General features: G+C 44.9%; 1 protein-coding gene across 2 annotated transcripts; it reads left to right on the forward strand.

Annotated features, from left to right (window-relative positions):
- The first annotated feature begins 53,233 nt into the window (after window positions 1–53,233).
- LOC142768688 (uncharacterized) lies at window positions 53,234–103,781 on the forward strand. 2 transcript variants are annotated; one of them, XM_075870700.1, is made up of 7 exons: window positions 53,234–53,923; window positions 57,943–58,046; window positions 60,706–60,870; window positions 65,269–65,475; window positions 86,925–87,132; window positions 99,009–99,156; window positions 103,217–103,781. In XM_075870700.1, the coding sequence occupies exons 1-7, from the start codon at window positions 53,805–53,807 to the stop codon at window positions 103,346–103,348; spliced, it is 1,083 nt and encodes a 360-aa protein (XP_075726815.1). In that variant the 5' UTR covers window positions 53,234–53,804; the 3' UTR covers window positions 103,349–103,781. The 2 variants fall into 2 exon arrangements, with proteins under 2 accessions (XP_075726815.1, XP_075726816.1); XM_075870701.1 differs by having other exon boundaries at window positions 65,272–65,475.
- The last annotated feature ends 40,398 nt before the right edge of the window (window positions 103,782–144,179 follow it).

The raw sequence follows: 144,179 nt of genomic DNA on the forward strand, positions 1-144,179 counted from the left end.
CCGCACTTACAAACTTCACTAATAGAAGCTCCACAACTGAAACTCTGCCACTAGAAACTCCGCAACTAGAAACTCCACAGCTAGAAAGTCCGCAACTAGAAACTCTGCAACTACAAACTCCGCAACTAGAAACTCCACAGCTAGAAACTCCACAACTACAGACTCCTCAACTACAAAACTCCGCAACTAGAAACTCCACAACTAGAAACTCCACAACTAGAAACTGTGCAACTAGAAACTCCGCAACTAGAAACTCCACAGCTAGAAACTCCACAACTATAAACTCCACAACAAGAAACTCCATAACTAGAGACTCCACAACTAGAGCCTGCACAACTAGAGACTCTGCAACTAGAAACTCCACAGCTAGAAACTCCACAACTAGAAACTCCACAACTAGAGACTCCGCAACTAAAAAACTCCACGACTAAAAACTTTACAACTAGAAACTCGAACACTAGAAACTCCATGACTTGAAACTCCGCATCTAGAGACCCGACAACTACGAACCCCACAACTACGAACCCCCCACCAGAAACTCCACAACTAGAAACTCCACAACATGAGACTTCGCACTAGAAACTCCATAACTAGACACTCAACAACTAGAGACTCCACAACTACAAACTCCACAACTTGAGACTTTGCAACTAGAAACTCGGCAACCAGAAACTCAACAACTAGAAACTCCACAACTAGAAACTCCACAACTTGAAACACCACGGCTAGATGCTCCACAACTAAAAAGTCCACAACTAGAAACTCCACATTTAGAAACACCGCAACTACAAACTCCGCAACTACAATCTCCACAACTGGAAAATCCATATCTATAAACTCCGCCACTTGAGACTCCACAGCTACAGACTCCGCAACTAGAATCTCGGCAACTAGAAACTCCGCAGCTAGAAACTCCGCAACTAGAAACTCCAACACTAGAGACTCCGCAACTAGAAACTCCAGAACTAGAGACTCCACAACTAGAGACTCCGCCACTAGAAACTCTACAACTTGAAACTCTGCAACTCTTAATTCTGCAACTAGAAAATCCACAACTATAATTTCACGTAGAAACTTCCCAACTAGAAACTACACAACTAGAAACTCCGCAACTCGAAAATCCACAACTAGAAACTTCACAACTAGAAACTCCACATCGAGAAACTCCACAACTAAAAACTGTCAACTAAAAACTCCACAACTAAAAACTCCACAACTAGAGACTGCACAACTAGAGACTTCGCATTTTGAAACTCCTCAGATAGAAACTACACAACTAGAAACTCCACGACTAGAGATTCTATAAGTAGAAACTCCACAGCTAGAATTTGAACAACTAGAAACCCGACAACTAGAAACTCCACAACTAGGAACCCTGCAACTAGAAAATCTACAACTAGAAACTCGGAAACTAAAAACTCCAACTAGAAACTCCACACCTTGAAACTCCACAACTAGAAACTCCTCAACGAGACCCTCCACAACTAGAAACTCCACAACTAGGAAGTCCACAACTAAAGACTCCACAACTAGAAACTCCACAGATAGAAACACCACAACCTGAGACTTCGCATTTAGAAACACGACAACTAAAAACTCTGCAACTAGAAACTCCGCAACCAGAAACTCCACAGCTAAAAACTCCACAACTATGAATTCCACAACTAGAAACTCCGGAACTACAGACTCGAAAACTAGAGCTTGCACAACTAGAAACTCCGCAACTAGAAAACTCCACAACTAAATACTCCACAACTAGAAACTCGAATACTAGAAACTCCACGACTATAAACTCCGCAACTAGAAACCCGAAAACTACAAACCCGACAACTACGAACCCCCAACTAGAAACTCCACAACTAGAAACTCCACAACTAGAAACTCCACAACTTCAAACACCACAACTAGATGCTCCACAACTACAAATTCCTCAACTAGAAACTCCATATTTAGAAACACCGCAACTACAATCTCCGCAACTAGAAACTCCACAACTAGAAACTCCAGAACTAGCGACTCCACAACTAGAGACTCCGCAACTGGAAACTCCACAACTTGAAACTGTGCAACTGGAAACTCTGCAACTAGAAAATCCACAACTATAAACTCAAGTAGAAACTTCCCAACTAGAAACTACACAACTAGAAACTCCGCAACTAGAAAATCCACAACTAGAAACTTCACAACTAGAAACTCCACAACAAGAAACTCCACAAATAAAAACTCCACAACTAAAAACTCCACAACTAGAAACTCCACAACTTGAGACTGCACAACTAGAGACTTCACATTTAGAAACTCCTCATATAGAAACAACACAACTAGAAACTCCTCGACTAGAGATTCTATAAGTAGAAACTCCACAGCTAGAAATTCAACAAATAGAAACACCACAACTTGAAACACCACAACTAGATACTCCACAACTACAAATTCCACAACTAGAGACTCCGCAAATAGAAACTCTGCCACTAGAAACTCCACAACATGAAACTCTGCAACTCTTAATTCTGCAACTAGAAAATCCACAACTATAAACTCACGTAGAAACTTCCCAACTAGAAACTACACAACTAGAAACTCCGCAACTAGAAAATACACAACTAGAAACTTCCCAACTAGAAACTCCACATCGAGAAACTCCGCAACTACAAATTCCACAACTAGAACCTGCGCAACTAGAAACTCCTCAACTAGAAACTCTGCAAATAGAAACTCCACAACTAGAGACTCCACAACTAGAGGCTCCACAACAAAAACTCTGCAACTAGAAACCCGACAACTAGAAACTCCACAACTCGAAACTCCACACCTATCAATTCCGCATCTTGAAACTCCACACCTAGACACTCCACAACTAGAAACTCCACAACTAGAAACTCCACAACTAGAAACTCCACGACTAGAAACTCCGCAAATAGAAACTCCGCATATAGAAACTCCACAGCTAGAAACTCCACAACTATAAACTCCACAACTAGAATTTTCAGAACTAGAGACTCTACAGCTAAAAAATCCTCAAATAGAAACTCCGCAACTAGAAACTCAGCAACTAGAAACTCCGCAACTAGAAAGTTTACAGCTTTAAACTCCAGAACTATAAACTCCACAACTAGAAACTTCAGAACTAGAGACTCCACAACTAGAAACTCCACAACTATAGACTCCGCAACTAGAAACTCCACAACTTGAATCTCTGCAACACGAAACTCTGCAACTAGAAAATCCACAACTATAAACTCAAGTAGAAACTTCCCAACTAGAAACTACACAACTAGAAGCTCAGCAACTAGAAACTCCGCAACTAGAAAATCCGCAAATAGAAACTTCACAACGAGAAACTCCACAACAGGAAACTCCACAACTAGAAACTCCGCAACTAGAAAATCCGCAAATAGAAACTTCACAACTAGAAACTCCACAACAGGAAACTCCACAACTAAAAACTCCACAACTAGAAACTCCACGACTAGAAACTCTGCAACTAGAAACTCTGCAACTAGAAAATCTACAACTACAAACTCGAAAATTCAAACTCCATCTAGAAACTTAACACCTTGAAACTCCAAAACCAGAAACTCCACAACTAGACACTCCACAACTAGGAACTCCACAACTAGGAACTCCACAACTAGAAACTCCATAACTAGAAACTCCACAACTTGAAACACCACAACTAGAAACTCCACAACTACAAATTCCACAAATAGAAACTCCACAACTAGAAACTCTACAACTAGAAACTCCGCAACTAGAAACTCCACAGCTCGAAACTCCACAACTTTAGACTTTGCAACTAGAAACTCGGCAACTAGAAACTTCGCAACTAGAAACTCCACAACGAGAGACTCCATAACTAAAAACTCCACAGCTAGAAACTCCACAACTGCAGACTCCACAACTACAGACTCCACAACTAGAAACTCCGCAACTAGAGACTCTGCAACTAGAAACTCCACAACTAGAGACTCCACAACCAGGGACTCCACATCAAAAACTCCTCAACTAGAAACTCCGCAACTAGAAGCTCCACAACTAGAAACTCCACAACTAGAAACTCCACAACTAGAAAGTCTGCAACTAGTAACTCCGCAACTAGAAACTCCACAACTAGAAACTTCAGAACTAGAGACTCCACAACTAGAAACTCCGCAACTATAGACTCCGCAACTAGAAACTCTACAACTTGAAACTCTGCAACACGAAACTCAGCAACTAGAAAATTCACAACTATAAACTCAAGTAGAAACTTCCCAACTAGAAAATACACAACTAGAAGCTCCGCAACTAGACACTCCGCAACTAGAAAATCCGCAAATAGAAACTTCACAACTAGAAACAGCACAACAGGAAACTCCACAACTAAAAACTCCACAACTAAAAACTCCACAACTAGAAACTCCATGACTAGAGATTCCATTAGTAGAAACTCCACAGCTAGAATTTCAACAACTAGAAACCCCACAACTAGAAAATCCACAACTAGAAACTCTGCAACTAGAAAATCTACAACTAGAAACTCGAAAACTAAAACTCCAAATAGAAACTCAACACCTTGAAACTCCAAAACCAGAAACTCCACAGCTAGACACTCCACAACTAGAAACTCCACAACTAGGAACTCCACAACTAGAGACTCCACAACTAAAAACTCCACAGATAGAAACACCACAACTTGAGACTTCGCATTTAGAAACACAGCAACTAGAAACTCACCAACTAGAAACTCCGCAACTAGAAACTCCATAACTAGAAACTCCACAACTTGAAACACCACAACAAGATACTCCACAACTACAAATTCCACAAATAGAAACTCCACAACTAGAAACTCTACAACTAGAAACTCCGCAACTAGAAACTCCACAGCTCGAAACTCCACAACTTTAGACTTTGCAACTAGAAACTCGGCAACTAGAAACTTCGCAACTAGAAACTCAACAACGAGAGACTTCATAACTAAAAACTCCACAGCTAGAAACTCCACAACTGCAGACTCCACAACTACAGACTCCACAACTAGAAACTCCGCAACTAGAGACTCTGCAACTAGAAACTCCACAACTAGACACTCCACAACCAGGGACTCCACATCAAAAACTCCTCAACTTGAAACCCGACAACTAGAAACTCCACAACTAGAAGATCCACACCTATGAATTCCGCATCTTGAAACTCCACAACTAGAAACTCCGCAACTAGAAGCTCCACAACTGGAAACTCCACAACTAGAAACTCCACAACTAGAAAGTCTGCAACTAGAAACTCCGCAACTAGAAACTCCACGGCTAAAAATTCCGCAACTAGAAACTCTGCAACTAGAAACTCCGCAACTAAAAACTCCACAGCTAGAAAATCCACAAATAGAAACTCCACAACTAGAAACTCCACAACTACAGACTCCGCAACTAGAAAACTCCGCAACTAGAAACTCTACAACTAGAAACTCCACAACTAGAAACTCTGCAACTAGAAACTCCGCAAATAAAAACTCCACAGCTAGAAACTCCACAACTATAATCTCCACAACTAGAAACTCCAGAACTAGAGACTCCACAACTAGAGCCTGCACAACTAGAGACTCTGCAACTAGAAACTCCACGACTAGAAACTCCGCAACTAGAAACCCGACAACTACGAACCCCACAACTACGAATTCCACACTAGAAACTCCACAACTATAAACTCCACAACTTGACACTTCGCAACTAGAAACTCCTTAACTAGAAACTCCACAACTAGAGACTCCACAACTACAAACTCCACAACTAGAAACTCCACAACTAGAAACACCACAACTGGAAACTCAACAGCTAGAAACTCCACAACTTGAGACTTTGCAACTAGAAACTCGGCAACCAGAAACTCCACAATTATAAACTCCACAACTAGAAACTCCACTGCTAGAAACTCCACAAATTGAGACTTTGCAACTAGAAACTCGGCAACCAGAAACTCAACAACTAGAAACTCCACAACTAGTAACTCCACAACTAGAAACACCGCAACTGGAAACTCCACAGCTAGAAACTCCACAACTTGAGACTTTGCAACTAGAAACTCGGCAACCAGACACTCCACAACTAGAAACTCCACAACTAGGAACTCCAACACAAAAGACTCCACAACTAAAGACTCCACAAGTAGAAACTCCACAGATAGAAACACCACAACTTTAAACACCACAACTAGATACTCCACAACTACAAATTCCACAACTAGAGACTCCACAACTAGAGACTCCGCCACTAGAAACACCACAACATGAAACTCTGCAACTCTTAATTCTGCAACTAAAAAATCCACAACTATAAACTCACGTAGAAACTTCCCACCTAGAAACTACACAAATAGAAACTCCGCAACTAGAAAATACACAACTAGAAACTTCCCAACTAGAAACACCACAACTTGAAACACCACAACTAGATACTCCACAACTACAAATTCCACAACTAGAGACTCCACAACTAGAGACTCCGCCACTAGAAACTCCACAACATGAAACTCTGCAACTCTTAATTCTGCAACTAAAAAATCCACAACTATAAACTCACGTAGAAACTTCCCACCTAGAAACTACACAACTAGAAACTCCGCCACTAGAAAATACACAACTAGAAACTTCCCTACTAGAAACTCCAGTGGAGTTTCTAGTTGGGAAGTTTCGTTAACAGAATTTTATTTTGCTCTATAATCTTTTCTCTTTTTTCTTTTCTCTTTTTGTTCTGTCATATGCTTCGATTGGTTGGTAGTTGAATGTCGCTGTTCTTTCGCTGTTGAGGTCTTGTATTTTGTTTATTCTATTTACCAGCCTTCCGAGAATTTGTGTATGTTCACAGATGTATCAGTTTAGACGTGTGCTGTAGACGCCGTGCGGCTGCTTAGGAACGAAGACATATTGTGCAGTCTTAAGGTGCTTCGCCTTTAATAATGCATTTTCACACATACATTTGCGTATATTGCATGTATTAAAGCGATGAAAGGGAGCTAGAATAAAACCGCACACGAGGTATTAACAAAGAAAAATATTCCTAAATAACAGCACTGCAAGTAGTTTTGTGGTACTACATTAAGGGCTTGAAAAGATATCTCAAATTTGCATTCATCAATTTTGCGCTGAAGCCCCACTCCTTAACGTTAATATGACTTCACGTACTTACGTGGCTTTCATTGCTATATTTCGTCTCAATGGCTCAAAATCCTACGCGAAGTAGCAATACAGAGCAAGGGACACTATCATAAATTGCGCAGTTCAATTACACCGACAGAGAACTGTGTAGGCCCTGTAAGACCTAAAGAAATATTGTTAAAGATAAATATATTTTAAGGTGGTGCCAACATCTCATCAGTGTGTCGTGTGGCCTCAAGACCAAGAGTTGTCGTAATTTAGGCAGAGGAGGGTAATAATTAAATTCAAGTCATCTTCCTTTTTATTGTCACAAAACTAAAACAGCCAAAATAAAAATATTTCGATTACGTGAGCAAGTGTGCTCTATTGGGTGGCACATCACGTGCAACGTCAGGCAAATTTTTTATTATGAGGGTTACCATTGTAGTTAAAATTTATGTTATTATTTACAATATACAACAGCCATTGTATTTTTTAAGTCGAAGAAAGAATGTCGATATGTGTATTCGCTGAGAAGCATGGCATATGTAACGATTTTGGTACCGTAGAGCGACAGCTGGTTGCATGAAGCCCGGTTCCATGAAAACAGCTTGCATGACAGCTGGTTGCACAGTTGGTTATTAAAAAATAGCGGTATATGAATTTCTTAACATTTTTAACGGTAATAGTTTGGTATCCATAGTACAGAAACCGATGCCCTGTCATCATGTCAAAACAGTATACAGTGAAAGAAATACTTCCAGGAGTACCGCGAGCTAGCATAATGGGGCCCCCATACTATAGTATGGGGGCCCCAATATGCTAGCTCAACATATACATAGAGTATGCTCAACATGCATATCTTTGATAAAACAAATGTTGATAACGACGCTAACTTTATAACTTTGGCAGCTGAAACTATCATTTCCTTGAGATAAAGCTATAAACACTCTCTCGGTCATCTCTAATACTGCACTGAAATGCCTGGGCGAACGGAGCTTTGTTAATTTTCGAAAACTGAACACGGCAAAAATAAGGTGGTTTTTTCTATTCAGCCGCAACGACATAGTTTTCAAAATTTCAGATTGAAGTTTGCATCTGACTGCATAGAACTTGCATCAAACGACACAACTTTAAGAGTTGTTTGTAACAATCTTCTTACTTGGAACGACCACCTCGATCGTGTTGGCACACGTTTAGCGAAAACGAGCGGGGTGTTATGTAAACTGCGCTACTCGCACTGCACACGAACTATAGGTGGCGCGCGTGGCGATTCAAGATGGAGAACCGAGAGATGATCAACTTGTTCCTCACTGCACGTAGCGTGTCGTAGCAGGCCGGCCTTTTGTAGCCTCTGTCAGAGTTGATTCTGAACGGCTGTAAAATGCCGCTGCCTTTTAGAAAGCAGCTATCACTAGCGAATAATATGGCACACGTTGAAGCTTCTGAAAAAAGGATTCGGTGTCCCATCGAGGGAGAAAAGGTTTTGAACGCCGGCCACCTTATTTGTTGTGGCGTCAAAGCATGAAACATTGACGCCGTTGCCATTCAAGGACTCTGCCTGCAAATGTCCTATGTTCGAGGGAAGCCTCATGAGCTGGAGCGTGTTTTAGACGTGGACAGTCGCGTCAAGGTACGTACTACCTGAACTTTATCTGGTCACAGTGGCTGCGCATATGTCTACACCGAACCGTCACATACCCTATGTAAATATCTATGACTAGAATGTTCAATAAGTAATGCGTACGTGCTCGACATCGTGCCGTCATGAACATTAACTGCATACGCGCTTATCTTAACGCACAGCATCTATAAAAACGACGATATGGCTATGTGAATTTTTGTAGTAGGCCAGAAAAAGTACGCTGTTCTTGTTTGCAAATTGTATTATGGTCGAAGGTAGTTAGTGCACAATATAAGATAAAGATTAGGTAGCTAGCGATGGCGCGGAGCTGCGGGCCCTGTTACGTTCGTATGCAATGAGCCTGCGAGGTGAAGGACGTGTGCTTCAGCGTGCCGCCCATGAAATTTGCTTATTCTGTTTCGCCTGCCTCAGCAACGACAACAAAGCAAGATGCTTGGGGTGCGGTTAAAAGCACTATCGTACGACCTACGTGGGTTAGAAAAAAAGCGCCGCGAATAGCCAAAATCCAAGCATTAATGGGTGTACGTCACGATGAAAACTTATTGTATTGCGCTCCTGGTATTCCGTTGAGAACGAAACAGGCTGTACCTTGCCATTTTTTCCTGCATTGCGAGCTGCACTTCTGTACTTCAAAATTTTATTGTATTTTTGCCAAACTATCAAACACTCAAAATCTATGCACAGCGGCGATAAAATGTGTGTGATGCAAGTGATCAAGCAGTGTTCCTAACTGAATTTTAGCCCACTATGATTATGGCGCTCTTAAAGAGTGAAACGTTACACAAAGCAACCAAATTTTTTATTGTAAACAAAACGGCAGTAGTAGGAATACCTAAATACAATTTGCAGATTTTATGCTTTTATAACTGACCCAATTAAAGCATTTTAGGTAAAATTTGGGTGGTTATGATGCCTGTGAGGATATCGTGGACCAAGTTTGACAGTTTCCATCCGCCATCTGGAAGCAGCTTTCCTTTCTGAGCCTAGGTGACTAACGCAGTAGTGCAATCTTTATTTGGAAGAAGTGTTACCATGTTCTCAAAGGTGGCTTATGTGCATAACCTACTTTCTTCTGCAGGGCCACTGCTCCTGCAAGGCGGGAAACTCTGAGCGTTGCGAACATATGATTGCAATGTTGCTACATCTGAACAGGCAAGGAGCAGTTTTCTCATTTTATTCAATATTATAAAACACCAGCCAAGCATGCAGATAGCAAAACAACGCGATCTAAACTTCCATCAATGTTTTCAACAGTGATGAAACTTGTAGCTGGCCGCTTTAGTTCACACTTGAAGGTAAAACTGGTATGTGCTTATAAACTCGGCAGGGACTTCGAAAGAATGAACACGAACAGGCGCCAACTTCAGCTTTTATTTATCATCACCCTACAATATATATTAATGATACAGACATTTGCAAGTGCACGTACTCACAAGGTCATAATCAAACAGGTTACAAAAAGGCATGCAAAAATTTGCACTCACTATCAAATGATGATACTGATCTGTCGCTATCACAAGTATTGCCTCTTACAGCAACTCGCCTTCTCACACTCTCAGGCATAGCATACACACTATTCGAATCCATGGTGTCCAAAACTCAGAAACAAACAAATATTAGAGGTGGTTCTAATTTTCCCTTCGACACTTTCGGCTTATGGCTTTTAATGCTGCAGCAGCCAGAATTCAAATGCACTGATGCTTCTGGTGCCTCTAGTATGAACCAATGGGGCTACTGTCTCAACAGAAATTGTTCGTAATCTCTGATGGTAGTACCACAAGCTGCACCACCAAAGATATTTGTGCGAAAACCTTTCGCAGCATTTTTCTTTCAATTTGCCTCTCAATCAAGTAGCTCAAAACTGACTGCACACAAATAATTTGTATTAGTAGCTAAAGTTACAAATAAGTGAAAAAGTAATTTCATGGTTCACTATGGTTTCTTTATGCTGTTTGGTTTATGCCAGATTTACTGCTAAAGACTCATTGATACAGAGCAAAATAAATTATCAAAACCGGGAACATCGACGTGCACAACAAAATGCTCAAGATATTTGTGTAAAAGGCATGTCTCAGAAAGTGAGCCAACATCAAAGGTTACTAACCAGTAAACCATTACGTGTGACTTTGCAAAATATGCTCGACATGTGCTTTCCAAGTAATCTATTTCGCAGCACTGCAATGTAGCAGAAGGTATCTTGAGTGTTGTTTGAGGTTCCTTTCATTTTATTAATAGGACTGGCATCCAGAACTTGGACCTGCTGACGTCTACTGAGGTTGCACACGCCTGGGGCAAGTTAAAGACAAATACACTATATGAGGCCTGTAAACTTAAAGAACTGTGCCACGTACAGTCCTTACCGCTGCCAATTCTGGGCACCGAACAACAAGAGGAAATACGTCAGCGACTGATTGCGACAGCACACGAGAGTGCATTGGCACTGCATCAGCTTGGCAGAGTGCACCATATTGAAAGCAATCAAGTCAAAATGATGCTAAAGATATGCACAAATGTTGTACGCACACACAGTCACATGTGTTTTATATAACGAGTTGTTAAGAGTTCCGTAACGATTCCAACAGCAATGTGGATATTACCAACATCAGAAGGGGTTAACTGATATGTATCCCTTATGCATGCGAGGACAATAGTCCTGGCTAGTGCCACCTAAACCAGTTTTAGAGGATGGCGCCTAACTCCAAATGATGTTAACTCGACATGACACCTGCATCATTAGAATACAGGGGTAATATTTAGGTTTATATAATTAGGTAGCAAGCATCACAATTGACACTGCACTGGCATTATGGCTACACAGGGCCGTTTTCTAAAACTGTTTCGAGACCTGGTGTGGTACTATGGTAGAATGTTTGAATGCCCCAAAGAATCAACAATGTTTGTTCTCGCCATTCCTAGGTAGCTAAAACTGTCAATCACCTTTCTCGCATCACCTGTCTACCACGACCCATGATAACAGGTATGGGCCACATGTGTCTTGAAGAAAGGTTTAGACGATGTACATGACATGATTGTCCCGTTATTCATATCATGATCAGCCACATATATTCTCAAAACTGTCTTATCCTTCCATGCTAATTTTGGTCTACCCCAAGTCAAGAAGGCGATCAGGAGGCATAGCATCCAGGCGTAGGCGGCGAGACAGCTAGCCTGCAGTTCGCTAAGAAATACTTCCAATTTAAGACAGATCAATTCTTCCTCAAATAAACCAAACATCAATACGAAGCTACCGAACTATAATGAGGTAATGACAAAATGTACATGCTTCGCTAAACAAATGCGAAAAATATCAACAATTGATAGATTATTATCATTTAGTTCCACTGCAAGAATATGCTAATGCACAAAATGAAACAAACCTAAACGCTTTACATGCAGTAAAGAAAAAATGCATGCTACTGAAGCCTTAGAATACATGAAAGATATGGGCCTACCCTCTGCCTTTAAGATATGTGTAATGTCACTCGTCATGTGCTCTATACACGGCCATGGTGTGAGCAGTCGGAAGCGTCAACGGGCTTGCGAATAATAATGCGGTAGTATTGAAGAGCTCGTTGAACAGAAATTCCGGCGTCGGGATCGTTGGTTGTGATTGATTAATCCTCTTATCCATGATTGAAAAATTGAGACATATGCGAATAAAATAAGTAATGAATTTCCGGGTCCGAGTGAGGATTGAGCTCAGGCGATTTGCGTGGCTAGCAGGTGTTCTACCCCACAGCTATGCATATGCTTAGGAATACATCGAAAATAACTTCCTCAGCTCGGAAATGCAGTTGAAATAACTCTCTTCACAAACACACGTGTCCTGAGTGGGGGGAGGGGGGGTACAACTGTGCATCGACATAGAAGAAAAAGAAGATGGCTTACGTTTTCAATTCTTCTTAGGTGATTGCCCAAAAGACCCTTTGTGTCGGTCCATTAACTCAATAGTCTTTACATATCACAATGGTGTGTTATCCGTCATGTTGTGGTGCTCAGCTTCTTTAGCTTCCTCATTGACCTCAGTTTCTGACTGCCTGTATAATAGGTTCTACTACATTTCATTGCGAACACAAGTTCCATAATATCACTCGAACCTTTTCTCAGAGAGAATAGGGGAGGATAGATTAACAATTCCACCAATCACAAGAAATATTTCATCAAGGGCGCCGACGACTTCCCAAGGTACAGGTTCCTTCAGAACTTTATAAACTTCCACCCTCTCGATTGCACGCTCGACGTGAACACGTGCCCTGGCTATTTTTAGAGTCTTTTCTGAGTCCTTCGTCCGTGAACTGCAGCTGTCCACGAAGAAATGGAGGCTGCACAACCCCCAGCCCAAGGTTTTTGCTTAGCGAGCCCAAGTTGAAACCTTTGTCAACCATGACATCATCTTCAAAACTGTCGAGTTTTTCTAGAACTCCCGCTTTCTCTGCGCAAGTCCTGTCCAATGCTCGCCCTCCAAAACCACAGCTCACAAATGTAATTAAGCCAGCAGGTTAGACGCCAACAAGAAGATTTGCTGTGTGTGTACCTTTGTAATGAGAGTATGTTAAAATTCTACAAGAAGCACAGTGCGATTTTTCTACTGCAATCTCTGTGCAGTCTAGCAAAACACGTACCTCTATATTTTTCAAAGCATTAAGGCAGATTGCTTGCAATTTCTTGTGTGTTTGGCCATGGAATTGCACTTTTCAGTACCGCTTCAAGGTTACACAGTGTGCTGTAGAAGTGGCGAGAGATGATTGTGCGGTTCACATAAAATAGTGGTGCCATACACACAAATGGTAAGCAAGTTTTCAATCGCACAAGAACGAGAATGACTCGTTCAAGAGTAGACATTTCAGCTACTACGTCTTCAATCCTGCTCACTTCATTACTAATGGCTACAAGCAAAGTCATTGACGACACACCAGTAAAAGCAAGCACAGTATTATCTGATGTCAGCATATCTACAAGCCTGAACTGCTTCTCTATAACGCAGTCTACATCGACCTGGATGCCTTTGTCTCGTGTGCACATGATGTCTGGTACATCCTTCATGCACTGCGAAAGCTGAAGAAGGGCTTCTGCAACCTCCACTGTTGATACAGCTGTAGCAGTTGCACCACTGTGATGCAGTTTCCTGGCCCTGCTCTTGTACCTGCACGCAAGAAAGATTTCCCATAAAGACAGATTCAAGCCAATGCAAAAGTGCTGAGAATCTTCTCATTTTTAGAAAAAATGACGTCAAATTGATTTAGCTTGTTTTCGATTAATTGCTATAAAAAGCAATTACATAGCTCGTTCGGCTTTGTAATTGTTTTTAAATGCTTCATAGCATCACATGTATACCTGGTGCCTAACGACTTATGATGCGTGCCATAGTGTGATGCCATGATCTTATACTGTTTATATCAATTTGTGCATACAGTTGAACCCTTTTACAAGAGGCGTACAACGAGAGGCAATTCTTGTCATGTACATGAGATGTCTCTTATGAGCAGGGCACCACGTAAGCATTTTCCTATGAACCCCTATTTAAATGTACGCACCCAAGTGTCTCTTATATCCTATTGTTTCTTACATTAGTGTCTCTTATAAATGGGTTCGACTGTATCAGTGTTCTGGCGTTTCACTCCCTGTTTATCTTGTCGGCTGCTGGACTCAATTTATCTGTGAAAAAGTGGCATGTTGAGATTTTCGGCTACGGAGGAAAATATGAGAAAATTTAAGGTACATGCTGCAACAACCCTATTTTGAAACAAGAGTATGAATATTTGCAATAGATGAAATGTGGCGTATTTTTTTCCTGAAGCGTCTCTAAAATCAGTAGAAGTTTTCACTTTATATTCGATGATAATGCACAAGTTGATTTGCATTCCTTGAGCCGTTTTGTAATTTTACCCTGTGCATACCTTGCATACTAGCTCGTGCTGGTCACTTAATGCTCCGCTGTCCTCCTGCCAGCTATTAATCGTGCAAATATTGAAGGTTAGATCAGTGTACGGCTTATGGTGGTAAAAAAGTTGCCAGAGGGCGTAACAATGCTTTGAGTGATACGTGCTTCAAGCTATTGACATAACGTTGTTCTCTCTGGTTAGTATAAATCCTTATTTTAGTTTCCAAACGTTTACCCTGGATGCATACAACTACCTTAGCACTACATATTACAGCATATGATTGAGCCTTTATATCACAAAGAGCTTCATCGGGGTTCTCTTCACAAGGTGACACACGCACAGGTTGAGCAGGCTCCCAACATGTTTTTTGAGAAGCTGATCCTGCACAAAAGTAAAATGAAAGAATTCGTAAACATTCTGCATTAAAAAGAGTATACAAACACAGCGACAGCTCAGAGTGTACTTACGATATGTTGAACATGCAAGCCTGAGGCTGTTTATAATAAAGAGTGATTGAAAACTGCTTTATCTTGACCATAGCACGACATGGGTATACTTTGAATAGTTGTAGATTGGTTTACATTGTGTAGCCCCAGATGAGTGCAAGCAGCTCTACTGAGCAGCACGTTTTTATTCTTGCTTTCAGTGATGTTGTCTAGCCATGTGGGTAACGCTTTAAATTAGCCCTGTTGCGTCCTGAATTTCAAGATATTATCTGGCATCAAAGGTTGGCGAACTCACAAGTGAACTCGCTCAAACTCGAAGTGGCGAGTCTGTGTATGAGTGAGTCGGGGTAAGTAATTTAGCCAATTTGAGTTCGATTGAGAAATTGTTTTGTAAGCCTGAGGCCGAATGAGCCTTAAGAGCAAAATACATTTGCCGAGCGTGAGTGAGCTCCTTATGTTTTGCTGACATACGTCTGTCATTAATACATCTTGTGACCACCTAAAATCACTGGAAAGAAGCTAATTGTTGGAGAGTAAAGGAGTGTAACTGAAAGCTCTCCCTTTCTGTCCTGTCATTTATTCACTGCTTGAGCTGGAGCACGAGAAAATGCCGTTTGGACAATGTCACAAGCCTCATTCTATGCCTCTTTAGTTGTTGTTTTTTTGCTGCAGACTTTTTACAACATGCACTCGAAACTGCACAGCAGCTCTTTCACGTCAAATAGTCAGAGCGATAAGTTTTGCCTGCCAATCAGTCTGGCTCGTTTACGGTTCGTCAATCATGCATTTCTGCAGCCAGCTGTTGCATTTTTTTAAAGACTTGGGCACTTTCAAGTTTCTTTCAAATATGATTGCAACATACAGACTCATCACAAAAGACAGAGACACAAAGGCAGTGTTAACTCTACATAAGGACAAACCAAGACACAAAAACGCGCTCTGTGTGTGTCTTCTTTGTGCGTTTGTTTCTCGAAGTGGTGAGTGCACGTTTCAACAAATGGCTAATATTGGTGTCATGCACTTATGACACTTTTTACGAGTTTCGTTGTGTGCATTCTTAGCAGATCCATGTCGCACAATTCAGTGGTAGCCTAAATGTCGTTTAGCGTTGTTTTGCAGTGTCTGCAACATCATGGTAGTTGCAGAAGAATTTAGAATCCTAAGAAATCTAGGAGAGATGAAACCTTTGCCTATGAATAGTGTAGAGATCGTTGACAGCCAGAAGTGCTTAAATAGCTTGCAGCACTTCCAGAACAGAATTGAATTGGTTTGACATTACACAACTGACTATTTTCTTAAAACTGACTATCTTACAATTTAGTTACATTTCTAGTACATCGGGCATCTATATCTCCTCCTCTACAAGCTGTTCTTGTCAGTTTAATCAGTGTGGTGGTTTGCTGCACATGCTCTCTGGCGTATTGCATCCGGCTAAAGATACTTTCCGAATCAACGCATTGTTTGGTGGCCTCACTCCCTCTGTTGGCAATGGTTTAAGAGTATCCAAGATTCTACGCTCGGAACGGCTTTGGCAGGCTCGCCTGTACCGTCAAGCCCTGCAAGTACAACTTCTCGGGAACGATCGCACAGCAGCTAAACAAAAGAAGTGTCGTAAACTCTTCAGCCTCGTGGACCCTGTCCTGACCCTTTTTAGCTGTGTTCGCGCGCTGAAAAAAACGTTCAAATGTGACTATCTACGGGCTTACTATCTTTTCTAATCTAGCAGAACAAATGCCGACTAATAAATAATATACCACAGTGCGACCCACTTATGGTCGATTCCGCCCCGCCGCGGTGGTCTAGTGGCTAAGGTACTCGGCTACTGACCCGCAGGTCGCGGGATCGAATCCCGGCTGCAGTGGCTGCACTTCCGATGGAGGCGGAATAGTTGTAGGCCCATGTGCTCAGATTTGGGTGCACGTTAAAGACCGCCAGGTGGTCGAAATTCCCGGAGCCCTCCACTACGGCGTCTCTCATAATCATATGGCGGTTTTGGGACGTTAAACCCCACATATCAATCAATCAATCAATGGTCGATTCCACAGCCTTCCAAAGTTTCTTTGTTGTGCGCCCTGTGTGGCGTGTCATAAAAAATGTTAATAATAACAAACATACTATGCTCATGTCTAGCAGAGGCATGGGCATCTCGCGCTGTTGCTTCCTGAATCCTTGCCAGGTCTTCTTTTTTATGTGTTCTTATGGGCAAGCTCCGCGAAGGCACAGCAGTCTTCTTCAGTCGTCTTCGATTACGCGCCCACGATTTGGGATCTACATAAAAGGAGGATTGAAATGAAATTCTGCAATGTCATTTGCCACAAGAACAATCTAATTTAGTGCATTACAGAACAGCACGTTTCGAATACCTTACTGTTAAGTAAGCATTCAATGCATGCATGGTAGCCAATTAATTTACGTAACTCTGCATTCATAACAATGCATCGGCCATTGGTGGAATCAAAAACTAAAATGTTTTGTTGATTAAACCAGATTGTTAATGCACACTACTGAGACTTAAAAAACCAGTCGCAAAGCTAACGCGCTAAAAAGCAAAGCCTGTGTCACAAGGAAATTTTTCTCGCGATCAGGGCCGATTTGCATCGGGCTCGGTACAGATCAATCGTCTCTACAATGCCACTTGCGAATAAGTGTGATTGGAATTGATATGATCACGGTTTCATTGAAGTCTGCACCAAACATGATCCGGACAGTTTTTTGCCGTGTAACAGCGGTCAGTGTTGATTACGAAATCTGATCCGGATTGGCCCTGATCGGAATGAAAGAGCCCGCGAGGAAAGACATCTCAAAGTGCAGTCGCGCATTACGGTCTGTTAAAAAGACCGACAGAATGCGGAAATAACGATCCCTTCATTATATGCGGGCGACAGACGCCCATGCACTAGCTTCCTAACTCTCCAAAAGCAACAATCAAGTGTTTCTCATCCTTCACACTTCTCATCCTTCACCGCTCTGTTTGTGCAGTGAGGCACGCAACAAATCCTGTTGCTTTTAGATTTTTTTGCCATTGCGTGCATGAAACAATATCGTAAGAGCGTAATCTTTATGCTTTCGTAAAAAATGTCAACAAATAGCATTTGTCTTACCAATGCTGCTCCAGAAGAAGTCTTCTGTGACAAAATGTGCGCTGCAAACCTTCATTTTCGACGCCCCAGGCTTGCCTATACGGAGCTTCACCACCCACTCCTTCTTGAGTCGCATGTTTATCAGAAACGAATGAAGGCTAATCTCATCCTTCACCGCTCTGTTCGTGCACTGAGGCACGCAACAAATCCTGTTGCTTTTAGATTTTTTTGCCATCGCGTGCATGAAAGTTGGTAAGAAACGAGAACCCCGCCTGGCTGCACTCCTCAACTAATTATCTCTGAGATTTTGCTCTCGCCGGCCGCCACGTGGCGCGACCGTCTGTGTGCATTGCGAATACTTAACCGCGCAGCGTTAAATGTGTTATTTATAACACAATATTTTTCCAAACATAGCGTATAGTCACTCAGTATGAAGTGACCCTACAAAAGTCAATTTACACAGCTTCAGGTGCTTCAGAAAAAAAACAATTCACCATGTTGCAAATGCTCAGTATGAAACCCATACTGGAGAATTATTTTCCACCCTAATGATCTGCATTTTTAAAAATTCGATAATCTTAACATCGCTATAAAATGGCAACTGTTCTTTTGGTGCAACAACCATGGTTTTTGTCGTTATGCAACCTGACTTTGCCTAAACTCATCTCATACAACAAAAAAAAATTGACAGCCAAATCCCTCATATCTTTTTCACGCACGAAATATGGAACGAGCAGCCTATCATACCGTGTGCAATGCTTGCTCAATGAATATGAAAAGTATTTGCAGTAAAATGGCATGTGGTTGAGTACTTACGATCAAAGCAGTAGTGAGCGTTACGTTGTTTATACCAATTTGCCCGTTCCTGGTATACAAGCGTTTCAGATCTTTTTTTTGTAGTTTAAATATACAGACTATTCAGATTCATATCAGCATAGTTGGGATGTTCATATATGACACATAATGATCTTCATTGCGTATATATATTCTGTACCTCTCATTGGTGCAAATATTTTTGTGCATTTCCATTAATCTACCTTTTCATCGCTTCTCTTATGCACTGTATCATGATTTTTTTCCTTTTGTTTTCGCAAAGAAACCACGTACTTCATACTTTTCACGAATTTATTTGAATGTATATGTTTATATATGTTAACTTCTCAGTCAAATATGAGGACTGGAAAAGTAAAAATGCAGAATTAGAGATGTTTAGATGCATGCTAGGTAGTTTTGTGGCTGTCAAGAATTCTGGCAAGGAACTTTTTCAAGCCGCTGAGTAGGAGCGTTTTGTTGTTGTCCTCGTGCTTATATCTTGCTGTATGAATGCCAAATTCATTTATTTAGTATTTGCCTACTTATTTATTTATTTATTTATTTAGTGAATCAAGCTTGGAGTTTCGTAATATTTGCTGGGCGTAATGCAGGATTCTATAACGACGTAGTAGTGGTGAATAAATGCATAAACAATAACTCCTTTCGTAACGATGCAAGGCTTCGCGCGCCTTTTGTGAGAGCAGGGAGTTGTTGATTGCGTGCGGAAAGACAACTTCACACACGCCCAGGCAGTCGTTCTTGAAGTCCTTCTCGCAGCCTGACGACTCTTCAGAGCGCCCTATTGAAGTTTATATACTGTCGGAGGAGCAAAATACGCAATGCACTCATTTCATCCATATACGGTTTTAGAAAACATCAAGAAGTAGTATAACGCCTAAAAAGATAATATTTGGTTATGATTTATAAAGCTAGTAAAAATACTCTATGCTGCACATATAGCCACTTCGCTATTGATACAGTATAATGTTAACGTCAGAATGTCGAACTTGTAGTTGCCGCAGAGGTGCACTTACGCAGTAATAGTAACCGACGAAAAATATTTGAATATAAAGAAACCCAAACCTTGTCATCACCGTTCTGCCGCACTTATCTCCGCGGTTAACACTAGTGTTTTATCTGCTGCCATTTACCAAAGGGCCCAGTTCGCCATTTCGATTACTCACCATTGTGTGTTAGTTACATTTGTAACTTCCAAGTTTTTGAGCTAGAAATATACTGCTTTGTATAAGCTGTCACTGGCTTTATAAGTTTTATTAGTTTTTATTACGAATTTAGGGACAGCAACAATTACTTACTGGTGATAATGTGATGATAATGATATTGCAGTAATGTCATGTAAGCACAAACTTGTTTACTTCGGTTTCTTTATTATCAATGATGCTCCTTTCAGATTCAAGACGTTTTTTTATTTTGTCGAAAAGAATACACTAATTAGAGGAAAGTAGAAATATTTGTCAACTTCGCCGTGATTTCTCGTTCATGGTGAACAAGACTCCCGTGATGAATTTACTCGGCGTCTCTGATTGACGTTTTTTGGTTATCATGACCAGATGACATTTCTTCTGACCTGTGAATCTGTCGCTCCTTAATCTGGCCTAAACATTTTTTCATTTGTTCATTGCAATGGTATCATATAATTAACAAGATGATAGTTTTTTTATATACTAGAGTTCACACACGCGTCTGAAATCTGGTGGACAAGTGTAAAAATCTCATGCATAACCTAGTGTGAACACCCCCCTATGCCGAATTTAAATTTTTTTATTCCTCAGTACTTCAGCTTCAATTGCGATCGCTTTATATTGAAGTATGTAAAACAATAATTTAGGCTTTTTCAGGCATTATTGCACTGTGCGGAAAATCTAAATGAATACCTGGAATATATGTATGCTAATTAAGAAATATTTTCAAGATACAATTTTTTGAAAAGTTCGACTCACCACGCATTTCTTCTATTGACTAGTTGGCTTGCATACCGCATCAAACTTATAGGAAATTGCCCTTATTGAACCAGTACATTTTTAGAACACTGTTGTTATTCCAGGCCCTGCAAAAGAATGCAGGATTTTATCGTAAAGTGCGCGACTTTGGTGTTTATTCTACCAATATGCAGCAATTGCATAACTTAGTATGTATATCCGTATAATTCATTGAATCTTTCTCTTGAAAAAACTTCTCGCATATGAATTCATTCTGAATGTAAGCCCTGTACTTGTATTCAGAAAGTACTGTGATTTCTTTTTTTCCTCATTTCTGGCTAGCGGAGAGGCGAACGATATATTGCATGGGAGTAGATTGGAAGGCTTCTGCTACATACAGTTCTAATTTGTGGCCTCTGCAGTGAGAACCTTCCCTATTATAAAAAAATGTGTTGATTTCATGCACTGTTTCCATTGACCAGCCTCGATTGATATGTGGGGTTTAACGTCTCAAAACCACCACATGATTATGAGAGACGCCGTAGTGGAGGGCTCCGGAAATTTGACCACCTGGGGTTCTTTAACGTGCACCCAAATATAAGCACACGGGCCTACAACATTTCCGCCTCCATCGGAAATGCAGTCGCCACAGCCGGGATTCAAACCCGCGACCTGCGGGTCAGCAGCCGAGTACCTTAGCCACTAGACCACCGCGGCGGGGCTACTGACCAGCCTCCTGCGGTAATAATATGACAGTCTTAGCACTGTATTAAACTTCATAGGAAGAATCGCGACCTCAGATCGTTGTGAGAATTCTGGCAGGGCCACTGAAATTAAAATTTGCACTATCCACATCAAGTATAGTACATGAGTAAGCCTGCCGTCATTGCTAGCACTGTGTCAAAAAACGCTGTTGAGTGATAGTTTATCACGGACATATGACACACTAGGACATTCTTTTTAAAACATCTACTTAAAAAAACTCATTGTGTTGAGTAGGCATCTATAAAGGTCTTATTAGTGATTGCAGTGCAAACTTCTCATGCAGGAACGTTACGGCAGCCGATTCGGACGACGCCACAGGTGAACTGGACGAACTGCGTAGGCAAGGCATAAGACATTGTGGCCTCCTCACCGTGCTTGAGCTTCAAAGTGAATTCAGCTCTACAATAATGTCCTCGAAACCTGTCATTAAGGTGCGTGTGATAGGCGTTGATTTGAATGGGGCCTTTGCTTAGGGGCCGGCAGTAGCTCCGCAACACATTGCCTTAATTTTTCTACCCTAAACGTGCTGCCAACAATTTTCCGTGCAGTAAATCACCGCATCGATCGTGCAGAACAGGCCTTTGGTGTTCGAAGCACTGTAGCCTAAGTCTTGCAGATCTATGCATAGATGTGCCTTGATGGCCTACCAGAGAAAAACTGGCTTGACGTGGTTTTCCTAACTGAAGCCTTTCTTCAATAGATTTACCTCGGATAATCTTTATTACTGTTTTGGCTGCGCAAAGTAGCTTGACGCTAGGAAGGTTAGGTGCCATCGCAGTTGCGTTTTAATTTAAGCCAAGCAAAACCATCATCACATATTACAGTGGTATCAAAAATGAAGGAACTTTTTTGCGTAATATTTGGCTAATATTTTGAAGGTAGTTACTTCGTTGCATAACATGGCGCGAATTTTTGGGACAAATGAGTGCTCACTGTGTGTTAACAACATAAAAGTTTAATTGCTGGTGGAAATTCAGGAGCATACAAAAGAGACAACCACTACTATTCATTAAAAAATTGTTCTATTTTACGAGAGCGTAGTCGATGTTCTCACGTTTTGATCCCATGTTAGGCTGACTTGGTGGGCTTAACTTCGCTTCACTCGTGTTACGTAATGCTACCTCTTTTATTTTTCTTCCTCCATTACGCTGACCAAGGCTTCCATGTTTGCACATACGTTCATACCGGGTCTGTAGCTCAGTCAGTAGAGCATCCAACGCGTTATTCCCTTGTCGCAACTTGGGTCAATACCACCGCAAAGCTGTCGTTGTGTCCATCTTACTATTTTGTTCGGTCTATATTGTAGTTGCTACAATACAGTTAAAATTTGGAAGACTCTTAGGCTTCAGCTTTAGGAGTTCAACGCTTAAGCAATATCATGTCCCTATAGTCCGTGCTAGAAAATATTATTGCGCGTAATTCTTTTCGAACTTGCCATACACCCACTACGTGGTCTTAAGGGAGTAGGTGCAGTAACGTATGTGCCTTATGTAGTGGCAGCCCGGCTTTGAACTATCAATTTTATATGATAATCATATTTTCTGAAACCCATTCGCAATATATCGGTGTATTACGCAATATTACTACAGTATTTGACGTTGTATTGCAAATCATGGTGACAGGATGCGTGTGTTTGTAAGCATGCAAGTCACTTTAATTGCTTTTCCGAGCAAAAGTTATTTTCGCTGCATTCACTAGCAGAATGGGGGCTGTCTGGAAGATTAGCGGCTTGCCACACAAACGACCCGGGTTCTTTCCCTACTCTTACCCAGAAGGTTTATTCATTTTTTATTTATATCTTTCTCAATTTGTCGGTCACGCACAACATGATGTTTTTTTGCTCACAACCAATGACACCGATGCCAGATTTTATTCTGTAACTAGCTCTCCAACGCAATCACGTTAAAATGCTACAAACAATGACCCGTAGACCTTCTATAGCCTCCTTTTTTTGTTTTATTTGAGGCCTCGTTTCAAATAGAACACCCTGCTTCACTTCCCATCTTCTTGTGCTTCCAGAAATTGAAAGAGATGCAAGGTGGGGACCGCAACGCCAAGACGGTTCTCGCCATCGGATCATACGACTACTGTCACAATTTTATAAACGAAGTCAAAAGATACTTCACCGACGTGGCCAAGTAAGTAATCTCAAGTGCCCTGCTTTTTGTCCTCTTCCTTTTTATAGAGTGCATCTCAAAGTGGAGAAGTTAAGCCTGGCGAGGAGTTGCATACCCATTGGTGAAAAAGTCTGCTAAAGCAGTCGCTTCGAACATACTACCTCCAATGATTTACTTTCAAAACATCAAAAAAACGAGAAACCGAAATAACTGCTCCATAAATTGAATGGCTTGATGATTGTTATTTTTCGGTCGTCTTGGTGAACTCCCTATCTACAGTATTCAAGGTTGTACTTTGTAAATAGCTTTAGATAAAAATTTATAATTGAATATCAAATGATTTTCATGAGTTAACATCCGTATAAGTTCAATAGTGAAGATAGTTCGCCACTGACACTGTTGCTTCAGTGACATGGCAGTGTTAAACAAGACGCGTCCATCGTGTGAACAATATGACACTTGTTGCGCCGTAAGTGTATGGACTGCATGCCTCTGGGCAATTGTATGATGAAAACAAGACAAGTATGATCGCTGTTCTTAAGTCTGATTTTTTCTGCAATTTATCTTCTGGCAGTGTTCAAAAATATTCAAAAAATATTTGGTATTTCGAATATGTGCTATTCAATTCAAGTGCCGAATGAAATAGAACTCTTTTCGTTTTGTTATTCAAGATTTTAGAATACTAGCCCACTCCCAGTCGAAGCTTTGTTTGCTGCACCGCAACAGAAAGCAGGACATCTCATTCGTTGTTTTTATCATTTGTGTCGTCCTCTTCTCTATGCACAACATGCTCTCATGTGGTGCAAAGCTTGTATTGGTGATTGCTCCAAACCACAAGCTTATGTCTCTACGCTCCGGCCGATAAAATAGGTGCAGACTGAGCAAACTTGCGTGAGTGGCCCCGTCGTGGTGGTCTAGTGGCTAAGGTACTCGGCTGCTGACCCTCAGGTCGCGGTATAGAATCCCGGCTGCGGCAGCTGCATTTTCGGTGCAGGCGAAAATGCTGTAGGCCCATGTGCTCAGATTTGAGTTCACGTTAAATAACCCCATGGTAGAAATTTCCAGAGTCCTTCACTACGGCGTCTGTCATATTCATGTGCTAGTTTTTTGACGTTGAACTCTACATATCAATCAATCGATTAGTGCGAGTGTTCATTTGTAACCTTCGTAGCAGGGTCGCTTCCACGGTGTTGAGTTTTCCATGTGAGGATGAGTAGATTTGCCCGATTTCATTACATGTATATGGGAATACCCTTAAGAAATGCAGACGAGCTCCTAAGGAAATGGCCGGAAATGTGGCCGCGTATTTCGTCGTGGTTCGTGAAGAAGGCTATTTCCCTCGAAGCATAATTTATGGCACTGCAGTACAGCGCTGCAAGAGCAAACCGTGTGGCTTCCACTTATATTTCACGGGCTTTTTCAAAATGTGGAAAAAATACCCATGCAGCATGTACATTGCCCCAAAGAATTGAATCTGTTAATTCAGAATGCCTTCTACAGCGCGACGAAACACACGTGGCTCTTAGTTTGAATGACTTAACGAGGTAAGTGCAATACAAGACATTTCCTAATGAGGCACACATGACGGCTAATCATATGTTGTTTTTTCTCATTTAGTTCCGGTGAACCACTATTCTGAAAGCGCATGTGAAATAACTTCTCTCTCTACTCATTGCCTACATAATCGATGCTTATTGTGTATTAATTCTACTTCTGAAGTACACAAAGTGTTGACGTATTCTGACATGTGTCTGAGCGTACATCCGCTACGCTTTCTTGGTGATGCCATTAAAGCTAGATCAAAAGTATATGCCGTTCATGCACTTAATTATAATCGCCGTTTTTTTTCGTTCCAGCACATTCTTAGCAGATATATATGTTTACATAATTTCGACAGGATGGAGTGCTTCCAAGGTACCCTGTGTTGCCGCCCTCCGAGTGTGATAACGACATTTAACACGCAGTTAATTGATCTGGTAAGTTTTCTTGTTTCATGTATAAGCCACCTTCTCAGCTTACTTTGTCAATCCTGCATGAAAGAGCTGCTCGAGGTGTTAAATTTGCCACTAAGCATCGCAATATTCTTTGTAGGATCAACAGAATACTAAGTACATTGATAAATTACTTTAGACTTAGCAGCTATATTATCACCACACTCATTTCTTATATTATCTTTTGTTGCAATGGGTTGTCGCCCAAAACGTCTGTCGGGAACCCCCGCTACAGTGGTCTAGTGGCTAAGGTACTCGGCTGCTGACCCGCAGGTCGTGGGATTGAATCCCAGCTGCGGCGGCTGCATTTCCGATGGAGGCAAAAGTGTTGTAGACCCGTGTGCTAAGATTTGGGGGCACGTTAAAGTACCCACGTCGTCAAAATTTCCGGAGCCCTTCACTATGGCGTCTCGCATAATCATATGGTAGCTTTGGGACGTTAAACCTCACATATCAATCTCTCGGAAATGCTCAGTACTAAATACACTTCCCTGTTAGAGAAAGTTCCGGATTATTGTAGAAGATCCTGTTATTATCGCGTGCAAGACGCGAACAGTCGACGTTGTTTCAGTGCTTGCGTGCGGCCAGTGATAAGACGGGTGTATTCAATGGCAAATGTTTAAGTGCCGACGTGCTTCGCCACTTGTCGGTTGATCGACGGCTGACGCTCTGCTCCCCTCAATCAGTGCCACTGACTTTCTGTACATCGACTACAAGTTCGGTCAAACAGTGCCATCTTCGTTATAGTTTGCTGTCTTCGTGAACGTCACGACCACGTGACCATATAAGCTATCGCGCAATTGATATTACGACAATATATTTTATTAGGAACCTAAGGAAGCATCTGTAATATAATACCTGGTTCGAAGACGTTAGACGCATGCGACCCATTTATTCAGCATGGAGCCCAAGCTGTCCATTTCTAGCGCGTGCCTATCTCCACTTCGTCCTCTTTGATAGTCTGGCCCGCTCCAAGAGAATATTCTGCAACATCCTCTCAGGGGCCCCAAGATGACTCGCACACTTCGATGAAGTCTCGACCACTCCAGGTTGTTCTGAACCGGATTATTATTCAACATCATCCCAGGGTGGCCAAGGAGAATTGTACTCAACGAGAACGCCGATCGTGTTGAAATGCACTTGCTTTGCTACCGGGAGTGCCTGTGCACTACGGCCGTCAATTCGTGGCTGTCGCACCCCTTGCTGTCTCCGGAACCGATGCTGATGGGACGGAGGCTGCATGTTCTTGAGGTGCATTAGGCTGACGTGCTGGGCATGCAGAATTATGAAGATACGATGCCTGTCATCGTGGTTGCCTAAAAGGTGGCTGGTCTGAGACGAGTTGTTCAAGTATGGCGTCACCATGGACACGCTGTCGCTGACGACGTCGACGCACACGGCATTGACGAGCATCGGCGTGTTTGTTCGGCGGCTCCGCGTCTTCCAAGGTCTTGCCGCTAGCAACCGCGTAGTCAGGCTGGTGGCACTTCTTTCCTGAGATCCAGACACCTTGCTCCCGTACAGATAGATCGTGGTGCTTGTTTGAGGTTCGTGAAGACACTTTATCGCTCCTGATGGCAACAGAATGCCACATCGAAGATATGTCTGTGTGCGTTGCAGGAAGATTGCGGCTCAAGACTAACAGTGTGCTAGACGGGCGCTAGATTCTGTCAGACGACAAGGCTTCTTGTACCATCCTGCCAAGCATTGTCTCTATTGCTGTTAGTGTTTCAGTTACTCGGTCGATTTTGCCGGTAGTGACCTTCCAATAGGCGTCGGATCCTATGATGACACTGATCTCGTCCAGTGTCCATGTACTCGGTTGAAAATGGTCAGCTACGTTGTACTTCCGTTCGAGAAGTAGGTGGAAAATGTTGGAGGTGAGTGGTTAGCCTTGTGACAAGGCAAATTTCAGGAATCGTCAATGCTTGAAAGGTAACCATTGAATCGCCGAACTGGCTTGCTTCGAAGCTGCACGTTGACACGGTGAAGAGTCGCCTTCGTGACTTGGATTCTCTAAAAGTGACAAAAGCGAGCTCTTCTTTTCTCACGACGGAGCACTGAAGAATCTTTGCCAGGTCTGAACGAATTTCGGTGCGCTGACTGCCGCTGTCCAGCAGTACCCGCAAGAGAAGTCGGTGGTCTCCAGACTCTATGCCCAAATTCGACCTGTCTAACAATACGCGCGTGAACTCAACATGACTCTGCGCGGTAGTGACCGTTCGCGTGGTTGATGGTGGTGTTTGAGAGAAGGCTGGGGATCATGCGTTGGGGTGTGGATCTTCGGATGGGTGGGATAACTCGCAGAAAATGGTCAGGTGGTGCCGCTTGCAGGTACCACATCTAAGATTGAATGACTTCCTGCACATTCTAGCGATGTGGTTTCGTGTTCAACAGCGGAAGCAACAATTGGTGTTCTGTAGCCTTGCCCGCTTCTCTTCAGCCGATAGGTTGGCATTGCAAGCAGCGATCATGTGATCCTTGCTGTGGCAGAGTGGGTGGCACGTCAGTCTAACAGGCAAGGTAGACCCCGTTAGGGCGAACGTTGACGGTATGATTTCTGTGCCGTACGTTTCTTCGGATATGTAAGTTCTGGCTTCGTCTTGCGCCACACGACGAGACTGTAAGCGTCCCTCCTCCTGGATTTCCACTTGAATGCGAAGAAACATAAATAAATCCTTGGCTAGCCACGTTCGGTCTTCGGGCGTTTCGGCGATGCTGGAAGCTCAGTTGAATTTGGACTTCTGTCTTTACATAATGGCGAGATCTTCCGGCAGACACCGCATTAGGACACGATTTAAGATCACAGTGTAATGGTTGGGCGCAACTTCTAGACCTTTCAAGGCTCTAACGTGTAACTTCACACTATCGTGTAGGAGACAAAGCCTTCGAACGTCTGACGATCTTTTCACAGGGCTTAGTGCGAGAAGATTGTCAACATGCTCGTTCACAAGGAGATCCTGGCGTGCAAAGCGATCTGTGAGGGTCTTAATTGCAAGGTGGTAATTTTGACCCACTACACGAATGCCTTCGACAGTTCGCTTCGCACCCCCGGTGAAGTAGGTGAGGAGGTACTTAATTTTTTTGATGCGTGGCAGCTCGGTATTGTTGAGGATGATATCGTCTAAATTGTCCCAAAAAGACCGCCATCCACGGAGTCTACCATTGAAAGTCGGTATCTGTAGCTTCGGTAGTTGAACTGAACGCTGGCGGTGCTCCCTCACCTGGCCTGCTGCGTCGGCGGAGATCGAAGATGCGAGGTAACTAGGCCCAGCCTCAGTTGCTTGAGCCTGCGTACTGACCATCCTCTCACGTTCTTGAAGCCAGAACTTGGCGCGTGACACCACGTAGAGAATTTTCTTGTATTCTTGTGCCGTTCCTACTTCGTGGTCGAGGATTTCTTCATCTGTTGTCGCCAGAATGACCTCGTCGAGCCTCGAAAGTGCTGCTTCGTTATCTATCAGGAAATCCATGTGGCTGGTAATCTGGGAGGTGTCTAGATCCGGTTGCTGCAGCAGGTCTGATAACATTGCTAGGGCTCGGGTGACACCAGCTCTGATCGAGCCGCACTTCTTCGGAAGATTGTCAGCGGTCGCCATTGTCGTGACCTTCAAGGAGTCTCCGAGTTTCGTGCACCAAAATGTGACAAAATAACTGGTCCGCAGACGTCAGACGGAGACGACCCGTTTATTCAGCATTTCTTCATCTGTGGTCACAAGGATGATGTCATCCAGCTTCGACAGTGCTGCTTCTTGATCCTTCAGGAAATCCATGTGACCGGTAATCTGGTAGATATCAGGATCTGGTTCTCGGGAACGGTTTGGCTTCGCACATCAGCTTCAACCAACGGAGGCTTCACAAAAGTCCTCGAGGCTGTGACTGCGGTCGAAATTCGTGAAGTCCGCTCCGTCTCACCTCCGAAGGTCCTTCCTCCCAGGTTTCGGCATCAATGTAAGAAAATAACCGTTTCGCATACGTTAGACGCAGACGACCTATTTATTCAGCATGGAGTTCAAGCTGTCTTGTCTTGTCTTGTCTCCTAGGAGATTTTGGCTCATACCCACATGGGTGATTGGCCACACTGTACCTCTTGATAGATCATTTTTTATAACGCTTGCTAAAAAAAATAAAGAGAAATTAGATAGAAACAATAATAATGTACCTTGGAAAAAACGTGAAAAAATTGAAAAAGAATACGATAAACCAGAATATATAAAACAAATTAACAAGAATGAGGAATGGGAAGAAAGAATTGGATATATCTGGCAGTACCACTAGCAGCGTATCCTTCCGGTTGCCTGAATGAATTTATGTAGCGCTGACAGAAAGGCACTGTGGCCCACACCCAACTGACTGGCTCCAAACGATAATAGGGTGGATGTATTGACTGGCAATCCGAGCATACCAATCGGTCTTTCAAGAATTATTCGGCGCAGTGAGGCGAAGCGGCGGCATGTGAGAAGAAAGTGATCTATTGTTTCCGGTTCATTGCAAACTACACATAGGTTAGCTAATGAAAATCCTGATTTGTTGAGATAAAAATTTAACAGAGGAACTCTACAGCGAAAGCTTGTGAGGGTCACCTCACATTGACGGGAAAGGCATTTTGCGGTGTTCCATGTGAATTGCAAGTGCCGAAATTCTTCAGATTGTAGAAGCGACGTTTCGTTCATTTTTAAGATTAACAGGTGTTTGAATCGTTCGGCAGTAATAAAAGGAAACTGTGGAGCTACTAGCACCACCAGGAAATTTAAAGATGCCGAAGCGAGCGAATCAGCAATTTCATTTAGTTCAATTCCAGCATGCCCGGGGACCCAAATAAACCGAACTTCTGATAGGCTATGCGGTACGAGAGACCAAAATATCCTGAGAAGAGGAGACTTCTTTGCGGACGTTAGATGTGTACATACAGACAAAGCATCCGAAATAATAATAGCTTTTGACTGCTGATAATTTGTTTTTCGAAGAGCCAATGTAATAGCCAGGAATTCTGCGAGATAAATTGGTGTGAAGTCAGGCAATCAGAGCGCAAAAGACCAATTAAGCTGATGAAAAAAAATACCTACTCCAGCCTTCTGAAGATTTTGCGTTGCGTCCGTCGAAATTACTACGTATTTAGAAAAATGACTTAGATGGTCTTGAAGAAGGCCCTCCAGAACATGCATTGGAAGTAACTTGGCATTTTTTGGAAAAATATCATCGAAAATTAAGTCAACTGGCACCGAGCGTTGGGTTTGGGGAGTTAAATGCCGGAAGGAAACGTGAATATTTGATAACAGAGACTCGACGAAAATGACTTGGGGTCTTTGATAACGAGACCACGGGCGCTGAAAGAAAGAAACTGGATGTTTGATGAAAACTGTCTGAGAACAGAAGAGGGGTGCATCGTAAAGTTTCTAAAATGTTTGCACAGTAAGCTGTCGAAATCTAGCATCAAGTGGAATGATTCTAGCTTCCAAATAAAGCACGCTATTCGCTACACACCTAGGTAGCCCGAGACACAGCCGCAGAGCTTGCCTTTCTAGCAATATAAGTGGTCTTAATTTGTACTCAGCACTTCCAGAAAACAGAACGCAGCCAAACTCCAGAATTGGGCGTACGTAAAGTTTGTATATCGTAAGTAACGTATCCCTGCGCATCCCTGAATTCTTATTGCAAAACCGGCGGAGCAATCCTACGGCGCTTTCTGCTTTACGGGTGTTTGATTCTATTTGTTGCTGCCAATTTAAATTGTCCACGTAAACAATACCAAGATATTTTAGCGCTGTTACTTGTGGAATTGGATCATTTCGATAATGCAGTGAAAGAAATGCGGGAACGGATAGAGGGAATACAAGCAGAGCACATTTACTAACATTAAGTGAAAAAGACAGCCCGCCAAGCCATACCTCAAGCTCACTCAAATATGACTGCAAGATTTGATATAAACTGTTGATATCTCGGGATGAGGAGAAAAAAGCAATATCATCGGCGTAGACATAAAGAGGAACATTTTTATGAACGGGGATAGATGATAATAATATATTAAATAAAAGAGGTGACAGGACTTATCCTTGCGGAACACCTCTTGTTTGCTTATATGAGGGAGAAGTAATTCCCTCGTGGCAACAAAAGAATTGTCTCTCAAAGAGAAACTCCTGAACCCAAGATATAATGTACTTGGGAACCTCACAGTCCACTAATCTTGAAATTAATGTACTGTATTCTACACTATCGTAGGCCTTTGCGATATCTAACGTGACTAATGCAGAAAGCTCACCAGATACTTTTGCAAGGCGAATTCGGCTTTCCAAATCAACGTGAGCCGACCATATAGAGCACCCCTGTCTAAATCCTACTTGCCTTGGTGAAAGAATGTCCTGACGAGCGATGAATTCACTGAGCCTTCTATGAAGAATTCTTTCAATTATTTTAACTAGGTTTGAAGTAAGCGAAATTGGCCGAATGTTATCCAGGACATATCCGAGGCTTGGAGTTTTTCGCAGCAACACAACTTTAGCAACTTTCCATGCGCTTGGAATCCATGTGTGCTGTAAGGAGCAGTTAACAATATTCAAAAGCTCCTCGGGATGGGAATTAAATATCAATTTAATCATAGAGTTTGTAATCTGATCTGGACCGGGAGCTGCTTGCTTTACAGTTAGTATGACATCTGCCAGTTCAGCCATAGTGACTTCCCGAAAGTCCAAGCATGACGAAGCGAAACGCGCTTCAAGTCCTTTCGCGATGCCCTCTAACAAATCTGTTGTCTCTTTAGGAGACAGCACTACTGAATGCGAATATGCTGGTACCTTCGTCGATTTTTTGTTCCGTAGAAACCTGTACAGGGCAGATCTTTTATCGGGTTTAGATAAACGCGAATGTAAGTCGGAATTGTGTTTATCTTTAGCTATTGCAACTGTACGTTTAAACGGCGCTGCGTGGAATTTATAGTCAACCCAATTTTTCGGAGTATGGTTGTGGCGTAATCGTTTCCAAGCAGCCTTACGTCGCCTATACGCAAGCGTACAATCTTCATTCCACCAAGCTGAATTTGACGGTGTGCTGCCGTACTTAACAGAAAACTCTGCCGGCTGGATAGAGTCACTTAGACACGCTACGACTGAAGCAGCTCGTTGCTGTCCGACGCGTCCTCTCAATGACGAGAGCGCGGGGTTTAAAACAGTTTTATAAATTTTACAGTTGGTGAACCGTTGTTTCCGGATAGCAGAGGTAAGTTGTGGTAGCATTATTTCATAGGTAATTGGTACATGATCACTACTCGTCCCATTATCAAACGTTTTCCACGATGAAATCATAAACTGGCCACAAGAAAATGTTAGGTCTAATGTTGATGAGCTTATACCGCGTAGAAAGGTAACTTGTCCAGAGTTATGGCAGCGAAAATTATTATCCTGCAACCAATTCCACAATCTTTTGCCACAGCTATCTGTTTTAAGCCCCCAAGAAGTGTGATGCAAGTTAAAATCCCCAGCCAATAAAATTGAATTTGACGAAGAATTCTTGATAACACAATCTAGGTGATCTGTGCGTCTTACTCCATTTGGAAAAATACGCATTGATCACTGTAATCCTGTTGGAGTTAGGTAACAAACAATCTATTCCTAACAATTCACAATCCGGACAAATATGTTCAAAAGTTACAGAAACATGATGACACATTTTTGAAGATATTAGAGCCAATAATCCACCTCCTCTACCTGGCCGATCCAGTCCAAATGTTCGAAAGTATTTCAGAGTAAATGTTTGGTTTACTGAAAGCCAAGACTCTTGAAGTAAAATTATATTAGGATTTGTTTGCTGTATGAGATAAATAAGATCTATGTAAGCGGAAGATACGGAGCGACAATTCCACTGAAGAACTTTTACAGGCGCTATGATGGACCTAATATAGTTGACTCTACTGCAGAACGCAAAACGTCCTGCTCATTGTTCGTATCAGTAATAACTTTTTTGGTTTTGACATTGGCGAATTGGTTGGAGACAATGGAGCATTGCGTCGTTTATGAGTGATATTACCAAGCCTCATGTCACCAAATGACCCACTGGGCCCCACAGGGGTCGGCGAATGAGTGCTGACGAGCGTTTCAGGGGTAACATCTTCTTGACGGCGATTATTTTGTTCATTGTCGAGGTGCTCAGCTTCACCCTGGACCGTGACAGTGTGTGCAGCGAAGGACGGAATAAGACTGTTTAACCTGGCGGCGAGCATCTCGGTCAGACCTTCAGCAAAGGTGTTGAAAAGTCGTTCCATATTCATCGGCATGGCCTTATCTATCGCCGCCGACACTGCGGAAGCGACCGTCGCTTCAATTGACCCACACTGGTGTGACGTAGCAGCAGCGTAACCCACTTCGCGCTCTTTAATGAAGGAAGTTGCCTCAGACCGAGAACAACGGCGTTTCTCCATTATATCTAGAATTTGTTTCACGTTCTCGAGCAGGGCAGCTATTGTCCGTGGCTGTGTGTGCTCCATCACATAGGCAACACCTGCAGTTGTCTTCCTGACAATTTGATGCGGCATGTGCCCCACCGCAATTCGCACATCTCAATGAGGACCTGCAAGCATTAGCGCTATGTCCAAATCGCCAGCAGTTACGGCATTGCAGTGGGCGAAGTGTCAATGCCTCTACACGGAATAGATAAGGCCAGGCCTTCAGCTCAGAGGGGCGTGTGAGACCAGCAAAGGTAACGATAACGCTTTCAGTAGGGACTCGCGTATCACCTACAGGTCTGGTGCATCTGTAGACAGATGTCACGCCAGCCGGAGAGACCATCTTTAAGAATGCTTCAGGACTAATGTTAGTTGGAACACCACGAACAGTGCCCTTCACGCAAGCAAGATGAGGGGGGATAAAAGCGCGAACAGCAATGAACGCAAATCTCGTGGCGGCCAGTAAGTCTGTTAGGCATTGAATATTTGAAGATCTGCATAGTGTGCCAGTCTTGCCGAAACGCCTCACCTCCGAGATGTCCAGAAAATGACCGCTTATGTTGCTAAGTTCTTCTTGGAACACCTCCGTTTCACTCAACCGAATGGTTCCGCCATCAGTGGGCACAAGCGCGACAGGCAAACTGCTTACGCCGTTCTTGAAGAAACACTCCAGTGGTACCGATTCAGCAGGGCGACTGGCCGACCAGGGTGAGCCCTGGCCGGGGCCGGAGACCGGCATTGATGGCTCCTGAAAAATCAGCAAAAAGAAATTCTACCGCTAATAAAGAACCAAAGGTGATGAGTGTGGCCAATCCCCTCCCACAGGCTGTGCAATAGAAAGCGCCAGCTACTGCAGGAACGTTCGCCTTCAGGAACGCGCGTCCTCGACCCAACCGCTTCACGCTGAAGTCAGCTGGTCCAGCGTTGTCAAGCTGTCTATTCCTTGTGCGTGCCTATCTCCACTTCGTCCTCTTCGATAGTCTGGCCCGCTCCAAGAGAATATTCTGCAGCATCCTCCCAGGGGCCCAAGATGATTCGAACACTTCGATTAAGTCTCGACCACTCCAGGTTGTTCTGATTCGGATTGTTATTCAACAGCAACATTCAGTCTAAAATATCTAGAAGAAATAGCCGATCGCAACGTCTCGCATTTTAGAGTGTCATCGCATTTTGGTCACATAGCGTCCACAAAATTTCTCGACTCTACGTATGCCAGGTGCCTGGCTTTCTCAGAAAACAATGTACTTCATGTTTACTGATGAGATGCGATGCAGGCCATAATAAACGCCATCAAATTTTGTGCTGTCATTCCAATTGGAGCAGGAACTTCTAAGTGGTGCCGCCCCACGAATTTTCTTTTTGCTCGTTTTGTTTTGTCTCAATCGTGTTCTCCCACGAAGCGTGGTAGTTTTAGAATCAGCGAGAATAATGCACAAACAAGAGACAATTTGTTTTTTTCTTTTCAGAGTTCCCTGTTGCACTGTCGCATTGTAACTTTTATGACATGGCATCCGCCATGGCAATAGCCATGTTATATTTCGAACCTGACGTGTGAGACCAATAGCTGTCCAACCACGTGACAAACGATGGTGATCATTACAACAGTTTGGTGACACCGAGAAAGTTGATGAAGTACACAGTCGTCACGCAGGCTACTTTCCCCATATGCGAAAGGGGTAAGGAAGTTATAAAGGGTGGGAGCGCCAAATACATATATGGTTTTAGACGAGAGACCCTGATTGATCTCGGTGCTGCGGTGATGACGATCAGGAGCTGCGCTGAGAGGAGCGACGTGATAGCTGCTGTCATATGTTCGTTGCCTTATGGTGTATGGACCAAGATATCTATAAAGTAATTTTTCGCAGAGCCCAGGTGAACGAACAGGTGTTCGCAGAAGGACTTTGCCACCTTGGCGGAACAGAAGTATTCGAGGTCTCGCATCAATATTGACTTTCCTCTTGTCCTCAATATTAGCAATACTGGCGCAGGTAATTTCATGACAGTGAACTCTTCTGCGAAGGAGGAAGATGAAATAGAAGATGTGGAAAAAATGGTGTCCACCATTTGGTGTCCAACACTTGCCCTCTAAATATTTGATTGGTTTATTAGAAGAACACCTGTCTCAATTAGGTACTAATATAGTCATTGCAACGGATGCATCTATGAGTGGCGAAAAGGCAGTTGTGGGTATTTTTTCTCTCTCATTATTCTGGTCATTTTATTTACGCCTCCCAGATTATACACCAATATTTGAAGCGGAATTAATGGCCGTTATACTAGCTATTCGTAAACTTCCTGCAACTCATTCTACAGCTGTGATAGTGTCTGACTCGTATTCCGTGTGTTCATTTTTATCATGGTCGTCGACATCAGCAGTACTAGAAACTTTAAATCATTATTCCCAACAAACATTCGTCTAGTGCGAATGATAAGGGTGCCAGGCCATCGTAGTATATTTATAAACGAAATGGCTGACACACTTGCGCGAACATCTCTTGATCTTCCGATTGTGCCAATCATGCCTCCTACAGCTTATGTAACAGCAGCGAGGTTTAGAAAACTTTCCCTTCTTGAAGACTCATCAAAAATCATGATACCGAATCCAGATTTGTCGCACCTGCACTTCAAATGGAATAATAAATGGTGTCCCACGCGTAAATTAGAAGTCTTGATAACAAAATTACGTTGCCGTGTACCACCTCTTAATTTCTACTCAAACAGGTCTGGTCTGGTGCCATCCCCCCTGTGCTCAAGCTGTAAAGAACCTGAACATATCGACCATTTTCTTATCACATGTCACCGTTTCAAAAATCAAAGAAAAAACTGCTTCGAAATTTTAATAAAAAACTAGGAATATCACTTAGTACTCCCAATATTTTGTCTTTTGGGGCCACTTCATTGGGACACAGCGACAGGAACATCTGCGAGGCTCTCAGCGAATTCGTATATAAGACAAGAAGATTACCTTGCTGAGTCAGCGATCAGCTCTCGAATTTTGCTAGCCCCACTACCACTTATTTTTTAGCTGATACACTGCATTGACAACTTTCAGGAGAATATCATATAACGATTCCACCTCAGATATTCAACAAATTCTATTATTTCTCTCTCCCCCCCGTTTTTGTCTTTTTTTTACATTGCGCCAAATTAATTTCACAGTCAAAACACAGTAATCATATTCCCCTAATCTAGAAAATCTAAAGGTATTGACTTGCATTAACTACCGGCTTCTTGGCCAATCCCCCCTTAGTGGGTGAGAGCCACAAAAGAAAGGAACAAGCAAGCAAGCAAACAAAAGTGGGCGATGGTCTTACACTAGGAAAAACGGGCTGTAATTTGTCGAGCGTCGCACGGTGGTATTACATGAGACCTTGACGAAAGGAAGAATAGCGACCCACACTTTTGGGATCCGGTTCAACGTACATCGAGAGCAAGTAAGACAAATCCGGTGAAAACGCTTAGTTGGACTAAGCTTGCGGATGATACGCTGATGTGGTCTTGTGGCTGGTATTAGAAGACTGGAGGACTTCAGCAAAGGCATGCGAAATAAATGTCATGCCACGGTCACTAAGAAGCAAATGTGACGTAAAATAATCTCGTGCAGGACAAAATTGGTGACTTCAGAGGTAGCACAAGACGGAAGAGCTGCCGTCTCTCAAAAGGATTGGACCAGCACGACAGCAGTTGTAACGACCCCGCGGGAAGAGTCGTGGTACATTTTTTTTGGTGGTATGACGCGCAGGAACCGGCGTACTTGGCGACAAAAGTGTGGAGGCCAGCCCAAAAGGAACGAGTCATGACTCGCTCATCCGTGTCGTGAAAACCCTAAGTGGCCAGCTGTGGCGTCGTCATAAAACGCTTGTAAAGCTTGCAGACCAAGTGAATAAGGAACGGCCGGGACCCATTGGTTACCGAGAGGATGGGAAATTTGCCGACCTAATGTTGCATCTTCAAGCTTGAAACGTGCAAGCTGTCGTCTCAAGTGGCTGTTTGTAGCACGTGATAAGGAAGTGAGCCAGTCGATGATTTTATGACAGTAGGTATGGGCATGTTGGAGTGAGGCGAGACCTGTAGACCAATAAAGGTCTGCTGAGGCAACAAACTTTCTCGAGCCAACAGTCATCTGCTTGGTCACTTCGCTGGTCGGTGAAGAAAGGATGGAGGGTGAAACCTGGGCACTTGGCGAGAGCAGGAAACTCGACAACGCATCGATATCTTGGTGTTGCTGAACCTACCTATATGTGATGCTCTAGTCATGCTTTTACTATCGTAACACCTAATGGCCAAGGCGTCCCGATAGACTCCAGAGAGAAATTATCGGGACGCCTTGGCGATTGCGTGCGTCGAATGCTACGAGTGCTACGATAAACAACACAAAGCATAGTGGTCAGTCACGATTGTGAAATGCCAGCCATACAAATATTGGGCAATACTGGCGAATATTGGCGATGAACTAGGCACAGGATATCGCTATTGCGTTGAACTCCTAAAGCTGAAGCTTAAGGTTCCCCCAGTTTCTTCATGACTTTGGTATATTCATTCGGTCGTAAGTCAAAGGTCCGCAGAGGACGTTCTGGCTCACACACGCTCGCTGTAGACTTGTGAGACTCTTCATCATTCAAAAGAATGCACTTCTCGACTGTTGTGTCAGCATCGTACATTTGGGATGGTTTGCAGTGGGTGTATGAAAACCTCAAGCCTATGTACGCGCATTCTGAAATTGACATTCTCACTTAAGAAGCAGTGTTTTCTTGTAATTTTATTCAATAGCTCAACTAATTGTAATGTTGGCTTCTACAACATTTCATAAATTAACACTCGAAGGTTTTCAAGTTAGGGCATATCGTCGTAGATAAATTTGGCCAAATTTGTTTTTTATTTGGTGATTCCAAATATAAAATTGACACAACCGAAAAACTTACGACTTGGCTCACTTGAGAATTTCATTCATCAGCTCTAAATTTTCTAATTGCCTAATTCCTCGTTCTTTCCAAATTTATTGGTAACCCTGTTGATGTGAAGGCTAGATTGCAATGTACCTGTATGCGATACGGTTCTGTTTCACAAATACGACGCTTGCTTTTCCGGGTAGATGCCAAACAATCAGAGCGCATAGAGAGGAGCACACAGTACTTGTATGCATCTTCATCTGTAGCACTATCACCACACTGTATTGGCATCCCTATTTTTCTTTAATATAGTGCATTTTATAACAACGCAATACATCTATTCAAGTCTTGCAAGAAGCTATCTGAACTGATTACTCTTTCGCCTAGTAATACTTCGAAATTTATAGCCGTTTTCACAAGAAATAGCAAAATGTTTAACCCTTTCGACCCTGGCGGTGTCAATTGACACCACACGAGAAATGGTACCGCCACGCCGAGAAATCGAAACAAAAACTCGCAATTTTTTGCCCAATGTGAAGTCTCGGCCCACCTACTGCCATAGACATCAGTATTTTTGTGTTTTCTCGAGCACCGAATCGACAACGAAGAAGAAGCAGCGGCGACATCATGGCGAACGAGGAATATCACTTAATACTCCCAATATTTTGTCTTTTGGGGCCATTTCATTGGGACATAGCGACAGGAACATCTGCGGGGCTGTCTGCGATTTCATATATAACACAAGAAGATTACCTTGCTGAGTCAGCCATCAGCTCTCGAATTTTACTAGTCACACTACCACTTACTATTTAGCTGATACACTGCAATGATTCAACTTTCAGGAGAATTTCATATAACGATTCCACCACAGATATTTAACAAATTCTATTATTTCTCCCCCCCCCTTTTTTTGTTTTTTTTTCTTTTTTTTTAACATTGCGCCAAATTAATTTCACAGTCAAAACACAGTATTCATATTCCCCTAATCTAGAAAATCTATAGGTATTTACTTGCATTAACCACCGGCTTCTTGGCCAATCCCCCTTAGTGGGTGAGAGCCACAAAAGAAAGGAACAAGCAAGCAAGCAAGCGAACGCGGAGCCGGGTGAGTTCCGATTTTCTGCAATTGTAGCTACGTAATTCTTTTGGATTATGTGCCCAGTTTTTTGTATGTTGTGCCTTAGTAGTACGTTAGTTGGAAGACGTTTGGGTTTTTTTTGTTTGCATGTGCAGCATTTTTGCAGTGGCATGCTTTTGTCATGTACGATTTTGACACCATCAGGGCTCAATGGTTGCAAATGGTGGTGTCCGAGTCGATTGTAATGCGTGTTTTTGACGAGCGATATCTGAACGAATGCTTACACGGTATGTTAATTAACCTGTTTTTTTTATGTTTGCAGGTGCAGGTATACCTGTTACTTCATTGTATTCGTGTCATCGAACCCGTTCCACACGGCTACAAGCAACAATAGAAGCGCTGTTTGAGCAGCTCGACAACGGCAACCTATCCGACGTAGACGGGGAATTCGATGAATCAGACGACGAGAGTGTGTTGCCTTGTGCTCCTGATGAAGATCCAGTGGAGAGCGACACTGAAAGCTCCGATGACGAGAGTGCACTGAACACATCTGGTGGCTGGAGACGAAAATTATTCAAGGCGCCAGACTTTTTTTTGACAACTACTTTACGTCCCTGCCACTACTCCGTGTAATGCTGGGTAAAAAAATATTTGCTGCCGGCACTATAAGATCGGACAGGTGTGAAAAGTGCCCCTTGAAGACTGAAAAAGAACTGAAAAAAAGCGGCCGCGGTTCTTGAGACTGCGTGGTCAGCGCTGATGGAAATATAGCGATAACAAGGTGGATGGATAGCAGGACTGTGACCCTTGCGTCCAACTTTATTGCTATCGAGGACGAAGATAGCGTTCGTCATTGGAACAAAGCGGAAAAGTGTTACGTGGACGTGAAGGGACCAGCAGTCATCAATGCATACAACCACAGCATGGGCGGTGTCGATAAACTAGACTTCCAGATTTCCCTTTATCGGACTTCCATTCGCTCCCGAAAGTGGACGTTGAGAATGACGTTTCATATTATGAACCTCGCGGTGGTGAACGCTCGGCTTGAGTACAGACGTGATGCAGACAAACAGAACCGCCCTAAGCAGCTTGACCTGCTCGACTTCACTCAGAGTCATTGAGGGCCTGTCAGCAGCTGGGTCGAAGCCAGTGGCACCTAAGAGGGGAAGGCCTTCACTGTCACCATTGCAGGTTTCAAAACACCCGAGGATGGCAGAAAACAGACCTATCGAGGATGTAAGGTTTGATCAGCTGGTACATTTCCCACTTCACGACGAAACGAGGGAAAGAAGATGCAAGATGGAAGGCTGCACAGGAAGAACCCGCCTATAGTGTGAGAAATGCAAGGTTTACCTGTGCATAACAAAGTCGAGAAATTGTTTCAGGGCTTTCCGTATACGTGTATAATATCTCTTTTTTATCAATTTGATCACTTCGGCGATTTTGAATTGCCCAATGTCTTTTTCAATAAAGCTGCCACATATTTCACTTTGCAACCATTGAGCCCTGATGTACGTTTTTAACACCGTACTTCTATCTCCGTAACCAGCGACGCTATGAAGTTGAAATTTTATTGAGGTGTTATTTATGTTCTGACCATGAAAAAAATGCATTGAAAAAAATCTGCAACTAAAACAAAAAAGTCAGGGCTGAAAGGGTTAACAGGAAATGTACAAGACAACTATACGATGTTTATTCGAATGCCTTCTGCCGGAGTTTCACGGTAAGCTTTGCTTCTCCTCTTTACAGCTGGATGGTTGGTTTGCGGTGTCACCGCCAATAGCATTCACGAATCCGTCGACAATAACGGGCCTATAGTTCGAGCTGTCCGTCCTCCAGCACGTTATGAACGGCCCCTCAAGGTCAATGACACCGTGTAACAGCCATGCGTGTCCGTACACAAGGCACAACGATGAGCGGTGTATGTCTGGGATTTATCAGTATTTAGATTCTATTTTCACCCGGTGTAACAATGGATTGTGGGCACCGTAATGCCAAATGAATTTGCTAGTGTATATTTCGTAACACATCTGAGAAGAGCTGTCTTTGGCTTTGAAACTGATATTTTTTGTTCAGGTATCTCGCAGCAAAAATTGAACACGCATTGAAACTTCATACGCACGAACATAGCGTTTTTAATATCGATGCGTCTAAGGAAACACACTTCGTTTAGTTGTTAATGATTAAAAACACAAATGTTACAGCTTTTAAAGGTGGCACTCAAAATCATCCACAAAATACTCTGTGGGCACATAAAAACGCTGCGCTGAAACACAAAATGAATTTGCCCCTGAGAATTAACAGGAAAAACTAACAGAACGGGCCGATAAAATTGCGATTTAGTTCTCGTAACATAAATACAATTAACATTAGGCTTGACGCTTTACCTTATTCAAATTCCTTCTTCTCACTCAAGAAGTGCGAATAAAATGCTTCTTTTTATTGCGGCGGATCGGAACTTCACATCAATAGTTGAAGCAATTATTATCTTTGTTGTGATCGTGGCTTTATGATGTGCTAGTGCAGATCTGTTCGCAGGAAGAGGACGTCAGCCACAAATCTGAAAGAAATCGAGGTCATTCGCAATGTTGAAATTGGGGTAGCCTCACGGTCACACATCAGCAGCCAGACATCATTTCTCACCATTTCAGTGAAAACTTGTCGCATTGAGTGCGGGACACGAAAGTGGTGCAAGGTTGCGTGACCGAGCCGTACTGGCTGCACAGACACTAAATAAAGTTTGTTGTGGTTTGTCCTGCAAGGACGTACTGCTCACTTCCCTGTGCCAATTTCTAGCCACGCTCACGTCCTCTACAGTAAAATATACAATAGGTGAAGCCGTAGCCCACTTTCATATATCGCAGATGATCGTAACATCCATGTGTTTCCCGATGTATTGGTTGCCTATGGTCGAGTAGGCATGCTTCCATGCTTTACTGTGCGGCTCCTGAAAATTTCCAACACTATAGTGAAGTAGAAACTAGCTTGTTGTTGCCATTTGTTGGTCTAATGATTGAAATCATGTGACAAGAGAACATTTTGTGGCTACAGCGTGTGCTTGACCTGCTTCCGCTATTTATGTTCATAGTGCCCCTGAAAATTCGGCTATGGTTTTCTATCATCCAGGGTTAATAGTTCACTTACCTAATTACATAAAGTAATTTTAATGAAAAATTTTATCGCCCATTTGTTTCAGCTGTGGAAGCAAACAAATTTCACAGGTGACCCCGAGAACTACCTCGGCTATCTAATACTCGCGTACGGTGTTACTTCAAATGATTCAAAAGTACTCGCCCTTAGCGAGTTCAATAATTCGCTGGCTGTGAAGGTGAGTGAAAGCATAAGGTCTCAATATTTCTAGAACTAATACAACATACTGCCACTATCTTTTTGTCGCAAGATTTGCGTTGCAATATATATTTACGGATGACTGATCGTGCCATGGACCAGCCGTTCCCTCAAAAATTCCTACACGGTTTTTTGATATACTCACAATTTTTTATTCCTGTAAAAGTCGCTTTACACTCAGATAATAATACACTCTGAATAAGCTATTAAAATCATTTTAATGGGACAGCATTGAAAACTTTTTTTCTCGGGAGTTCAGGCGTCGATGTCGGCGTTGGTGTTCTTAGTTGTGACTGAACAATAATGATCGTGCAGGCGACCAAAAATCTACCAAGATGCAAGCGATTTAACAATAAATTTCAGTCCAAAGTCAGAATCAAACAAAGGCCGTCTGCTTGACAAGGTCTACAAAAAAACCAGATTATCTTTTGGGAAACTATAGGAATGACACTAAAGGCATGCCATGTAGACACTAAAGGAATTCCATGCAAACTATATGATCGACATTCCAATAGTGTAAAAGACACTAAAGGAATATAATGTAGGGAAATGAGTCTTCTTAACGCAGGAAATATTTCACGGCAGATTTACATAAAGGCACGCCACGCGAAAAGAAGTGACTAATAAACGAGTGAGTGGGTTATATTAAGCCCAGCTGTTAGAAATTGTTCAGGATCGCAAGTGCTTGTGGTGCCTTACGGACAACCAATGGGTACTCCGTCAATTACAATGGCTCAATGCGCAATTAGAAAATATTTGTTCAATAGATATTGTAGGTATAAACAGTGTAAAACGGTCAAAAGTACACGCACAAACGTTTTTTTTTTCTTTGCGGCAGAGTTGCAGGCAATGCGTATACTATGCCTAATTGCACTACCACCTTCATCTCTCAAAGGCCAAGCGAAAATGTCCTCTGAGATATTTTTTTCGCCATGGCAAGAACCTGGTTTGCAGTCGTTATGTTCTTTTTAAAGTGGTGGGAATGTTATAATGGATTTTCTGAAAACGAAACAAATTGTGAAAGGAGATCACGGTTACCAGTTCTGAACGACGCAATACTGCCGTTGATGTACTAGTAATGCATTTCAGTGCGAATAACTGTACTGAATCTTGATGAAATAGATAGATCGTGTTAGGCACTCGGCGGGCAAACGCATGTTCGAATTTGTGCTTGCCGCACATTGTTAACCTGTTTTAAAAACGCGGTGTTATGCTGTTATCCCGCAGGAAAGCACACGCTGTTTGAATTGGCAGATCTGCGGAAATCACAGAATAAAAAAAAACGTAACTGTAGCGGCAATGAAGTGACTTTCAATCAGTTTGTCATTGCTTGCCGAGACTAACTTGAATGGTGAAATTTCAGAAAATAATATTTTGTATATCGATTGCAGCAGCATTGCCGGGAAAAATGTTTAGAATTTTCAGGTTCTTTTGTTAAAATAATTCACTATGTGAACGCCTGACTGAGAAATCAGAGAAATAGGTGAATTTTTTTGTTTTATCCACATCACGGCTGCAATGTTTACTTTCTTTTTTACCTAAGACACGTCTACGCGTGTTCGTATGAACGAAGGAAAGTCCATTTTCGCAGCGTTTGTTTTAGAGCTCGTTCAGTACACGTTCATCGTTTTGCACAAAAATGAAAAAAATACTTAAGAAAAAAAACAAACAGACGGAATTCTGGGGAAGACAGAAGCTGGGGGTGAAAAATTCGCAAACAGGCGGAGTTCTGGAGCTGACGTTCTGACAATCAGACTTTTCTTGAATTGAAAAGCCTTGGAGAAAACAAGTCGACTCATCGAAACATCAGCTCCAGCACAACCCCTCCTCACAACATTTCTACGTTTAATATGTATCGTTTTCTGTGTGCCACATTTTTGTGTGTTTCCTGAGTTGCACTTCCAGACCATTTTGCTAAAGACAGTAAATATCAACAACAAAATGGCATTCTTCGCAGTTCACAACGGCCGTAAAGAACTTCGTCGGCTACCGTGAACGCACGACGTGGCTGCTCTACAATGTGCACAATTCGGGCAGCGGGAACCAGTGCGGTGATCGTCCGTTCAACTTCGTAAGACTGTCCTGCATGGCTTTGAAAGGCTCGAAAGAACCGATGTGCCAAGGCTGACGTGTTTTCTTTGTCGAATATTATTACCGTGTTTCCTATCGCTCTACGACTAAGACAAATAAAGTGTCCGGTGAGCAAGATGTCCTGGATGTTGCTCTAATGCTCGTTGTAGAGGGCTTTTCGCCAATGCGTTACGTTGATTGTCTAGCAGGGGTTCTTTTCAGGTGAAGAGCATGGCACGAGTCTGCTTTTTTTGACGGAAGCTTTTGTGTTGCAGTGGGCTTTCTTTCACAGCTTCCGAAACACAGGAAAGCGGACTCTAAGAACACATGAGTAAGCGCCAATGTTTGCGGGGTACATTTACCTCTTTGATGAGAACGAAATGGTCCTTCCATTTGTGCAGTTTTTTAGACAGATTTTCAATGTCCCATCAACCTGTACTCTTTTTATGGATATATTTTCAATATTAATCTTGCGACCTCTGCTCCAAGAATTAGAAAGCAATTAGGGCTTAAAATGACTTGGAGAATAAATCTTTAGTTCGGTCAGTTTTTTGCTCCGTATCTACCGTAATGTTTTTCTTTAGCTTTTGAATTCACTAGCATCTTCTCATTTTGTGGTAGAAACCAACTTCGCCTATATCAAATTGAAAATTTCTTCTGCAATCTTGATGACAATATCCTGTTTACCCTATTTTTTCGGCGAATATTGTTCATTCACATTACATATAGATTAGCTCAACATACACTGCCTTGAATTCAACAGAAAAGGAGCCAGCCCCGTTGATACTACCGTTGGATATGCTTGCTGCTTTTGACATGAAGAGTGTTGCCATCTTGCAGTTGCGCACTGAACTACTGCTCTGCAGCGTCACTAACGAACCTACGTGGAAAGTGTGAATGCGAGAATGTAATAATTTCTTACTTATAATTTTGTACAACCCTGGCCAAAAGATCCCAAACCACACTTCCATAAAAATACACGGGATAGTGGACTGGAAAGTTTTGACCTAACTTGTATGTTTCTACAAAGGCAATGAAAAGTGCTTTGCATAGAATAGTAAGCTGTATGCATAAGTATGTTTCATCGAAAACAAGAAATTTGGTACACGTGGACAACTTTTACAGCGAAAGCTGTTACGAGACTACAACTCAGGTCACGCCCAATTGTACGCCGCTGCCGCCGCCGGTGTCCGTAACCACATCACACAAAACTAGAAAAAAACTAGCACTAAACACACAGTGGGACTCGAAACCCGGGTCCGCTGGGTGCCAGTCCAGCATTCTTTCACTGAGCTACGCTGGTGCTAGTGACTTGTTAGCAAACTTGCTTTAGGCAGGCTTTATGGTTTGAAAGCAATTGCGTTAATACGACTTATAATGCATTTTAAAACAGCGAAAGAACTACCAGTCGTCGTACATTGGGAAAAGCGTAACGAGTGGGCTGTCTAATGCTCCGTGCCATTGCAAGAGCTTGTTCTTGTTCCCCTATGAACTGTGGCGAATATCCACTTGCAAACGTGCAAACGCACGAAGGGGAGACAGAATGTTAGGTGGGCCAATGAGAATAAAGGTGTGTGGTACAACGTGGCTACGGGAAGCACAAGACTGGGTTGATTGGCGAATCAAGGGAGAGGTTTTCGCTCTGCAGTGGGCGTACTCCGGTTGCTGCTGATGATGTTAATGATACCATTTCAGCCATAATTTCGCATCATCGTCAGCCACTGCATGAACAATTGGCACAGCATTCCTTGTAAGTGTTTAGCGGATACCACGCTTCCCAGAACACCGACGAAAAATAGCAAGGCGAATGCTGGCCTACTACCCAAAAGTTTATTAGCTCTAGTGGGTGTCAAGCAAGCGTGCTTGCAGTAAATCAGTGTTTTGAAAATGCTCTGTAAAGCTGCTACTCTAGCTTTCACTGCGACAGTGCTGTGCCTTCTGCACAGGCCTGGAATTTCTTTCCCTTAACCACGAAAAATCATAGCATGCAGTATCTTTAGCGCCTGATGTAGCTTGAAAAGAGCGTCTACTATATTCTACGGCGTCGTATCATGAGGCTTCCATCAAACTCTTGTGCTAGATGAGACGACAATTTAAGTACTCATTACTGAAGCTTTTTAACCCAATATCTATACTGATATCGTGTGCGTTCTTAGTTTCTCTCTCTGCCTGCAGTTAAACAATGTTGAACAGCAGGACACAAATTCGGTTGGTACCTACCGACGTCTCCATATTCAAACCAGAAATACATTTCTATCTTTCTTGTGAATTGCTTTTCTATCTTATTTGTACATTGCTTTCTATCTTTCTTGTACATAGCTAGTGCTATGTGAAAACACTGAAGTTTATATTGTGAAGTATAACGCGACATAGCTCCATAAATACATACTTTCTGCTTACAGTTTACGTGGGCGCTAATATGGGAGTGTGTTGCCCAATTGCAATGGGAACATGTCTTCCCATAAAACTTTCGCGGACCGAATGCTTGGCTTATATGTGAGAATTACATACCCATCATGGGTACAAATCAGTTTTTTAACCAACGACAGGAACAGATGGTATGGGTCTTATTTTTATCCTTTCATTAGTCATCATATCCAAAACAGTCTTCAAAACTGTTTTGATTACCGTAGCTGTGCTCAGTAACATTACCCTTTATTTTAACTAACTCGGTAACATACATTAGCAATGGAACAATTGAGAATATAAGATTTCCGTGACTCTTCGTTGATCTCTCAGTTTGGGTTGGTGTCACTGATCCCAGAAGCATGGTTGTGATTATCACGTCAGAAAAGACGACAACGTTCCAGTAAGCCTCGTGCGCCGCCTTACCTGCTGTCTCCAACGCTTGTGGTTAGCGTGAAACCAGCTGTGCAACGCACCTAGAAGGTAACAACAGGCCAATTTAGACTTTATTTAGAGCTTTGAATCAGCTAGTAGATATGGCCAATGCGCAGCATTGTCGTCATGACTCGTACCAGAAAGATAGAGACGAGGGGTCGCATCTTCTTCAGAGATACCCTCTGTTGCGCGTTTTGAGCACCGCAAAATTGCCGGGCATATGCAGGCAAAGATTGAAGACATGCGTATTGTGCTAGCCGAGAATTACAAGACAAAGCACGATTTGTATTGAATTGAATAAGCCATCCACAAAAAAATGTGAATTGTTTCTTGCGTAGCTTGTCACTGAGCTCGAATGTGTGTGCCAGGCTCCGTGGCACAGATCGTGACCGCTTTAGCATCAGAACAACTAACTGGGCAAGTTGGCGATTAAAAAACAATGGGAAGGGGAAGGTCGAAGCTGGCGACGAGAGATTTGTAAACGTGGGTTGAGCCGAGCCTACACGTCAAAAAATTTGTCTTCTTCAAGGCTAGTTCTATTCTAGCCTTGAGCAAGACTGTACCACTTGTCGAAACATCGGCTTGACACAACTCCTTTTTGTTTACGAGTTAGTGTGTTTGATCATGAATCAAGAGACAGTGCGTAAGAAAACATGAACGAGCACAAAGCCACCATATGATTATGAGAGTCATAGTGCTTGATGTGTAGTAATGTGTACGTAAGTGTGAATAATAAAGAGCAAGCGGAAAATTTTAAAAATAACAAAGATTTGTTTTGGTAATCTCTTGTAGAAAAGTGCGTGTGGCTAAAGTTTTATTAGAACGGAAATTTCGCATTGCCCCAATAATCAGCCACGTGGGAAATTAAAGAGCCATTTCACATGTCTCTGGAAGGGTAGAAGTTTCGCCAGCCAGCCTTCACTGCGATTATCACAAAGATACAGTACCAGAAGAATAGGTTGTGTGATGTTCATGTCTAAATCGGACACTTAGTGATGTCTCACTCCTTCTCGTGATATTGTTCATTTGTGAGGGTTGTTTTTTCTCCTGTTTTATATGTGCTATTCGGCGTTTAGATATAAATTTTTACTTGCGAGTCAGTACTGTTTGTCGTTCCTCTGTTCTTGCACGTTTTCTCCTTTTATTGGGAGGATGGAGCAGGACACAAGATGGTTTGACCGCCTGTCAAGGCATAAAGGTTTTAGAATACTAATATTTAAATTTTAATGCCTGTTGCTGCATAACCTATTCTGTTGAGGTGGTTTCTTTCGCCAAGTATATTCTTGCTGGCGCTTTGTCCATTTGGATAACTCTCGAAAACCAAAGGCTAATATTTCACGAAGAAGAGTACAAGTGCCGTGCCCATCACCCTCCCCAGTTCACGGACAAATTTCGTCAAATAGATCTGTTAGTGCAGCGTTACAGAAGCGCGGATGTGGTGCGCTCTTTGCTTACACTTCCAGTTTTCATGGCATGGGGAGCACCTTCACCATGTGTCCGAGAAATAATAGACAAATGCCCTTGATATTTGCAGATTTATATGCGGGGTTTAACGTTCTAAAACCACCTTATGATTGTAAGAAACGCCATAATGGAGGGCTCCGAAAATTTCGACCACCTGGGGTTCTTTAACGTGCACCAAAATCTGAGCACATGGCCTACAACATTTCCGCCTCCATCGGAAATGCAGCCCCCGCTGCCGGGATTGGGTCCCGCGACATGCGGGTCAGCAGCCGAGTACCATAGCCTACAGACCACCGCAGCGGTGTGACCTTGATGTTCTTATCAATTAAAATTTAGAAGATATCAGAGACACCGGGAATTTGGCGTTTTTAGAAGAGTTCATATATTTGAGTAAAAGAAATAAGGGACTCCTGCGAATGAGAGAAAAAGTGAACGAAAGGAAAGCTCCTTCCAGAATACGATTGGGCCACTGTCCTTATTGGTAGACATCTTCGATACTGCCAGCTTTACGGAACTAAGTTTATTCTGAACAAGGCAGCAGTATGCGTAGGCGTAGTAAGCACACGGAAAGCACAAACACTGAATCGGCTGCAAAACTACTAAATAATAGGAATGTCACATATATTTTCATTCTAGAAAAAAAACAGAGAATTCACCACACTGCCGAAACACTCATGTGTCATTTGTATAATTAATGCCTTTAATAAAGTAAAAGAAGAAAGACTCCATATCCAGCTGCTGGTGCTTTAGGTGACAATATAATGGGTCCTCCGTGTGTGATTTCAAGTGGTGAACCTAGGTAAGTTACAGCCTATGTATATTTAAAGTAGGGTAACTCTGCACCAATACTATAATTATAACAATAAAATAGTTATCAGTTAATTCCGAAGACTGCGGTAACGCACGTTCAGTTACTGAAATTTTGCTCATCAAGGGTTCATTAAAGGGCACTGAAATCGCACAGAATACAAGACTGTGGCATTTGTCCTCCATCAAAATGTGACCATCGCTGCAGCGACCTTAGGTCCAGCATCTGAAAACCATAATCACTGGTCCACTATATACGGTGGACTATAAAAAAATTTGTCAGCCTACAATAGACATAAAATGACAATGACATTACCTTCACTTTGTGCTGTTTATTTTTTCGCTCCTTTGAACAAGGTATTTTAAACAACAAAACGCGTGCTTTCAGTTAGGAGTACGTGTGGTGGTTCATTTTCAGGTCCTGTCTCTGTCGAGATCGAAGGAAAGTCCAACCGCTGCCCGGCAGCAACTGTTGCGACAACACTGCAGCGACGAACCGTGTATTGACATAAGGTAAAGTGCAGAGTGCGCAGACAATGAGTAAGCTATGTCAGAGCTAATATTGTATTTCATTCAAGTATCTAACTAATAGTGAGACAGTCCACGTGGCAAAGTCGTGTTATGGAGTCGACGATAGCCTGGTGGCCAGAGTACAACCCCAACTTTAGGCTTGAGGAACAGAGGGCAACGACAGTGGTTGTGATGTCTTATATTTTGTACGCTAATAGAGGAGGTAACATCGAAAAAAAATTAAGCGAGGTAACCTTCAGAGCAAGCTATTTGGTATCTAAACGTACAGTGCTAGTGTACGTTTCATGTTTTTTAGAACGCTCCTCAGCATCTCGAAAGACGATATGACGCGCACACCTTGCTACCGCAAAAACGTCTCTTAGGCCTCACATTTTCGCGATGTTGCCATTTTCTTGCTTCAAGAGTCGTACTTGTCTGCTTTACATGGTATCCTTGAGGATTTTTAATCGATTATGACGATCTTTATTTGAAGGGCGACCACAACACAGTAATGATGTTCGCAGGTATTCACGCTTGACATGAGCCGCTGTAAAGTACAGTGCCTAACGAGAAGGTTCAAGTTCAGAGCCAGCGGTGCCATAAAACTCATTTTACTCTGTTATTTTCTGATGAATCTTCCCGCCCAAATTGAGTAAAGAGGATGGAGACATACAGTTTTTCGGTCGTGTAAGCATAGAAAAGTTTAAAAGTAAAGATTTCCAGAAGGCAACATTTCAAAGCTGGAACTGCTCTGCCAGATCGCGATGGCCTAACACCTGAAGATATGCCTTAAGATCTTGACTCACCAGTATCATTTACTTGTCCTATATAATTGGATAGGCTTCAGCGCAATTTTTACGAAGACAAATGGAGACACACTGAACACAGACGAGCGCTCGTCTGTGTTCCTTGTGTCGTCATTTTTCTTGATCTAAATTGCGCTGAAGCCATCTAATTATGTACGAACTCGCCCAAGTCAAAGTTCTGTCCCATATTTCCTGCAGGATCAATACCTCTCCCAATAATCTCTAATGTACAATTCCTTGCACGAACAAACTTCTTTTGGCGCCATCGATTTTTTTACCTATTCATCTCACCTTTCCCAACACTGCCCAAGATTGCAGTTCGCATCACTATAGGTGTTCACTACGTGGTTATCATCATCTGATACCTGTTCTCTGGATTTTGTTCATCCTCTCATAGCAGTTTTTTTTTAATTTAATGCGACAAAGGGCGTCCCCGCCCCGTCCATTTCCTGATCCGGTGCTTTGCAGCACTCGTCTGTAAATTACACACCAACGCTTTTTGTTTCTTGCCTTTGCCTTCATTTTGTTCATATCGCATCTGTGACCCACCAAGCAACAGCCGTGTATAGTGTAGTGATAATTGAATGGTGTCGCGAATTCATCATAAGCTCCGCTGCGGGGGTCTAGTGGGTAAAGTATTCAGATGCTGACTCGCAGGTCACGGAATGGAATGCTGGCGGCTGCATTTTCGATGGAGGCGAAAATGCTGAAGGCCCGTGTGCTGATATTTGGGTGTACGTTAAAGAACCCCAGGAGGTCAAAATTTCCGAAGTCCTCCACTACGGCGTCTCTAGTAATCATATGGTGGTTTTGGGACGTTAACCTCACATATCAATCATTTAATCAATCAATCAATTAATCAATCAATCAATCGATCAATCAAACCAACATTCATCATCAGGTTGATTGATTTGATTGATAATTGGGGTTTAACGTCCGAAAACAACCATATGATTATGAGAGACGCCGTAGTGGAGGGCTCCAGAAATTTCTACCACCTGGGGTTCTTTAACGTGCACCCAAATCTGAGCACATGGGCCCACAGCATTTCCGCCTTCTTTGGAAACGCTGTCACCAAAGCCGGAATTTGATCCCGCTACCAGCGGTTCAGCAGCCGAGTACCTTAGACACTAGACGATTGCGGTGGGACATTCATCATAAGGTACAACTGTGATTTCGTGATATATTATGGTAAAGTCTGTGGATGCTGTCAGGTTCATCATAACAGCCGGTGTAAACTTGAATTTAATGCCCTATTAAGATTGTCTGTAGGTGTATTTTTTGTCACAGGTTGAAGGCTGATCGTTATTTGAGTAATGTGGTTTTGCTCAAATAATTACCAGTATTTATGCTGTGATGCACCGCGTTTCAATATTTTTGGCATGCAAGGCAGCGCATGGAGATGCTTTAAGTGTCTGTGCAGTGCCATAGAAGTTTTTCTCTAAAAAACAAGAGCATAAAAACGCTGGACGTCAAAGACATCAAAACGCTCAATAGCGGTGAGAAATAGCAATCGGTTTTTTTCTCGTGCACTATTCAAGTACGCGGCCTGCGCGACTCTTGACAGGGATGTTGATCACTATGAAGTCATGTGTATAGTCAACCTGTCACGCTAGCTGCTCCATCCCCTGAAGGAATCAGCCTTGTTAATGCGCAGGCATTTATTTAGCATTTGTCGCTAGATCAACATTATACATTAGCGCGTTCTTTTGAAAGTTTTACTATTGTGCCTAGTTGAATATCCTCATAAAGCTGTGCTCTTTCCATATGCTTTGTTGTATAGATTCGCTACAGGCATCCACTTGCTTTTACTTCTTTTTTTGCAGAGGAGAGTACATTAGTGTCTGGCATCACAAAGCCCTCCGAGCCGAGCTCTCTACTTTTGTGTGAGTGTTCTCCTCCTATGCATGAGATTTTCAATAGGGAGCTAAAAGTGACCTTTACCGTTCTAATTACTGTAGAAGGCCAGGTGCCCGAGCAAAGCAGGGTGGTGAGCATTCGCTTTAACAATTGTGAAGCTAATGCTACCAAATCCTAAATTTCAATAGAAATGAGACCATATATAGGGCACCACGCATTGATAAATACTTCCTAACCATGGCGTCGTACGCCGATTTCAAATAACGGTAATATTGCTCATTCCCATATATAAGCATACTCAAAGGAATAAGCATATCTTCTTCAAGGCCAGCGCTGTGAAATACAAGCAACCTCATTTTGCAGGTAACTTATGTAACTAGGTGCCGCAAAGAAAAGCAATAGTTATCTCTGCCAGTGTCTTAATAACAAAGGTCCTATAGTGAGTGCAGAAACTTCATAGTGAGTGCAGAAAGCGGCCATGCTTATAGTGCAAAATTGTCGGCCATGATGGTTCTGCAAGGTTGTACTTGCTAGAATTATTCTATTGTGCGTGTTCTCCGAAATATCCTGCTGCAGAGTTGATTGATTGATTTATATGTGGTGTTTGACGTCCAAAAACCACCTTAAATTATGAGAGACGCCGTAGTAGAGGACTGCGGAAATTTCGACCACCTGGGGTTCTTTAACGTGCACCCAAATCTGAGCACACGGGCGTACAACATTTGCGCCTCCATCGGAAATGCAGCTGCCGTAGCCGGGATTGAACCCGCGACTTGCGGGTCACTGCAGCAGAGTGTAATTGAAGTTCGCATAATTACGCATTCAAATTGGTGCACATCTGTTCAAAAACCTTCCCGATGTTACGAACAGTCAATGCTTGATATCTCCAGCAGGTAAAGAGAACGCAGCGAGTATCAACTCTATTTTGGTCTTCGATCTGTTGTCATAATAAACGATCATAGAAGTATGGCGGCAGAGGAGATTTGCCCCAGTTGAATGGCTAGCAAACGTAATCAAGCGAACCACCATTAAATTTTGCAGTGGGGTATTCAGAAGCGTAGAGCTGCTATATACGTAGATACACGAGGTACTTCAATTTAATACAAACATAGCCACTTGCTGCAGTTGCTAAAAGGTTAGTTAATAAATATTAAATCAATGAACAAATGAAAATTAGTATTGTATTTCTTGATGTCCCCCTGTATACAAAACGTATCTGCCATTGTTGTTCTCTGATTCTTCGCAGAGATGACTTTTTCGAAAACAAATAAACATAACTTTTAATACCCTGTATATACAAAGTCGACTACTCAGTATTCCTGAAATAAAAAAAACTCGTATATAAAGAGCCTACTGAGATGCCCTCTTAGCGTCAGCATAACCCCTAAATATCAGCTGAAACGTCATTATGGTGCTCTTTGGCGAAAAACAAATTTTGAGATACAACCCGAGATATTGCTGGGATTCAGGCTTGAGCTATATGTGCATAATGACAACAGCATAAAACGCGCCGAAAAGATTTGGTACAACACATGTAAGAAAGGTAACGGCTATGACCTATTTTATGAATCATCATTTCTTGCCGAAATGTGGACACTTTGTCAACAGTACACTAAAAAAATGATAAAGAACGCAAAGGCTGCGCTATCTATGTTATTTCTTTTTTGAAACCTATGCGAGCACTCCAAGAAAAAGCTTCCTGCAAAGCGCATACGCACTAGCCATAAATTTGCGTCCCCACTTGTCGACAAGTAAAATTAATTTCGAGTGAGTGTCAGGCTTTTCCCGTGATTTTCTCGTATTCATTAAAAAATCGCATTGTTCTGGATCATTCAGCAACCATAAATCAACGTGGGAAGAAGTGACAGAGAAGCCTTTTACTATTAGATTCGTCAACAAACTGTATCGGACATAGAGTGGATATAGCAGACTATCATTCATCTCGAAGTTCGATGTCTGTTACATCCAATTTGTTTTTTTTATGTTACTGTATTCATTTGCATCGCATACGATGCTCAAACGAGACGTCTGGAACACAAAATACAAATTATTAAATATATATTTATTAATCCTTGTATGTGGTTTCAAAGAAAGAATATTTTGCATCCAAACGTAATCATTAGCCTTAGGAAGTATGTATTCTTAGTCAACCGCTGATTCTTCGACTTCTACGTAGTGAACAGTTCTGAAGCAATGACTCATAGTCCGTGTCACAACAGATGATAAATAAATTGGGCGAATGCTCTAAACACAAAAAAAATATGGCACAGAGGTGTTTTCAATGTTTTCAACTAAGTAGCACTGTATTCAACATCCAGTATGCGCATCAAGGTCTTCTAAATATCGTTAGAGATCACAATTTTTTTTCATATTGCGCCATATTTTGGCCTATTCATATAACCCTTGTTTATTTTTTTCAGCATCAGAAGCCGCTGAGTCGTAAGCAATTCTTTTTCCGATAGCGCCACTTTGGTGTCTGTCATGTCCAGATGTGCCAAATGGCTATAAGCTCACTCGGAAGAAGACCTAGAACTCCAAGCGCACTATTCACTTTAATTGCGTACATATTTAGAAAGTTCCGTTCTATGATCTCTTTTAAAAATGTTTTTGTGCTACTCTCTTTTTTTAAAATATTTTACCGAATAATACAGCCATACAATATAGCTGAACAAAGAACATTTGCGAATCTTATATAAGTGGTGAAAACCCTAAATATATTGTTTTTTAAAACAAATCAACAGGTTTTTTTAGCACTTTGAACAGACTTGAATTGGTGTAATCATTGTAAACTCGTAATTATCAGCCCTTGTAATACACCTAGTTCACTGAAAAGCAGAAATATAGAAGCCAAGGGGAAAGAAATGTGCCTTCACAACTCGCGATACAACTTTTCTTTGTATGCTACACCAGGTAGAACATAGAAATCCTAGAAAAGACGTCATATGATGCTCAAGTGTTTTAGTCAAGAAACATGTTTACAGCCCGAATGCTGCCCGAGTGGTTAAGGTGCTCGCAGTCTATGGCTCTGAAGACGCGAGTCCAATCGATTACCGGAGATAGCCTTTCGGGTTTAAGCTAAATGGTAAAGACCCATCTTTAATGCGATTTCACTGAATGTTGCAGAGCTCCACGTGGCCGAATTTATCAGCAGCTCTACTCTTCTCCTTCTTTGATACGCTGAGTTTATGCGAAGCGTTACACACCGAAACAATCTCCTAAGTAATCAGGTTTGTGAGAAACACTATGCAGCCCTAAGCTTATTTTCATGGAACTGAAAATAAATGTCATGAGAATTTCAATGCTGTCTCGGCGTTAATAACAAAAACAACCACTACAAAATAGCAGTTATCATTATAGTAGTGCTACTATATGCGCTCCGTTCTGTGTGCGTCAGTCATGATATATAATAAAAAGTGATTTCTAAGATAAGTTTCATAATCGCACTTTTCTTTACGGGCACCTAACGTCATGTGATTAATGCGATGAACTTGCGCCTATTTACTGAAATCACAAAAGACACGGTGTAGGGTCATTCTTTGTAAGTATGAAACTTTGCTCTGCAAGTTTACGAGTTAAAATAATGTACACTTGGTTCAGTCGCTGCGGCCTTAGATATCTTTGCTGTGGTTTTTCAGTTAGCCCTTTTAGACAAGATCAGCCTTTTTTCTGTTGTCTAGAAGTTATGATTTCACTGCAACAGCTACGGTGAGGTGAATCTTCTTTCATGTTTTCACCACCAATGATTTGGGTGTGGCGTTCCTTGCTGAGCACCACCTGTTTATTCTAACGACAATGTTAAACGCAACAATGCTGCATGTACACTTCCGTTCTGGATGCTACAACGCACACGAGTAAGTTTGAAATTATGCTTATGAAGTGAACACTAACGATCAATCACTTCTTGGTATGCCTGCCACCGCAGAATATGCCTGAATCACTGAATGCTACCTTCGTACAAAACAATTTGTTGTACATCATTTGTTTAAACAGGTGTTCATGTTCAGTAGCACTTATTCAAATATAATAGCAAACAAACTTTTTGCAGTAAGCCCGAACCCAGGGAAATGATCCTGACCGTCATCATGGGCGTCTGCCTGGTGGCCTTGATAAGCGTAGTAGTTGGCGTCATCCTCAGCGCCAGCAATCTTGGTGAGCACATCTCTTTCACTTGACTGAAAGCACATTTGCACCAAATTTTCAGCGTGGTCAGAGAAGTCTGCAGATTGGTAGTCGATGCTCCTGAGAACACGTACAGCCAGAAAGTTGAGTGCCGCACGTAGCGGGCAATTAGCGGTTTTCGAAGTCATCTAAAAGCTAGTAATTACTGTCTATTTTCTTTAAACGCGATGCTACAAGCGCAAATGACTATGCCATAAACATAAAATTTAAGCTCACTGGATTTTTTGAGCATTGGAAAGAGCATAGTGAGCGTGGCCATCACGGAACGGTGCCACGTGCCCGCAGACAACGCAATCAAGGTAAATTGTGCTCTAAGCAGTGATGTTTCGTGTTACGCCGACGAATTACCATTCAGAGGCATGAAAAGTCCCTATTTCGGGTATTTTACTCTACAAACGTTGGCGAAATTCCCAGCCTATTTCCCTGCACAACAGTATTAATTTTCGCCGCCATCCATGCACACACATATCATAATTACATGTGTCTGCCGTTTTGGCGACATTTGAAATCATGCGTAGCCCCTGCACTGCATGACATTATTATTTATATACTGTTTGCACACTGCATATTGTAAGCTTGATGTCTAACACCCGTAGTGAACTAGAAATCGCTCTGCGTAAACATCGGAAACAAAGGGTGCTTGCTCCAGAACCGATTAAGGTTAGAGTGCGCCAGGTGAAGGCACATTGTGACCGCTAATCAGCCGTCATAGAAGAAATGAATCATATATGTAATTTCCTACAATATCACAAACATTGGTTTTTTTGCCTTTTGGTGAAAATGACAGGCAAAAATTCCCCGAAAAAGAAAAAACACCCCGCCCGAAAGACTACTGGCTTTAAAGCAAGGTGCTCTAAGCCATGACGCACGCTGACGAAGAGATGCTACTACTAGTTCATTGTAACGTCACTCCCTCTCTAGTATTCAGCGTGGTGGCTGGTATGAAAGATGAGAGAATACCCTTGTAGCACACACGTACAAGGAATTCCTGCATTTCCCATTGTACTTGACCAGTTCTGGAATATTTAGCGGTGGGCTATCTGTCAGAAAAAAAAGCTTCTCTATTTAGGCCACTCTATCATTGCTAAAAAAAAGGGGGTACATGACAATCCACTGTTTTAGCCGTATATGTGGTAATTTGGATAGAAATAAAATTTTGTGTAAAATTGGCGATTGTGTGAGTGAACCACTTTCTTTGAGTGGGAAAAAGATACAGGTTACAGCCCACTTTTTACTTCGGGGTAGCATACATGCTGATCAATGCGCTCAAAGCCCAAATTACAGAATCTCGGATAACATTTGCAATGCTTCAAAAAATATATAAGCCCTAAAGCAGCGCTTTCAAGAGTTGAACGCGATAGCGATGTCCTGTTTCTTGTGGTCACTTCTAACATTTACTGCATGAAATCACTTCGAACTCGCTATGTACTCACTACATGGTGCTAAGGCAAAGGCGCACAAGTGTATGTGCCTTTGTAGTGGATGATCGTCTTTAAACCCCGAACACGGTAATCCCGTGTTCGGACGCTCGATGGCAACGTACGGTTGTACCGCGCATTATTGCTGCAATATTTCATGTTGCTTTTTGTAGCACGTGTACAGGGCGCATTCGTTTGTAATGTATAAAAATTAGTTTCACTGCAATTCCAAGCAAAGGAAGTGCTTTGCTCTGTATTCAGAAACACACGCCTGGCCGTGTGATAGAACATCCACTTGCCACGCAAATAACTCGGAATCATTCTCCACGCGGACGCAAACGTCCCACGTTTGACCCTCAGTCTAACCCAGGATTTTTATCATTTATTTTATTTGCAACAATTTTGGTTTTCGGGTCACTCGTAAGATGAATTTTTGCTCATGACGAACGACGATTCCCGCGAAACGAGCTTTTTAACGCTGTCACGTTAATTAGGGGGTTTGCCTTTTTAGATGCCCACTGCAGATTCTGCACTGTTATGTGCCCGCGGGATCGGTATTACACTTAGTATTCGCTTGTATGCAGAAGTACACGCGTGTGATCCTGCGATAGAATTGCGGCGGAGTTAATTGATGGATTAGGTAATGCCTCCGACTCTAAACCGTTAGTTACAATTATTAGGAAATAGCTATGTTTCTAGCGTCGTTGTGATAATGTTGTGGCGACAGCACACATGTGATGTGTCACGGGTTTTGAGCCACATTGAGGTTGCTTGGATAGAAACAAAATATTTTTGTAATTTAGCGCTCTGGTGCGTGAAGACTTCCTCTTCGAATTGTGCGCTGGCACCATGTGTCGTGCTAAAACCAGAACAACAAATACCTACTCATATCAGTTGGAGTCGGTGGGTTTGGTTACGAAGGAAGATGATCAGAAAAGCTTGTGGGGTGAGGGGGCCTAGTTGGAACATAGTGTTTGAAAAGGCATTACTGAAAATTTCAGTTGGTAGATGAGCTTTGTCTTTTTGGATTCAAGTTTTTTCGTCGTTACCTTTGAAGCGCTTCCTTTAGCTACAACGCGAGCAAGCTATACGTTCATCAATTTTATCGGCTAGTTCTTAGGGTGTTTTTTTTTATTTTGGGGTATCAATAATGAAATTCAGAATGTCAAAGTCTTTGCAGCCGGCGACCTATTTCTACATGTTGTGTGCAGTTGGAAGTGGCCCGGACGTCGCCGCCACTAATGATCTCAGTGAGAAGAAGCCAGGCACAGGTCAAACTCCTACTAGAGAAGCCGAAGAACCTGTTTCAACGACGCCGCCAATGGGAGGTATTTCAAGGGTCACGGTACAGCCGATGCCCACTCCAGCATCTAAAGGTTTGGACACTTTACCATTTTTCGTTATCGTCAATAAGGTGAGATATATATTTACTGTGTCATCTCAACTACTGCAATGTGCAACGTCTGGGGTGTCTATTTTGAGCGCGTCATGCTATTGTTTCGAGGAAATGGGTTTCCTCACAGATGAGATCCAATGGCGTGAAAAAGAAGCGCCATACTTGCGGGTCAAGCCCAGCCTGGTTCGCCCAACCACGAAGTCCAAGTGGCGGCTCCCCTGTACTCTTGTTCAGTTTCTGCATTATGTACAACTGCACGTTTCCATTGTAATTTTTCGGGGATAGATGAACCTTGCCGAGCATATTTAAATATGCTTATGATACTAGGGCTTGCTTTATGATAGTAGGGCTTGCTAGTAGCGACTCTTGCTTTGTTCCTGCTAAGACAATGTTCGAAGGCATGCTAGTTGACGTGCTTCTTTGGAATGCCACAACGTCTGAGCGATGCAAAGGTCTTTCTGATGCGAGAAAGTAGTGTGTTTACCAAAAAGTAAGTAACGATTTAGAGTATGTGGTACCCTAATATTGGAGAGCTGTAAGCCATCCCGTAGGCCTCACACTTCATGAGGCCGCATCGACAAAAATTTGGAGAGTGCAGGCACAACGTATCAAAACTCCAGTATGAATATGTTGGACCGTACATCGCGCTAAGGTACCGTGCGTGAAGCAGAAAAAAAAGTGGCCCCGCCGTGGTGGTCTAGTGGCTAAGGTACTCGGCTGACCCGCAGGTCGCGGGATGGAATCCCAGCGGCAGCGGCGGTGGAGGCAAAAATGTTGTAGGCCCGTGTGCTCAGCTTTAGGTACGCGTTAAAGAACCCGATGTGGTCGAAATATCGGGAGCCCTTTACTACAGCGTCGCTCATAATCATATGGTATTTTGGGACATTAAACTCGACATATCTATCTATCAAAAAAGGTGAATGTCTGGTACCTTAATATTTACGGTACTATACAGATAAGTGACGAATGATATGGGGGCGTCGCAGTTGCTGTTATTTAAATCCCCTTACATCGATCACATATTCACAATAGTGCTATTCGCCCTTTTGGTCAGATCTTTAGTTTGCGGAGTGTAAGAGGTGCAATGGCGATGACGAAATCCAAAAAGACCCAAAATATTTTCAAAAATATCGGGAAAAATATTATTGCCGTCCATGGACAGTAATCACGACCCGTGAAGGGCAGTGACGCAATAGATCCGTGGTAACGGAAAAGAAGTGCATCGGCCACTGAGGCTCTCAGTGCATCTGGGTTGCGAAGGTCGAGTTAAATTATACTCGCGCACGTTAACATATCAGCGACCGGATGGCATCAAGGGGGTGATCTGAGCAAGTCAAGGGTATTTTTTGAATTGGGAATGTCTATGGTGAAACGGACTGCAAATATTCTGCTGTTATAGTCATGACCTGCTTTTAGCGCTGATATACACCTTATCTGGCGACGTACTCTATCGTGGTTTTCTAGATTTTTACCCAGTAGAACCTGTACGTAGTTGCTGTATACTTGTGAAGCCGAAACGATTTGATGTTATGCCATCGTGCATAGAACGAAGGAAAACTGGGTGCGAGCCCTATGGCATCACTAGAAGGAACTGGAGGCCGTCGACTGCGTAGTTTATCTTGTACAGCAAGCCATTCAAAACTGTAAAACGTTTGTCGGGGAGTTACGCGCAGCAACAGCAGAGGTTTCAGTGTTGGGTCGCATAGTGGTTTTTGTTCGAAGCTGCTTATATCAGGTAACTCGGACGAGACAGAAACTAAATAGTGATCAAGGTATTCGTCAGCAATGATATGCACTGAAGCAATGTGGCATAGGCAATTGGCATCTGGGTGGCATCATCTGCTCTTATTGGTCACAAAAAAGCTGTACTCTTGGAGGCGCAACGCCCGGTGGGCTAGTCGGTCAGACGGGTCGCGGAGTCTAACAAGCCAGCATTGTGAGTAATACTATTGTGAAGGTGCCGCCATGCAGACACGGTTAAGATTCTGTATGGCGAATACGACTGCTAAACACTCCAGCTCAGCGATGGCATAGTTCTTCGCTGCTCTCGTCAGTGTCCGATTGGTGTATGTTATGACTTGCTGGCACCTGTTGGATATTTGGACCAGCGTAGCGCCAACACCTCATTGGCTAGCATGAGTATGCATCTCAGTGAAAGCTTGAGGATTGAAGGGCTTCAGAGTTTGCCCTGAATCAGCCCACTTTTTGAGCTGCTGTATTACAGCCTCACATTTATCGCGTATCTCTGTTGCAATGTCTTAATCAGCAAGATAAAGCAAACTCTTTCTCTAAAATGACTGATTAAGTTGGCTACCCGTGGCGAACATTACCTGTCATTTATTCACCACCGATAAAGTTCGAGTTCATGATTTTTTCTATTTCATCATCATGGTATACATTTTCTGACGCAATTACCTGTACGGTATAGTTGTTCATCGGCGCTTGTCTTCCTTCTACTCGTTTCGTTTGAGCGCTCTTTCCATACAGTACTATCTACCAACTGGTCGTTCAAGGCAACGTTAGATAAACTTTTGTTTCGGAGAATTTGTTATTAACCCAAGTCCCGTCCTCCGAAAGCCGCTGTCTTGAATACTAAGGAAAGTCCCCTTGTTCCTACGCTGTAAACTAAACTTGAGCCTACGGAGGCCTTCTACTGTGAATTAAAGGAAACGTTACATCTACCGCTGAAGGAATCCGTGTGTTGATGCAAAGCAGCTGAGAAATAGTAAATGGCACACAGAACCTCGTCTACGTCGCCATAAGCAAGTGAACCAACATCCATTCTCTACCTGACTAACGCTGCTGGCAACGATCACTTATGCTGGTGAGCACTGCCATGAACGCAGCCGTCGACCTTCACTATAACACTGCTAAACAGCTGGTTCGCCAAAGCACACGCGTGAGACATTAAACGTTATTTCCTGCTAACCAAAACAGACGCACTCTGTCTCGAAGAAACGTTGAACGCTACAAGCCCGACTATCAACGGCTATGAACAAAGAAGATGCGCTTCGTCTCACGTAAACTGTCACCTTCGCCGCCGACTCGGGGGAGAGAGGACAGCTTAGGAGGCGAGAGAGAGAGAAAGGGGACGTGCATGTGCAGTGGGGAATGGGACGCGTGAAGGAAGGAGGGACACAGCCCCGACCAGTTTCGCATTTAAAACTCTTGCAAGCAGTACACTTGCAGTAGGCGTTTCGCTGCAATGGTAAGTGTTGTCAGACTGAAGAAGGCGGGAAAAATGAAGAAAAGCAAGGAAGGGCAATCAGACGCGCGTTTTGTTTTGTACCCTCCACTGAGAGAAGGAGTGAAGGGGTTAAGAAAAAGTAAGAGAGGAGAGATAATATGGCACAGCCAGGGCAGATGTGTGCCCGTCAGTTACACGCTTACAAGGTCCGATTGAAAGCAGTCTGCTTGACGAGAGTAAAGACTGATAGCAGGAATTGCGAATTCCAGCAATACATTGCTTCAAGAAAACAATAATGCTCCACCGAGTTCTCAAAACTGCGTGATGGTGCTTTCGTTGGGATCTTCTACTGAGTGACGAGTGCGAGAAAGAACATGAGTGGCGCCACGCCGATAACACCAACACACTCCTCCGAGGATGGCCGCAATTTAGGAAGCAAAAAAAGAAAGAAGGAAAGAAAGAAAAGAAGCGAGAAAAGAAATAAGTACGTCATGCACTGCCACTCCATTCTTCCATGGTCCACAACAAAGCAATCATGGAAGAACTACTTTTTTTTCATTTTTCGAGCGTGAGCTGCGCTAAGAAAAATGTGGCCGCTCGTCTCACTCGTATGCTTATCGCATGAATTCAGTGAGACTGTGACTCGCTTTCGTATGATACGACGCGAAGCAGCAGCAAAAACAACGTGATACTTAGTCCTAAGTCTTCTCCATCAAGGTGTAGATTTATCGGTTCAGGTTGAAAATAATAGCTACGCCGTCGTAAGATGACGCAAGACCCACGGGATGGCATTTCTCGATGACTACACCAAGGTAGATAAATATTGACTTGACATTGGTTCCTTAGATCACTGTGTGTTTCATTGCAGAGTGAATATAAAAACTCAAGTAACAATATACTACGACCTCGTTGGTTCAAATGCTTTGTAGTATTTATTTATAGCACAGGCTAACACGCTCATAGAGAAACTGATACCCTTCGTTCTGTTTTTCCGTGTGCCGAACGGCGAGAAAAAGTTACTACAATATAGAACCTAAGATTTGAAATATTTTGAACAACGAACCTGTTCATGTCTTTCTCAAGAATATTCGAGTGTATGACGTATTGATCAACCTGATAATTGCTACTATTTCTCTAGACTAGAGTGTTGTCTATCACAAAATTATAGTTGTTATTTTTTATTTTTCGTAGCAGCCCCACCATCTACGAAAAGCCCTTCAACGACACTTACCACAATTCCGACAAGTACAACGACAACAACCTCAGAGATGACGACGGCAACAACCTCGGTGATGACCACGACAACAACCTCGACGATGATGACGACAACAACCGCGGCGACTACCACTACAACAACCATTGTGAGAACGACTACGACTACGCAGGCCCCAGGCCCAGGTAAGCACGAGTTTAAGCCCTCCTGGCACCAAACTTTTCATTACAGAAATAATGGCCACAGAAAGCTGTGCGCAGAGGCCGAAGAATTAATGGAGGGATCCTGAGCTGCAGTGCAGCTCACGTAGTCCAGCATTACAGTGTTTTACTAAACTAGCCAAAATTATCCGAGTAAGCAGACGAGTGTATACGTAAAACGGGGCACCTCCTCAGTCAGTAGAATAATGAAATTCTTCTTATATTATCTCATTTGATGCATAGGTCATCATGTGCAGAGCGCACCGCTTTAAAATATGGCTTTACATTCTATCACAACGAGACCAATTACATGTTGCGTACTATCGCCTGGAGCAACTCAAGCTATTTTTCTTGTTCCTTCTAATTATTTAATTTAGCCATGGTTAACTGTATGAATAGGAATGAACATCGGTTCACAAAACTTCTGATTAGAGGGTTTCCAACTTCAGATCAACCAATTATTGGCCTTTTTCTGCTTCTTGCGCGTGCCCGCAGAGCCCCGGAAAAAATTGTCACTTGACTTACACTCTTGGGTTCATTTTGCTCGCACATCTGGCCACAGCTGCGAAGGAAAATGTGTGCCACCGGACAACCATCACTATCGTCGCCGCACTAACTAGAAAACTTGGTCCGACAGATACTGTGGCCTTTTTTTTTTGCAAGCAACGTATGGGAGCGCTGCAATACGATGCGCAAGTGGAAATGTCAGGATGAAACATGTTCATACGACAGGGAACGCGCCATGAGCGTGCCACTCAAGTCATTTAGAATGCGACACGTTATGATATTGGTATTACATACCGAGATGTTCGGCATACCGGTCAAGCCAGGCATATGCTGAATGTGGTGCATATCAGGCTATCGAAAATGCGCACCACAAGCGTGACTTGTAAATCATGTTGTACAAAACGTGCTCATAATGATTTTCGTATTACCAGCTGTCATTTATGTTGGTCATGTTAAACTTTGTCATGACGCCTTGTTTCAGTCTATCAAATTACGAAAATGAACCAAGGAGTGCCGTGGTTATAGGGTTCCTGGTATAGCGTTCATGACAACTCACGACCTTCATGATATCTTCGGTCATTCACATTCTTTGTGCAGTCATGTTATCCCACACCAGTATCGGTAATCTAATTATAGATAGATAGATAGAGATAGATAGATTGATAATAGATAGATAAATAGTATATAGATAGATAGATAGATAGATAGATAGACAGATAGATAGATAGATAGAAAGATAGATAGATAGATAGATAGATAGATAGATAGATAGATAGATAGATAGATAGATAGATAGATCGATAGATAGATAGATAGATAGATAGATAGATAGATAGATAGATAGATAGATAGATAGATAGATAGATAGATAGATAGATAGATAGATAGATAGATAGATAGATAGATAGATAGATGGATGGATGGATGGATGGATGGATGGAAGGATTGATGGATGGATTGGTGTATGGATGGATGGATGGATGGATGGATGGATGGATGGATGGATGGATGGATAGATAGATAGATACACCAAGGGTCATTGAAGTTGGCTAAGAAATACTTCGCATATAATGGCAATATAATAACTATCACCTCGATAAAAGGCTGCGGCACTATGAAAGTGCGTATTAAGAAAATACAGGTAGCGACGCGAACTTTCATTTCTCGCACAAACTCGGTGTTACGACATTAATTTTACCGGCGTACTATTGGGAAAATCAAAGATTACAATCGACAATATTGATGTATGGGGTTTTTGAGGCAGAAACTTCCGTAAAGCACGAGTATCAAATGCAATTCGTAGAGCTATTGTCGCTAAAATACGAAATATACTTTGACATGAGTGTGCTTGACCTTAAAATAACATTATTGTTTTTAAAATCCTCCACACAACTATGACTTTTGGCTTGAGTTTTTTGTTAAAATATCTTTGGAAAAATAACTGATCCATCAAAGCACACTTATCTCGCAAGAGTATCATTAAACTTGAATATAGTGTCCTTGTACGCTGCAAAATAATCAAGATGTAAATGACGTAATATATGTGCCGTAGAAGATATGGCGCTTTAAAGCAATCACGATATGTCTGTTGTTGCAACAGCCATCAATTACATAGTGTTTTGTTTGAATTGTTAATTAGTTTGTTTCTTGTATTCCAAGTATAACTGTTACTTATGATGACAAAGTGTTCCACACGATGCAGTTCTTTATTATATATTTTCGTTTACAGCGTATAGGTACATCTTCACTCTATGAACTGCTTTGGGAGAGTACTTTCTTGTCCCATATTTCACCCTTTTTTTCCAGAGTGAATCGCCTCTTTCTGAGGCAGAGTAAAGTGATTCCCTACGAAAGGGTCAAAATACTCCCCATCAATAGACTAACGGCACGCTGCCCGAAATAGAGTAGCATAACTCCGCGAAAGGGAGTCGTGCTACTCTACTATTACACCTAACGAAAACGAAGAAGCTCGAGCCGAGATCAGGTTTTATAATTGCTCCGGCAGGTAGCCTCGTGCCCAGACCCTGATGATGACTAGATACGAGCACTAAGACAAAAAAACGAATTAACGAAGACAAAAAAAAAATGTTGATTGAGACTCAAACCTAGGATTTCTTCACGAACATTACATTCTGAACTAGACACGCTACCGCTACACTAAGGTGAAGTTTTCGTTCGTTGTCGCAATGATAACACATTTATATTTTTATACATATGCTACACACACATCACCCACGAGCATACATAAGGGTGGCTGCATTTACTAATGCAACATTCACTGTTTCGATGTGTTCTTTTAAAAGCATAATACTTCTTGCCCCTTGGTGCTATAGCACTTTTCTGAGCTTTAATAAATGTTTAAAAATTATATATGCGTTAACCGATCGCTCTTGGGGCTCAAAATTTCGCATATGCATACGTCATCTCCATATGCTAAAAAAACCTAGAAACATGAATAGGTCATACGGGACACTGTTTTCTTGAACAGTCAGAAAACAAATGTTGTAATCGTCAATTCGTAGCTCCTTCTTCAGAGTTCTCTGCAAGACATTCAAATAAAAGACAGCATTCCAAAGGTCACTAAAGATATGCTCTAGAGTTGATGCTTTGTTACAAAAAATTCAACTCACTTCCTACGCCGCAAACATATCTCATTGTTGATGCTATACTTTCACAGGTTGTGTGCCCATGTGAAGTGTGAAGAATTACGTTTACTCCAGTTAGAACTGACACCTTTTTGGGGTTTTTAGGACATTGTCTCCCGATGTCTCGCCGCAAACCATTGTGCATAGTGGAGCTGGGAAAACGACGTCTACCGCAGGCGCGTCCTAGGCACGTTGCTTCAGTATTCAATAGTAAATCTGCTTATATGTAAACTTTACAATTATTCTCGCATAAGAAGCGTGATTATTCATGCGGGTCGTTTTCGACAGTGAACAGAATAAATTCAGGTATATTTCTCAGTAACATGACCAGAATTAGTGTACCGAAGAAATAATTTTGCTGAACTCCTAAAAACCAGGCTACACTGATCACCTGTTTCAAGAATAGGGGTCTTAACCCGGCCTGCCATATCTAACTATACGGAAACATTAGTCTTAGACATGAACTGCCAGTTATCATCGTGCCGGAGAAAGCGAGCTTCGTAAAATAGATTGCTCGTGTACATGCACTTCGTCACTTTTGCGTCATGTGTATGCCCAAGTTCAACGCATTTCGGCGTCACACAAAGCACCTCGCAGTGCTTGACTTGCACTCAATGTCATGCGATGCTCGATTACACTTAAACTGCCAGTTGCAGTACGCTGAAACAACTGGGTGATTTCCTGGGTTATTACCCCGGAAATTAGATAAATTACAGTATTTACTTCGAACAAATAAACCACCATAATAAGCTTTTGAACATTTATTAATTATAAATATGTGGGAGGGTAGTATGTTTATTAAACCTGAAGAAGGGGCTTCGTGGCAGTGTACAGTTCTTTTTACTAAGTGTGTCTCAGGTTAGAACTCTTCCACTGCAGTGAACAGGAGGTTACAGGAGGTTACATGACGCATAATATTGTCGCGGTACAACGCGTACGATTAGCGGCGATGGCGTATAGGTTAGAGCAACCACCTCGCACGCAAAAGGTCCATGGCTAAAATCCCACTGCCGCGCAGTTCCCAACCGTGTACGACAAAAAAAACACGTGGTGATGGAACTGCATTAAGAGACCTGGGGTGCGGCCTCACCGGTGACCCCCGTCGGTAAGGCACTCCCTCAGCAGAGAAGGATTGGCCACCCTGGTGCAGCATGTGGCCACTACCTCTCACATGCATACGTCCAGTAACTCACGGCCCTCAGTCCCCAGCAGCTGCGGAGCAACTGACTACGGTGGTGGTCAGATCTGCAACTCAGCAGGGGCTGCAAAGAATCTTTCTACCCGGAGAGGCCACCATTGGAACCTGAGCTTGGCAACGTTTAAAGCTAGAACCTTATCCAGTGAGGCAAGTCTCGGTGTACTATTCGGGGACCTACATGGTGTTAAAAGGGATATAATGGGGCTCAGTGAGGTTAGGAGGATAGATGAAAATGGAATGACAGAAACTGATACGCAAGAAGCCAATCAATGAGCTAGCACTGGGAGGGAAATTACAGGAATTCAGATTGTCGCTTCAAAACAGAAACTTGGCTCTTATTGAGAAAATAACCTTAGCGTAGATACAATGAACAGAAAGACACTGGCAAGCTTTCCCAGGAAACGAAGAATCTCAATAAGAAGCGTCAAGGCATGAAGGTCTCACATACAGCAGACAAAATAGAAATGACAGAGCTTTCGATGTTGATTATTAAGCATAAGTTAACCAATGTAAGAAGGTATAACAGGGTGAAAATCGAACACGCCCTGAAAAACGGAGGAAGCGTCAAAGCAGTGAAGAGGAAAATTGGGATAGGCGAAAATTAGATGTATGCACTAAGGGACAAAGAATGAAAAATAACTAACAATATGGATAAAATAGTTAAAATAGGGGAGGAGTTTTACAGAGATCTGTACATTAGCCGAGAAAACCATGACCTTAATTCTATAAGAACTAGCAGTAACACAGATGAAACCACACCAGTAATGAAAGAAGTCAGAAAATCTTTGGAGAGTATGCAAAGAGACAAAGGTGCTGGTGATGATCAGCTGTAATCACATCTGCTTGAAAATGGAGGACAGATTGTCCTAAAAAAACTAGCCACCCTGTTTTTGACATGTCTCCTGACAGGAAGAGTACCAGAGTCTTGAAAGAATGCTAACACCATCTTAATACATAAAAAAGGAGATGACAGACTTGAAGAATAACAGGCCAATCAGCTTGCGCTCCGTAGTATAGAAGCTTACAAAGGTAATTGCTAGTAGAGTTAAGAAAAAATTTGAATTCAATTAACCAAAGGAACAAGCAGCATTTAGAACAGGCTACTCAAATATCGACCACATTTACACTATCAATCACTTATACTAAAGAAGCATACATAAACATCCTGGAAGACTTCTGCAGGGATCAACTGCTACCATAGCGCTGCATAAAATCCCACGGAATGCCAATCAATAAGGGTGCAAGGCAGGGGGATACAACCTCCTCAAAGCTACTTACCGCTTGCTTACAGGACGTTTTGAGAGGTTTAGAATGGGAAGAGTTAAGGATAAGAGTTAATGAAGAGTACCTTTGTAACTGGTGCTTCGTCGATAACATTGCATTCCTAAGAAACTCAGGGCACGAATCGCAACTCATGATTTAGGAGTTCGGCAAGGAGAGCAGAAGGGCGGGTCTCAAAATTAATCTACAGAAAACGAAAGTAATGTACAACAACCTCGGAAGAGAACAGCGCTTCGAAATAGGTAATAGTGCACTTCAAGTTGTAAAAGACTATGTCTTCTTAGGGCAGGTAATAACCACGAAGCTGAACCACGAGATTGAAGTAACTAGAAGAATAAGAATAGGATGAAGCACATTTGGCAACCACTGTGAAATTTTGACAGGTAGATTGCTACTATTCCTCAATGGGAAATTATATAACCGCTGTATCTTGCTGGTACTTCGCCACGGAGCAGAAACCAGGAGACTTGCAGAGAGGGGCCGATGACTTAGATTGAGGGCGACACAGCAAGCAATGGAAAGAAAATGGTAGGTGTAACCTTAACATACAAGAAGAGAGCAAAGTGGATTAGAGAACAAACGGGGGTTAAGGATACCATAGTTTGAATCAAGAAGAGTAAATGGATATGGGCCGTGCTTGTAGCGTGTAGACAGGCTATCCGCTGATCCGTAAGGTTAACCAATTGGATTCCCAGACAAGGCAAGCGGGTTAGCTGGAGACGGAAGTTTAGGTAAGCGAATGAGATTAAGAAGTTAGCGGGTATAAATTGAGAGAAGCAAGCACAAGAGCGAGTTAACTGGCGGAACAAGGGAGAGGCATTTGTCCTGCAGTGGACGTAGTCAAGCTGTTGATGATGATGATGAAACAACTGAAACATCTTTCGCATTGTACCCACAGTTCGTCTTGATGAGCTTCCAACTTTTCTGAAGCGAGGTTGAATTGACAGAAGAAGCCTGCCAGGTGCCTGATTTTCAAGAAACCGCGCCCCAAGACCGACGAAACAGGAGGGTTTATGTACGTTCGCTTGAGGACAGCTCTTTTTGCAATACCCATTTAACCCTTTGATGCCCAATATTTTGTTTAAATGCACAACATGAAGAAAACTCTGGCATGCATAAAGAAAGGTCACAATATGCCAATTACGTTGTCTGAAAAAATTTAGGTTTATTTATAGGTGAGTAATGAGGTGTTGCTCCTGAGCAACATTGGGCACTTGAGGCACTACTTCACGTGGAATGCCTTGAAGCAGTTGCGTCTTGGAAGGAGGCACAAGTGCATGTTGCACTTAGCGCAGTACAGAAACGTGTAGCCTAATTTGCAGAGCTTGCATCGGTTCTTTTTTTCGCCGTACTGTGGCCAGTGGTTCATGCCATCGTACCTCACGTCCACTGTGGGCCTCGGTGTCACCGGAGAATGGATCAAGTGTTTGGCAGGCACGATTCCGGCTTCAGCAGCCATACCTGACCTTCTTTTCAAAGGATTTGACTTCAGATGTGCGCGGCCGAGTGGCGGGATGTTCCCGGAACAGCTTCACCAGGGTTGCTTGGCACTCCTCCGTCGTCGTCTTCTCGCGGATGTTGATCGCAAAGATTTATCACAACTTCGAGCGGAGAGGAATCAATCAATTTTTTACCATCTCTAGTTTCATATTCGGCACCATCTGGGTCGCTGTCAAAATCTACATTGGATAATTCACCATCCGGAAGAAAGATTAGCTCCTGTATTTCTTCATCTGTCAGCCATTACTTTTCTTTTGACATCGCCATCTATACATGAAAGACAAAAGAATATTGTCCAATAACTATCACTTATCGTATTTCGTAGAAATAAGATTATGTTATTGCCTGGTTTTGCGTTCACTCAAGCAAAGAAATGCAACAAGCGTCCAACCCTATATCAGCTTGCACCTCCGCAAATGCCCGACGTTGCTCGTGAGCAACAGCGTTTTCGGAGGGAAGATTTCTAACGCGTAAAATGCGGCCACACCATTCAGCCTGTTTATAAGTGTTCTACAACGCCTTATGCGCAATTTTGAGTACAACATAGCTCGCGGTAGCGTCCCATTCCGCTGTAGTAGGATAAATTTACTCACGTGTGCGGAGCTTGCGTAGCGAACGCTCGAACAAAGTACTAGAAAAAGGCGATGCTGCCATCTGTGTGTATTTCTTTGAAGCTTAGGACGCTTGGTAGACTTTGTCTTTTTCCACAAATGGCGCTAGCAGTATCACACAACAGCATGCTTTTGCGGAAAAAATTACTTTTTGGGGTTGTTGCCCCAGAGCAACAGTGGACATCAAAGGGTTAAGGCCGGAGCTTCTATGGGGGCGCTGGTGGCGTTGTGTTTCGCACCGTTGCGTGGACAGAGTCTGACGTCTATGGGCGGGACGCCGTCGCGGCAGGCTTACCGCTAGTGGCACGTCGGCGGCATTGCGATGGGTAGCGAAGCCCATCGCGTTCACAAATGGCGATGTCAACGTTGACGAGGTGCGAGCCAGGGAAGCCGGACGCAAGCATCGGCCATGGAAGACCAGTGAAACCAACGAGGTTTGAGACAAGAACGTCGACCGCGCTGGAGAATACAGACGGCGCGCGCGTAACACGGACGTTACACGAGCAAAGAAAGCCGAGCGCAGGTGTTCTCAACGCGTCTCGCCTCTCGTGTTTTCGCGTTTCAAACAAACGTTTACACGAGTAAACGCTACACCGAGTTTTGCTTCAACAAGTTGTTTCAGCACCCGCGTCGACACCTGTTTCAGCAGATTCAACGCCGTGCGCACCGCTTCTGCTTCGCATTATATCAGGGTTCCTTTTCGGGAGATGGTCCACAGTTTTTAAGTTCGAATGCACTTTGTAAGCGACCCAGAATCCACCGTCCGCGGTGCTCTTCCCCTCTCCTCTAGCAATGGCACTAGGAGCGAAGAGGAGCGTCTGTAGCAATGGCGCAGTGACGGCACACACCACGTGATTGCGCCTGCCCACGTCGCCACCACTTGCTCGAGATCGGCAAGTAGTCTTAGGTATGAAGCCAACGCAGGCATCAACCTCGACTGCGATACCACTAACAACGAATACAACGCAATCGAATGCGACCGTTGCACGCGTCGTTGAAGATGTCGCGCCGGTTGAAGACAAGGCAGCGCGGCGAAGGGCCCATGATGCCGAGCGCAAGCGGGCGAAGCGGGCCGCGTACATAAACATCAATATAGTGCGAATTCACTCTCACATATACGCGTAAACTCACCAAGATTTTCCGAGAGGGTCTAATGGTTTCTGGGAATCGCAATGTGATCACACGGGGAAGTTTACGTTAACTCACTGGCGAATGCCAACGGATTTTAACTTTACGCACCCTCATAGCATCACCCCGTGCATTCGCAATTAACCACGTTCACTCTCGGGGAAATGCTTGGGAGTTTTTTTGCTGTTTGGCTGCACAATTTGTGGTGATGCATGAAATCTCTCAAGTACACCCGTTATTCTCTAAATAGCCTTCTCGTATTTCTGACAGTGATTCCAAAAGTTGATTTTAAATTCGAAGCATTTCTTAGCGAACTTCGGCGACTTTGACCGTATCTATCTATATATCTATCTATCTATCTATCTATCTATCTATCTATATATCTATCTATCTATCTATCTATCTATTTATCTTGTGATGAAGAAGATGGAAACATGCGAAAGCACAATGCCATTGCCGGGCTCGCTCAGCTGTTTGTTACCTGGCTACATTTTGCCTGCTGTTGCTGCTAGCTTCCGGGTCACCGTGAATCTCAATAAACCCCCGTAACAAGTGATGGAGCTGCTGGGTCGTGCCAACCTGCAACTTCGCAGCCGGAAACTCAAGCCAGCCTCTGCAATGCCGGATGAAGCACCGAATCAACCGCAACAACAACCTGCTCTCGTGGGGCCCACATTGGTCTGCCCTGGCCCATCGTGTCTACGCGACCCACCAATCTTCAGCGGTACAGAAGAGGAGGATGTTGAAGACTGGCTCGCCGAATACGAACGGGTAAGCGTGATCAACCGCTGGGATGACGCTGCGAAGCTCAGCTACGTGTCGTTTTATTCGAGTGGCGACGCCACCATGTGACATCGAAACCACCAACGCGACTTCCCGGCGTGGGCTGCTTTCAAAACGCACGTGAAGGAAGTGTTCGGGCACACTGCTGTTCGCAAGCTTCGAGCTGAGCAACGGTTGCGTGGCCGTGCGCAGCAGAATGGTGAAACATTCACCAGCTAAATCGAAGACGTTGTCGACATGCGTAACCGCGTTGATGTCGCAATGGCCGATACCAATAAAATCAGGTATTTTTTGAAAAGGATTGAAGACGACGCCTTTCAAATGCTGCTGGCAAAGGACCCGTCCACAGTGTCTGAACTTGTCAGTCTGTGCCAAAGTTCTGATGAGCTGCGCAAACAACGCACAGCCACACGCCGCTGTCATCCACAGGCGACTTCAATGTCGGGATTGGCTGTTGCTCTTGACAACTCATCGCTGCTGCTACAGATTAAGAATTTCGTTCGTGAAGAGGTCCCCCGCTAGCTTTCGCTGATGCCTGCTTGTTCACGACCAGTCGAATTCCCTGTTGGCGCCCCCTCTCCAAAACATCATCAGGGACCAGGTCGCCGAAGAGGTCTCGCCTTCGCTCCATCATGATCCGACTGCTGCTCCCCTGACGTACGCCGCAGTCGCTTCCAGGCCTATGATGCAAGGTTACAGCCCTCGTAGTCCGCCTATTCACCCACCAGTATCGCCGCCCGCCCACCCAGTCGTACAGTACGCACGAGCCGACGACCCTAGTGCACGCCAGACAACCGTCCCATTTGTTTTATTGTGGCATAGTTGGACATGTGGCCCGTTACTGTCGCTTTCGTGCACCACCTAACTCTAACAGTGTGCGTCCACTATGGGCCACGTATGCGTCACGTCAACCCCGTCGCAAATATTTAGATGACTACGAATTTGATCCTACCACGCGGACCCTACCCTCCTCTCCCCGCTCGCCTTCTCCTTGCCGCTGCTCCCTTTCCCCCATGCACCGACGGCGGTGCCATGTGCACCAGGAAAACTAAGTGGCGCAGTTCAGGAGGCGAGAATTACGGTTCCGGCGAAATGCACAAGAGCTCGAATTGCTCCCAAAAACGTTATTGAAGTCGCTATAAAAGGAACACGGACGCTAGCCCTTGTCGGCACCAGCGCTGCCCTTTCAGCGATTGATGCCCGCATTCTCCGCCATATCGGAAAAGTCACGACACCTGTTTCTTGACTACCCCTTCGTACATCCAACGCGCAGCACGTGGAGCCATCCGGTGCCTGCACAGCCCGTGTCATCATCCAGGATGTTCTTGATGTGGTCGAATTCATTGTGCTGCCATCTTGTTCTCACGACATCATATTGGGGTGGGAGTTCCTCTCTACACATTGTGACATCATCAATTGCGCCCTCGCTGAACTCGAGTGGTTCCCATTTTCGACAGATTTCATCGATGACAAGGACACATGTCGCAAAATTACAGTTTGTGACGACACTATTGTGCCTGCCCAGTGTACTGTTCTTGTCTCCATCTCTTGCGACACTGAAGACGGCGGCTCAGTGCTTTTCGCCCCGTCTGCACTTCTACTTCGCCGCCGATCACTGCCATTACCATTTGCCGTTCTCGAGTTCCATTCAGGCGCCTCTGTGATGTACATCACCAATCCATCGCCCGACCCTATCACTTTGCGACGCCAGGAAACCCTCAGCAAAGCCGAGCCGCTAGCGTCATCTACGATATTCAAGACCATGGACGACCCCACTTATATGGCCACCCTCGAGACATCAACTCATCGGCCACTACCGCGATCATTCACACCAGCTATAGCCAGCGACCTTATGACGACACACCAAGTCCAACTTCTTCGCTTGCTCGACGATTTCTCTTCATCTTTTGATTGCCAAGCAAGAGCACTCGGCCTCAGAACGACTGTTTCGCATACTATCGACACCGGAAGCCTCACGCCCATTTGTCAGCGTCCTTACCGAGTATCGGCGAGTGAGAGGCGCATTATCGATGACCAGGTGAATGACATGCTTAAACGCGGTGCCATTCAACCTTCCAACAGTCCTTGGGCATTACCTGTCGTCCTTGTTCGAAAGAAAGATTGCACAATATGATTTTGCGTCGATTATCGCCACTTAACAAGATTACCTGCAAGGATGTGTACCCGTTGCCACGAATTGATGACGCACTCGACTGCTTGCAACGAGCAGAGTTCATTTCTTCCTTGCATTTCCGCTCTGGCTACTCGCAAGTGTCCATGGCTGAGACTGACCGCTCGAAAACTGCGTTTGTAACACCAGATGAATTATACGAATTCACTGTAATGCCATTCGGTCTTTGTAACGCGCCCGCCACCTTTGAACGCAAGATGAACGGCATCTTACCCGGCTTGAAGTGACACACTTGCTTCTGCTATTTGGATGATGCTGTCGTCTTTGCACCAGATTTTCCAACCCTTCTACTACGGTTGCATGAAGTTTTGACCTTTGTTCAAAATGCCGGTCTCCAGCCTAACTTGGAAAAGTTCTTATTCACCGCTAGAAAACTAACTATACAAGGCCACGCCGTCTTTAAAGAAGGCGTTCTTCCCGATCCTGCTAAACTTCGGGCCGTATCCGAGTTTCCGATGCCTACTAACCTGAAAGCACTGCGCACCTTCATTGGCCTAGGCTCATATTTTCGGTACTTCGTTCGTAATTTTGCTACTGTCATCGCACCTCTCAAAGCACTCCTCCAAGGCGACAACGAACTATCTACCTGGTCAGAAGCTTTTGACGATGCGTTTACGACACTTCGACGCCTGCTTACGTCTCCACCAATTTTGCGTCACTTCGCTTTGAGCGCACGCACAGAAATTCATACTGATGCTAGTGGTGTCGGCCTTGGTGCTGTGCTCGCACTGCGACGATGCCAACGCCGAATACGTGGTTGCATATGCCAGTCGTGCACTTACAAAACCTAAGACCAATTACACGGTAACAGAAAAAGAGTGACTGGCCATCATAGGGGCTCTACAGAATTTTCGCCCGTATCTTTACGGTCGTCCTCTTGACATCGTAACAGACCACCACGCTCTGTGTTGGTGTTTAAACCTCAAGAACCCGTCAGGTCGCCTTCCTTGGTGGGCCCTCCGACTCCAGGAATACGACATCCGGGTCGTATATCGTTCTGTCCAACAACACTCTGATGCTGACGCCCTGTCAGGCTTCCCACTTCATTTCAGACGCCAGCGCATCTAGTCACAATCACAATATCTTGCCACTCGACATCTTGGGCATGGCATCAGAGCAACAAAATGACCCTTGGATCACCATATTTCTAAACTTTTTGTCAAGTCCCCTGACCACCCCTGCTCCACGAGCGCTACGCCGTCAAGTGCAGCATTACGCTATCCGCGATGGTCTTTAATACCACAATAACTACCACATCGATGGCCGCACATGATTATTGGTCGTGCCCCGCCATCTTCGTCGCGATCTCTGCTCCGCTTTCCACAATGACCCTCAGCGTGGCCACGGTGGCGTCTTCAAGATGTACACGCGCCTTCGTCTACGCTATTATTGGTGCGGAATGTGATGCTTCGTATACAAATACGTCCGCTCATGCCTCGCCTGCCAATGAAGCGAACCAGTCTCGCACCTCTCCACAGCACCTCTCCAGCCGCATTGCGGCCTAGCCCACCCATTTTATCGCGTCAGCATTGACATGTACGGGCCTCTCCCATGCACTGGCGCTGAAAACCGCTGGATTGTCGTCGCCGTGGATCACTTGACAAGATACGCTGAAACCGCTGCATTACCTTCTGCAACAGCCAAGGACGTTTCCTCGTTTATTCTATGCAGCTTTGTTTTCCGCCATGGCGCCCATCGTGAACTACTCAGTGATCGCGGCCGTGTATTTCTCTCAGACATGTTGCAATCACACATATCCGAATGCAGAAATATTCACTGCACCATTACCGCATATCACCCGCAGACAAAAAGATAATTGGTACGATTTAACCGAACTCTGTGTGACATGTTGTCCATGTACGTTGCGTCAGACCACTGCCATTGGGATCTTGTTTTTCCGTTTGTCACATTCGCCTACAACTCCGCCTCCCAAGCCACCACCGGATTTTCACCATTCTTCTTGCTATACAGCCGTAAACCCACCAGCACCATTGATACAATTCTGCCATAACATCCAGACGTTGACGACCATCAGCCTGTGTTTGCGATAGCTCACCACGCCGAAAAATGTCGACAACTGACCCGTTCTTTCACCTACGACCAACAGTGTCGCCAAAAACAGCGTCAAGACTCCGACATCCCTCCTCACCATTTCACCGTCGACTCTCTCGTGCGGCTTTGGGTGCCACCACTTCCAGCTCCCGGCCTTTTGTCTTACGCTTCTTCCGAAGTATCATGGAGCCTACCGCGTGGTTGCGCAGACCTCTCCTGTTAATTATGTGGTTATCTATCTATCTATCTATCTATCTATCTATCTATCTATCTATCTATCTATTGCCACCAGCACGTAGTGCGTTGACAGCAAGAGCGGCTCTCATTTTGGAGTAAAAAAAAAGATCGCGTGGTTTTTTCTCTGCTCGAGAGCCAGCCACGACTGACGCATCGTTCTAGTGCTAGCTACCTGGTGGTTTAATAAATCCCCCAGTACTTGTGACTCATCGTGACAAACTGTTGGAGGTGCTGGGTAGTCTCACGGATGCTGCAGACTCCCCCAGGTAGCCGCGATACGAGTTCAGTGCCAGTCAATACACCCGTACATCGGACCAGCCGCCGAATCAGGGGATTGCCTCCGGAAGCCGACGACACTGCTTCCACCTCGTCGACAAGTATGACCAGAGCTTCGGTGCAAACCTCGGCAACCGGCACGGGAAGCACGACGTCGAACCGCTTTACGTTGGAAAGCCCACGCGCACCGGCGACGTTCCATGGCTCGGAGCACGAGGACGTTGAGGACTGGTTGGCGGATTTCGAGCGCGTAGCCACCTTGAATCAGTGGGACGACCCGGCGAAACTGGGTCGTGTCTACTTCTATCTCGAAGACGGGGCACGTACGTGGTATCAAAAACGAGAGGAACAGCTGACGACGTGGCCCGAATTCTCTCGTAGACTTCTGCAGACCTATGCCAGTGCTGATCGCCAAGAACGAGCTGAACGAGCTATTCTGGCCCGCGTCCAGCTGCCACACGAAACTGTGACCACGTTCGTCGAAGACATGACGCGCCTCTTCCGACGGGCAGATTCAAGAATGACGGAGGAGAAGAAGTTGCGTCACTTGATGCGCGGACCAGCTTTTTGCCGGCCTCGTGCGAAGTCCTCCGAAGACGGTCGCGGAGTTCATGTCTGCAGCAGCGATCCAACCAATATGACAGGCAAGTGAGTGGCATGTCTACTGCCGACATTTTCACTGCCACTAGAACCAACAACGACTGTCTACGTGAACTCATCCGTGATATAGTACGAGAAGAGTTACTAAAGGCTGGTGTAACACCTCATCCTACAGTTAACTCTATTGCAACTGTAATCAAGGATGAGCTGCACCAGGCCCTCCGGGACACGGCGGTATTCAGCCCTCCTGCTGAATACCGCCGTGAGACAACCTACGCGAAAGCCCTGAAACGCCCTGCTGCATCACCGCCATTATTCGTCCATCCTGTTCCTGCTCTTCCACTACAGTCAGCGCAGCACATACCGTACTACGAAGGCACGTACACGCCACCACCGTTGGCCTTTGTCCCTGGTGTTTCTGTCGCCAATCGTTCAGTGGAACCAGTTCAGTACATCGACGATCAGCGCACGTCTCCTCGAAAGTCTGATGTTTGGCGCACACCTGATCACCGGCCTCTGTTCTTTCACTGTGGAGAAGCTGATCACTTGTACCGCCAGTGCCCATATCGCCGTCTTGGGCTTCGCGGCTTCTCTGCGTACTAACCGCCACCCCGTTACGGCCAGAGACCGCGCGACATCGAAAACTAGTTCTCCCAGCAGAACGCACCACCATCTGCCGGGCGCCAGTCGCGCTCGCCATCACCGAGGCGATTTTCATCAACGCTCCAGCGATATTCTACCACACGGTCTCCCAGCCCCCACCGGGAAAACTAGCCCAAGCGACCTCTGGGGGCGGGGTCGCTGAACGTCGAAGCGCTGAAGACCTCCTATTGACGCAGAACTGTACAGAAACCGGTCCGACATCACATACTGCTGCAAAGGATGGCTGACTTTCACTCGACATAGCAGTGACAATTGATGGTTGTGCAGTCAATGCGTTAGTGGACACCGGCGCAGACAATTCCATACTGAGCGGGAAACTGACAACGCCGCTGAAGAAAGTCATCACGCCGTGGCATAACTCGCAGATTCGGACAGCTGGTGGCCACGTCGTTACTCCACTGGGTGCCTGCACAACTAGAGTACAGATTCAAGGGTACACATTCGTAACAAGCTGCCTTGTTCTACGCGAACGTTCCCGTGACGTCATTCTGGAAGTTGACTTTCTACAACAAAAAGGAGCTATCATTGATCTGCAAGAGCGCCGCGTCACGTTCTCAGCCCAGCGAACAATCAACGCGCAGGATGGTGGAAGGCGTGTCGACGTACTCCTATGTCTGAACAGAGTGTGACGCTTCCTCCACGAACAAGTGTTCTAGTCGACGTAACATGCTGTGGTTTGGGCGATAGCGATGTGGTGGCTGAGACAAATTTAGAACACCTCCAGCAGCAAGGCATTTGGGTAGCTAGAAGTGTAATACACCTTCCTGATGGCCGATCTGAATTGCTCGTAACTAACTTTAGCAACGAGCATCGACATCTTTTCCGTGGCACTTCGATAGCGTTTGCCCACGAAGTAGCAAACGTCATCAACTGTCTCACGTCGGAAATAGTGGATACCGCCGACACGTCAATGAGTAATATTGACATCAATCCTGATCTGTCCACCGTTAACCAGACTGCGCTACGAGCGCTCTTGTTCGAGTTCATGTCTTGCTTAGCAACTTGCTCAAAGATCCGTCAGACGTCCATCACTCAACACTGGATCATCACGTACGAGGACGCACGTCCGATACACCAGAACCCCTACCGCGTGTCGGCCAAAGAACGTGAAGCGATACGTACGCAAGTCACCGAGATGCTTGACGATGGCGTTATTGAACCATCTAACAGCCCGTGGTCATCTCCAGTCGTACTTGTCAAAAAGAAGGACGGGTCGCTACGCTTCTGCGTCGACTACCGAAAGCTTAACAACGTGACGAAAAAAGATGTGTATCCGCTGCCACGTATCGACCATTCGCTGGATAGACTTCGTCGTGCCCATTATTTCACTTCTCTCGATCTCAAAAGCGGGTATTGGCAAATCGAGGTAGATCAGCGAGACCGTGAGAAAACAGCCTTTGTGACTCCAGACGGCCTATACCAATTTTTGAGTGCTCCCTTTTGGCTTGTGTTCAGCACCGGCAACTTTCCAGCGAATGATGGACACTCCTCACAGGGCTCAAGTGGAAGATTTGTCTTGTCTACCTTGATGATGTGGTGGTCTTCTCTACCACGTTCGAGCAGCACCTTCACCGCCTGCGTAGTGTGCTGGAGGCTATTCGATTGGCGGAACTCACACTAAAGCCACAGAAGTGCCACTTCGGCTATAAAGAACTAAAATTTCTTGGACATGAATTAGCGCCGAAGGAATCCATCCCGATCAGCACAAGCTTGCTGCTGTTGCCGAACTACCAGCTCCTGTCAATAAGAAAGCCGTCCGGCGCTTCCTTGGTTTGTGCGCCTACTATCGCCGATTCATTCATGGCTTTTCACAGATAGCAGAACCTCTAACTCGTCTCAAAAGGAACGACACGCCGTTTCTCTGGGAAAACGAGCAACAAGCAGCTTATGATGAGCTGCGACAGCGCATGCAATCAGCGCCCGTTCTCGCTCATTTCGACGATGATGCTGACACGGAGGTCCGTACCGACGCTAGTAACATTGGGCTTGGTGCAGTGCTCGTTCAGCGTCAAGAGGACATCGAAAGAGTGATAGCCTACGCCAGCCGGTCTCTATCCCGTGCCGGGGCGAATTATTCCACTACGGAGAAAGAGTGCCTCGCAGTCGTGTGGGCAATCACCAAGTTCCTCCCGTACCTTTATGGTCGTCCCTTCAAGATAGTGACGAACCATCGCGCGCTCTGTTGGTTGGCAAGCCTGCGCGACCCTTCAGGTCGGCTAGCACGGTGGAGCTTGCGGCTGCAGGACTTTGATGTCACCATCGTCCATAAGTCCAGCCGTAAACATGAAGACGCTGACACACTGTCACGCGCACCCCTTCATGTCGTCAGTCAGGAAGCAGACGAAGACGAAGGCTTTCTGGGCGCCGTTAGTGCATCAGACTTGAGCAAACGACAGCGAGATGATGCAGAGATTCGTCCAATCATTGATCATTTAGAGGGCCAGGGTGCAATCATACCACGTCATTTATCCCGCTCGTTGACGTCGTTCTGCCTGCGAGACGGTGTGCTGTACAAGAAGAACGCTCGTTCGAACAATCGTGCTTACCTCCTGGTGGTTCTTCGAGACATGCGAGACGACGTCCTCTTCGCTTGCCATGACGAACCCACATCCGGTCATCTGGGCTACTCAAGAACACTTGCCAGAGTGAGCGAGAGGTACTATTGGCTAGGACTTCCAGCAAGCGTAAAGAAGTACGTCAAGAGCTGTCGGAAATGTCAGCGCTGAAAGCAACCCTCTGTTAAGCCAGCTGGTTTGCTTCAGCCCATTGAAGCACCCTGCACGCCGTTCGACCAAGTCGGCATGGACATTCTCGGGCCATTTCCTATGTTTGCGGACAGCAACAAATGGGCGATCGTCGCGACCGACTATTTGACACGCTACGCTGAAACCCAGGCGATCCCACGAGCCACGGCTTCTGAGGTAGCACAATTTTTCATGCGCCACATCGTGTTACGACACGGTGCTCCTTCCAGTATATTAACGGACAGAAGGACGGCATTCACGGCACAGCTTACGGACGAAGTTTTCAAACTGAGCAACACCAGACACCGAAGGACAACTGCGTACCACCCGCAAGCTAACGGACTTACCGAACGACTGAATAAGACGCTCGCAGACATGATCTCAATGTACATCGACGGACAGCTCAAAACATGAGACCGGATCTTACCTTACGTGACCTTCGCGTTTAATACCGCCGTGCAAGAGACCACGCGATTCACGCCATTTCGGCTTCTCTACGGCCGCGAAGTGCAGACCATGCTAGACTCACTGCTACCGTGTCAGGACGAAGACGAATTGGTAACAGACGCCGAAGAATTCGCAGAGCGTGCTAAGGAAGCTCGGCAGCTCGCGCGACTGCACATCGGCCAGCAACAGCAGGCAGACGCACGACGCTATAATACCCGCCACAGAGAAGTGTTTTACAGCCCCGGAGATCAAGTTTGGGTGTGGACGCTCGTCCGCCACCGTGGCCTTAGTGAAAAGTTGCTCATCCGGTACTTTGGTCCATATAAAGTGTTACGCCGCGTCAGTGACGTGAACTACGAAGTGGTTCCGGACTCAACACCCCATGCACGGAGCAGGACACGGCTGAGGCCGGACGTCGTTCATGTGTTGCGCATGAAACCACTTATTGCGCGTTGTTCGTAACTTTTCCTGTACCGTACAGCGTTCTTTGTGTTTTTTTGGTTATTTTGTGAACTTGCTTTCTCGTTCATTGACGTTTCCTATATTGGCACGCTCTTCAATTTTTACTTTCACTTTATCCGAATTTCCAATTTTCACGTGCCTATGTAGTAGCATCGCGGTGCTGCTATCTACTTTCCTTTCCTCTTTTTGGTACTTGTTTTCTTCTTTTTGGAAGGGGGGATAATGCCACCAGCACGTAGTGGGTTGACAGCAAGAGCAGCTCTCAATTTGGAGGAAAAAAGAAGATCGCGTGGTTTCTTCTCTGCTCGAGAGCCAGCCACGACTGACGCTAGTGCTAGCTACCTGGTGGTTTAATAAATCCCCCAGTACTTGTGACTCATCGTGACACTATCTATCTATCTATCTATCTATCTATCTATCCGCCTACGACTTTTAGCTCTCCTGGCCGTTTAAATAATGGTATCGGTACCAAATTTCGTATAGCAGAATATGACTGTATGAAGAACATGTTTGAATAGTCGTAACAAGAAAATCATTATAGGTATGTGACGAATGTCATGATTTACATTTTATGGTCCTGCAGCTCTTTCGGTGGTTTTGTTCACATGACATGTTGCGAAACTGGTATGGTAAGACATGATTGCATGGCGAACACAAGTGAGTTACTTTAAGATTAAAATCATGATATGCTTGTCTTGTAACAACATGACTACATGCCACGCTCATGATGCGCTCGTGGCCGTTTCGCTAGCGTCACGTATACCAAACTTGGTATTACGGTACGTGATTGGAAGACGAAGGTATGCGACTTGTGCAAACAAGATAATCATGAAATGCGTGTCATGTAACAGCATGACTACATGCTACGCTATTGATGCGCTCGTGGCCGTTGCGCTCGCCTCACATGCACCAAACTCGGTATTATGCGATGTGAACGAGCGACATTGGTACGTCGTTTTACATCCAAACATTATAATCACGACAGGCGTGTCATGTAACAACATGAGTACAAGCCACATTCATGATGCGCTCACGGCCGTTTCGCTAGCTTACATACGTCTCATTTGGTATTACGTGACGCCAATGGATGACGAAAGCATGTGATTGGTGCAAAAATGATAATCATGAGATGCGTGTCATGTGAGAACATGACAACATGCCACAGTGAAGGTGCCAATACATTTAGACGTGACCCGGTGTGCGTGATCGCCAGAGTTCATTTTGTCGCATCACGCCGGCGTTGCCACGCAAGGCGCCAGTCCTGCCATATACTCGCCGGCGCACGCCGCGCTGCGTTGCTGTGACGCATCCGCGTTTCAGCGCGTCTAGCATTCCTCCATCACCGGAAGAGAGAAACGCAGCGCATCGGCGTGAAATGCAGCATGTCGCACTTCGCGCCGGTTGCCGTCAGGCCGCGCCGACAGACGCTGGTCGGGCCTGGCGTCAGACTGTAGATTGCTCGCGTTTTGCTAACGTAGCGTGGCAGTGCGCGCCGTGCGCGCCCGTCAACGCTACATTGGAGTATAATGGGCCTTTCATAATGCGCTCGCGGCCGTTCTGCTAGCTGAACATATACCAAATTGGGTGTTACGTAACGTCAATTGATGTCCAATTATATGACTGGTGCAAACATGATAATCTTGACACGCGTGTCATGTCAGAACATGACAACATACCACGCTCATAGTGTGCTCGCGGCCGTTCCGCTAACTCCACATTTACTAAATTTGGTATCACGTGACGTGAATAGATGACGAAGGTAAACGACGCATCGAAACATGATAATCGTCACACGGAAGGCATGTACGACACAATTTACCTCCACCTCGTAACGTTGTGCTGATTTTAAAGTGACAAAAATATTTCTCATTCGTGCTTCGCATATCGTTGATCCCCACTGTACGTGTGATCTGTCCATTTTTTTATCTTTGCGCATACTTCTGACATATCCTCGATACGTGACCAGTTATTATTGCACCAAGTGTGTACTTGCCTTACTTTGTTCGTCATCTCAATCGCAATTCAACACGGCTTTGGTCGGTATAGGTAAATTTACTCAAAATGAATTTCTTGACTACTCATTTCTGGCTTTCTATAATTCACACGCAGTCAAGTTAATCATCTGCACAGTTGGCAAGACAGCCACCTCTGCACACATGTACCCGAATGACTACTGCGACTACCTCTTCTACACCGACGTGTACCCAGAAGGTGGCCGAATTTACGAAAAAGACGGCAGTTACCCCAGCTGGCTCCTTTTTCAGCGGATGGCTGCTAGACGCCCCAATATAGAGTTTGGGCTCTCGTTTGCCTTTGAGTAAGTAACAGATATTGGCTTTTTACTACCCGGAAAAAAGTATAAGAATGCACTTTTTCAAAAAAAAAAGATTCTGGAGCTCATGTTAACCCTGTGAATAAATAAAAACAAAGCTATACTTAACAGTTTCATTCAAGTAGTGAATTGTTTCAAAGTGCATTGGAAATAATTATGCTGTAATGAACTCAATATCAGGAAAGAAATGCCAGAGTATCTTCTGGTCTCGGGTGTATTGCGAAAACACAGTACCAGGATATCACTATGAACATGCGAGGCCTATTTTATGTTTACTGAAAAGAATGCCAGTCTGTTGGTCTGCTTTAGGCCTGTGTAATAATTATTTTTGTGTGTTGAAAAATACCGCAATATTTCTTTTGAAAGATCATCACACTGTGTGCAAGTTTCTCAATATTTCGACATGCACGAACGAAAACAGTCACTGTATTGTGAGATATGCAAAAGTTTGATTTGGGACGCTAACAAAATAAATTGATACTCTAACACAAAATATCACTTAAGTTACAATACAGTGAAGTATATATTGCAAAAAATAAATTATGGTATATTTGGCGTTGCTGCAAATAATGGTAGCGTCTTATCTGATCAGACATATTTCAGTCGCTAATCGTTCAAGCAAACGAATGCTCGTTCCAGTTAATCGTCATATTAGAGTTATGATGTTAATTTATAACTTTATCCATCCCTCTTGAATTCATGCTTGTCTAGGTGCGTTGGATTCGTTGATGGCCTCTGCGTTCTTCTAACTAACCACCTAGTATCGTATTTGCAAAATCATGGTCGGTCACGGTCAATTTTTTTTCCGTCACATCAGCAAAAGAGCTTTGTTTGTGTCACATCAGTGGAAGTGCCAGGACTATTTTGATGCCAAAACCTGCTGCGTGAGTGGACTATTTTCACGTTTTGGAACGTTTTTTTCCGGAGCCGGCCACCGCCTGGGCTAAGCCTAACGAGGTAAGCCCACACCGGCGCGACGCCAGCCGCGTCGCCGTTTCCGGGGGCCCTTTTCGCTCTTCGCAGGGCCTATTTTCAGAAAAGAATGGAATATCAGGTGGTGGGGGAGGACATAACCCCCGAAGAGGTTACAGAAGACCGAGGTTGGCAGTCTGCAGGCGCCAGAAGAGCTGGCGCGCGCTCGGCAGGCGCTAATCTTAATGGTGCTACTCTCAACGAGACGAAGTCGACAACGGCCGAGGCCCCACGAGGCCGCAACAGTGGCAATAACATCAAGGCTAGAATCATCCGCGCTGGCCGGATGCCCCAGCTCCCCAGGGAGGATACGAAGATCGTGATTCGGCCCCGCGGAGGCCTCAATATTGTCAAGACCGGCTGCACCGTGGTGGCTGATGCAATCCTGGCAGCCACAAGCATCTGCGCCGAAGATTTGCGGGGCGACACGCTATGCCCCAACGTGCAGCAGAATATTATGGTTGTCAGCACACCTAGAAGGGAAAATGCCAACCACTACGTCAAAGTTCGGCAGATCGTCGTCATGGGCCGAACATACGAGGTCAGTGCTTACGAGGCCGCCCCTCATTCCACGTGCAAGGGCGTGATCCGAGGTATTCCACTCGTAGACGGCCCGAATGATATTGACAACAAGATCGTAAATGAAAGAAATCCGCTCGCCCTGGCAGCCAAGCGCATAGGCAGCACCGGTACGGTAATCGTCGCCTTCGACGGTCATAGAGTCCCAAACTTTGTACGCTACGACCCCACCCTTGTGCAATGTTCGCTTTATCGCAAGAAAATAGACATTTGCTACGCTTGTGGTCGGCTCGGTCACCGTGCTGATGTGTGCCCCAGCCCAGGCGACATCGTAAGTCGGGGCTGTGGGGCTTCAAATCCTGACGCACAAAACAAGTGTACCCCCAAGTGCAGGCTGTGTGGTGGGCAACACCTCACGGCTGACGAGGACTGTAGGCAAAAATTCCAGATCCCGTATGTCGTGCGACGAAGGCGCTGGGAGAAGTCTCGCGCCACCGATCAAGGCCAAGCCACGGCACCACCATCACCCCCCATGGATGGGCAAGACTTCCAGCAGTCACGTGGTTCCGGGGGCCGTTCCAGGCGACGTTCTCGGTCCCATTCCAGGGGCCGTTCCCGGTCCAGGAGCCGCTCCCGGTCCCGAGGAGGAACCCGGCGCTACAAGTCTGGGAGCCGCTCCAGGTCTCGATCCAGGTCTACCGGGCGTCAACAGCAGCCTAGCGGGGTGTCAGCGAGAAGCAAGAAGTCGGGCTCTGTAACCTGGGCCGACACGGTCCGAGGAGGGCCAGCTGAGGTACTGTCAGAGTCACTCCCAGAGCATGCGGAGAGCGCGCGCGAGATTTCCCAGCTGAAACGCGAGAACGCAGCGATGAAGGAAACTATAAACAGGCTCATGTCCGAAATTGCTGAGTTTAAGAACGCGAGAAACCCACCACCGCAACCCGCCGCTGCATGCGTCGCCGATACAATGCCCCTACCCATGGAGGTGCACAGCACTAAAGCCGGCGACAGCAGCAGTGAGGGTCAAAGTGCTCCCAAGAAGAGGGCCGTCGCCTACGAACAGGAAGGTGTAGCGATTCGAGTCAGGTCCGAGCTTCGAGACACGCTATCCGCGCTCAGTGAAAGCATCAATAAGCTCGGGGAGAATTTTGCCCAACTGCAGACCACCCTGGCCGCGCAAAACGACCGAGTATCCAGGGTAGAGTCGTTTCTCGAAAGCGTAGTGAAACCAGCTCTGACCTCAACCGCTGTCGTACAACCCCAGCCCGGCGCTACGGGCCCCATCGTCCACGCTATTCTTAGCCAATCTGAGGGCAGCACCAGCCCACAAAAGCACCAAGATGGCCAAGCCAAGTGAGACGTTTCTCATTTGGCAATGGAACTGCAGGGGCTTCCCTAGTAAAAAGGCGTCCTTGCAGCAGTACATTCGATGCTCTAGCGAAAAACCCCTCGTCATTCTGCTTCAGGAAACATTAACTCCAAACGTCACACTGACTACAAGCCCGTCTCGCGTTATTCTGAAGGCCGGGGCGTCTGCACCTTGGTCAGTAACAAGCTCACACACATCTCTTACGACCTCAAAATGGCCACCAGCAGCGCCGAATATGTCATGACCGAGATTCTGCCGCGCAGCTCGGACCGAAGCAGCATCTTTTTTCTCAACGTGTACAGTAGCCCTAAGGACCGACGGCAGCGCTTCAGGGCCCTCTTAAAGAAGGCCGTCAACTTGGCAGGACGCAACCCCCTGGTTGTGGCGGGCGATTTTAATGCTCCGCACCACACTTGGGGCTACCCGTACAATACCAGCAAGGGCGCGGAACTGTGGCAGAACGCGACGGACTTGGACCTGACTCTAATCACCGACAAGGCCTTTCCAACTCGGTTGGGCACTTCATCCTGCAGAGACTCCACTCCCGACTTGACCTTCGTCAAGAATCTCCCCGATGTACAGTGGCCAACTCAAACATTGACTTAGGTAGCGACCATTACGTCCTGGTGACGCAGTTCTTAGTGGTTCGAAAGAGGGCACGGGAGTTTTCTTGGACAAACTGGGACCAGTTTCGCAAAGTCCGCAACGACCGACCCCTACCTGCAACCAGGCCAAGCCTACAGGAGTGGATTAGCCAGCTCAGAGAGGACGTCATAAGTACCACGAAGAATATTAGTACTGACCTTCCGGTTGAAGAAATGGATAGCCGCCTTGCCCACCTGCTCGAGGCCAAGCAGTCACTTCTCGCCCGCTGGAAAGGCCAGCGCCTCAATCGCAGGTTGCGCAAGAAAATCTCCGACCTAAACAAGACCATCGAGGAGCACTGTCGCGTCCTCTCCAAGCAGCAGTGGGACGAGGTGTGCAACTCGGTAGATGGCCAGATGCGTAATGGCAAGACATGGAACCTGCTCAAGCACCTGCAGCGAGACTAACACCAAAACTAACCAGCGGAACGTACTAGCGCGAGCCATGCACGAAGCCAAGCAGTCCTCTTCAGAAGAGGAGGTTTTGAAGCAGCTGGTGCAAAAGTACCTCCCTGTCGACTCGAACCCCGCAACAACAACGTACCCTGAGTACTCAGGACCAGCCAACACTGAACTGGACGCCGAGATATGCCACGAAGAGGTTCGGCAGGCGCTTTACGGGCTCAATGGAAGGTCTGCCGTGGGCCCCGACGGCAGACCCTGCGCAACCTGGACGACCGGTCAATCGACTACCTCACCGAGGTCATTAACGAGGCATGGAAGAATGGCGAGGTCCCCGACCCGTAGAAGGTCGCACGCACCGTGCTCATTCCTAAGCCGGGGAGGTCACCCAACTTGGACAACATGCGCCCCATTTCGCTCACATCCTGCGTGGGAAAGGTAGCCAAGCATGTGGTCCTCAATAGGTTGACTCGGTACCTGGAAGACAATGGGATCTACCCATACACTATGATTGGTTTTCGGGCCAAGCTTTCGACGCAAGACGCTATGAAGCTGCTCAAGCACCAAGTCATCGACTGCAACACTCTAGACATGCGGGCCATTCTCGGCCTCGACTTAGAGAAAGCCTTCGACAATGTTACTCACTCTTTCGTGTTGCGGTCGATTGCTGAGCTTGGCCTTGGAGTCAGATTCTACAAATATATCAAATCGTTCTTGACCCGTAGGAGAGCCACCCTCAGTGTGGGAGACCTTGTCTCCGAGGAGATAGAGCTGGGATCGCGCGGCACGCCACAAGGGTCAGTGATATCGCCCACCCTGTTCAATCTTGTCATGATCGGGTTGTCCAAGAGGCTCTCATGTATCGAAGGCATTAACCACACAATTTACGCGGACGATATTACCATTTGGTGCACAGGTGGCAGCGACGGGCAAGTTGAGCGCTCCCTGCAGGAGGCCATAGACACCACGGAAGATTACCTCCGTCCCACAGGCCTGAGGTGTTCCCCAAGCAAGTCTGAGCTCCTCCTTTACCAACCCACTAGGCGAGGGCCCAAGCACAAAAACTGGCAGCCGATCTCGAAGAGTGATATCAAGCTCTACACCGGAGATGGCAGCGTAATACCCAGAGTCGACTCCATTCGGGTCCTCGGCATGACCATCGAGTCCAATGGTTCCAACGGCAAGACTATACTCAAGCTCGCCGCCAAGACGGATAATGCGGTTCGGCTGGTTCGGCGGGTGGCCAACCGTTACAAAGGCCTCAAGGAAGACAACCTAATCCGCCTGGTCAATGCATTTGTGCTCTGCCACTTTTCATATGTCGCAACCATGCACAATTGGCAGCGTGCCGAGTGTGACAAGATCAACGTCTTGCTCAGAAAGATTACCAAGCGGGCCCTCGGTATCCCGATCAGGACGCGCACCGAGCGCCTGCTCCTGCTCGCAGTACACAATACGTTGGAGGAGATTGCCGAAGCGCAGGAGCGGGCCCAGCTCGCGCGCCTTTCGAGCTCCCAGACCGGCAGACATATACTCCGAGAGCTCGGTCACTCTCCGGCTGAAGTGGACGAGAAGATGAGACAGGTGCCCCGTGAGATTCGCGACCTCATCACCGTGGCACCGATACCGAGGAATGTCCATTCCGAGCACAATCGTGGTAGGCGACGGGCTAGAGCTGCCACTCTTCTCAAGCAGATTCACAGTGAGGAGCACGGCGTCAGCTTTGTCGACGCGGCAGCGTACCGTGGGAGCCGCGCCTTCTCCGCAGTCGTCGTCGACTCCAAACAACAAATCACCAACTGCGCATCGGTTTACACTGACGATCCGACGATTGCCGAGCAAGTGGCCATCGCCCTGGCCATCCTAGAAGGTGAAAGGGAAGTCATCTATAGTGACTCTAGGTCAGCTATTCGCGCTTTCGAGCGCGGTGTAGTCTCCAAAAAAGCCCTGCGCGTGCTCCAAAGTGGTGGCCGCGACGGCATCAAGCACCACGTACTGATTTGGTTTCCTGCACATGTTGGACAGGTCCAAGGCGCTCCCCCCAACCTCAATGAGTCTGCCCACGAGGCCGCGCGCGCACTAACCGACCGCGCGGGTTCCGGGCAACGATTCGGGGCCAACGGGGTTGCGGAAAACAGGGACGCGCCTGCCACGTACAACGAAGTAACAAAATATTTTTACCTCGCGCGGAGACTATATCCACTCCCTCATCCAAATCTTAATAGGCCACTGGCCCTTACGCTCAGACTACTGCAAACCGACACGTACCCTAACCTGAAACTCCTTCACGCTATTTATCCTGACGCGTTTCCCAATGACGCTTGCCCCGCATGTGGGGATGTATCCACGCTGGCGCACATTCTCTGGGAGTGCAAGGCAATGTACACTAACCCCAACACTACATCGGTCAGGTAGGAGGCGGCCCTACGCAGCTCCCTCCTGGCCGACCAACTTTGGGCCGTCCAGCAGGCCCGCGGAGCGGCCGATAGGCTTGGCCTAACGGTCCCTACGTGGGAGTCGCCCGCTGCGCGCTGACGCGCGCCTTGCAGGACCTCAATAAAGTTTCGCAACCAACATCAGCAAAATATCGCATTGCTCTGCAACACATTCTGATGTCTTCGTAGCTCGCCATGATACTCTTATCATGCTCCATTCCCTCGGACGCTGCCAGGCGTTTTGCTATTTTTTTGTGAGTTAACTTCTCATACTAGCCTCATGTCTCATTAGCATTACTATCATGCAGCGACTCTAAATTTCGACTTTTCAAGATTGCGGTCAATTGTTTTTTATGATTTCGAAAGTTTACTTATTGCGCTACAGCTCATTGTAATTCCTTTATGAATTTACTTTCTCAGAAAAAGCTTCCTTCTTAACATTCTTAACTCACATTCTTATAAAACGTCTGTTTAAAGGGCCACTCGCCAGGCCCCATACCGAATTTTAGTTAGACTGTGGAAGTTGTTGGGTGTGCGTTGAGGAACATTTTGATACAAAAACTTTTCGAATTGGTTTATCACGAGCGGAGAAAGCAGGTTTTTTGAAGCAGTGGGAAATGAGGATGAGAGGAGGTGAGCTCGAAACCCTTGCCACTCCTCCACGTAGCCTTCGCAAGCCAAATTTCTTCCCCACCCTCTAAGGCACCCGACCAAGAGGTCACGTGCGCGTGACGTGCCCAAACAAGCCGAACCCCCGAGCATGCGAGTGGCGCTGCTTTGTTGACCAGCGTGATTTTGTTGCCTTCTGCCTGTTCCTGCGGGATGGTTTGAAAACGCTGGCTTAGACGCGGAAGAATAGATAAGCACATTGAGTGCGCGACGCGTAGAAGCGTTTCATTTGCTTCGAAGGCTGTCGTTTGCTCGATGCGCTGACCGCGGGGACACGAACACATGTGATACGCTGGCACATTAGCCGCGCATCTCGTAGCATTTCACAGGGGAAAAAAATGAAAGAAAAACACGCACAACTTTTTATTGTGTCTCATTATTTATTTCAAGTTTAATTATTCTCCTAAAGCAACAAATGCATAAACTACGCATTTTGTGTGGTATACCGTTCACAACATCAGAGCAGAGTCATCTACCTTGAGAACCAACGTCACTGCATTGCCGTGTACGTAGGGCCATTCATACGCCCACGTCATGCCCTCATTCTCTAGGCGTGCGCGGGCAGAGGGGAGGGGGAGCAGCGTTCATCTTCGAATTCGACTCATTTCCGCAGCGCGTAGAATTTCGGCAGACGGGATTATGAAATGCCTCGTCTACGCATTTCGCTTGTCAGCTCAAAATAGTCATACATGTTGAGTGGCCCTTTAAGATATATAACCTAATATTGAGACTACAACTAAAATAGTACCAAAATATATATTTAGAAACCAATTTTTGTTTGTCAGGTATTCACAGCGGCAAGCTATCATTGATTCTGAGGAATGGTTTCCAATACGAACTTGTGTGATGCTGTGCATGCATACCCTGGCATTGTTTTATTCAGTAAGCGATATATGGTTGCTCTAAAAACAACCTTATCTCGGCAAGAATATTTTATCCTAAACAGTGTTTTGCTAAGTTTGAGAACAGATAATTGTAATATAGTGTTTGTTGGGATTTTACGTCCCATCACTAGGCAATTAATCTGAGGGAGGCCGTAGTGAAGGGCTTGAGAAATTCTGCCCACCTCATGTTTTTTGACGTTAACCTAAACGGGGCTCGATAATTTCGCCTGTCTCAGAATGCATTTACTGCGGCTGTGATCTAATCACCCGAGCTTCTCTTCAGCAGGCAGGCGAAAAAATAGCCCCACCTCCCCGAAGAAAGTTGTGAGGAAATACGAATGCATTGCTTGACGTGAATGGCAGCGTTACGCACGTGAGAACCCAGGGTTAGAATAATAATTTTTTTTACACCGTGCAGCCAATAGCACCTTTCGCAGCACGTCTCGTTCTTCTGTCGCGAGAAATGCGGTATGCGTTTCCAGCTCAAAGAGCTAGCGTGCACGGTTCAAAAATACTATTATTTGAAAAAAAAGGCGTTCTTGGGCTGGCGTGATCGTTTCACAGCGCTGTCTCGTGCACACATTCCCAGATGTTCTTGAGAGGCGCTCAGGCAGTGAACGGTCGAGAGTGAGGCATGAGCGAACGGCAAGTGGGGTGCAGGGAAAAGAAAGAGAGAGAGAACGGCGAGAGAAGGCGCGGTGAAACACTGCACCTACCCTCTCCTACAATCATCGCACCACATGCTCCGGTAGCTAGGGGCAAGGATAAGCGCTTGTGTCCACGCCCGTTGCAATGAAAGAAGGAGTGAGAGCGGAGAATGAAAGCGGCGCTGCTGACGACGCGGACAACGCCGAATGCCTGACATTGCCCGAATAAGAAAAGTATTCGTACTTGAAAGAATACACTGCATTATTGTATGCCTTTACCGGAGCATTCCTGGATCCTATGTGTGTCTGCCGTTTGAAGCCAAACGTAAAAAAGGCTTCCTTGTAACATAACTCTGACACAAGGAAACACCATATGTGAAATAACGGGAGGGTGGTTCTGCTGGGAAAAAGAAAAATTGGGTTATTAGAGGGTAATGCGCAAAACTGGAACATGGATCACGTTCATTTATAGCGCCCGTGCCACAAGATTGCAATAAAACAGATGACAAGCTAAAATCTCATTTCAGGTAGTAAATCTCATATCTGCTTTCAGGTAGAAATAAGGGCATTTCGACAACCTGTTCAATGCACTCTTGTAGAACTACCACGCGCCGCAACTTGCCGACTTATGGCTTATATCGGGCAAGCAACCAACACTCCATGTAGAGAGTGGAAAGTTATTTGGTGTCTGCAATATGAAGCGATGCAGTTGTGCTCTAGCTGCAGAAACTTGAACAAAGCACGTATATTTCGCGCTAAGTGGTCCTTCATGGCCGCAAGGTTTAGGACGGCATATCAGATTATACAATGAGGAAAACTTGGGTCTTGATTTTATAGAGCTGTGGCTTTTGAAAAAAAAAAAGAACCCACATTAGCTCTAACAAAGAAGTGAGCACTCGAAAAGGAAGTGAAAGCAGAACCATTGTTCCACGCAAAACCTATCAGCTTGCTCCTATTTTTTTGAGTTCGTGATTCTATGTTCATGCTATTATGTGTGCGTTTGACATCCACGGACTTGCCCGTTTAAAGGTCCAACTTTAACAAGCACAAGTCTACCTTTGAATAACTATGACAATAATAAAATTCCGTCTCTCATAATCATATGGTGGTTTTGGGACCTTAAACCCCACAAATCACTCAACAATATTCAAATTGCCTTGATTCTCTAAGGTGTTTTCCGTTAGGCACCTGTCATCGCAAATGATTTGTCAACATAGGGACTGACTCGATCGTTCGATACTGCACATTTCTATTGAACTATGTTCACATGTGTACAACACACATTACTAGTATGTGTTGCTTTTTTTGGCTCGACGGCCATCGGCAAAAATTCACAAAAAGTGAATCATACAACTGGCTACACTGAATGATGTATGATCCGGTAGCTGAATAAAACGAGATATTTATCGTCTCATGCTCGCACAGTTTAATGAAAATTGAATAAAAAAACAAGGCAATGGGAACTGACGTACACCAAAATTGATCAGCGAAAACAATAAACAAAAGACAACAAACAATAAAAAGTGGTTAATATTGAACACAGCCCATGAATCGAGTGTAATATGGATAGTAACATGGCAATGGGTAAGTAAAAGCTTTAAAATTACAAAAAGGTGGTATACGAATAACCGGCCAGTAGTAGCCAGTCCGATAAATATAAAGTGTACAGCAAAGCACTGTACCGAATAGTCCTAGTAAGTTACTTTTACTATGGTGTAACATCTGGATTAACTAACTCGTAAGCCTTAATTTCATGACCGGCCTCCATAAGGATATGGAAACTTAACCACATTTTCTTCATTTTTTTCGTTTTAAAACAATTCAGCCTCGCGTATTAAACTGAAATTGGTGTAGTTTTTCAAGCTTTCGGCAAGCAGACAAAGATGGCGCCACTTCACTTGTGCTTTTGACATGTTACGTTTGCTTTCTTCCGGCTGCTGCCGTCTTCGCGGTGTGCTAGACGGTGGACCCGAAATACTTTTGGAGATATTTGTTTTTTTTTATTATGCGCACTACAGCATGTTGTTTGAGTACCTAACGCTAAGGAATTTAGAAATAACAGCTGCGCTTTCACCGAAAGTGACTGTAGACCCTTACTGCATGGAGAACATTTTTAACGAGAATTGCCAATTTTAGTTTCTTGCGAGGAAATCTTTCTTGGTGAACTGTTTTGCAATTTTTAAAGAAAACTTTGTTTTGTGCCATAAATGTTTCTGTGCATGAAAGAAAAAATATTCATTATAGCATGTTTGTTTGCAGACGTTTTGTTTTTGTATACTCCGTGCGAAGGGTGTTTTGCATGCTAGGCATCTTTAGTTCAGGTGACCATGGTAAACTTTGGTAACGCTCTACGATATCACTTCTTGATAGCTTCAGGACTAGCTTTGAGATTCGGCTGCCAATCTGTAGGAAATAACAAGGCTGTACTCTAACATTGTGCAGCTTCCCGTTTTCCTGGTGCAATCGACTGCATAATTACATTTATTGTTGATGAACTAATGAGCGTTCACGTGATCTAATTCACTTCTCCCTAAAATTTTAGGTGAGGCCTCTTCTAAGCAGAACTGCGAGTTGGGCAGGTTGGCGGATGTTCGTCGTAGAATATTTTACAGCGCATCGGATTACTTGCGCACAGTGACGGGACACAGTGATGAACTTACGACTGAAATTTATTCGGAAACGAAAGACACATACAGAGAAAACATTGACTCATCAAAACTGTGCGCAAGTGCACAAGTATTACAACACAACGTGATTCAAGTCTTGCCTAACGAGTAGTTATATTCTTCATCTAAAAGAGTTATTGATCGATGACTCATGCACTTGTTATTCAGTATAATGAAAAATGCTTCAGGTATTTCACGTCAATTGAGATAACATTCAGTTGCGAGTTCGTCGCTGTGTCCTTTCATTGTTCGTATCTAATGAGCTGCAAAACATTCTACGATGCCTCTTTTAATCAGGGGAATAAGTAATAGTCCGATTGGTGGGTCTAGCGAGCGTGCCCACATGGGTGATTTGTCATGCTTTGATATATGCTTCTAGAAGCACAGCAACCGAGTGCGTCCTGTACACACGCACTTAGACTTCAGATACTTTGCGTACACGCAAATAGGTATTCTAAGCCGCCAACAGGTACCAAATGACGCTATTGGCGGACGTTCCCTTTCGCGTAAAATTCTAACATGAGAAACTTTGTCTTAGTCCGGGTGGCAGTGATCACGTGACACAGAACTGCGAATTATTTTAGCCTTTACATTGTTTATGCATACTCTAACTTGATGGAGCTTGTAGAAATGTTTCTTCACTGTTTAATGCAGGTATGTTACACCAGGAAGTTTGGAGCACGTGGCTGACATTCTGGGTGGGCTGCGAAGACTGCGCATCAAGCACTACGGATTACTCACTGCACTTACGTTTGCAGGCGAATACCGTGTGACCCTTCAATTCATTCGGGTGCTCATGGGGGTATGTAATGGAGGCACGACGACGTTTGGAATGATGGTTTAGGTACACGATTCCCAAAAGGCATGAAACGTTTGAACGAAGGAGAAACGAAGAATCGAATTCATACGTTGCACAATAAATTGCAGGAGACACTACGAGTGAAGCTGCACATGCTCAAAAAGGCGATAATTATAGTTGTCGTGAAAGTGCAGCAAAAGTAATGAAGAACATAAGCTAGTATGTTCTACTCACAATGATATACATGCTGGCGATGGTTTATTTTCTTGTTTTTTTCAGCATACGCCGCTAGGTATCATGCCATTTGCAGCACTGAATTCTTCCCTCAAAAATATTTTAATTGATTGTTTGATTTGTGGGGTTTAACGTCCCAAAACCGCCATACCAATATGAGATGCGCCGTAGTGGGGGGCTACAGAAATCTCGACCACCTAAGGTTCTTTAACGTGCACCCAAATTTGAGCAAACAGGCCTACAACACTTCCGCTTCCATTCAAAAAGCAGCTGCCGCAACCGGGATTCGATCCCGCGACCTGTGGGTCAGCAGTCGAGTACCTTAGGCCCTGGACTACAACGGCGGGGCCCCTTTACATTAGTTTAAGCGTTCTGAAGAACCCATACGCGAACGCACCAAACGTTAGGTTTTATGCAGACATAAAATAAATGGTATTAGAGAGAAACTAAAAACTACAGCTCAAAAGTGATATTTTTAGCTCCTGATAAACACAGTAGCTGAACGCTTTAGCCTCGCTCTTTGATCATCTGTAAGGAGTGCTCTGAAGGTAACTTTTTTTGCAAGGCAGTGTATTTTTTAAATTATCAAGACCACTCACAGGCGCAACAACGAAAAATACGTGTTTAAAACATTTCTGTGATATTCTCAAAAACAGGTAGTTTAGACGTTTTGTTGCGTATGAGCGGTTGACATGCTCAAGTTATGCACCGACGCGTTCCATGAATGGTTCTTGTCTCGAATCTAAGGCATTGCCTATGATACTGTGAGGCATACTGTGCGGGATCACAAGTATAGACTGTAAGGCATATTGTGCGGGATCACAATTAGTCTAGCCTCAACTTAACCGTAAAAAGATTCGTCATGGTCATTAACCGCGAGCCACACAGGCGTAAACACCAATTAGTGGAAAGAAGGGTTCCCATTCAATGCTAGTTAATGACAGTTTGGCTAATTTGTGGCTAGAATTTCAAGCCGGTACCACGGCTACTCTCCGGCTGCATGGAACTTCAAGTTCGGCGCATTTACTGGCCTATTTCACTGTATTACTCGAGGTTACAGCCATGAAAAAATTTTAAAATAACCACCAGAGTTCGCAAGCTTTTCTGCACTGTTGGCCTCCGAGCACCCACGTCTTTATATCACCAGCAGACTTATGAACATGGAGGCGCCCAGCGAGCGTGCCTTATTCAGAAGAGAAAGACGAGTTTGTGCTTAGAAGAAAACGCATGTCTTTATTTCACTACCGCAGATGGCAGAATCGAACGAATACACAGCTCATCAAAGAAATATCCACAACACAAACAGCACGAGTGTGTGAATATTCCATTGAATTTCGGGGCTTGAAGCTTACGTGGTATTTTTGTTTTTATATCAATCTCTGTCTTCGTAGTCAACAAAAAAACTGGTTCAGACAAAAGAGTTTATTGAGAACTCTACCTATTGTAGATAACTCTATGCAGGGGCGCAGAAAATCGATTAATTAAAAAACTGTGATCTACACACTGCTTGGAGGCAAAACAACAGTGACAAATATTTTGCTCATTTTGGTCTGTTTTTGCGTAATGGAAATCGTCATTTTAAACCGATAATTTATAGCAACTCTATGCATAACCTGAATATTTGCCCATTTGGCTGCAAATTTGGCGCTATAATTAGGCACACTACTTTGGCTGTCTTTAGTTTGGGTTTAACCCTTTGTTATATCTACCCAATGGCGGCCATGATGAAATCCAACACTGAATATCGACAGAGCACCCGAGAATGCGAGTATTCGTTGAGAGCTGCTACATTATGACGCCCCCGAGTACGACTCGAAAACTTCAGTTGTGTTGAGGAATGAATATGCACAATGGCACTCAATATGAGTTGCATTTTTTTGCTTTTGTTAAAGATGGCAGCAACCCTGCAAAACGGAATCCACATAGAAACAAAAACGAACTTATCTCACATGCTGTGGTAATCATTATATGCAAAGCACGAATGACGAACGATGATATGGCCCTTTAAAATAAACCCAACGTTACGAGGCGAAAGTTTATTATTCCGTCCTTGACTTCCATGTCATAGATATTAAGTTTTTACGCGGAATTTGTGTTTGTTGTCTGTTTGCGTAACGTAAAAACATATTCGGTATATCTGAACCTAGTAAAACGTCCGAGAGCGCTCTATGAGTGTGGCAAGTATTCATGTTTTACGTGACAAGTATGTCGTAATTATCCTGCTCAAACATGTCGTTTACGTTTGCCTTTCAATCACGTCACGTAATATAACGTTCTGTATAAGTGGATGTAGTGAAACGGCCACGAGCACATCATGAGCGTTGTATGTAATCCTGCTCTCACGTGACACGCAGTATGATTATCATGTTTGCACCAGTAATATACCTTCGTCATCCATTCACGTGACGCAACACCAAATTTTGTATATGTGAAGCTAGCAAAATAGCTGCGAAAGCACTCTGAGTTCAGCCCGTAGCGATGTTTGACATGACACGACTGTCTTTATTAACAAGTTTGGACGTGCCACTTACCTTCGTGGTTAGTTCGCGTCACGTAATATAAATTTCGTACTACGGGAATCTAGCGAATTGGCCACGAGCGCATCATGAGCATGGCAATAATGCAAGTCCTTACATGACACGAATAGCATCATTATCATGTTTTCACCATTGATATAGCTTATTCATTTATTCACGTCACGTAAGGCACAATGCGGTAGATTGGAAGGATGCAAAGTGACAACGAGTGCACCATGAGTGTAGTTGTGACTTATGTGCCATGCCTGTCATCATTCCCACTTTAGAAACTGTCACTTGTGTTCGCCATGCAGTCATGTCATACCATACCAGTTTTGATATTTCCTGTGAACGAAACTACCGCAAGGGCCGCAAGACCGTGATTTGTAAATCATGACATTTATGACACATGTAATGTGTTTCTTGTTATGACTAATTACTTAGGCTCGCCAAGTGCTGATGTTATGCCATGCTAGGCCTGTTAAAGATCCAAATATTGAGACAGACAGACAGACAGACAGAGAAATAGAGACAGACAGATAGACAGACGGATAGAGAGACAGACAGACAGATAGATAGACGGATAGGGGGACACACAGACATATAGATGGATAGATGGATAGATGAATGGATAGATGGATAGACAGATAGACGGAGAGATGGATGGATAGATGGATAGATGGATAGAAAGATGGATGGATAGATGGACAGGTGGATGGATAGATGTATAAATAGATAGATGGATAGATGGATAGATGAATAGATGGATAGATGGATAGATGGATAGATGGATAGTCAGATAGATAGATAGATAGATAGATAGATAGATAGATAGATAGATAGATAGATAGATAGATGGATACTGAGATGCTGTAAAAAGTATTTATTAAGTTTCCTTTTGGAATAAAAATCTGTTGTTTGTCTGCCCTGGTCCTTGTGTCTCTATTGTGTTTCTTCTCATGTGTGTGCGCTAAAGCTTCAGTAAGTATCCAGTCAGTGTGTCACTACTTATATTGAGCGGGACTGTACATCTGCTGTCCTAGTATTATGTGTTTTTGTCTCTTTGTGCACTGATATGAAAGCGTGCTCGCTCCATCAAAGGGCAACAGGAATCATCAGAGTTGCTTCGTTATGAAATGAGACCTATACATAAACAGGTATCTGCTGTTAAAACTGTATATTTATGGGACTGCTTTGTGAAGACGATTAGTATGCCTTTTTAGAAGCTCTTAAAGTATGCGGCCAGGTTGGCGATCTCCTATGTCTCATCATTTAGTGGCGTTTGTTGAATGTCAATTTATGTGGTGTTGCAGTCTTTGAAGTACATGCAAGGCTCGGACCCGGAAGCGAAGACTGTTCTTGCCTCTGGTGTTTACGATTACAGCGCGGAGTTTATGCCGACGTTCGAAACGGAATTCAGACACTCGGTGAAGTATGTAAGATGAACTCGGATTTTCCATTATGTCTTATGCAAAGGTGGTTTTTATTATTGTGATCTAGCAGCTCGGCGAGACAGTGTGAAGGCTAAATAGGGCGAATTGTGCGATTCACAGATGTGATGGCAGAAAACCGATTGTAGCCGTAGCACCTATCACGGAGAAAATCCCATAAAACTTTGAGAAAGAGCATAACGATGAAGCAGGTATGCAGTGAACTGGTTGGTGCTAATTTGAAATGCCTTGCAGACTCTTGACTAGGTATTTTTCTAAAGAAATGAATACATACGTAGAAGTTGTGCGAACGCTAAAAAACTGATAAGAAATTACACGTAACATTTTGGAGAAATTTCACAACGTACACAAATACTCTAGCATTCATGACAATCATGGTTCAACTGAAATCTCAGTTTATGGAAAAAAAAGTCATTGAAACAAACACGTAAACTCAGCCTAGCTCAAGCACCTACCGCTGCGGCAATGAAACAAAAAACACACCGTCAGCATAAAAATAAATGTTTCCACAGTAAACATACCTAAAACATGCATCAGTAAAGAAATATCAGTAAAAAAGTAAACTTTCTCCTAAAACGGGGAATTTTTTGTCATTCATTAATTTAGATGGCTAGCGTATCTGTACAAAAAACCTGTTATCAGCTTCAGTCAATTTGTGGGTTACATGTGCTCTTCATTTTAAAAAGTAAACTGCTGTGAGTTTGCTCATGTCTGCTTTCTTCGAGCTCTTGTCTGTTGTGTGGCGTCATACATTTTTAAACTGTAATAATCCAAATATCCCTCTTTAGATAACATTAGTAATTGATCTCAGATGAAATGAACGCATTGATGTTGCTGGTTTTATAATTTGAGCTAGTTCTGTGGAGCTACACAAAATATAGTTAGGTGTGATTGTAGGGTAACTATTCGTACTCTCACTTCCTATGCGGTGCCTACCATAGGTCCAATCGCAAAAAACTGCAATTCTGGAGTAGTCATGTTAGCGGATACTTATATGCTTAATAACTAACCCCTCCACAAAATGTGTGACGATGTTCACTCACGCCTGCTTCACACTTATAACTTAGCTAGATGGCGTGAAGGAGATTGTTTCACAGTAAATCTGGCAACGGGGAGGGTGGCTTGTGCTTTGAGCAAAAAGTTGTCGTTTTGTGCGTGACTGAAAAATTGAGACCAGTCCAATCAAATGAAAATCATAAAAAAACGAGTCGGAGTCAGAATTTAACCGGAGTTCTTTGAGCAGCAAACAGCTGTTATATGCTCAAGCCGTGCGCCTGCGTAGAAATACGTTGGAAGAAACTTTCTTGCTTGCAGATGCTATAAAAGAACCTTTCGCGGGTTCCTAAACACACGCGTCCTGTATACATGCTTCGGAATACATTGAATATTGCGGTAATAATGCGTGGTACTAAAGCCCCTATACCTTCGTAAAAGTATAGCGTTCTTTTCATCTGCGCGACTTCCTCCTCTTCCCGCTGGAGCAAGCTCATGGCGCGTTACAGGAGGCGCGCTTGTCGCAAGCAAAAGAAAAAAAAAACAAAGCGCCAGAGAGGAGGCAGCGAGAAGGAGAGGAGATGGCGCCACTTTTACGAAAGAAAAGTACAGCGTTGTTTCAATGTGCTCCGCTTCCTCCTCTTCCCACCGGAGCAAGCTCATGGCGCGTTACAGGAGGCGCCCTTGTCACAAGCGAAAGAAAAAAAAGAAGGAACCAGAGATGAGGCGGCCAGAAGGAGAGCAGAGGGTGGTACTTTTACCAAGGAAAAGTACAGCGTTGTTTTGATGTGCACCGCTTCCTTCTCTCCCCGCCGGAAGAAGGCTCGTGGCGCGTTACAGGGGGCGCAACTGTCGCAAGCGAAAGAAGAAAAGCAACGTGCCGGAGAGGAGGCAGCGAGAGGAAAAGAAGATAGTGGTACATTACGAAGTTGAGGAACTTCACGTGATACCAGCGTACATTATTATCAAGTGTCAATACGTGTTATTATAATGAGGACTCCATAGATTAACGCCAGCCACCTGATACAGAAGAGTCAGACGTTGCTGTGCCTGTTCCCCCAAGGTCACGTAGTGGGTGCATGACAAGCTCGAAAAGATGTCAAGCACACATCCACCCTGATGTAAAGCATGCTACTCCATACACTGACAAGAGCCATATGCTAAAGTTTCATGACACAAGACAGATTTAACTTCATCGATTACGTTACAGTAATCCACCGTTTATTTGTTCGAGTAACCTCATGAATAAAAAATTAACAGATCCCACGTAAAGTGGAATCAATTATATGCAAAACACGAATCAGGAATGTTAATTTGTCACTATAAAATGAGCACAACGTTACACGGCAGACGTAAAAAATGTCGTACATGACTTTCACTGCATGATTATCGTGTTTCGACTTGTCATTTACCTTCGTCGTCCATACAAGTCACGTAAAACAAATTCCGTATATGAAGAATTAGAGAAACAGCTGCGAGCAACCTTTGAACGTAGCATGTATCCCTGTTTTACATGACACTCAAATCATGATTATCATGCTTGGACGTGTCATTTACCTTCGGCATACATTCACGTCACGTTACGTCAAATTTGTTAAATGTTAAGCTGGTGAAACGGCCACGAACGCATCAAGAGCGTGCCCTTGTAGTCATGTTGTTATATGACACGCATATCATGGCTGTCATGTTTCCACCAGTCACATACCTTTGTCATACATTCACGTCCCGTAATACCAAGTTTGGTTCAGAGGAAGTTAGCGAAACAACCACGAGCGCATCATGAGTGTGGCATGTTGTCATGTTCGTACATGACATGCAATGCATGATTATCACGTTTGTACCAGTCATGTATCGTCGCCAACCATTAACGTGACGTGACACTACAATTGCTATATGTGAAGCTGGAAAATGACTGCGAGCGCACTATGAGCGTAGCTTGTAGTCATGTTTTACACGACATGCATGTCATAATTTTCATGTTTGGACGTGACATTCACCAATGTCGTCCATTCGCATCACCTAATACAAAATTTGTTTTATGTGAAGCTAGCGAAACAACCGCGAGCTCATCAAGAGCATGGCACGCAGTAATGTTGTTAAAAGACAGCAATCTCATATATATCATGCTTGCACCAATCCCATACCTTCTTCATCCATTCATGTCCCGTATTACGGCATTTCGTATATGTGAAGCTAGCGAAACACCTAAGAAGCACTATAAGTGGATCGTGTAGTCATGACATGGCACACATGTCACGATTATTTTGTGTGGACGTGTCGTTTTCCTTCGTCGTCCCTTCGCGTAACGTAATGCGAAGTTTGCTATGTGAAGGTAGCGAAACGGCCGTGAGGGCATCATGAGCATGTCTTGTACCCATGTTGTTACGTGACACGCATCTCATGATGGCCGCAAACGGTCTCGATGTATCCACTCTGTCGCTAAAAAGCCTACGTGACATACTCGTATGATTGCCTGTATTGCCTTAGGTTCACCTGTTGTTTTCTTTTTGTTTTTTGCTGTCTTTATCACTATCGGTATTTTTCCTTTGGTTTTCAAATCTTTACACAATACCTTTGCTCAATATTTTTTGCCATGTTTGCTCACTGTTCCTGGTGTTTTGTTCATGCATTTTTATATAGGGCATACCTTGACCTGCCGCAACAGCTCTGTGTATCAGGTGTCCAGGTTTGCCTTAATCTGCTCAGCGCAGCTTTTTCGCCTGATCTTCTCGCAACCTTGCTGCGCAGTAACCTAAATACAGTTGAAAAAAATCATAGCTGCAGCAACCACATGCCTTCGTCATTCATTAGCATCGTGTAATTGGAAATTTGCGTCGCGTAATTGGAAATCAAGAGAGTGGTATGTCGTCATATTGTTATAAGACACGCATCTCAAGATTATCATGTTTTCACCATACAGATACATTCGTCATTCATTACCTTCCCGTTATACAAAATTTGGTGTATGCAAAGCTACCAAAATGACCGTGAGCGCGCTATCAGGGTGGTGCGCAGTCAGGATTTTCATGACACGCATGTAATTTTTTCCACGTTAGAGTCTGTTACTCGTGTTTGCCCTTCAGTGATATCATACCATACCAGCTTTGCAACATGTGATTTGAACTAAACCACCGCACGATCAAAAAGACCATGAAATCGAAATCATAGCATTCATGGTATACATATCATGGTTTTCATTTTATGACTTGTCATTTGTGCTCGTCATACAGTAAAGTTATGCCCTACCAATTTTGGTATGGATACCAATATCGAAACGGCCAGCAGAGCTAAAAGTTGTAGGCGGATCGATGTACGGACGGCCGGACGGATGAACGGTGTGGACGGACAAGCGGATGGATGGATGGATGGATGGATGGATGGATGGATGAATGAATGGATGGATGGACGGACGGACGGACGGACGGACGGACGGACGGACGGACGAATGGATGGATGGATGGATGGATGGATGGATGGATGGATGGATGGATGGATGGATGGATGGATGGACGGAGGGATGGACGGACGGACGGACGGATGGACGTGTAGCGACGAGTTGGAAGGAGAGAGGCAGACGTGAGAAGCTTCTAAGGTGGCAGCCGACGGGGCCGTGTCGATCTCGCCACTTCATTTCAAAGCTGAACTGGAGCCGTAGCGGGTGCCTGCGTCCCATAAGCTAGGCGCGTGGACTCGTTCTGTTGTCGCGCAGCTCTTCACGCAGCTATGCATGAGCTGCGCGGAGAGGCGTGGTGCGGTGGCCAAGAAAATAATAATGATGATGATGATGATCATGCACTACAAATAGATAGATAGATAGATAGATAGATAGATAGATAGATAGATAGATAGATAGATAGATAGATAGAGATGGATAATGCCTAGTGGTTAGAGCATTAGCCTCGCGTGCAAGAGGTCCATGGCTCGAATCCCGTTGCCAAACACTTCCCATCCGGACAAAAAAAAAATTGCTTGGTGATGGATCTGCATGAAGAGGTCTGTGATGTGGCCTCACCAGTGACCACCACCGGTAAAGCACTCCCTCACCAGAGAAGGATTAGCCAACTTGGTTAAGTATCTGGCCACTACTTTCCAACATGCATACGTCAATTACCTCACGGCCCTGACTACCCAGCGGCAGCGAAGCAACTTACCAGTGTGGCGGCCACCTCTGCAACGCAGCAGACGGTGCTAAGAATCTCTGCGTCCGGACAGGCCGCCATTGGAACCTGAACCTTGCAACGTTTACCGCTAGACCCTTAGTTAGCGAGGCAAGTCTAGCTGTACTACTCTAGGAGCTAGTGGCTTTTAAATGGAATGTGATAGGGCTCAGTGAGGTTAGGAGGACAAAACAGGCCTATACAGTGCTACAGAATGGGCACGTCTTTGGCTATCGTAGCTTGGCTGAGAAAAAAGAACTGAGCGTAGGGTTCCTTATTCACAGAAATATAACTGGCTACATAAAAGAATACTATAGTATAAATGAAAGGGTGGTAGGTATCATAATCAAACTCAATAAGAGATACAATATGAAGGCGCTACAGGCTTACACGCCTACATCCAGCCATGATGGCGTGCCATTTGAAAGCTTCTATGAAGACGTGAAATCGGCAATAAATGAGGTAAAACACAGTATACTATACTGATGGGCGACTTCAGTGCCAAGGTAGAAAACAAGCAGGCTTGAGATCAGGCATTATGAGATTATGGCATCGCTACTGGAAAAGCCAGATGAAAGCTAATTGTAAAATTCGGAGAACGCTTTATTTTACGGATCCTCAATTCATTTTACCGCGAACGAGGGAACCATATGATTTGGAGGCGCTTGACAAGGTACGGTGGAGTGACCATAGAGTGGTACGGTCTCAAATTTGCCTAGGCTTGAAGAAGGAACGAGAGAAACGGATACGCAAGAAGCCAATCAGTGAGCTAGCTCTGAGAGAGAAAGTACGAGAATTCAGTCTTGCTTCAAAATAGGTACTCGGCTCTTATCGAGGAAACCAGCCTTTGCATTGACGCAATGACTGATAATCAGGTGAGAATCTTTACGGAGTGTAAAGTGGAAGTTGGAGGTATGGTACTTAGACAGGACACTGGCAAGCTGTGCCAGGAGATGAAGAACTTCATTATGAACGTCAAAGTACAAAAGTCTCAAAAACAACAGACAAAAAAAATTTGGCGGAGATCTCGAGACTGTTTATTAAGCGTAAAGTATCCTATGTAGGAAAGTATGACATGAAGAAAATGGAACACGCTCTGGAGTACGGAGGAAGCATCAAAGCAGTGAAGATGAAACTTGGGATAGGCAAAAACCGGATGTATGCATTAAGTGACAAGGAAGGCAAAATAGCTACCAATATGGATAGGATATTTATTCGTTTATTTATATCCAAGATACTGCAGGCATGAAACCCAAGCAGGAATGGTACAGGCAGTAAGGCAATCAAGCCAAGCATCACACAGCATACAATAATCCAATCATCACACACATACAACAATAATGCAGAAAAGCCTACGTGTCCTGTAGAGAGATCTGTATAGTAGCTGGGACAACCACGACAGTAATAAGAACTATCCCACCAATAATAATAGGAGAAGTAAGAAAAGCCTTGGAAGAAACGCAAAGAGGCAAAGCCTCTGGGGAGGATCAGATTACATCAGATCTGCTGAAAGACGGATGACAGATTGTGTTAGAAAAACGAGCCACCCTGTTCACGAAGTGTCTCCTGACAGAAAGAGTACCAGAACAAGCTATTTATGAAGGTGATTGCTAACAGAACTAAGAGAACATTAGGATTCAATCAACCAAATTAAGAAGCAGAATTTCGCACAGACTACTGAACCATCGACCACATTCGTCTTATCAATCAGGTAATAGAGAAACGCACAGAATACCGCCAACCACAATACGTAACCTTCATAGATTACAAGAAGGCGTCTGATACAGTATAAATATCAGCAGTCATGCAGACACTGCGGAATCAGGGTGTTGACAAAGCATACATAAACATCCTAGAAAAAATCTTCAGGGACTCAACTGCCACCATAGTACTCCATAGAGAAAGCGACTAAATACCAATCAAGAAGAGTAAAAGGCAGGCGTATACAATCTCACCAATGCTATTTACCACGTCCTTACAGGAGAATTTCAGAGGCCTCGAATGAGAAGATTTATAGATAAGAGTGAAAGGAGAGTACCTCAGTAACCTACCCTCCGCCGATGACATTTCATTGGTGAGTAAGTCAAGGAATGAATTTTTAACGAATTCAGACACAAGAGAACGGAAAGATAGATCTTAAGATTAACCTGACGAAAACGAAAGTTATGTACAACGACCTCTGAAAAGAACAACGCTTTTAGATAGGTATTATTGCAATCGAACTTGTAAATTAATACGTCTACTTGCGACAGGTAATAACCGCGGAGCCAAACCACGAGATTGAAGTATCCAGAAGAATTAGAATGGTGTGGAGCTCATTTGATAAGCACTGTAAAATCATGGCTGGTATATAGCTACTACCCCTCAAGATGAAGGTACATAACAGCTGCATCTTGCCGGTAATTTGCTATGGAGCGAAAACCTGTAGGCTTACAAAGCGGGTTCAGCTGAAATAGAGGACGACGCAGCGAGCGGTGAAAAGGAAAGTGATAGGTCTAACCTTAACACACAAGAAGAGAGCACAGTGGATCAGGGAAACACCGGGATTAAGGATATCATAGTTGAAATCGGGAAGAAGAAATAGACATGGGCCGGGCATTCAGCGCGTAGGCAGGATAGCTGCTGAGCAATAAGTGTAATTGACTGGATTGTCAGAAAAAACAAGTGGGTTAGGTGAGGACAGATAGTTGGGTGGGCTGATGAGACTAAAAGTTTGCGGGTATGAAATGGCAGCAGCAAGCACAGTACCAAGTTGACTGGCGGAACATGAGAAAATCCTATGTCCTGCAGTGTACGTAGTCAGGCGGATGATGATGATGATGATGATGATTGAACTACGCACTAGTGACACGGGATCAGCATCGCATTCTATTCTTAAAGGTGAAGCTGAAGGGTGCCCACACGTTTCGGCCTTCCGGCATTGGCCGTCGACCATCTTCACTTTTGCGGTGAATAATATTATACACAACCTAGTTTGTCGAAGCGACTCTTATAGCGAAATGAGAGGTGTTCTGCCCGAAAGGCTCGTATTATTGAATAAAACTCGATCAGATTCATTTAAATTTCTTTTACTTTACGATCACTCATACTATGACTCACCAGAACTCTATTCTGCTGTACGTAAGTGCACGCTCCCGTCTGTCCTGTCGTTTGCACGCCGAAACACCGATAGTTATCTTGGCGTTGCTTTCACAGGCTTCGGCTCACCCAAGGTCTTACCAACAGGGCTGGCTCGTATTGAATAAAACACCAGTATTCGACTTAACCTAGCTAACTCGTGTTCAAATTCAACTGCCGATTCAAGTGCCGATTGGAGCCTTTACAGAACGAATCATCAGCGGATTTGTTCATGAAAAAGCTTAAGAAATTACCATATGTAATGAGCATTTGAAAGACGAACCGGTGAGATTATGAATTTCATAGCAATGGCACATCAACCAAGTGGATCTGTCGACACCCTTGTTAGCTTTGGATCTGAACAGAGGCAGAAGTGGTGCTGATTAAAGCAGAAGCGCTCTAAAATGTGGTACTTGAACGTTGTCAGGTACAGGAGTAATATCTTTAGTGATCTGATATCCAGGAAGTGCTACTTCCGAGGCTCCATAATAACACTTCTCTATATTTGTCGCCAATGAGAAGACCGTGTATATAGGCAAAACAAAATAAAAAGCCTTCGTGACTTCGTCTATAAAACGCTGAAAAGTCTGAGCTGTGTTTTCCAACGTAACTGGATTCGTAGACAGCCATAAATCCCTAATATATTGGGGTAATTGTTGCAGTTTTTGGAATGTAAGAAGACTCACGGGTAATCTGGTGATAATCTTTAACATTATATATCTTTGAGCCGCGGAAGCGGTGCGCTTGGGGCGAATCCACGTAGGCCCATCTGGTGGTACGTTTGAAAGAGACTGGTAGACGTTGAAAGGGGCCGTTTATTAGGTCGCGAGGGGCAGCTCAGAAGCGGCCGACTGGGTAACGATCCTCCTGATCCTCTTCTTCTTCTCTCGCTCTGGGCGACAAGTGCGTTCACCGTATACGCTTCTTTTTCTTCGTGCATATACGCAACATTCCTCTCCGCGCAGACGAAGGCCGCCGGACGAGTCAGTCGAGTTGTTGTGGCGTGTAAAGTTTCAGGCGGGCAACATGAACCACTTGAGTTTTGGCAGCTCGTCGACCACTCGCCGTGAGACGAGCTATTACATAGTTGACCTCTGTAAGTCTGTCGACAATCACAAAAGGTCAATCGTAAGTGGCCAAAAACTTTTGGCATAACCCGCGCTTGCGCATCGGAGTCCACAACCACACCAGATCACCACGGCGATAAATCACTGGTCGATGGTGAATGTCATAGCGTGCCTTCGCCTTGTCTTGCGATGCCAATGTGCGCAGTAGAGCTATGCAACGCGCCTCTTCGGCGAGGCAGAGAGTCTCGGCAACAGTGACGTTGTCGTGGTCACAGAAAGGCAATATCGTGTCGATTGTGTACCGGGGCGAACGGGCATAAAGCAAAAAGAAAGGGCTATAGCCTGTAATCTCATGCTTCGCGGTGTTGAACGCGTAAGTAATGAAAGGGAGTACGTCATCCCAGTTCTTGTGGTCGCAGGAAACATACATAGACAACATGTTGATAATGGTGCGGTTGGTACGCTCCGTCAGCCCATTAGTTTGGGGGTGGTATGGTGTCGAGTGAAGCAGGCGGGATTCACATAAACGGAGTAGCTCCTCCACGACATCCGCTGTGAATTGTCGTCCACGATCACTGATAATCAGGCGAGGTGGGCCATGTCGGAGGATGACGTACTGTAACAAAAACGACGAGACTTCACTGGCAGTTGCGGAGGGGACGGCCGCCGTCTCGCAGTAGCGTTTGTGGTAGTCGACGCAAACAATTATCCATCGGTTGCCCTTAGCCGATTTTGGGAAGGGGCCCAGAAAGTCAATGCCCACTTGTTCAAAAGGTGCGCCTGGAGTAGGCATCGGCTGCAGAAGACCAGCTGGACCAGTTGATGGACGTTTGTGACGCTGACATTGCATGCAGCTTGCCACATAGCTCTCAACAGACTTCTGCATACCAGGCCAATAAAAGCGCTCTTTAGTCCGGTGAAGCGTCCGCGCCAAACCTAAATGTCCAGATGTAGGGTCGTCGTGCATGACACTCATAATAACTGTTCGCAGGCTCTCCGGGACCACTAGAAGAAAACGCGCGCCACTACTGGAGAGGTTCCTTTTGAACAACAGTCCATCACGCATACAGAAATGGCGGGCACTAGTAGAAGCGGATGCAGCGGCGAAGAGTGGTGCCAGTTTAGCATCCTTCCGCTGTTCTGCTCTGAAACTGGGATAGTCCGGGAACGTAGGCGACACAGACGCTACAAGCTGGTCAAGGTCATCGGATTCACAGTCTGTTGTACTAAGTGGCATACGTGAAAGACAGTCCGCGTCAGCATGTCGACGACCACTCTTGTAAGCGACGGTAAAACTGTATTCTTGTAGCCGGAGTGCCCAACGCGCAAGGCGACCACAAGGGTCACGAAGGTTGACAAGCCAACACAACGAGTGATGGTCGGTTACGACTGTGAATGGGCGTCCGTACAGGTAAGATCTAAACCGCTGAATTGCAAATAATACCGCCAGGCATTCTTGTTCCGTAACAGTGTAGTTTTGTTCCGGCCTGCTTAGGGAGCGACTTGCGTATGCGATGACGTGTTCGCGGTCGCCGTAACGTTGTACTAGGACGGCGCCAATACCTATGCCACTAGCATCCGTATGAAACTCTGTCGGAGCAGAAGGACTGAAGTGCTGAAGGACGGGTCGTGATGTCAGCAAAAACTTCAATTGACGGAATGAAGAATCGCACTCCGGAGTCCACTCAAAGGAATTGTCCTTTCGTAAGAAGCATGTGAGAGGATACGCCACGTCGGCAAACTTCGGAATAAAGCGGCGGAAGTACGAACAAAGCCCCAAGAAACTACGAAGCTCCTTGACGGAACGCGGCGCATTGAACGCCTCAACTGCTGCTGTTTTCTGGGGGTCAGGGCGGATGCCATCCTTGTCAACGAGATGCCCGAGCACAAGCGTCTGGCGGTCTCCGAAGTGGCATTTCTTCGAGTTTAAAATTAGGCCAGCGTTTCGGATGCAGTTCAAAACAGTATCCAGACAAGAGTTGTGTTCACTGAACGTGCGGCCAAAGATGATGACGTCGTCGAGGTAGCACATGCAAATGTTCCACTTCAAGCCACGCAGAATGGTGTCCATAAACCTCTCGAAGGTTGCCGGTGCATTGCACAGTCCAAACGGCATTACGTTGAATTCATAGAGCCCATCAGGAGTTACAAAGGCAGTCTTTTCCTTGTCCTCTGGGTGCATCGGAATTTGCCAATAACCGGATCGTAAGTCTACGGAGGAAAAATAAGAGGCCGAATGTAAGCAGTCTATTGCGTCCTCTATACGGGGCAGCGGGTATACGTCCTTTTTAGTCACGGCATTCAGTCGGCAATAGTCGACGCAAAATCTCCAAGATCCATCCTTCTTCTTAACAAGGATTACCGGTGCTGCCCACGGACTGGCTGACTCTTGTACTACTCCCTTTTGCATCATTTCCTGCACTTGGTCGTTGATAATTTGTCTTTCTGACGGGGAAACACGATATGGTTTTTGGCGAATCGGACTTGCCGCGCCAGTGTTGATGGTATGGCGCGTTCGAGACAGGGGGATAGGGATCACTTTGCCCTTCTGCGCAAAGTCAAATACCGAAACGTGCTTCAACAGCACATTCATTAAAGTTCGGCGCTCGCTTGAGCTAAGCGACTTATTTATCGTGGCCATAAGCGCCCCGTCTAAATTGTGACAACCAGTTCCGTCACGTTCTTCCGGCACGTCTGTGAGCTCGACCACTGATAAGGTCGCGTGTTCTTTGCTGACCGAAGCTAATTTCAAACCATTGGGTAAGGTCACGGGCTCAGAGGAACAGTTTAAAGTCCATAGGCCAGTTCTTCCGCCATCAATCGACACCACACAATGGGGAACCAACACATTCTTCACGCAGTTTATGTGCATTGGTTCTACGCTCGCATCGAAGCTGTCAGAATCAGCGCCGCGACAAACAACAGGAACACGTACGGTAGACAACGCAGGTATGAACGTATCGCCACAGACACACAGCGTAGTTTGGTCATTCGCTGTAGTTTCCAGAAGTTCTGAAGGCATCTGGCCACTCACAAAGACTTTCCCCGTGCGACAGTCTACAGTGACACCACATTCTCGCAAGAAGTCCATGCCGAGAATGACATCATGTGTCGACCGAGGAATAATCGCAAACTCTGTCGTTATCATAAGGCCTCCCAAAAATACCTCAGCACTACACACAACAATAGGGCGCAATGGCTCTCCACTCACTCCACAGAACGTCGAAGTTTCATCCCAGGTAAAAACAACTTTCCGCCCTAACACGTCTTTAAAAGAACCACTCATCATGGAAATCGTTGCACCTGTGTCCACCAACGCCATCACAGGCACATGATCCACCAAAACACGCACTTTGTTTTTAAACATACACACAGGAGGTATTTCTCTTAGTAGCACGTTTCCAGCGACCTCACCCCCATTGGCCGCGCTGGCTAGTTTTCCGGTGGCGAAGAGGGCGCTTTGCGACGCAGCGGTGAAGGAGAACGATGAGCACGAGGTCGCGGTGGGGGCGTTAAACTCCTGTCAGATGCCGGGGAGTAGTTGCAGAAGTTGCTGGGCCAATAGTTGTCATCAGGTGGTATGTGGGCCGGCCGCCGGACACCATGAGGCTGTTCGAAGGGTCGTGAAAAATCGTATGGTTGGTGATACCGAGGAGTCACCCGACGGTTGCAAAATCGCGATATGTGGCCTGGCACACCGCAGGAATAGCACACCGGCCGAGGTCCAAACGTCGGTCGCTCGTCGATGAATACAGCGTCATCATTTGCTCTTGTGTGACGGATGTACTGGTTGGGTGCGTCGTACCGAGACGTCGGGCGTCGAGGAGGCATGCGCTGAGAGCGTCGGTCATACCGCGACGCGGGAAATCTGGTTGTCATTCTTGACTGTGGGGCTGGGCTGTACTCCACAGTTGCCGCGCTCATCGTCGGTTGCCATTGGGTCAAAGGAGGCACATCCATAGCCTCACGTGGCAGACACAACTCGCGATGGTCAGCTGTCGAACACGACATTTCTCGGTGCGACAGTTCCTCACGAACAATCTGTCGAATGGTAGAGAAAAGGTCGAGGCCAGGATTCGTGTCCACACTGGCAACAATTGTAACGTTAGCCAGCCGACCAAACTTGGGCGCAATTCGACGCATCTTGAGCGTTTCAAACGTTCGGCAATGCTGAATGACGTCGGACACAGAACTGAGGCTTTCTTTTCCAATGAGAAAATTATACACGTCCTCAGCAATCCCCTTCAGCAGATGCCCAACTTTGTCCTCTTCCGACATGGTAGCACAGACCACCTTGCACAGCCTTAACACTTCTTCTATGTAAGTGGTGCATGTCTCACCTGGTAGCTGTGCCCGTTGCGACAGTGTTTGTTCAGCCCGCTTCTTTCTAGCAACCGAGTCGCCGAAACACGCCCTGAGCTCTTCAACAAAAAGATCCCACGTCGTGAGTGCGTCCTCGTGGTTCTCGTACCATAGCAATGCTGTGTTGGTCAGGGAGAACACTACGTTGGCTAGCATAGCGGCTGCATCCCAACCGTTGGACTTGCCCACACGTTTGTACTTGGTGAGCCAGGCGTCGACATCTTCTTCGGCTTTTCCTCCGAAGGGCGGTGGAACTCGGTAGTATGGAAGCGGGCCAGATGGTGCCGTCCTGGAAACGCCTGCTTCTTCGGGCATGTCGAAGTCACTCACGGCAGATGGTGGGAGACCGGCAAGTCGACGGCTTCGTCGAAGCTGTGGCAGTGATCGTTCCGTAGTTGAAGCGCTTACCCAGCTCCTCCACCACTCTGTTACGTTTGAAAGAGACTGGTAGACGTTGAAAGGGGCCGTTTATTAGGTCGCGAGGGGCAGCTCAGAAGCGGCCGACTGGGTAACGATCCTCCTGATCCTCTTCTTCTTCTCTCGCTCTGGGCGACAAGTGCGTTCACCGTATACGCTTCTTTTTCTTCGTGCATATACGCAACAATATCTTTGAGCCGCGGAAGCGGTGCGCTTGGGGCGAATCCACGTAGGCCCATCTGGTGGTACTGGCAGGGAACGTAAGCGTGACCTGCTTCCCCGCATCGGTAGTGCAGCTCGTGGTCTTTAGGGGCACGCCAAACGTCAGTTTTCCTCTGGGTGCTGCGCTGTCCAGCAAGCGAAAGGTGGTAGGGACGCAGTGTCCTGTGGCAATGGTAGTGCGACTGTGCAGCACTTTGACCTTGTCGCGCAGAGGGTACAGGAGGTGGACTGTGGCGGCGTAGCCTATAGTTTCATGCTGAGACTGCGGTTTTTCGAAAATTTCAAGCGATTGCCAAACTTCCTTGCGCACTATGTTGGCGATCGAATCCACTTGAGGCTGTGGCAAAGACAAACTCTTCTCTACTTCCTCCCACAGGATCTCACGAATGGTTTCGAGCACGTCGTCCAAAAATAGTGGTTGACCCTTTGCGTACCGTGGCGTTGAGCGGCTTTTGAACTGCTGGTGCGCATCGCCAGCATCGGAGGTGAATTCCTGCACAATTCTCGGTGGGTTGCGCATCAGACCCGTGAAGCTCCTGCTTCCCTCGTCGTAAGAGGCAGTGAACTCTCATGCTTTTTGGCATTACAGGCTGCACGTGGCGGAGCAGTCTGGTCATCTCTTTCATGAAGAGTACCACGTTTTTGTATGCTTTGAAGCTGTGAACGGGTTTCAAGCAGCGCTTTGGCCCTCTGCTTGTGTAGATGACGATCGTAAATGTAGCCAGGAACCTGGTGCAGAATATGCTCCACGTTGCGAAGGTTCGCTCTTTGTTTTGCGAACCAAATACCAGCGGAATTTTGCAAGGCGAAGTACGCATGGCGAAGCTCGTCTTCGCTGGCCCAGTCAACAAAACCAGTGATTCTGTCGTATGCTTCCAGCCAACTTTCTAGATCTTCAAGTGGTTAACCGTGGAATGTTGGTGGCTCCTTCGGTTGTGGAGGCTGGATGGTTGCAGGTGGTACAGGGCAGTCATTTTCACCTTGGTCGAGTTCAGGGTGTTTATCTTCCGGGCCGTTCCATGTGGAAGCCCGTACTGTAGCAGGAGCCCTTGCTACCGGTGGCTGGCTCGCTGCTTAGCACCGGCGTCGACGTCTCTTTGACGTTGTGGGCATCGTCCACAGGCGTACATGAGCCGCAAAGCACCTCCACCAGATGTCATCGAGGCGTTATGTGTACAAAAGGAACAGACTGTAGGTTGAAGATGAAGCTGTTTATCTGGTAGAACTTGTAGCTGGTCAAAGAGAAGTGAAATTACAGCAATACCTACTGGCACCGATAGCTGTGAACAGAGCACCGGTCCTCGATCAACCGACAAGCTGCGAAGCACGGCGGCACTTCTATATGTATAATTGAATATTCCAGCCTTATCACTGGTCGTCGCGCAAGCTCTGGATTAATCTTGAGTGTTCGTGTCTTGCATGCAATCTTAACGAAGCGGTCTTTCATACTCGCGAACCTCCTAGGATACTGAGACGCAGTTTCCTCTCAACATTACTGACAGAATTTGTGGGTGAATGCGCGTGGAAAAAGGAATGTGTGTGGCAATATCTACGAAAAGATGAAAACGCCTTAAGAAATCAGCGCCCGAATATTGTGGAGCGGACATCTGCTATCCCAAATAAGCACTGTAGTTTCTTCTGGAGACCGAGATCAAGGATCACAGATTGCTGTTCGTAAGTTGCTATGGCAGAAATCTTTTAAAGGGGTTGACTTCTCGTGCAGACGCTGGTCATTTTTGGAACCTACATTTATGCTGACTTCTGTTCCAGTGTCGACCAGCAATTGAAGAACGGCGTTTATGTGAGTGATGTGGAAGAGGCAGACCATTGATTGGCCTTGATCGCTCGGTGCTGTTATTGACAATCGGCCTAAGCGTTTCCCATGCATGTGCCATGAGTAGGGTGGTACAGATCTGCGAGCCACGGCACATAAATACCGATGATAGTAGCATGTGTTCAGCAATTACCAGCATCGATTCGGCTGATAAAGGCGCCATCGGTGGGCAGGCGATTCGAGAGATGGTCGGCGTAGCCAAGGTTGGTCGCTTAAATCGTTAATTATCAGTCTTTGAGTCGCAAGTTGGCGACTTCAGCTGCGAGATATTTTACCGTGTCTCGAAGGAAATCTGATTCAGAAATATGGGAGGTGCGGGCAGCGTTTATAACTGCCGAAGCCACGCCCATTATGTCATATGCCATTTCCGCCAGCTGCGACAGTCTTATGTTGAGCTGGGACAAGAGCCGTTCCCACAGTTGGTGGAAGGCGTGGTATAAACTACTCACGTAGTATGAACGTTTCCGAGCAGTGTGGTTTTGTCCTCATGCAGGTGTTGCAGTTGACGTGGAAATTATTTGGCACAGAGGTCCCCAAACTCTTCGTAACAGGGAAGTTACTGAATGCGCCGACGCTTAGGCGGAACAAGTCGGTGAAGAAGAGCATGGCTGACTATTGTATATGCACTTTCGAAAGGCGGGCGCACAAGGATGTCTCATGTTTCGGCCATTGCCTTTGGTGGTAACGCTTCAATAATAAGCCAATGCTTGCGTACTTTTGACGTGATGTGAAAAATCTTGAACTTGTTCTTAACTCAATTGAACCATAGGGAGTGTTCAGCAAGTTACAGCTGTGGTAGCCTTATGGTAGAAGTACCTGCAACAACACACGAAGAGGGCACAAGGCCGGGTGCACTGGCCACAGTTCTAAGGCTGAGGCTGTCGAGATTTTCTCGCGGCTTCATAGGAGGTGGCGTTTGTAGTGCGGAGCCACCAGCAAATGTAGGACTTTGGTACGCGGTTTTGAAAAGAAAGCACGGTTTATTATTCCACCTCCGCAATAGCTCCAACTACTCCTTTCTCCTCAAAGGACTTCTTACTACAAGCTCATGACTCAAGTTCATCGTGCCAAAAGGATAGAAAAAGTATGTCAAAACCATCTTTCTGCAGAAAGTAGTTTACTGAAACATCCATAGCCTGACTGCTCTCGTCACTCGTCTTGTCTTACAGAACCTGTAGGTTAGCGTGAACAAAGAAAAATTGGGGGACCCTTAAGCTTCGCCTTTAAGAGTTGAACGCGATAGCGAAATCCAGCCCGTAGTGCGTCCTTCAAACGGTTAGTGCATACTTATTGATATGTTGTGTTACACACACAAAAACGCGCACGCAAGCACGACGTATCAACAGTAATGGTACATGTTTTCAATCTATTTAACAGCACTTTAACGACAACTTGAAGAACCTTTATGGCTCGTTAGTTGTGGTACAGTACTTGACATGAATGTCCCGAATGTACTCATTGATGAGCAAGTCTGTGCAGTGTGGTCAATTCCATCACTAGAACAGCGCTGTGTTGTTGTCGAGACACGTTTTTTACATTGTCTCACAGATGGCACACAGGCACAGCGCGCGTGCGCAAATGGTACATACAGGTTTTTGATCTAAAGCAAAAGTCGCATAGCCTCTAACATACACGCCAAGCGCTTGCCATGTCAGAGGCCATAAATAGTCCCACCATGCTTCACAGATGGCAGCACTTTATCTAGCGTTCGCTGTTTGCTTGATCAACGCCTCTGGAGAGACATGATAAGTTTTCTGCTAGATGGACATAATTGTTCATTTTTAGACCTGTTTGAAAGTTCCTGTGTGTTTTTAGAGGAGATGGCTGCACTACCCCGCCCTTTGACGCATTTTGGTGGCCTCCCACATGTGCCTAAACATCGCCGATTGGGCTCGTTTTCATCCGCAAACCTGTAGAACAACATGCGTTGAGGAGCCTCCTTTCACTACATGGCATTTCTGTAGCGTTTTTCCTGAAGCAGCTGCAAGTAACATCGTGGCTTAGTGGTTGGACACCTACTTGCCACGTGAATGGCCCGGGTTCGATCTTCAATGGGACCGAACATTTTATTCTTTACTTTGCTTGTTTCTTTCTCAATTTTTCGCTCACGCACGACTTTTCGCTCACAACCAACAGTGCCAACGCCGATGGCGGAATTTTCGCAACACATGCGCTCTAACGCTATCGCGTTAAAATCACAGTTGAGCGTCCTGACACGTCACAGTTTCACTTTAGATGCAACGTGTGTGTTCGTGTGCCCCTATCGCCACGTACCTGTCCAAATAACGAAAGCATCTTCTGTTACCGTCGACGCTTTTCTCATCTACTACATGGTGGCTAATCTGCAGTATTTGCATATTTTCTTACATAAAAAAACGCTAAGGTAAAGTTTGCAACCAACCATTTCGATGCTATGTTTCTTGTGATGCTACTACACTTTCTTGCCAACTTTTTTTTGATAGAACTTTGAATTCAAATGAATTCAAGCGAGGCTGGCTGCATACCCGTGCTTCTTTTACAATTTTGACTTGTTTAAAAAGAGTGGGGAGTTAGCGTTTAATGTACGTTTTTGATCGCGACCTTCCTTCTCTATTCGCAGCACATTCGTGGCGGACATTTTCATCGCCATCATTTCGGCTGGATGGTCCAGTCCCACTGGATCCTGTGACGCCATTCCACCCACCTCATTCAAGACTGTTAACATGAGCCATGCCACACTAGTGAGCTTTTTTTACACTACGTATAAAAACGACGACACACAGTAAAGTTATAACAATCACAGTAGCCGCACTCGGTAGTGTTTTGATCAAGTACAGTGATTATAACATGAATGGAAACTAATGATAGGCTCGAATGAGCATTATACCGTTGATGAGACTGGAATGCACAAACTCCAAAAGCCGGAAGGTTCTATGGTACGCCTTTTTACGTTCAAGCAGTTTGACGATTCGGGACAATCCGCCTCAAGTTTTTTGTGTTATGAAGGATCACACACGCACTAACTCCTTCGAAATGAAGAGCTACACCGACTAGTTTTTGTAGATGGAGGCAGGCTGACAGCGTAATAGACTTTAGAAATGTACACTTCAGCAAATGCATCAGCTGCAACGAAGTTATGTTTTGGTGGCGCTGAAATTCCAATAGCCGCTCTACTTCAAGTGAGTGGCACGCATTCATCATACAGCGAGTCAAAACCACTAGCAGGGGTAACAGCGTGACATCTACGTCACGAGAGGTGCAGAAGAATTGATGCAAGTGGCCACCGCGTAGTATCTCGACATCTAGGAAACAGGCATTCGTGGTAACAAGGTGACAATGAGGCAGATTACCTTTGGTGAAAACGCGATGTGGAACTGGCGTGGGACGCCGAAGATTGATGTACAAGGCGTCCAATGTACGCGGGTGCTATCTCTCTGAACCTATACAGCCTCGCTGTAAAAAAGCTGACACGTGTCAAAATTTTCCCGGTAGAACAGTTATCGCAGTAACGGACAAGAGACGAGAAAAGGAACCAAGGCAATCGCTATTTCTCTTCATGTCCAGTTTTGTCCGTGTTGTCTTTCTTGTGTTTATGCACCTATTGTTGAACATGGAATACCAACTAGTCCAATCTCAAGGTTGGCTTTAGCTCATCGCAGCCCGATTTCACTGAAGCTCGTTTTATGTAGCTGTGTCTACGAATTTTACATCGCTTCTTGAAGGGCCCGGATAATTACTGAAACCTTGAATGTGCTTGTGAGGATCAATACTAGGGGTCCCTTTGCGTACTACGCAAGTTTGACAGTACCCTTTTTTTTAAATTTTATGGTTAATTTCAGAATAGTCACTGGTTCGCTGTGTCAGCGAGAACGAATTTCTCAAAGCCGCCGGTAATCACTGGTCTGTCCTTCGAGCTGTCCGTTCTGGAGTACGTCATGGACGAGGAGCCGATGTCACTCCAAGATAGCATCTTCCAGCAGTGCTCGTTCGTAAAGGAGACTGGGCGAGAAGCGGTAATGTCTTTTGCAGTCATCTGTATTCACTTTTTTGCGTCGTGATGAAACAAAATGGCGGCGACTTCAACTCTAGACTTTGGTGCGTCGTAGTGAAGCCTGTGCGCATAGAGTTTTCTAAAGTTAACTAGAAGGGACTCTGGAGCTGCGATCAGTCAGCAATCACGGGAATGATGGGTAGTACACGAATTTACCTAGTTTTTGTACTGGCGCGCGGCGAATCACACTTTAGGCTTCATTTATTGCTGGTTATGGTTTTGTTTTAAAGAAAAGAACGAACCCTTTTGCACTCCGTGACCCGATTGGAAACAGTAAGTCTAAAAGTTGAAGGCCACGCAGAATAATCGCTGAAAATTTCCTGATTTTTGTTTCATGACACAATAGCTTCAAGGCAACAAATGGAGCCAGAAGTATGAACAATAAACAAATTTGTGTACTACACATCACTCACATTATCGCGAAGCACCGTGCGTTGCAGCTCCCATAGACACTAGCACCAGAGTTCCATCTAGTGTATATCTTTGAAACTTTATGCCTGCAGGTATACTGCTCGTGCCAAGTTTGCATATTGCGTGATGCCGAAGTGCAGCCGAAAGGAACCGCACCAAAAAGTGCGTGATAGAGACGTGCTCCGCCAGGTGCCGCCATGATTGAAGATGGTCACGTTTTATAAACAAACTCATTTCTTGTTATTTTCATCCTGAGGGCTGTTTGCCTCAAATATAAAGTAAAGAAGTGCTTCGGTATCATGTCTGCCAAATATATAAGTTAAATTGAACAAAAACATTATGTTTCTAACTTTTACAAAATCGTTTTTATTAAGAGCTATCCCGTAGAAATCTGATACCGTAAATGAGGGTAATTTGGCCTATGGAAAATATATCTTGGGGCAATGATGTAAATTAGGTAGATGAGCACACTGAATGCACCGTTGGGTGTCATCAAAATAGAATTTTCGAGACACTTTTCGAAATAAATTTCAACCACGGTCGACTTTGTACGTGGCGTTTGTTATCTGCTGTGACCAGAATGCAGAACATGATCAGGCACCTACATCAGAGATTTCAGTCACCCCATCGTTTCATCGTTTTTTAAGCGATAGCTGTCTGTGGCTAGAAGAAACAATAAAGCATTCGGCATCGGAGTCGCGAGCGGTCGACATAGAATGCGCTATCTGTTGCGTCCATAGAAATAGTATAGCAAACGCTAGAGGAAAAGGTGGGCCGCCATAGCTATAACCAGAAAGAAACGCTGACATTTTGAAACTATGCCATTCAGGCCACCACAAACTTCAGAGGAGCGCCTAAGATAGCAAAATAAAACAGGGAAATTTCCAAGGTATCAATAATAAACAAGCGTGGTCATGAGTTCTAAAGAAGCAAAATTGTTGTGACGTTTATATCAACTACTTTTTCGGAAGACGCAACGGCCGTTTATTCCATTTTCTATGCAATCACAGAGTGGGCAAAGAAGCTATTGAAGTTTTTGTTGCTAGATGGTGTTACCAGCCTCGTACCGCATCAATACTTGAAAGACTGGGCAGGGCGTGGCCGTGCGGTCGATTGCGCGGGCTTGATCGTGCGTCGAGTGAATCGTAGTATCTCGTCATCCGGATTTTCCGGTTGCTATAAGGTAGCAACCACTTTATGTGGCCGTCTCCAACAGCGATGGAATGGAGAGCCAAGAAAGAGTTATGAAGGTGGAGGGGTGATTACGGCATGCACTGACGTGTGCGAGTCAGACTACCCGAAAGCTAGGCATTCTTTTATCATGGTGGCGCCTACATGATTATAGGTTCTAATGCATGAGCTTTATGAGAAGTGTCTCCTCTAGAGTAATATATAAACACCTTGGCCACATAATTGACAGCGTCGTACCCAAGCAGGTGCATAATTAGCTGCGTTGTGAGTGATGTCATCCATCCCAATGCAGCCGCGGCTCCAAGAACGCACACATAAGTTTCTGCTCAGAGCTTCTACATGGATAAGCCACGGGCAACTCTAGAAGAGCGCCGACAACGAAATGTGAAAGAGCACGCTTTCTTTGGGCGGACGGTGCAGTACAGTCTGTGCACAAAAACAGGTCCACGAGGCCGAGTTCCAGCAGCTGCGGATTGATAACCTACAAGCCTTTCAACCACGCTAAATAGCCAGTGGAAGTGCTAGCGTGGGTGGCGGAGGGACTCTGCAAACCACGCCACCGGGTTAGCTCGCGATGTCAAACGCATGCTACGTAATGCGGCATTGCGGGCGCAACGGCGTCAACCTGATGATTGCGAGAGGCATTCATCGGGGCGAGCGCCGGCGTTCGGCGGGAGTTCTTCCAGCAGTGGTTGGAGATAAACCACTGTGATTGACGCAATTGCCAAACGCAGGTAACCGCTCAATACACATCTCCATGACCACGATCGTGCGGGCCACAATTAGCAGCATGTCAAGTAAGCACTGTGGTAAACCCAGGCTAAACGTGTGTATAAACGCATAAGGAAGGACGAACATGCAACCAATAATTGCGAAAGGCTTCAGTGCCCCGCCGGGTGGGACGCCTCCTAAACAGCGGGGCCACATGTTTCAACTTTCGCTGGTTAATCATTCGTGCGAAATGCTTGCGCGGTTATTGTTTCTAAGAGTTTGTGAAGTTCTGCCTTATTATTCTAGTGTACGTTGCAGATGGTTGCATTGTACGCCATTTTATTTATTCTTTCTTCCAGCTCTGCAAGCATGCAGACTTCACTGGCGGCCCGGAGAACTACGTTGGCGATCCTATATACGCGTACGGTGCTTTCTCCAACGCGTCGAATGTCCTTGTTGTGAGCGAGTACAACTCTTCTTTGGCTAGCAAGGTCAGTAGACTGATTTACACTCCCCGTTGCTTATGCATGTACGAGATGACATTAAAAGATGCTGCAGAATTCCGTACAAAGTTTTGGGCGGCGAAAGATTACGCGAAGCGCGAAAGAAAGCAAGAACGCATATTTAGGTCAATGGAGCCACAAGCACATCCGGGGTGAAATCAGTCAGCGCGCAGATGGACTGACTAACAGAGGACACATGTTTATATATTTAAGCACGGAAGAAATACCTACCGAGGAGACAGTTACATACAAGAAGTATCGCAAAACTGGCGTAGACAGCTTTCCATTAATGAATGATTCAGGATTCAGGCTGTCCAGGATCTGTTTCCAGTTACATAGTGCTGCATCTAAAGGAGAACTGTTAAGATCTTGAAGGTCCATGTAACATTTATGAACCCACTAGGACCCACGTTTAATATGTTTGCTAAGGTGAACAAAAAAAAGTGACACAACGAGTTGTGGGCAGACGTCGTGGAAGGTGCGTACGTTTTCTCGAATAATAATGGCTTTCATGCAATGAATTATAGTTGTTTTCACAAAAATTGAAGCGAAAGTCAATGCCTTCAGTGGAACCGGAACATATATGAACGAGATATAGCAAATAAACTGTAGTTACACAAAAGATTCACAGCATATCGACGGAGTGAATGATGATGAGTGGGGTGAAGCGTCCGTCTGCCCATGCGTGCTTCTGCCCATTCATTCGTTCTTGCTGCCGTTTTTCCGTGCATCTGTCCATGCGTCCGTCCATGAGTCCATCCGTCCGTCAGTGCGTACGTCCATGGGTTGATCCTTGCGTCCGTCCATGCGTCTGTCTGTCTGTCCGTCCGTCCGTCTGTCCGTCAGTCAGTGCGTATGTCTGTCTGTCTGTCTGTCTGTCTGTCTGTCTGTCTGTCCATCCGTCCGTCCATTCATCTGTCTGTCTGTCTGCCCGCCCGGCTTTGCGTCTGTCTGTATGTCTGTGTTTTCCTGTCTGTCCATCCATCAATCTGTCTGCCACTTGCACTAGCGCCACCTGCTGAGGGAGTCATACAACTAGGTAGTTACAAACTGGTCACAGAAATACATAGACAGACCCATGGCTTTAGAAGATTCGCCCTAAAAAAGGTGGCATTGCCTGTTAAGTCATAATGTCATGAGTTATTTTGTGGGTTGAATATTGTCCCTGCAACCTTGGTAAAAGTTACCGAAGCGCAGTATGAAACAGACAAAGCGTAGTGGACCGCGAAAATCGAATAACAATAAGAAGATAAAAAGAGGCACGAACTACAGAATCAAGCATTGGCAAAGATCGAAGCTATTTCCTGTACAATGGACACACTGAACATGTGCTACCTTACTGCCATCTCTACCATCGCTCGAGGTGCACCCAAACCCTGAGTGACAGCAGAAGTTTCAAGAAGGGCAACCGCAAGTTTTTCCCTCCGGATAAGCCGTACCAAGGTACACCCGCACTTTAAAGATGTTTACCCAAGGCAGCGCCAATATGGACTCCTTAATGGAAATGACACCAGTTACCGAAATTACTACAATCATTATCGCAAAATAATTAACAATGCCACGTGGTTAGTGTATCGGCAGAAAGAAGTAGTTGACACTGCACTGAAATCGCCACTGACATCTACCAACTTGGTATCAAGCAACTAGCATAGTTCACAATTCCACTTCAATATTTTAAGCGTCGACAAGCTTTCAAAGAAGCCTTTCCATACCAATGTGAGGCTGACACTGATGCCCATTACATCGCCAAATGAAATAGGCTCTATGGACACTCTTGAGCTCATGACGCTCATCGCTTTGCTATCCTCACCCATTTTCTAAAGTCGCCATTTGCACACATGATAAAAGTGCCTCTTGAACTAATGCAATGCTTATAGCTATTTACTTTTAGCAGTCTAATGAATGTGTGAATTGTTGGCGTAGCTGGTGCGATGGAAAGAAGACGAGAATTGCGTGCATTTTTTCAATCAAAGAAATGAAGGACAACCGATACGCAATATGTTCGATGTGCAGCGTTGTTCTTCGTGGTAGAGCTTTACTTAGTACTTTGATTTAGCGCAGAGAATGTACCTAGCATGGACAATATTATCTTTGTCGCCGTTGCTGGAGTCACCACAGGCTTCCATAGACAGTACAAATCGACAACATAACTCCAAATGTTCGAACGACGAAGTAACAGGAAAAGCTTGCGAAGGAAGCGATTTCGGCGAAAATAACAAAGAGAAAACGCACCGACAGTCTTTTTTCGTGTCAGAGTCATTGGCGGGATCCCGCAGAAGTGGGGGGTGGAGGGACTTTTTCGCGACGGGAGCAACTGTCAAATATTTTATTCTGGTCAGGTTTGTACTGCCCGAAATAAGAAAACAGGGATCACAGGGTGGTTAAACTGTCTGCACGTGTTCACTGCTCACAAAAAGCATACTCTGATTTTTTCTAACAGCAAAGGCGCTTAAGCCTGCAGTGGCTTGTACTCCATCGCACAAAACTTAGATGGTGTTGCGACTCCGAGTCTAATGGGTCTCAATAAGGCCATCAGGCAGGGGGCCCCCATCGTAGGATTCATCAACAAAGATGAGACACTCGTACGAACGAGAACAATGAATTAACAAAGTATAAAGGAAAGACAGATGAAGTGATCAAATAAGAGAAAAAAAACAAGGAACAAAAGAGAGAATTCGAGAACGAACTGACGAACTCTGTGGACCACCCAGCGAACGCTCTACGACATACTTGTTCATCGCTTATAAAAGCCACGTGGAAAACCTGAGCGCATTGTCTCCTCTTTCGGTCAATGCGATACTCGATGACTTGCCACGCCACAGCTGTCCACGGCTCTAACCGTTGTGATGCCTGATTGTTCGTCGCACTACCCATGAAGGTGGGACCATAGTTTTCATCACACACTGGAGAGAAGGAAATTCCCTCAGACAGGTCTCCCACACAACACCTAACTACCACGCATGACCCCTTCCACTTTTTTTATTCTTTCTGGGAGAAATACGGACATCACCACCACCATAAAATCCCGTTTTTTGGGTGGAGGCTTAGCTTTAGTACGGTGCCGGCGAAGGTCCGCTCAGTGGTGCCCCGTTTTCCAAGCTGGACCAACAGAGAAATGGGAGAGGTGGGGTTGACGAGTGAAATAAAAAGGCACTGGTTGTTTTTCTGGCGCCTTGTAAGTGGCAATGCCCTTTCGAATTCCGTCAACATTGTCAGAGCAAAAGTTCTTATGATGCCCCTTTGGGTTCCGCAACGGTGGTGAGTGGCTTAGGTACACTGCTGTGGACCCGCAGGTTGCGGGATCATATTCCGGACGTGGTGGCTGCCTTTTCGATAGAGGCGAAAATGTTGTAGGCCCGTGTGCTCAGATCCGGTTGCACAATAAAGAACGCCAGGAGGTTGAACCTTCCGGAGCCCTTCAATACGGCGTATCTCATAATCATATGGCGGTTTTGAGACGTTGAACCCACATACCAATCAATGCACCTTTTGGCTACATTTCATTGTACCCTGATGACCAGCACAGTAATCTGCCCTCTTGCTCAGAGCATGTTTCTTCCTCGGATCAAATTTGATTGGAGGCAGGCTATGTGCTCTTTTTTTCTTTCGAGAATGCGGTGCTGAATGCGCATCACCCTGCAGTCACCTTGAGAGGCTCCATACTAACGCGATAGCGTTCAAGAGCTCGTGTCGCGGCAAACCCACCACCGGCGTCAGCCCCATTGGTTGTGAGCGAAAAATCGTCTGTGCTGCTATGACGGAAAAATCAAGTTACCTAGACAGACGCGGCAGGCCGCTTCAAGGGCACGCGTGCGCGCACGATCACCCTGAAAAAGCCGCGCGTTCCAAGAAAAAAAAAAGGGCTCAAGGTCACGAGGCGCGGTAGTTCATTACCCTGCCGCCCCTCCCTCTTTAGTTTCCAGCGCTTTCGTCGGGACGAGAGAAGAGATAATACAGTTTCGGCATGCGACAAACCTTTTTTACTCCACTCATACTTGACGGATTCTTAAAATGTTTTCGGCGTTGGATTCGTGAGGCAATAAACTCTTCCAGTGAATTCATTCCATGATTACTTGAAAAAGTGTTTTAGGGCCCCTTTAATGCGTTTTGCTCGAGAGGTGTCACGACGAAAACGAGCCCATTCGGCGATAATAGCGCGCGCTTGTCCAATCTACCGTGTGCAGGTTTGTGTGCGTGCGTGTGGATGTAAGAAAAATATTATTAAGTATACACTTAACGATTGAAGGGTGTACTAGGTGCCGGATTTCGCCATCGCGTTCAACTCTTGAAGGCGAAGCTTAATATTCCCCCAATTTTTTGTCAGTCATAATAGTGCCGATGCGCCACAATAATTGGACAGGCCCCACTACCACCGCTTATTGATTTACCGTGATGGGAATCCCTCCAAAGCAGTGTTTCCCAAATGTATTGGTGCCACGGTACGCTGCTAAGCTACATTAAGTGCCTAGAAACCTCGCCCACTTCCCTGCCCCGGCAAGCTTTTATCATTTTCATTTGCAATAAAAACGAAAGCACAGAGATGTGCATATTGAAGCTCGGACATGAGTAAAGGAGGTTCCTTGCATTGGTTGCTCACCTCGGTATCGCCGTTAAAGTCAGTTGAGTGGGCGAGTGGGGAAACAGAGAAAATTTATTTGTGGTTCGCGGAACATCGAGGAGGGGGGGAGGAGGGGCGCAATTTATTTTAAGAACCCCTGGTTGAAAAAAAAATGATCCGAGCGCTATATAAAAACTCTGCTCGGTGAAGTGGAGATTGTGAAATACATGATAAACAGAGGTGAGAAGAAATAAAAATAAAAGAGAACGAGATGAAAAGCGATGTAATGAAAAAAAATGAGAAAAAAATGAAGAGAATAGTGACAACAAAGCTATGAAAACATAAAAATATGAAAAAGAAAGGATAAAGTTAGTTCAAAAAGGAATAAAAAAACTGCATAGAAAGAGGGAAAGAGAAGGAGTGAAAGAAAAAAGAAAGGGAGATGAAGATGCACAGACAAGAAAGAGAGAGAGAGAAAGGAGAGCAATGAATAGGGGCCCAAATAAAGGGGAAAATATAGAGAGAAAAGAAGGAAAACTGAAAAGGAGGTGAGCAGAGAAAATAAACAGAAGTGAAGAGATATAAAAAAGGAGTCATAATGAACAGATGGAGTGAGAAACAAAGACGAAACAAGGAAAAAAGTTGCAGGACACTATGTCGGTACCAACTATGGCGAAAGCCAATGGGCATTAAAATTACTATGCTATGTCTTCGTATTGTACTTTGTTCGTACATATTATAGCGTTCGGTATAGCATGTAGTAAAGGGGGAATGCACAGTCCTGGTCGAAATTTCCCAATGCACGGTTCCATAGGAATACATGGAGTAGTGGCTTGGGAATGTTGACACCCCTTCCCATCTACTTCAGCAAAGTGACTGGTTGGGCAAGTTGGTTCATCCTTAACGTAGCTCATGGCACGAAAAAACACGAGAGAAGGACAAGCGCTTGTCCTGCTGTCGTGTTTTTTTTTCGCTCCATAAGCTACGTCAAGCCTTTCGATGTGCATTCTTGGAGGGACCTCTCCAAATCTCTTGCGGTGGAATAGCTCATCGGCGCGCTTGCCCTCGTTCTGCGGGAGATAGTGGTGGTAGTTATGCTCTACACGAATCGCAAATACTCGTCGTTGGCGAATATAAGCACTGACAAACATAACTAAGTTTTTTGTTGCGGGTGATGATCGGGTTTGGCTTAGCACAGATGTCAGGACAGTCAGTCAGTCACTCAAGAACTTTATTAAATGGTCCTGAGGAGTTTAAGTCACCGGGGTGTCTACGAGGGACATTCTAGCAGCCGCTACTGTAGGCGACGCCCGAGTCGGGGCGGGAACGTGGTGGCGTTTCGCCAGTTCTTGGGCCCTCTCGACTGCCTTTTGTTGGTTTCTGAGACTGCGGCTCCTGAGTTCCTCCTTCCAGTCGGACTCACTGGTGAGAGGTCCTCGAGGTAACGCGGGACATTGCCAGAGCATGTGTTTGAGTGAGCAGTACACTTCTGAGCAGTGTGGGCATTGTGAATCTATGCCTGAGTTGTAACGGCTGAGTTGGCCCCGTGATGGGTGCACTCTCGTTTTTACCATGCGAAAAGCTACCTGTTGCGCGCGTTCGAGCTTTGCATGTGGAAAAGGTATTGGCTTCTATCGATTCGGAAGTAGGAGGTGATTTCGTGAAAGGCGAGCAAAGAATCATCAAACTGTATGTCGAGGCTCAGCTCTTCGGCGCCTGATCGATATTTGCTATTTGCGGCGGGTTAGTTCTTCGTCAGGAAGTTAGAGTTACCCTAATGAAACCAGCTACACAGTCTTCAGTCTGTATCATTACTCGACAAAGGTATCTGTGCGTTTTCGCCGATAAGTAATTCTCGTTTGCAGAAAACTACATTTTGCGCTGAGAAGTCTTTAAAGACAGTCAATTCGTATGTCACTCGGGACACCGCTGACCTATTTAGCAGAGGCTCCTGGTGAATAGAAAACACACTCATTGACTACATAAGGGTGTCGGAAGTATGGAAAACACTGTTAGATATGTAAGCTCATTTCCTTCGGCCCCGAGAAAGTGTTTTATATTACACCTATGAATTTCGTATTTCTCTTTTTGATCATGGCTTGTAAAACGTGCGTAACTCAGCCATGTGTCCTAGGAAATGTTCATTTGTGCAGCTCTTCTTTCAGATCGGTTGATGAACGCTTTAAGGTAGCACAAAGCTATAGTAATTTAGAGCGCAATTCGCATGCCTCTTAATATCTACGTTCTTTAAGCGATGTGCTGGTGCATTTGTTTTTACGGACAGTGGTATAACGCGTGGAATACCATGTCACCATGCGCAGTTCCTCATGGCTGTAAGTGACTTCGGAGAACTGCGTGGACGCACTGCATGGCTTCTCTACAATGTGCACAACGAGGCTCCCGGCAACGACTGCATTGAACCTCCGTTCTCCGTCCTCAAGCACTTCACGACGGCACTGAAAGGAGCGGGATAAGCAGCGTACCACTGACTAAGCAGATGTTCATGCGGCTCTGTTTGCACTAATAATCAGCCCTTTGCCATTGAGCTAGCTTGCTCTAATGACCGGGGTTCATTCGCAATGAAGATAAACACTGCAATACACTTCTTAATAGCTCACATTTGTGTTGTTGAGCAGTCGTCGTGTAGGACTTGACAAAACAAATAGATCGTGAAAGTTCTCTTGGAGCATGGCACTCAATTCCATGCAATATTGTCTACGGCAAAATGCCGATGCCGCAGTGTCTGGCCTTGAAAGTAAATTGCTTACGTGAATGTCTACCACTGCTGTTCCCGCACAAACAACACTGTGGTACGGGGTAAGCTCACATGTAACGCCTTGCACTCACGAAAAAACCCTGCTGGAGGTTTATTGACAACAGGTAGATCTGCGGCACTCTGACGTGCGTATCATTACAGCAGATTTGCAAAATCTGTGATGCATCATGGCACGCAAGCCATGCGTCATGATCAATTCTTCGCTTTGTAGTTGGAAATTCGTATGACAATCACCTAATGCTCTTTTCACAGAACATCACAATAGGCAAAGATACGCCGTGGTTGTCTGAAAGCAGCCAATCACCCCCAAAAGAACCTGAAATGGTCAATATTTACTTACAATAAGTAAGTCATGTCCAGCGCTTGTCAGCGATTAGGTAGCAATGCAGAAAACATTAACATGGCGCTACACACTGGGACCCTTAGAAGATATGGTGACTCGCGCAGAAAAACTAAGATATGCTATTTCTTAGCTCTCGCATTGTGTGCTGACTAAAAGTCACGGTCGACAATTTGAAGGGAGTTTGACTGCGATAGCTATTATGAGACCTCCGCAAGGTTTCTTCGTAGTCCGCCGCGAACTTCTGTGTACGTAACCGCAGTCGCACGAAATACCAGAATAATTAAATTACACAAAATATAACACAAAACATAAAGCGGTTTGAACCTGGGTCTTTTCTGGCAGCTGATTGCTCCATCAGTGAATATCGCCGGTGCTTAAAACTCCATCGCAAGCTGATGCTACGCAGTATTCATGTCGGGTAATTTATCATGGTAATGTGGGTATTAACGTGTTTTGGAACAGTAAAGAAACAACCAGGATTTACACAACATGAAATGAATAGCGAGTGGATCGTTCATTGTTCCAACCCCTTACTAAAGCCTCATGCATAATTCTTGATCGTCGCGACCAAAAACATTGAGAAAATGCACGAAACAATTCAAAGGCAAGTGCGCTAAAATACGCAGCTTTCTACAGGCTCTCAGAGTGAAGCTTGGTGATGCTGCTACTCTGGAGAAGCTGCGCCATCTCTGGCGGAAAAATAGAAACTGGACGTACGCCGCGCGTTTTGCTTGCCGCAATGCTGCCGTAGGCTTCCGTGCACCTGCATGGCTCTCGCGCTATACACCTCGAGCGCCGCGCTATACACCGCTTCAAAAAAAAAAAAAACATTTCCTGGCTGTACAGGACTTCGAATAACGAACATAATCAAATCATGAAAATTTGTTATTCTCATTCGCTTTGTGGAGCACAAAATTACGACACCCGACTTAACGCGAAATGCATTTCCGAAGTGCGCGAGTTGACCTTGTACAATTTGTCGAGGTAAGCTTTATTCTCTAAGACGTTAAGTATACATAATTGTCTACATTCAGTGTGAAACCAAGGTACCCACGCGATTTATGTTCTACATTGTTGCCAATAAAACATGATTGTATTTTTGATGTGCATGCTACAGTAGCAGACGGGTACTGTCGTGAACGAACTTCGCGACGTGCGAAAAACAAACAACGGCGACGCGGCCTTAGCACTAAAAAGCCTCATTATGTCACAGTCATGTCCTTTGTACCACTGGAGCATCGATCGATTTATTTGCGGGTTTTAACGTCCCAAAACCGCCATATGATTATTAGAGACACTGTAGTGGAGGGCTCCGAAAATTTAGACCACCTGGGGTTCTTTAACGTGCATCGAAATCTGAGCACACGGGCCTACAGAATTTCCACCTCCATCGGAAATGCAGCCGCCGCAGCCGAGATTCGATCCCGCAACCTGCGGGTCAGCAGCCGAGTATCTTAACCACTAGACTACCATGGCGGGGCTACCACTGGAGCGAGCATCACCCACTGACTCAGCTGCGAGGCAGCTAGAGGAGCTTTAACCGCTGGGAAGGAAGTTCACCTTTTTTTATTTATTTGCGGGTTTTAACGTCCCAAAACCGCCATATGATTATTAGAGACGCTGAAGTGGAGGGCTCCGGAAATTTCGACTACCTGGGGTTCTTTAACGTGCATCCAAATCTGAGCACACGGGCCTACAGAGTTTCTACCTCCATCGGAAATGCAGCCGCCGCAGCCGGGATTCGATCCCGCGACCTGCGGGTCAGAAGCCGAGTACCTTAACCACTAGACTACCAAGGCGGGGCTACCACTAGAGCGAGCATCACCCACTGACTCAGCTGCGAGGCAGCTAGAGGAGCTTTAACCGCTGGGAAGGAAGTTCACCTTTTTTTATTCATTTGCGGGTATTAACATCCCAAAACCGCCATATGATTATTAGAGACGCTGAAGTGGAGGGCTCCGGAAACTTCGACCACCTGGGGTTCTTTAACGTGCATCCAAAACTGAGCACATGGGCCTACAAAATTTCCACCTCCATCGGGAATGCAGCCGCTGCAGCCGAGATTCGATCCCGCGACCTGCGGGTCAGAAGCCGAGTACCTTAACCACTAGACTACCACGGCGGGGCTACCACTGGAGCGAGCATCACCCACTGACTCAGCTGCGAGGCAGCTAGAGGAGCTTTAACCGCTGGGAAGGAAGTTCACCTTTTTTATTTATTTGCGGGTTTTAACGTCCCAAAACCGCCATATGATTATTAGAGACGCTGAAGTGGAGGGCTCCGGAAATTTGACCACCTGGGGTTCTTTAACGTGCATCCAAATCTGAGCACACGGGCCTACAGAATTTCCACCTCCATCGGAAATGCAGCCGCCGCAGCCGGGATTCGATCCCGCGACCTGCGGGTCAGAAGCCGAGTACCTTAACCACTAGACCACCACCGCGGGGCTACCACTGGAGCGAGCATCACCCACTGACTCAGCTGCGAGGCAGCTAGAGGAGCTTTAACCGCTGGGAAGGAAGTTCACCTCGGTTTACGTTTTGCGTTTATTCTCGTGTCGTGTTTGCACCTTGATTTTACAAAAATATCGACTGTACAAGTGTATAGAGCCTGCTCTTTAGGGTACATTAATTTAGGGTAATTTAGGGTACATTGTGGTATCGTGTGCGCGACGAGCTCGCGCGATTCGCAGCACGCAAACGCACACTGGAAACGCTATACGCAGCGTGACACGCTCACACGCGGCGTGCCTGACGTTGAATTCCAATGGCAGATCACGAGTGCTAGGCTGGATTGCGAATGGAGCGCGCAGACCCGAGCGAGAGTGTTCTCGCCGAATCTGCAATTCGAGCGCGAGCGTCTGGGCAGGAGCTGTGTGTGAGCGGAAATCTAACGAGGGAGTGCGAGGGAGTGCAAAGCGTTTTCCGGACATCCATCGGCGATTGGATGAAAAGCGGACGCACAGAATACGTCACTTGAACTAACGGTCAAATCCGCTGATTTCAGCGGAGCCAGAATTCTTTCTTCACGGGCAAATCTGTGATCTGCGGTTGCTCTCAATCTGCCATTGTAACGCACAATTCACGCTCGCTACCCGTGTTTGGAAGTTGATTGCTTCGCTCCGAGCAGAAAAAAACTTGACCTGAATCCGCCATTTGAATTCAACATGAAAGGAAACCGCACATCTTCGAATGTATCATTGTTGTATTTCAATAGCGGATCCATATGAAGATTTTCTGCTCTGAGCAGAACAATCGCATTCCAATGGTGGACTGGAAGCGTGAATTGTGTGTTCCGATGGCAGATCGAGAGCTAGCGCATATCACAGATTTCTCTGTGGAGCAAGAATTCTGGCTCCACTGGAGTCGGCGGATTTGACCGGTAGTTCAAGTGACGTATTCTGTGCGCCCTCCTTTAATACAATCACCGATGGCTGTCCGGAAAACGCTTTGCACTCTCTCACACCCTCTCGTGCTCCCCCGCCAGAATTCTGCTCACCAACAGCTCCTGTCGAGACGCGCGCGTTCCAATCGCAGATTTGGCGAAAGCAACCCAGCTCGGATGTGTGCGATCTGCCATTAGAATTGAACATAAGTGCGAGTTCGATTCAGCGGACAGAACAACTACCATCCTAATGAAGGAACAAGAATGGAACAAAGCAGTAACGTGATGTCAGAGTTTGCTGAAAGTGCGCTGGCATTCTTATCGGCGTGATGAAGCAGCCTTGCCGATGTGTGAATTGCAGGCGGCGCACTTTTGACATTGTGCGCAGTTCAGTTCGAAACGAACAACGAAACGCTAACCACGGTATCACTTATGAGAGTCTGAACATCCAACGACGACAGCTACGTCTCACAAGCAGAAGGAATAAAAAAGCAAAGCTGTTTCAGCGAACAAACCGTAACTGGACCTTCAAAATACAAGAAGACAGGGAACAATCATTACTCGAGTTGTTGCACAGACGTTCCACGTTGCATTTTAATTCAGGAGGGAGTTTAAGAATAGCGTTAGCCGTGTTTGCAGACCACACGCGCCACGTGCTATTTCGCATTTTTTTGCGGGTAGACTGCAAGCAAGAATGGCGTTGCAAGGGCTTGCGGTGCGCTATTCTAAAGCACCCTGGGTAGTCGAAACAAATGATTTCGAGCGAGGAATTGAGACAATAAATACAGAAGGCAATTAGAGGGCTAGAACGAACGTTATTTTTTATCTCTTGCGATCCACGCTTGTTTTCGTTTTCTCTGGTACTTGTCCGGCAATCGATAATTTTACACGTGGATCCTGTGTTGGTACGCTCTGCACTCTCGTGGCAGACAACAATTATTCGCGTACCGGTGGGGTTGCTTCTGCAATAGCTAAGAGCAGCTTCGAACAGCAAGCGTCTTGTTCCAGCGTCCAAGATGACGGCATGGCATCGAAGCTCTTCGAAACAAATGCAGAACACGTGCCACACCTGCTCCCGCTGCCGTGAAACACGCTGAATCACCTGCAGTATCTTCCGTGCCCATCCCCGATTTCCCGGGAGCTTGCTGCAAGGGCCGCTGCGTGGCATTGTAGTCGCTCCACAGACTTGTGCTCCGGGTCCCTTCAGATTCGCTACTGAGAGAAAATAGCCAAACAGAGATGTCGATACTGTTGCTCTAATGGTTCTGTTAGAGGGCCTTCTGCCAGTGGGGTAGATTTCAAGCTGAAAGCAGAAGGGTACTTTCACCTTAAGATGTATACCTTTTGAAAAAATTCGGACATTTTCGCACACGTTGTTCGATCCTGGGTGGTGCCATACTACAAACGAGCACCAAAAGTACAAAGCTACGTGGCGTGCATTTTGTAGATAAGAACAAAAAAAATGACGAATTGGTGGTGGTTGGAGCTCAAACGAACAGAAGATCAAGAGATTATGGTAGCTTCAAGTGATGGGAAAAATTTCGAACAAGTGGAGGCGCTGCAGCCAACGTCTGAACAGGTGGCCTTGCCTTCTTAAAGGTAGGAACCGCCTTTTTCAGGGCTATTGTGCGCTTCGCACATTTTCTCCCAGCCACAAATGTGGGGGAGGATGTATACAATATTTTAAACTAAACCGGCGCTTTGAAGTGACTGACTATAAGAGAAATACGTGAATAAAAGACTGAAGTGGGGTGAGATTTATAGTGTGAATTGGCCCGAATGTGCATGTTACACTGCAAAAATCATCGAAAGACGATAGTCTGGCGTCTGAAGAGAGTGAACAAAACGTTTATTTGATGTTCTGCGCAAGAAATTCGGTAAATTGTATGCTAGAGGTGCTGCGTTAGAGTGCCTCGAGCGTGTAGCGGAAGCGAACGAGCACATCGAGGCACGTTACACACGAGCTCCAACTGGCAGTTATCTTGGAAAAGGAAGGCGCACCCGCGGAGAAAGATAGGCGCCAGTCTGGGAGGCGATAAGGTGCTGAACGCAAAGCGACGAGAAGGTGCCACCACCGTCTCGTCGAGCAAAGCGTTGGAAACACCTTTTTGAGCAACGCGTTGCACTGCCAGAGAAGTGCGATAAACGCTACAGTCCTTAGAGTTTCTTGTGTTTGCCTCTTCTAGTATAAAGGCCGACATACTAAACAACGACATGTTTTTATGGCACCTGAGATATGCGCAATAATTGTTTTTCAATTGACAATCGCACAATTAGGAACACTCAACCTTGAGCAATATTGGTCGGTGCTGCGGATGGGGTTGGTCGTCTGATGCCGTTTGAGGTACCGTTAAGGGAATACAAACAGACAATTGTACAGCCAGACAGACAGACCAAAATTTTTCTGTCGTAGGTTTCTGTCGTAGGTCCCCAAGGAAGAACTGTTGTTTAACGTCCCGAAACCACAATAAATATGAGCGACGCCGTAGTGAAGGGTTCCAGCAATTCCAACCACGTGGGGTTAACGTCCTCCAAGTGTGAGTACAGCGGCCTGAAACATTTTCGCCTCCTTCGAAAATGCATCCGCTGCTGCCGGGATCGGATCCTACGGCCACCATAGGCCCCCATAGTTTTCCCTTTGGATAACTGAGCTATTAACAAAATAACTTGTAACCTGCAGAATATACCGAAATCGGGCTCCAAGTAACCTGGGAAATATTTATGGTAACCACCTCTTTCGGCATTCACATATTGAATACATAACCAAAGAAGGAGTGTCAATCAGAAATACAGAGAGACACACTGTTTATGATTTTAAAAAAGTAGGAACAGAGAGTATGTAAATTTCGATGCGTGTTTTATATTCTGGTGCACCGGTTTGTAAATTGCACTCTCTCGTACTCTTGGAAAGGGCGACCCTAATGTTATGCCTTGGGTTACCGACATTTCTAGCCAATAATGACCTTGCTTAGACTAAAGATTGCCTTTTTTATTCTGGTTTAGCATAATAACAGTTGAAGCATTTTTAAAGATTTATCACTATTGTATAAAACCAAAATAACCTTCATGCATCGTCCAGAGTTTTCTTTGTCTCTTTTAGAGGCCTTGGTTTCTGACGCCTCAGGTATACGCTACTTCTTGGACCATTACACGTTGAAATGAGTGAAGTTCCATCCAAAGGTGATAGAAGACGAAAAACTTGAAATGACTTTTAATTATATATATTGAAATCAAGCAAATATTTGCCGTGCAAGATATTAAACAATTCACTACAGAAGCAACTTGATGGGACTACTTTGAGAAATATTAATTCTAGAGATATCTCACAATGTGAAGAAAAATCCCGATTTTGTATTTTATACCACAACTTCAGGTAGTCATTATTAATAAGAGTTCCGATTTCTTACCATTAATTCCGGTGGAACTTCCTGCGATTATTATGACATCAAGAAAGCTCAATCCTCACTCTGAAGTGTGGCCACAGTTACGGAAGCTCGTGTTCAGCACTCGCTATTGCGCACTCAACTATTGCGCACTTTTCATCCTCTGCGTAAATAAAATCAAATTAATGTGGGTGACTGCCAACATAGTGATAAGAATGAATGATATAGTATATAACCTTTTCAATTCTGTTTTCTATTGTGTGCGGTTTTTACACGCCAATCAATAAAAGGCGGATGCTCGTTTGAGAGCCGCTCTCACTGGTCTAATATTCTCAATTATTCTGACATCAACCCTTACAATTCATCACATATTTAGGACTCGTGCCACAACCCAAACACTGGGAAATCATTATTTGGTCATTTGAACGAGTATCGACTTCTCTTGGCATAAAAAATTTCCGTTTTACGTGAAAAGAGGCAGCTATTTTAACGAAATTACGCTGTCGCGTTTGCACATTAAACTAACGCTACGGCTCTATCCCCTTTCTGTTAATTTCGCAACAAGGAAGAAACGATTGCGCACCATTCTTAGTATGCAACCTGTTCTATTTATTGAGGAGAAACACCAAGAAAGTTTGGTTTATTTGAATTTGATTGTATTTTGTTATCTCAAATATTCTATCATTGTGTGCTTCCTGAATAGACCTCTGTCACCGGCATCACTGTACCACAGTTAAAAAACTTTTGACTGAATCATGGTTAATTTGATGTCGTGTATATCAATCATCAATCCTTACTGTTCCATGTTTCATCACTCGTAATCAATTCTTATGGTCTCACTGTTACTTCTAAATTATTCATTTCTTTGTCAATACCTATAGTGGGTGTGAGTCACACATGACATATAGACTATCATCATCGCCGCCACTATCAGATGGCAACGATTCGGTGAGCCTCATTCCCCGCCTGACCTGCTCGTGCCCGAAGCAGTGGTCGATGTGAAACCAGCTGTGCAGCGCATCTAGCAGGTAAGCGCACAACTGCTTTGACAGATTTTTTTTTTTGTCAATTCATGAGTCGGCGAATGTGGAAAACTAAGGAGCAGTATTATGGGGATGGTTCAAACGAGGGTGATAGGTACGAGGGGAGGCTGATTCTAGATAGCTGTTCCGTGAAGCACTTCTTGGATGCGATACTGCTACCGGGATAATGCCCCGAATTCGCAGAGGCAATTTCTATGGTAGCCAAGGTTCACTCAGAACAAGCAAGCCCCTGACTAAATAAAATACGCCCCCTTCACGAAGGCGTTGTTCATATAGCGTGTATTCCATGAAATCATACCCACCACTTCGTTGCCAGGTAGCTACAAAAAGTAACTTTTCTTTCAATTTAAGAGACGGGGTTGCGCAAGCTCGCTGACAGTGCCCTATAACTTGAATTTTAGGATTTGCGTCATTAAATTTTTGCCTCTCAATGGCAAAGGGTGCGTTGTGTTTGGTCGTTATTCATTTACGTTTGGTATATTTTTCTTTTGCTTTGTCTATATTAAGACGATCGAGACCAGGGACTGCTTCGAACGAATACGGTTTATTAGAAGAAGCGAAGTAGCGTGCCCTCGCTCCAGGCAGCAGTCTTCTTTCTTCTTCTTCCGGCGTTTGATGATGATATTTTATAGGCTCCCACCCGCCCAAGTTGAAATGTGATAAGCTCTCGCGGGCTATTTGAAACAACCTTCCATATGGTATATGTGGTTCACCGATCTTCTTAGAAGCTATTTTTTGCCTGTGCGAAGGAGACAAGCTCTTGTTATTCCGTCTCGCCCAGGGTAGAGTTTTTCAATCCGGCACATTTTCCAAAATGTTCTTGGAGCCTTGTCCTCAACCAACACGATGTCACTCTGTGAGAGTGGTTTTCCTTGCCGTTTCTTGGCTTTGACCATAGCTCTTTTTCCTTGATATATTCTTGATGCCATCTTTTCCACCAAGCGCACACGAGTTTCCATCTGCGTCGCCATGCGTCTTCAATGTCACAGTTGTACAGTCTTGTTTGTCCGTCTTGAAGCTGTCGCCGTGCACCTATGATGTCTGCGGGCGTTAGTGGCATTGGCTCGTCAGGTTCTCCATCTACGTAAGTCAATGGTCGATTGTTGAGTGTTCCTTCAACTTCTGCTACAATAGTGCGTAGCTCCTCTACCGAAGCTGTGCTTTTCGATATTATTTTTCGCATCGACGTCTTAAAGCTTCTTATGAGGCACTCGTAAAATCCTCCCCACCATGGCGCGCACTCGGCTATCGTTTTCCATTGAATTTCTTGGCCACACCAGTAATTCTTTAAGACCTCGTTTTTAATTGTTTCGAGCATTCTGTTGATTTCCTTTCCAGCTTTTATAAATGTTTTGGCCTTGTCCGAGTATATTACTGCTGGTATTCCCCGTCGAGCTGTAAATCGTCAGAATGCTTGTAGAAAACTTGACGATGAAAAATCGTTGGTAACTTCCAAGTGTACTCCTCTTGTTACCGGGCAGGTGAATATCAGTACATATTGCTTAAAAATCTGGTACTTGTCCTTTGCGTAAAGAGGTCCTGTGAAGTCAACTCCCGTAACTTTGAATGGCTCTGCTTCAGTGACTCTGTTTGCCGGAAGTGGAGGTATGTCTTGAGTCGCCGGTCTGGAGTTATGCCTCTTGCAGACGACACATTTGTTTAGAACTCTTTTCACTGCTTGTCTACCCTGCAATATCCAGAACTTAGTTCGAAGTTGCGCTAGCGTCACTTGAACTCCTCCGTGTGATACTATTTTATGCACGTGACGTATTAGCAGTTCCGTGAAATGCTCATCCTTTGGAATTACTATTACGTGCTTGTTGAATTCTTGGCTGCACTGCAATCGTCTTTTCTGTCTGGCGATTCTATCCTCATCAAGGTAGACTTCGTGTCCATTAATTTCAAATGACCGATTGTTTGAATAGGCCTCACCCTTTGTTTCTCTCAGTGATATTTGGGTCTGTCTTATCCAGTATTTCTCTGCATTTGTTACCTCTTTTCCTGTCAACGGCCCTTTGTGATTTTCCTTTCTTGTGTTGTTTATGAGTCTGAAAACCTATGCTGTCACTCTTATAAGCCGTCCATATGTTGAATACCTTTTGATTTCTAAGATTGACGCAATTTCGGCTCTTCCCATGCATTGGTGACATTGTGTTTTATGCTGGTCTTCCGCGTCTTTATTTGTGCCAATTATGCTTACTAAGTTCTTTTCCAGTGATATTATCCATTCGGGACCGTTCCACCATAACTTTGACGTTATCAATGCCTTTTCGCTTATTCCTCGTGTAAGTAGGTCAGCAGGGTTGTCGTCACTTTGAACGAA

Source organism: Rhipicephalus microplus, chromosome 8 (assembly GCF_043290135.1).
Source record: "Rhipicephalus microplus isolate Deutch F79 chromosome 8, USDA_Rmic, whole genome shotgun sequence".
NCBI classification, from domain to species: domain Eukaryota; kingdom Metazoa; phylum Arthropoda; class Arachnida; order Ixodida; family Ixodidae; genus Rhipicephalus; species Rhipicephalus microplus.

Excerpts from the sequence above, each read along its gene's own strand:
- LOC142768688 (XM_075870700.1), top strand. The coding sequence starts at position 53,805 with ATGCTTTGTTGTATAGATTCGCTACAGGCATCCACTTGCTTTTACTTC. Across the intron at positions 53,924-57,942 it reads GCCGAGCTCTCTACTTTTGT|TAAGCCCGAACCCAGGGAAA; the intron begins GTGAGTGTTCTC and ends AACTTTTTGCAG. Across the intron at positions 99,157-103,216 it reads TCATTCGGGTGCTCATGGGG|TCTTTGAAGTACATGCAAGG; the intron begins GTATGTAATGGA and ends GTGGTGTTGCAG.